Here is a 106163-nt window from a genome sequence, read left to right as displayed (position 1 = left end):
GGCCCCACTTTGTGTTCCTGCACCCCACAAAGCCACTTAAAGCGCCATGTTCTGATGCCGTGTGCCTCTGGAGTGTGGCACACAAGCCTGGACGGGGGTCTGAGCGGTCGCTGCCTTCCTCAGGCTGCGCTTGTGTTTTGGGTCCCCTGGAGCACTCGTGGCTGTGATTCTCACCGCTGTCTGGGCTCCCCTAGACAGTCTCACCCGCAGCCTGAGGGCCACATCGGCAGCCACTGAGGAGCCGGCAGGTCCGGCGTTGGTCTCACTCAGTCCTTCTCGACTTTGGTGACAGAGGAGACAGCAAAGCTTCAGCTGGGAGCCCCAGGCCTTCTCTGCTTGGGGCCTTGGAACTGAGATAGCACAGATCCTGCCATCCACATGCTGGGGGCCCCGCTGTGCCGCTCCCTCCTCTGGTCAGGGGCCGCGCCCTTGGGCTGGGCAGCTCCGGGTCCTCGCACTCAGGGGCTCAGGGTGGGTGTTGGATGCAGAGAGGAGAAGGGCGGCGGTTTGAGCCCAACTGTGTTGGTTTCATCTTCTGCCTTTTGTCCCTAAGTACCTTTGCAAAGTTTTCCAAATGAAAACTCAGAAGGTAATTTTAATGACTGGAATCTGTGAATTCCATGGAAGCCAAGTCTGTCCACCTCTTTCAGCCACCTCACTTCTCCCCATTGGGGCTGATTTTGGCAGCATTCATAGGGGCAGGGACGCAAGGGGTGGTGGCCAGCCCTCAACCCTGCATTCCTCCCCTCCTCCCCTCAGCGCCACAGCATTTCGGTGTCAACCCCTTCCCTGCACGCGTCCTCATGAAAACCAAGTGTGGCTGGAGGGAGACGCCTGCGCCCGCTCCCGTGACCTTCCCGGCCAGCTCGGCTGCAGCGGCCCCTCGGCAGGCATCTGTCTGGTGCTGCCTCCGTATTCCTCCCGTCACCTGACGCTCGTACTCCTGAATCTTCACGCGTGTGCTCCGTGCAGCCACGTCACAGGCTCCCTGGAAATGGAGACAGTGTCTCACGCCGGTCAGAATGCTCTTCTCTGTCCACTGAATAGTCCAACACGAAATCATTCCTCTATTATTATTTATGCTTTGTTATGTAGAACTGGAATGAAGAAAAAGTGAATTTAGACATTACAGCCCTCAGGTTGAAGCTGGGTAATTGCATTAGGGAATTAAATGAGAGCATTTGAGCTTCTTGAGTCCTAATTCTACATCTTCGTATCCCCATTACCCCATACCCAGTGTCTAACACAGCTCTTGGTCTAGGAGTTTCTTGATAAATGCTTATTGAATTGAACTGGACTGAGTTTAACATTCCCACCCAGAGTTAGAAGCCAGTGTCTGAGCAAATTGCATTGAGAACGTGAGTTTGACGTTACTGTGGTAATGGGTATCCTACACATCATAATTCCTAGTCAATATCAGGTATTTAGTCAAATAGACTTAAGTATAGAGAGGCATTGGCCCATCTGGCAAAAGGGCAAGGCACGGTGCTTTAGATCCAGGTCCCCAATATCAACTATGAAAATAAAACGTTGTCAACTCCAATTACAGCCCTGTCCTCAGCTGGTCACTGTTTACACTAACAATTATAAACAGCTTGAACTTGCTGTCCTGAGAGGCAACACACCCTCCATTCTCTCTGCAGTGCAGCTGCCTTGGTGGATGGAACATGCCCCCCCTCCCTCCCTCCCTCCCTCACTCCCTCACTCCCTCCCTCCCTCACTCCCCCCTCCTTTCTCCCTCCCTTCCCTTCCTATCTCCCTCCCTACCCCTCCTCTCTCCCTCCCTACCCCCTCCTCTCTCTCTCCCTCCCCCTCCTCTCTCCCTCCCTCCCCCCTCCTCTCTCCCTCCCTCCCCCCTCCTCTCTCCCTCCCTCCCCCCTCCTTCTTCCTGTCTTCTCTCACCTTTCTCCCTCCACCTTCTCTCCTGGGTGAGGCACAGAAGAGAAGAGACCTCAGGAATCTTCTGCTTCATCCAAGCAGCTTGGGGGCAACATCAACAGCTGCAATTTGGCTGTCCCAGCAGGTGCCTCAGGGCAGCCTTTCTAATGGGAATCCTGGAATCATGTCTTTCCTTAATGTGTCCTAAAGGCTGGAGGACATGAAGTGAAACAATGCTCCATGCTCAGTCCTGTGATTTTGTGTATTTATTGGACTTACTTTGAAATTAAACTAAATGATACCCAAGGTAGAGCATTAAAAAAAGAAAAAACAGGCTACAGTGTTTGAAAAACAAACAAAATCATTTGGTTTGTTGGTTCTTAGACCTTCACAGGCTCCTAGGTCACACGTTTCAGTTTCTCAGTGAGTGACATTCTCTCCGGAAGCTGTGTCAGCCTCTTGTTTAATGATATCAGCCACAGCAGAAAGAAGCACTCCATAGGCCCCCTGCTCAGCACCTTGGCATGAGCTCCTGCCATCTTCTGTTCATGCTCATCACAGCTCTGTGCAGTGGGCGTCCTCCTGATCCATATGGGAGGATGGAGGATGGAGGCAGAAGGGTGAGTGACAGCAGGATCACATGAGGGGTGTCTCCCGAGGTAGGGAGGGGAGCCGGCCCAGGACCTCAGTGCCCATTGCGTCCTTCCTCCTCCTCTTCTGCCTCTCCGTGACTGTTTAATTCAGACTGCAGGGACAGATGTGAGTATGTGCAGAGCGTGTGTGCACCCCTGGGGGTGCGTGCTTATATTGGCAGGAAGGGGTGTGAGCATGTACAGAGCGTGTGTGCACACCTTGGGGATGTGTGCTGGCATTGGCAGGGACAGATGTGTACAGAGCATGTGTGCACACCTCGGGGGTGTGTACTGTTGTCATGGACAGACGTGAGCGTGTACAGAGTGTGTTTGCACCCCCGGGGGTGTGTGCTGGTGTTGGCGGGGACCGATGTGTACAGAGCGTGTGTGCACACCTGGGGGTGTGTACTGGTATTGGCATGGACAGACATGAGCGTGTACAGAGCATGGGTGCACACCTGGGGGTATGTGCTTATGTTGTTTTGTAAGCGGAAAATATGTGGCCCATTGCGTCAGGCGGCGATGCGCCCATGCTGAGTCTGTCAGTAGCCCTTGGGTTGGGGTCTCCATCTCCCCAGATAGCACTGGAGTGTCTTGAGGTTTCAGATTCTTCCTCTCTGGGTACTTGGGCCTCCTCAGGACCAAACATCAGAACCAGCCAACTGCAAACTACAAGAACGTTCAAATACATCTTCAGTAGGAAAAACAAAAGCAACTGGAATAATTTTCCAACATGACCCTGTGGTTAAGCCGTTAGATACTCCAGCCAACAGATTGAGTCACTTTAAAATTCACACCATTTAAAATGGTTGTGAGAGTTGCAGAACTTTACTTCTAAACTTTGAAATAATTGAAGCGTTCTACTCCACTTGCTTACAACCTAGGGTTGGGGATAACTTTCAGTCCAAAGTAGCAACCTTCTAAATCCAGCTTAGATGTGAGGCTCTCACTGACACAGGAAGAGACAGTGGCCCTTGTTTATTCTCCTGTGTTCAGATACTTTGTCATTTCTTTTGTATCCTGATCATCACTTCTGCTTTTCCAATTCAACCTAAAGGGAGTTTAGTTCTGTTTTGGAGAAGCTGTAGTTAGTGGTTTCTTTTCATGGTTTGCTTAATCTCTTCAGTCTGGTGCTTGCATTTACCCAAATGGACTTTTCTTTAGTACAACAGTGCCGTAGCCCAGGGCTTCTCCCTCCATATCTGCTCCCCAGGAGGCCCCCTAGAAATGAGTGCTGGAGATCCAGCCCCTCTCCGTGTGCTGTTTTCTTTGAGTCCAAGGTAGGTTTGGCTCAGAGAAGAAAACGGGCCTCCAGGTTAGGTGCCTCTGATTGCTTGCTTGTGAAATGTTTAATGATAAGTCGCCTTCCAAACTAATTTTACACATTGATAGCTGTAGCTTGAAGTATCACTGCAGTCATAAGAACAAGAACACTCCCATAAAGTAGATAGGCAGAAAAAGCCATAAAAGTTTAATAAAGTGCAAATAAAATGGTGGTGTAAGAATGTACAGTGGGAAATGCTCTCAGTCCAGATAGATCGGCTGTGGCGTCCTCCTGTAAATACATTCAGCCACATGTGGCCCTGATCGCAATCACTACTGTGAATTGTGATCCGGAATGTTCTTGGGGTCTGATGCCTGGGCTGTGCCAGCAGCTGAGTCTGATTGGGCATCACGGCGGCGATGTGCTTAGCGCGGCCAGCTGGGCTGAGGGGTGGACACCCGTGCACTCGCCACGTGCAGGCGTTATTCTGGTGATGGGGTTGCACGCGGAGCGGCTTGTCCACCTGGGCTACTTAAAGTACCGGGAACTCAACCACGGGCGGGTGCGTCCCAACATAGGAGTTGCCTTTTTTTTTTTTTTTTTTTTTTTTTTTTTTTTTTTTTTTTTTTTTTTTAAATCCAGGGCCCTTTGGCTCTGCAGACCCTGGCCGCCGGTTCCTGAGCCCATGGGGAGGCACCGGAGGGCTCTGCTGGGCCATGGAGGTCCCCGAACAGGTGGTCGCTCATTGCTTGTGCAGTGGTCCATGGCCTGTGAGTTTATTCCCGGCGTCTGTGTGGGTGAGGTTAACCAGTTCACAGCTGGGCACGTACCCCTTATACAGGTGACACTAGTTAAAGTGGAATCTATACTAGCTCGCACGGGAGTGCGTGAGATGCTGGGAGGTTGGGGAGGCTTGGCCATAGCACTGGAGCCTGGGTTCCTGACGTTCTGCGTCTTCCTGTTGGGCCATCAGGGCCGTTGTGGGTTCTGAAGACTGGTGGGTGCCATATGGACCAGGGGATGTGTGAAGCCTCTAGAGGCCACAGGAGGGAAGGAGATGTTCGCTTCCCCCAGAGCCAGCCCTGCTGACACCTGGGCGTTAGCTGGTGGGACCTGTTTTGGACTCCAGCTTCCAGAAATGTGAGAAAATAAGTCAGTGTTTAGGGCGCTAAATTTGGGGTGATTTAGTGGAGAAATAGAAAACTAGCCTACAAAGGTGCACGCATTGAAATGTGCTCTGTCCAGGTGTTCAGAGTGGCTTGAGGGGGATGGCATCAGGGTTCTGGGAACTGTGCAGTTTTACTGAAGGAAGGGGGCTTGCCACGCCTTTCCTCATGTAACTGAAGGTATGTATGCCTGCCACACCGCCCAGGAGACGGGGACTAGAATTGACTTTATTTTATTTTTTTATTTTTTTGAGATAGAGTCTCGCTCTGTTGCCCAGGCTGGAGTGCAGTGCCCGGATCTTGGGTTTATACCATTCCCCTGCCTCAGCCTCCCAAGTAGCTGGGACTACAGACGCCCACCACCACGCTTGGCTAATATTTTGTATTTTTTAGTAGAGATGGGGTTTCACCGTGTTAGCCAGGATGGTCTCGATCTCCTGACCTCGTGATCCACCCGTCTTGGCCTCCCAAAGTGCTGGGATTACAGGCTTGAGCCACTGCGCCCGGCTTCTGACTTTATTTCTTATGGGAACCAAGCCACAGTCACAACACGGTGAGGGCTGAAAGGAGCTTCCTACAGCCTGAACTGGGAAAAGAAATCGCAAGTAGTTTGTATTTTTCTACACAGACCTGTCCTTTCAGATTTTGTTAAGTTCTGGAAAAAGGGAGAAGCCAGGCACACCTCGGGGAGGGACAGTGTTTCTGCAGGTGGTGCGGCTTCAGCCTGAACATGGCCGTGTGGCTGGGAGGCTCAGAAACTGCCCTCCAAGGGTACTCATCTGTTCCTTATTGCACTAATACCGCGTTTACAGAAATCCACAGAAATTACAGAGCAGTGCGGGAGGTCTCTGGATGGGTTTGTGTGGGCTGAGGTCACGGGGTGTTGTCCCAAGTGCTTATCCTGATCTGGCAGAGGCTCTGTTCCGAAATAATTATTCCACAGTTTCAGAGCCTGTATCTGAGGGATAATCTTTTAACACTGTTGCATAAAAGCAAACAAAGTATGTTTTTGAGGGTCTAAAAATCCATTTAGTAGTCATAGCTGTAAACTCAAATATGGGGCTTTGGGATGGAGTGAAAACCATCATCACCTGGCGTGGACGCTGCGTGGTAGTTTTAGCGTGGTGGCCTGCTCGTGCCTTGAGCTCCATCTGGAGTGTGAGCAACAGCTGTGCATTTGAGAAATGTGGGCAGGTCAGCTTGCTCCTCCAGGGGCCTACGGGCGTCCGGGTGAGGGGCCTGGGATGAGGCCATGTCAGTGGGAAGGAGCTTGGTTATGTCAGCTGATGTCTGCCTCTACAGGCCCACAAGCCAGCCAGAACCCAGTTTTCCTTTGGTCATCTAATGTCAGAAAAAAAACCTGTTAGAGATTCTCATAATTTATATTAATCATTTGACCATGCATAAAATGTTATAAATGCATGAGGCTTTACAACTTCGCAGATGTGTAACTCACATGTTATGATTGAATCAAACTGTTGAAGATACTTGTTTCACTTGAAGGTGTTTAGCATTTTATGTGCAAACCAAATGCCACTAGCATTTTGAAAGAGTATTTTGGAATTTTAAACAGTGGCACAGTGCTGGGTCTCTGGGATGCTGGTGAGGTGGACATGACCTCAAGCTCTTGGAGCTTGCAAGCAAGCAGGATTCCTAAATTGTCACACCTGCAGTGCTGGAAGTCAAAGTGGGTTTCTGTAAACGAGGTATTAGTGCAATAAGGAACAGATGAGTGCCCTTGGAGGGCAGTTTCTGAGCCTCCCAGACACCTAGGAAGAAGCCGGGGTGGGGGAAGTTACCTACCAGAACCTGGATGGTGGAGCCGGGTTTGCTGGTGGCCCTGCATGGCAGGTCATTACGTGCAATAAGGAACAGGTGACTGCCCTTGAGGGCGGTTTCTTGGCCCCCTTCAGAACCGCAAGTGGAAGACGCCCCAAGGTGGGGGTTCGGTTATCCACAGGAGCCTGGATGGTGGAGCCGGGTTTGCTGGTGGACCTGCGTGACAGGTCATTACGTGCAATAAGGAACAGGTGAGTGCCCTTGAGGGCGGTTTCTCGGCCCCCTTTGGAACCGCAAGTAGAAGACGCCCCAAGGTGAGGGTTCGGTTATCCACAGGAGCCTGGATAGTGGGGCTGGGTTTGCTGGTGGCTGCTGCGCGGCAGGTCACTGTGTGGAGTGATGGGAGGTGAGTGGCGTGGGAATAGAGGACGCACCCTCCACAGCTACTGGTGGGAGTTGGCTCTGGTAGCAGAGGGGGCATAGAGGGATTCCCATCAGGGTCAACGCGGCTGGGGTCCCACGTGTGCTGGACGCCGAGGTGTGGCTATATGTGATCTCAGTCTCCACAGCCGCCCTGGGAAGTGGGTTCAGTTCCTTCCCATCTCACATTTGAGAAATCTCGGGCTCATATCACAGCTGGGTAGGGTGGAACTAATGTCTCAGGCAGGATGTTGGCCCCAGAGCCCAGCTCTTACACCCCCGTGCTATTTTCAGTTCACCAAGCTTGTAGAGAGGTGTAAGGTGGTGGGGGGCAGCTGAGAAACCAACACAATAGAGGGGAGCAGGAGACAGGCAGTGCTTGGGAGGTCTGGGTGTGGGGGGCACCTCTGGGCCTGTGAACCCCATTCTGTGCTCCTGGCTTGCCCAACTTTGACCCTCAGCCACATGCTGCACGCTTTAGGTGAAAGCTCAGTCCCTCGAGTGGTGCAGGCATCTTTTCTCCCTGGTTTTGCCTCTCCTTAAATCACGGAGTCTCTGGGGATGGCGGGGTGGTTGGTGGCCTATGGGATTTGCCCTCCACTTCCCCATCCTTGTCCTGTCTGACCTGTTACCTGGATGTGTCTCTTCAGAGCCTGCAAATCAGTGGAGGCCATGGCAACCTCTCGCTGACCGGCCTCTCAAACTTTTTTATTCATCAGAATCGTATTAAATGCTGATTCCTAGGCACCCCATTAGACTCTATGCCTGCCTGGCATGGGTACTTTGAGGAAGGTAGAGGGTTGCTGGGCTGTTTGAGGAGGGAATTTGCATTTGTAGAATGTCCACTGTGGTCCTTCCAGCACTCGACTTTCCATGCACACGTGGCATTAAACCTGGAGTCCTCTGGGTGCTGTGCTGGTGAGGAAGCCCCAGCTGGATGAGGGGCTGCTGGGGCTCGGACTTGATTCCTGGGCTGGGGGCTGTGGGCTTGTTCTCTTCAGTGGGCCTGCTGATGGGATGCCCTGAGAAGTCCTGTGCACTCGGGAAGGTGCAGAGACAGGCTCAGGAAATACAGACCATGGATTTAAAAATGCCTATTGGAAAATCTTTTAGGAGCAAATTAATTTGCATCTGAAGACAATCATTGCTTGAATAATTGGTTTGTTTACAAAATTGGTCCTATGAACAGATTAAAGTTTTCATTCATGCCTTTTCTATAACGTAAATAGGAGCTATTACCGCAACCTAAATTAGCTTTAAATTTTGTATCAGATTGCAGTCCAGATATAAAATGGAGGAATTTAGTACTTGGAACCCAGAGTGAAGAGAACAGAATGGCTTTGGTTTCTCAAAAGCGTGTGATTTGAGGGAGTGACCTGGGATGAAGAGAAGTGGCTGGAGTCATTACACTCAATGAGGTGATCTGCCCCAGCCTTTCTCCATTGTCTTCTGGATAAAAGGGCGATAAATATGTAAAAATTCAGCATTGAGTTCCTCTCTGCCCTGAGCTTCTCATACGGTCATTATTGTGACGAGGCTGTATCTGTGAAGCCTCCATACAGGTACAAAGGAATTAGGCTAGAGTACGGTGGCCTGCGACCTGTGGCATCTGGGCCGTGTGTCATTTCTTAAAGCCCTTTTGGGTGAAATGACAGTCGCAATGTCTGTTGTTCGGAGAAGTGTAATCTCACGTATGAGATGCAGGTTTTAAACACCAAAACCAGGAAGATTGGTGGGAGTGGCTGTCTTCCAAGTGGTTTTCTTTGCTGCCATGGATGAGGCGTGGATGTGTCATCCGTTGGTGAGGTCCACTGGTGGAGGGGCTAAGCAAACCCGTGTGTGTGTGTGTGTGTGTGAAGCTACATCTCTTCTGGCATCCCAAGTAAATAGACATTTTGTAAAACTTGTGAATTTGTCCCTGAGTGTTGAAGTCTGGTGCAGTGTCTTGAGCCCTCTTCTGCACTGAGGGAGAGTGACTGTAAATGACAGATTCCTCAGTGGTGAAAGTTCAAATTTAGCTTCCCTGAGGAAGCCAGACCTCAGTCACCCATGTCTCCATTGTAAACACTGCAGCCCCTACACGGGTGGCTGCAAGTTTCCAGGCTCTCCTTGGAGAAGCAGCCGTGCGGTGCTTGGTGATCTGATAACATCAGCCACCTTCTGTCTCCTGTCTAATCACGGTACAAATGGTTCTCCTACAAGGAAATGGATCTGGTTTCTTCCCCGATCGTTGGAAGAAGCAGCCCACCTAGGGACTGCACCATCCTCTGCACTTTCACAGCGAAGCCTGTGTCTGTCTCCGAGGCATGTCATGTGTGTCCTGGGAATTGCGGGAATTGCCTCCTTAATTCTTCCTGCTTTTGAGGGCTCAGGCAGCTCTGCCTATTTCACCCGGATGAGCAGCGGGTAGTCTCTGGCTGCTGTGGGACCAGGGCTTGTGTTTCACCCGGGACGAGCAGCGGGTGGTCTCTGGCTGCTGTGGGCCTAGGGCTTGGGTTGCGTCATCACATCCGGTGGCCTGTCCAGGTGGGCATCATTGTCTTTTGCCTGTTGGCTGAGGCAGCTGTGATGCCATGGGGGTCATGCTTGTGTCAGGGCCAATCCATTTCTTCCTGTGCACACCTCTCCTGCTGGAGTGCCTTTCCTTATGATGACGTGTTGAATTAGCGTGGAGAATGCAGAGAGGCTCTGGGCCTCTCTCTCCCATTATTCCCTGGAGCTGTGATGCCTGACAAGGGAGCCCATATCCAGAGGCTCCTTTAAATTTAATTAGAATAAAGATTTGATTACATAGCTAAACACATTTGAAAATAACTTCACAGATTAAATTCCAGATTCAGCCCTTCAGACCCAGTGGCCACGTTTCGGGGCTCAGCAGCTGTAGGTGGCTGTTGTCTTTCTGTGTTGGCTGAGCAGATTGGGACGTTTCCAGTTCAGCAGGCTGTTCTCTTGCATGGCTTTGCCTGTAGTGAGGGCACCTTGGCTGGAGAGCCTTGTGGGAATCCCTTAGGCCTCTGGCTGCAGCTAGGCTGCACGGTTCTGCCCCGGGTCCTCTGCAGGTTCAGATGGATCCCACCACAGAGCCAGCACTGCTAGACTTGTGGTACTCTGTGCAGACAGCAGAGGGGATATCCGGGCCTTGCAGGGACTGGGGTTGATGGGTCTCCTTGGCCAGGCTCCCGTCTCTGAGTCTTCAGGGGAAATGCATCCACCATCCAAACTGCAGGCTTCTCGGTGGATGGTGAATTGAGTCACGCAGAGTGACTAGGCTTGGGCTCCTGACCAGCGTGGAACCTGATGATACCTTTAGGTGGAACCTGACATGCTTCCGTGTGTACATAGCAAAGAGAATGCAGCGTTTTAGAGGTGGAAGGTTCTGGGAGTATTGGCCGTTGGTGATTGTCCTGCCGTGGAGGACTTTGAATGCAGGCCCTGGTTTCCTGGTCCCTTCTGTGGGCATCCCTGAAGACCCCGGGCTGGAAGAAGGCAGGGGAGATGGGAGGGTGACAAGAGGTCAGGTGTTTCCAGCTGTGGGGAGTGATGCCATCAGATGGCTGAGATCAGGAGGGTGGTGGCTGGGGGACCAAAACAGGGGTGCATGGAAATGCCATGTTTCCCGGGGCATGGGGAGGACATCTTGAACTCTATTCCTGGGCAACAGTTCTTCCATTCTCAGGAATCTGTGCCATTGTAATTGACTAGCAAATTCTGTAATTGCTCTAATTACTGTTAAGTCCCCATCCCAATTACCATGAATTAGCAACAGTGATAAGTTTCCCTGGTCAAACCTTGCCAAGAAAAAACAGTGGAACTAGTTTTAGTTGCCTTGAGTTCCCTCCAAATCGGATTCCTAAGCGGAGTGTGTCCCCACAGCTGCTGCAGTTCCTCCTGGGCCTGTCAGGCACATTCTAGACATTCACATCTCTGCTGAGATGCAGGCGTGCACATTATAGAAAATCGCACTGCGCTGTGATCGGCTTGAGCTGACGTTTTCTAGGTGGGATGTAGAGGCGGAGGACCTGTGAGAGACTGTCCGAGCATCCTCATTGACTTGGAGCAGGTGCACATCTGTTATTCAAAAGTTCTAATGCGATGAAATTAGAAATAAGAAATTTTAACATTCACGTGTTATGAACTCTGTTCAATGATTTCCTCTGAAATGAGAGACTATTTACGGATGAGGCAGTCAGCCTGCAGCTCTCCTTAGAACTGTCCTAGACCTCGATGCCATCCTATGGCCTCTTCCTGGGTGTGGGGTGCTCTGCTTGAAGCAAAACCAAAGGAAAGAACATGGTCCTGTGTGCATCACTACTACAGCCAGCTCAACACACACACCCACTGGGGGGGGCCGGATCACTTAGCATTTTAAATGCATTTAACATTAAACCAGCAAGTCAGCCAGTGCTTTCTGTAACCAAGCTGCCTGGCTCATGGAAGCCTGACACTTGACTTTTCGGAAGAGAATACTTCTGTGGAGTATCAATATTTGTCTCATTTCTTGAGACTTTGTTCAAAGTGATGAACGTGTGTAAATTAGGACCTTTTTGTGTAAATTGGGCCACAGAGCTCTCTAGACACAGGGGAGTAAACGGCTGTGAAAGATGCCACCTGATGTGAGCCGTGGCCAGGCACTTTGGAACCTGGGATCCCATCTTCATCCTTTCAAAGGATGTAGAGGGATCCACCTGATGTGAGCCGTGGCCGGGCACTTTGGAACCTGGGATCCCATCTCCAGCCTTTCAAAGGACATAGAGGAGTATAAAATGCAGATGGGAGACTTCATATTTTTGGTATCTCTGTTCTTTTGAAATCAAAGTACAAAGAAAAAGTTTTGCCTTGAGGTCTTACCCCATACTTGTTTTTCTCCTGAGGTTTTGAAATTTTCTTAACTTTTTTCTCCCCTGATCCTTGGGGAACTTCTATCTCCATATCTCAAAAGATATGGTTAAATTCAACACTGAAATTTAAAAACATGTTTCACATTTTTGTTTTAACTGATATATCTGACATTGGTGAAGAAGTAAGTGGGCATATTGGTTTATTTTTATTTTTTTGAGACAGTCTTACTCTGTTGCCCAGGCTGGAATGCAATGGCATGATCTTGGCTCACTGCAGCCTCACCTCCTGGTTCACGCCATTCTCCTGCCTCAGTCTCCTGAGTAGCTGAGATAAGTGCCTGCTACCATGGCTGGTTCATTTTTGTATTAGTAGAGACGGGGTTTCAACATGTTGTCCAGGCTGGTCTTGAACTCCTGACCTCAGGTGATCCACTCACCTTGGCCTCCCAAAGTGCTGGGATTACAGGCATAAGCCACCATACTTGGCCTGGGATATTCTTGACTGTAACTGTAATAGATCCCTTTAACAAAAACAAAACAGAACAACCAAAAAAAGCTGTCTGAAAAGTCCTAAAATTAAAGAGCTCACTTGGATAGGGATTTGGACACCAGTTGAATGGCCCTGCACAAACCATAGTTACATGGGCCACTAGGCCTGTTAGATCCTTAGGGTATTTGAAGTCGTGGGGATATTTGCATTTCTGCCTCTGGATATCATGTTAGTAGGAATTCAGCTAGTGTTTGAGGGCCAGGCTCAGATCTGGGAAAACAAGAGCCCCTGCCCTCATGGCACTTCTCGTGTGTGTGTGTGTGTGTGTGTGTGTGTGTGTGTGTGTGTGTGTGTGTGTGTATAAAAAGCATAAGATTTTTTTTTTTTTTTTTCCAATGAGCTGGGAAGATGGAAAAACAAGCTTAAAATGTTCACTTGTTCAGAAGAAGGGAAGTGCAAGGAATACTCAGCTTTGCTGCTGCTGAAGGAGGCCCCTGGCAGAGGTCATTTCAGAGGTGGGGTCTCTCTCAAAGGTGGTAAAAGGGAAATAGGATGCCCCATCTGGTTTGCCAGAGATGGGGAGTTAGTATCCCCAAAACAGCCTTAGTGTTCTGGCAAAGGCTTCAGAAAACCAGCTAGGGTGTGGGACCTTGTTGGCCACTGGGTAGAAGGAAAACATTGCTGGTCCTGAGAACTGTACTGTTCTTCCACTACAATAAAAGAACTACCTGAGGCTGGGTAATAAGGAAAAAAAGGTTTAATCGGCATACAGTTCTGTGGACTGTACAGGCTTCTACATCTGGGGAAACTTACAATCAGGGTGGAAGGTGAAGAGGAGGCAGGCATGCCTTCACATGGCTGGAAGGGGAAGGTTCCATGCACTTCCAAACAACCAGATCTCAGGAGAACTGTCACGAGGACAGCACTTGGGGGGGATTTTGCTAAACCATTAGAAACCACCGCCATGAGTCAATCACCTCCCACCAGGGCTCACTTCCAACACAGGGTTAGAGTTCAGCATGAGATTTGGGTGGGGACACACAGCCACCATGTCAGGCTTCCCATTCTTCTCCTGCACGTGCTTCGCAAATGGTTCTGTCATTAGTTTTTCTTTTTGTTGATACATAATATATATACATATTTTCGGAATGCATGTGATATTTTGATTCATCCCTATATTGATTAAATCTGGGTACTTGGGATGTCTTTCACTTCAAACATTTTCTTTTCCTTGTGCTGGTAATGTTCAAATTATTCTCTCCTAGCTGTTTTGAAATACACAGTAGATGACCCACTGCCATCCCCCTGCTGATTTGTCAATAGTAGGTCTTGTGCTCCCATTAGGCTGTTAGTGCCCGTTACCAGCCTCTGCCCATCCTGCTTATGAGTGGGCTCTGCTGGGCCCTGTTCACCACCTACTCTTGGCCTCCATGAGATCTCTCAGCTCCTGCTTGAGTGAGAACATGCGCTGTTTCTTTGCTTGGCTCATTTGCTTAACGTAATGTACTCCAGCTCCATCCATGCTGCCGCAGATGACAGGGCTCTCTGCTGTGTGGTGGAGTATTGCTTCTGTGTATGTTCGGGCCACGTTCCGTTCATCCCCTGTTGATGGGGTCTCGGGTGATTCCAGACCTTGGCTGATGTGGATGATGCTGCATTGAAGCTGGGAGCAGTCACTGACTTTTATACTTGGGGGACGTGAGCCACTTCTTTGTTCTCAAGCAGCCTATCCCCAAAGCCCTCCGTGGAATGCTGTATTCCTTTGTGCCCATGGATTCCACTAGGATGAACCACTGGGAAGGGGCTTTGAGTGAACTCTTGGGTTTCTGTCTTCAATTGGTACCTGGCTGCACTAACCAAGCGGGGGTCCCAGTGACCCTGGACACGACCTCACATAAGGTCCAAAGATGTAGTTAGGTTCCTTTTTTAAACTTTAAAAAAAAAAAAACAAACTATAGCTGAACCAGGTCAAAAGTGTTATCAGTTAGTGTTTTTCATATTGGAAAGGTGTATATTTTATTTTCTATGAAGGAAAAAAACCCTGTTAAATACTCTAACTGCAGATTAAATCATGTCAAGGAAAGAGGTACTATTTTGGGGGAAAATTACCCCTTCATGTCAAAGATCAAGGAGATGACTTACATTGTTTAACTGAGTTAATTTTGAAATCTTAAGTGGTTTTGAGAAAATGAGCTGTGGATGCTGCAAGACATGAGACTGAGGCTGATTTAATGTCAGCCCTGACAGAATGTGGCTAATATATATATTTTTTGTCTTTATAGCAGCATGATTTATTTATTTTTTAAATTTATTTATTATTATACTTTAAGTTGTAGGGTACATGTGCATAACGTGCAGGTTTGTTACATATGTATACTTGTGCCATGTTGGTGTGCTGCACCCATCAACTCGTCATTTACATCAGGTATAACTCCCAATGCAATCCCTCCCCCCCTCCCCCATGATAGGCCCCAGTGTGTGATGTTCCCCTTCCCAAGTCCAAGTGATCTCATTGTTCAGTTCCCACCTATGAGTGAGAACATGTGGTGTTTGGTTTTCTGTTCTTGTGATAGTTTGCCAAGAATGATGGTTTCCAGCTGCATCCATGTCCCTACAAAGGACACAAACTCATCCTTTTTTATGGCTGCATAGTATTCCATGGTGTATATGTGCCACATTTTCTTAATCCAATCTGTCACTGATGGACATTTGGGTTGATTCCAAGTCTTTGCTATTGTGAATAGTGCCGCAATAAACATACATGTGCATGTGTCTTTATGGCAGCATAATTTATAATCCTTTGGGTATATACCCAGTAATAGGATGGCTGGGTCATATGGTACATCTAGTTCTAGATCCTTGAGGAATCGCCATACTGTTTTCCATAATGGTTGAACTAGTTTACAATCCCACCAACAGTGTAAAAGTGTTCCTATTTCTCCACATCCTCTCCAGCACCTGTTGTTTCTTGACTTTTTAATGTTTGCCATTCTGACTGGTGTGAGATGGTGTATCATTGTGGTTTTGATTTGCATTTCTCTGATGGCCAGTGATGATGAGCATTTTTTCGTGTGTCTGTTGGCTGTATGAATGTCTTCTTTTGAGAACTGTCTGTTCATATCCTTTGCCCACTTTTTGATGGGGTTGTTTTTTTTCTTGTAAATTTGTTTGAGTTCTTTGTAGGTTCTGGATATTAGCCCCTTGTCAGATGAGTAGATTGCAAAAATTTTCTCCCATTCTGTAGGTTGCCTGTTCACTCTGGTAGTTTCTTTTGCTGTGCAGAAGCTCTTTAGTTTAATGAGATCCCATTTGTCAATTTTGGCTTTTGCTGCTGTTGCTTTTGGTGTTTTAGACATGAAGTCTTTGCCCATGCCTATGTCCTGAATGGTACTACCTAGGTTTTCCTCTAGGACTTTTATGGTATTAGGTCTAACATTTAAGTCTCTAATCCATCTTGAATTAATTTTCGTATAAGGAGTAAGGAAAGGATCCAGTTTCAGCTTTCTACTTATGGCTAGCCAATTTTCCCAGCACCATTTATTAAATAGGGAATCCTTTCCCCATTTCTTGTTTCTCTCAGGTTTGTCAAAGATCAGATGGCTGTAGCTGTGTGGTATTATTTCTGAGGACTCTGTTCCGTTCCATTGGTCTATATATCTGTTTTGGTACCAGTACCGTGCTGTTTTGGTTACTGTAGCCTTGTATAGTTTGAAGTCAGGTAGCGTGATGCCTCTGGCTTTGTTCTTTTGACTTAGGATTGTCTTGGAGATGCGGGCTCTTTTTTGGTTCCATATGAACTTTAAAGCAGTTTTTTCCAATTCTGTGAAGAAACTCATTGGTAGCTTGATGGGGATGGCATTGAATCTATAAATTACCTTGGGCAGTATGGCCATTTTCATGATATTGATTTTTCCTATCCATGAGCATGGTATGTTCTTCCATTTGTTTGTGTCCTCTTTGATTTCACTGAGCAGTGGTTTGTAGTTCTCCTTGAAGAGGTCCTTTACATCCCTTGTAAGTTGGATTCCTAGGTATTTTATTCTCTTTGAAGCAATTGTGAATGGAAGTTCATTCCTGATTTGGCTCTCTGTTTGTCTGTTACTGGTGTATAAGAATGCTTGTGATTTTTGCACATTAATTTTGTATGCTGAGACTTTGCTGAAGTTGCTTATCAGCTTAAGGAGATTTTGGGCTGAGACAATGGGGGTTTCTAAATATACAATCATGTCATCTGCAAATAGGGACAATTTGACTTCTTCTTTTCCTAACTGAATACCCTTGATTTCTTTCTCTTGCCTAATTGCCCTAGCGAGAACTTCCAACACTATGTTGAATAGGAGTGGTGAGAGAGGGCATCCCTGTCTTGTGAGAATGTGGCTAATATTTAAAGCTTGCTCCAGTATTGCTTGATAGATTGTAAGTTAATGTAAAGATCTGTTTGACGCTTTTATTTTACAAAATATTATTGAGAAAAATTTGACAGCCAAGGAACAGTCTTCAACCAATTTCTTCCTAATTTCTATCACCAGAAAAATTTGTCCTGTTAATTCCAGAATTGACTTTTGGAAAGTTCCTGTAAGGAGAGCAGAGGTATTGGTGGTTGAATGGTGACTTGAATTTAGGTGAAGATCGTTAAATACTTCATAGTCATGTTTGTCTTGGTGGTTTTTGCAATTTTATATTAAATTTAGAACTGTGAGTCAAACCAAATGTGTTCTTTTGCTTTTGTGATACTCCTTTGTATGACTATACTGGTAAAGAATGATAAAATGTGTGTAGGGTATTTTTTCTATGTAGATATTAGGATTTTTAGGGGAACAAATTAATCATTCTTCTAATAGACATTGTGCTGTGTGTTGGGTCCTTTGTATATTGAATCACTATGACGACCACTCGAAAGTATGTTTCTATACAAGATCTTTTACATGCTGACTTGTGTTATGCAAAATCCTTCATCCTCTAAGAAGACTAATCAATGGGTTGGAGGAAAGGTTTAATCCCCCATTAGGTCTATTCCAAATGCCCAGAATTGAATGCAAGGACGAATTTTTTTTCAAGTGGGGTGTGTGTGTGGTGGACTCCTTTTTAGGTCATGGGAGGGGGAGGTAAAGCAAAGATCAGATTTGCTGATGAATATTTGTGCATATTCTAGTGGAGAAGTCATATGACTTGACTGCACCTGCATACTGATTTTGGTTTCATTAGTGTCCGTAGCCACAAGCCTCAGCCACCTGTGGGACCCACCATGAGGGGCTGTGGTGAGGGTTACTACAGAGTCATGTGTCTTAGTGAATGGCACAAACGGCCTTGTGGGCCTACTTCGGCTTTGTTTGAACCTGTAGATTGTTAAACTAATTTTAGTTAAACATTTTGAGGATTATAAATCGTGATTCTTGTCTAAGAAGAGGTTTCTGTTGTCTCTGAAGACAGGAGCCACAATACAGATGGTCCCTGGCTCACAATGGTTACATTTGTGATTGTTTTTCAACCTTGTGATGGTGTGAACTAGTCACACTCGGTGCATTGTTCGAATCGAGATGGGCTGCCTCTGGATGAACCCGTTGTAAGTTGAAACTATTATGTCAAATGCACTTTCTATTTAGGATATTTTCAGCTTACGCTGGGTTTATTGGAACAGTTTCATCCCATGGTAACTCAGGGAGCATATGTGCTCGTAAAAGTAGAGGCGATCTCATACATACCACGAGATATAATGTCTCTGATGTTATAGAGATATGATGAAAACAATCAAGTGGGACTTGGAAGCCTTGGAGGGGGGGACTCACATGGGCGGCTCCTGGAATGCAAACGTGAGCACCACTTGCTTCTGGGTGTGTGATGTCTGTGCCTTCTGTTTAGCCCAGTGGGTTATCGGCTGCTCTCCAGGGCAGAGAGGTCCAGCGTTCCTGTGTGTAGGTGTTTGAGCTGTCTTAAGAGGCTAGCTCAATTCTCACTGGTGTCTTCAGGGCTTTAGGCCTTCTGAACCAGCAGGAGGAAGGATGACTTTTGTAGAGCTTTGGAAATCTCAACTTAATTCAGGGCCATCCCCCTTGGCAGGAGAGAGCCCCACTGGAGGTGAGCAGGGTACCGTGCAGGCCTGTGCTGGGCCCAGGCATGTACGGAGGTTATGAGGGCCACAGGATACAGATCGATCTTGGTTCACATCTGGTGGTGATGGCCACGCAGCATTTGACAGGTACATGAGTGTGGGGACTTGGGTTTTGGGGTGTACGTCCTAGTTGCTTAGTTGCTTTTAAGACCCCTATTCAGACCCCAGCCTGAGTCACCGTGACAGGACTCCAGCTTCACACGCCACACGGAAGCCGTGGCGTTGGACACTGATGCCCACCAGATGTCAGGTGTGTGTATCTTCCATGGTCTTGGGATGAGTCGTCTTTTGAGGTTATAGTAAACATTCTTTAAGAGGGGTTTTGGATTTTTTGTTTGCAGGGAGTGTTTGAGCAGTGAGATCCCCTTCCCAACCAATGAGACTTGGCCCCGGGGTGGAGTGGGGCTGCAGCCGGTCTTGCAGGAGCTGGAAGTGGGTGTCAGTGTCTCGCCAGCGGGACTTTTCAAATGGGTCCAGCAGGATGCATCTGTGGAAAGTGTGTCACCTAATGCAGGGCTGCGGCCAACAGGGCCTAAAAGGCTACCGCGGGCTCTGTTTCTGCTCTCTTGAGAGAGTCTCTGCACAGGTTTCCTCGGTTTTTGTCTGTTTGGAGGACGCTCCCCCTTTCTTGGCCTTCCCTAGCCTTCTGAGCTTCCTTCCTGAGTATGATAAAGCCCTGAGAAGGCATTTTTCTCGCATAATTACGTTATCTTGGTGGCTGGATAAATGACCTGCAAATGTGGGTGACTCAGTAGCTCTGAGGGTGTTCAATATCCAAGAGAGGGGAGGGAAGAAAATGTTCAGGCGGGAGTCAGATCATCTGTTCTCTGCTTCACACTGGGGCCCTGGATTGCTGACAGTCTTCACACTCCATCCAAAATGGGGAAAATAAAGTTTCACGTATTTGCTTTCAGCTGAGAGCTAGCTCCATCACAGTCTTGTGTGAAAAACAGTTTGTATGTTTGGTGCGAAGGGCGGGCGTCAGGGGACCTTATTCATGTGATCAGAGGGGAGAAGTAAAAAAGCTTCCCTTGTAATTCCAGGACCGTCTATCCCAGGAATGCCAAGCCCCACTGGCTTTCACCCGACGCTGTCGTAGGTGACGCCGCATGGAAATGAGGACCCGTGTGCCGCATACCTGAGCCAGTACCCGTCTCCCTCCAGGGCCGTGGCCGAGCCCTCCTGATTTCGCTGGGTTGCCAGCCTGGGGATCTGTAAGCCCAGTGACGCCTGCGGTCTCGGCACCCCCTCCCCGTGGGGACAGGAGAGGTGGCTTCCGGGGGCTGGTGATGAATGCCTGAATGAAGCCGACTTGTGACTGCAGTTCTCTCTAAGGGCCTCCCCGGGTGTTAGATGTCAGTAAATGACACGTGTGTGTGTGGATCTCATGTGATGAGAGAAACAGTGGGGGAAACCAAAGCTTGTGGAGTCTGCAGGTGCTGGACTTGGGGATGTGTGCACCTGTGTACTTGGTGAGGGGCGTGAGGTCTGGAATGAGTGTGCACGTGTGTCACGTTTGTGCGTGTGTGGTGAGTGTATTTAGCAGGTGTGTGTGGAGTGAGCGTGTTCATGCGTGTGTCGTGTATGTTGGAGGGTGTGTGGAGTGTGTACACGCATCACATTTGGTGAGTGTATTTGAGGGTGTGTATGGAGTGCATAGAGGCGTTTGCGTGTATAGTATCGGGTGAAGGGGTGGCATGTGTGGAGTAAGCATGCACACGTGTGTGCTGTGTGTGGGGTTTCTACCTGCTCCTCCCCTGAGCCTGCTCCTGGGCCCTGCTGTCCTGGCAGCTTTACAGTTGGGTGTGTCTTTGATTCCGGAAGATTCTGGAACCCGATTCTGAAGCTGTGATCGCAAACTTGCAGCCCTGGGGGACGCTGGCCCGTGGAGCCGGCACGAGGATCTCTGTGCTGGCCTCTCCCTGGGCTGGGCTCCTCTGTCCACAGCAGAGCGTGTCCGATGATTGAGCTGTGCGGGTCTGTGGCTCCCCAGCCTCGAGTCAGCCCTCGGTTCTGGTCCCGCCTCTGTTTTTCTTGCTGAGGGGCTCCGGGAAGTGGTGCCTGGGATGACGTTTTCACCCTGGGGTTGCTTCGCCTGCTGCCCAGGTGCTGGCTGCCTGAGCCCTGCTGCCGTCCTGGGTGGACGGGGCTGGCGCGGGGACATCCCTGAGCACCTGCGGGAAGGCAGGTTTAGGAAGTGCCAGAGGTGAGGGGCTTCCTCCCAGGCTTGATTTTCTGGAAAGTTCTGGGCCTCCTATTTTTCCCTAAGGGAAGTTAGAAACTGAGTTTCTCTTTAGGGGAACGTCTTTGCAGCGTCTGTTGTTAGAATGTTCTCCAGGTGTGGAATACCCGGGGCCGTGTGTGTTTGGGAACCTCCGTGTCCTGAGCGAATTCAGTAGGGGATGGAGAGAGGCCTCCCTCCTGTCAGCTTGGCCTCTGTTTCCAGCTTGTGAGTTGTGAGGGTTGGCGGCTGCTGGCATCCCAGGGAGAGTCAAACACTGGGTGGCGTGGGATGGGAACGTTCGCTCTGACAAGGTCAGTGGGAAAGCGTCTAAGCAAACGTCGCTGTTCTCCGGGCTCCTCGGGGTCGAGCTTGTTTGGTGGTGGTCAGGGAAAGCTACCCTTGTTCCTGTTCCTCACCATCTGAATGGTGTCCAGGGCTTGTTCCGCCGGAGAGGTGATGCGCGTAGAATGGGGGTCAGGTCGCAGGCTCCGAGGTTGTTTGGAATCTGTCAACGGACTTCCTAAACACACAGGTGCTTGGTAAAGAGATGTTCCTGATTGGCTAAAACATCTCAACAGGACGTGATAGCTGGTGGTGGTTTCAAGACTACCACAATTTTCCTGTTCCTTTTTCAATGCCTGTTGGATAGGGGAGGATTGGCATACTTTTCTTTTCCTGTCTGCGTACTTGACACTTTGTTTATTTGTGTGCTTATGTGGGTGTGCAGTTGACAGGATTTCGAAGCGGTCTCAGCCCTGGGGAGGCTTCAGGGCAGCCTCCGTCAGCGCTGAAGGGAGGCAGGGATTTGGGGGCTACCTCCTCCACAGGACGGACACCAAGGGCCAGAGGTCAGCAATCTCAGTGAGGTCACACAGACGGGCACACCCAGCACCCTGGCCCCTGTGCCTCTCCTTCACGTTTGTCTCTGCTCCAAGCTGCTCTCCTGGGTCATCACGGGCGATCTCTAGGCGCGTGCTTGGTTCTTGCAGAAGTGGTGTCTGGCTGTGGTCAGTGTGGGCTCTCAGGACTTCCATGTTTTTGGCTCCCATCAATATTGGGCAGTGTGGTGTATGTTTGTTTTGGAGTGGTAGATCCGGGTGGATTTTGGCTTTGCCAACTCACTTAATACCTGTTTCTCCTGTTTCTGTATCGGGTGTTCTCTGGTTAGAAGGGGGATGACGGTGTGGTGGAACGGCTTCTGGCTGTTGAGCCCCTGCTGAGAGCTGTTTGGCGTGCACAGATCCGTTTCGGCACAATCTCATGAGCAGCCCTGGGCAGTGCAGAAAGCGAGGCCCAGGTGAGGCTGTCGGACACAGGAGGGCCCTGACCTGTGTGCTTTCAGCCTCTGAGCCGCCCCTCTCCTGACTGCTTACCAAGCTGTATCGATACTGAAATCTGAGCATTGAAAAGTCACCAGGGGAATGCCGTTTCCGGGGATCTTACTGTGAACCTTCTGTTAAAGGTTGGATGTCGAATAATGAATTGCCTTTGAATGCAGGTACCAAACGGGCTCCCTGGGATAACTCATATCCATAGAAACGTTTTAAAATAATGTTCCCAACTAGCTATCCTTTACATGCTTTCTACTCAGAGGTGCTCTGCTCTCCTGTGCGCTTTAGTGATATGCCGTGTTTCTTTGCATGCACTTGGGTTTTCAGAAGAAAACCGTGTTTGCAGGTACACTTGGAGCACGACATTCTTCTTCCTATTAGTGTAGATGCTCCATGAGAGGAGATAATGCTCATGCATTTCTGTGTGTTTTGTGGGGAATAAAAGTAGCCGCCGGCTCTAGCAAACCTAGAAGATGCCCAAAAGGTGATACACGTGAAAATATGCGGCCACTGCCATAAACCGCCTTGTATTATGTGTGGCAAAGTGCTGTGTGTGCGCTGTCTATGGAGAAAATGAGTCTTCCCTATTTTCCCAAGAGGTAACACTTGAATAGACTTCAGAAGTTGTCTTATCTGCAAACGGTACCCTCCTTCCATTGTTTTGAGACGTTGTCATAGGAACTCACACATGTCATTGTTTTCTCAGTTAGAACCTCCAGGGTTTGTCATAGTCCCTGTGTGTCATCACAGCGTCTGGTTCCACTTGATTTAAAGCAGGAAGAGGCCAGCCACGTGGCCTCGCTGGTGCTTCCCAAGCACAGGGTCCCATGAGGGCGGGAGCACTTGGTTGGGAGACGTGCTGTTCTTCCTGATAGAAACCCTGTGGTGCCGTTCGCTAGTCTCCTGCGGCGTTTCTTCCACCCTACATGCACCCAGTTTCTGTTGGTTTTTAGTTTATTTATATTTTCCGAGACAGGGTCTTGCTCTGTCACCCAGGCTGGCATGCGGTGGCGTGATCCCTGGCTCAGGCGATCCTCCCCCCTCAGTCACCCGAGCAGCTGGGACCTGGGGCGCGCACCAGCATGCCTGGCTAATTTTTCTTTTCTTTGTTGCAGGGATGGGGGGGTCTTGTTGTGTTGCCCAGGTGTGGCTCTGTTTTCTGGTGAGTGTACAGTGGGTTTTTATGGGGAACCTCTGTATTTGGGTCGGGGGTGTGGCATCCTGGTCAGGAAATGGCCCTCAGGCTTCCTTCCTGCCCAGCCAGGGTCACGAGTAGTGTCTCCACCTGGGCTGGTGTGTGTGTGCTGGCCAGTAGGGCTTAGTCCTGGACTGCAGACTGGCACGTGCTGGTCCATGGTCTGTTAGGGACCGGGGTCATAGCCGGAGGTGAGTGGCGGGCGAAGTGAGCATGACCGCCTGAGCTCTGCCTCCTCTTGGATCAGCGGCAGCATTTAGATTCTCCTAGGCGCTGGGACCTTCTCGTAAGCCGAGTGTTCTCCTAGGCTCTTGGGACCCTCTCTTTAGTCTCGTGTTCTTCTTGCCGCTGGGACCCGTCATAAGCCGGGTGTGTTCTCCTAGTCTCTGGGATCCTCTCATTAGCGGCGTGTTCTCTTAGGCCCTGAGACCCTATTGTAAACTGCCTGTGAGGGATCCTGGAAGTGCTCTTCATGAGAATCCAATGCCTGACCTGAGGTCGAACAGTTTTATTTCAAAACCACCTCTCTGAAAAATTGTCTTCCAGGATATCCATCGTTGATGCCAAATAGCATCTGGGACAGCTGGCGTAATGCATGCTATGATGTCAGTGGATTTTTGGACTCAGGCCTCAGTTGGAGAGGTTTAGATTTTGAAATTTGGGGGATTGAAGGCTTCTAAAGGGCAGGTTTTCATCTCCACTGGGACCAGGGAAGAACTGGGTAGAACTGACCCAGAACCTGACAACTAGTCAGGCTGGCTCACTCCCTGCGTCCTATGTGTGCAGCCTTGCTGTTTATTCAATTGTCTCGTGGTGTGATGGATTTCATTCACAGCCTCATAGTAGTGGAACCCATTACTTCAAGGCTGACCTTATTTAACTTTATCAAAAAGACATTAAAATCATTTAGTATAAATCTTCCAGATACCTCTCTCCTTTCTTTTTCCAGAAGCTTTTAAGTATTGCAACTTAGAAATCTTGAAAAATAACTTTAAAAGAAAACCTCTAAGTACATTTTGTGGCGCTCAGGATGCATGGTTCATCTCTATGTAAAGGCAGAGTGTGAAACGCCGTGGAGGCTGAGAGAAGAGATGTGGTTAGCAAGTATGAGTGAGACGTTTGGGGCTTGTTAGCACCTGGCATGTGTGTAGCAAGCTTCGCTATCTGCACATGTGTGATCCTTAGAACACTGGCATGTAGAGCCGTGAGGCTGTTGAGGGCCCCAGATCCTGGCAGGCTGAGGATTTCCCTGTTACCACCAGGATAACCGTGATTGAAGGCTGTCACTCAATCCCAAGTCCCAGATGGGGCTCCTTTCAGAGAGGAAAACACCCCTAGAGTCCCAGAAGGGGCTTCTTTCAGAGAGGAAAACACCCTAGAGCCTCGGGCAGAATTCAGTGATTTTTATTATAATGTTGCTTAGATTTTGCAAACATGAAACAAAGAACATATTTCAGAATGCTTATGGTTCTTTTGTAACCATGGAAACAAAGTAATTTGCAGTTGATGAACAGTTTGTGGAAGCTGAACTGCCTAAATCATGAGCACGGCGCTCTCCCTACCACCCTGGGCCTTGCTCCGGTTTGCTGGGGAGGCTTTGCAGGGCCTCTTGGCTGGGATACCTCTCCCATGTCCCATGTTGCTACCCCTGGTCACAGCCATACTGCTGGGCACCTGCGCCGTGAGGACACTGAGTGGGCATGGAGCCGCGGGGCAGCAGTTGATCATGAGGTGGCATCCACATGGTCCAAAACAGGTTTCTGTTCATTAAGAAAGATCATTACAATAAAAACAGAGTGGAAAAAAACCCTCTACTGACCTGAGAATGTGTCAGCTGAATTGGATGGGGAGGTGCAGTGAAGAAAGGTGATGGCTGAAAGGAAATGAGGGAGGGGGAGGAAAGGCGAGAAGGGAAGTGAAAGGGGAGATGGAGGGAGGAGGAAGAGAGAGGGCGGTGGGCAGGAGCCTGGGAAATGAGCCCCAGAGCCAGTTCCTGACCCTCGTGGGTGTGTCAAAGCTGATCTTCCAGGAAAGGCGGCCTGGGAGGGCTAACCCTTAGGAAGTGAGGGCCGGGGGGGAGCTGATTTTTTGGCCCTTAGCAGAGCTGTTGCTGACCTGAGATACAGTCGACGGTTATCCCGAAGAGGTCGTCTGCACAGCCACCGTTTGCTGTCAGGTTGGAGAGAGAAGTGCTCCTCCCCATGGGTTCTTTCTATTTTGTGGCTTTTTCCCAGTTTAGCTGAGCAGCCTTTCAATGCAGATGTCAAGGATTACTAACATGTCTCCATTCTACAGAGCAGTCGGCCAGCTTCTGATTCTGTATTTGTTGGGGGACTACTCCTGTCGTGTGGCTGTCATGTTGTTAGGCCAGTGTCAGCCCAGCGTGGAAGCCGCAGCCCAAGGCACTGGGAAGCCTGTGGGGCTCTTGCTGCCAGGGCTCTGATGGGAGTCCGTGCGCTGTGAGAATGATGTCCGTTGAGCAGAGCCTGGCAAGGAGGGGGTGTTGCTGTTGCAGCAGTACATGGAATTTTAATGACGAATGAAACACGTTTTTAATTATGACCAGAGTTCTATGCTCTACATTTCTTCAAATGGAAATGTGTTGAAATGAATTTGCTGTTAATCGGTTGTCTCATGCAACACTGTGTGCTTGAGAGCAAAGTAGGATGTGGACTTATCTACAGAGCTTACCCCTCTCAACAGACTATGATCATTTGGATGGTGCTACACAGGAATACGTGAGAATTCGTGTGAGAAAGGTGATAGGTGCAGACCTGTGTGACCAGCAGGTGTTGGGGGAAGTTTAAGAAAAGCTTTTGGCTGAAGTGGTGTCAGGTGCGGGTGCTGAAGTGTGACGTCTGACTGGCTGGATGGAAGAGTACATGTCTCTGGGGCTGTGGGAAACAGATAAAGGAGGAGGTGGACAGATGTGGGTTGCATCATAGGAATGGCAGCAATTCAGGCAGACCCAGGATCAGGCTCCCATGGGGGAGGAGTAGACTTCAGGAGCCAGGGAGCGTGGGGCGGGGGTCATGCCCAGGCCTCTGCGGGGCTTGCTTCTGTGTCAGAAGGGCCCTGTGCTTGGCCTCTTTAAAACTGTTTCCTGATCCATAAAATGGGCACAACAAAATCTACCTTGTGACACTGAAGCTTAAATAAGATGATCTACATGGTGACTTCCTTCCCTTCCTGACACATCGTAGACTCACAGCTATGGTGCAGTGGCAGGCTGGATGGAATGCTGGAGCTGCTTTGTGCCTGGTGAAGCCACATAGATTTGTGCAGTGCTTGTGACTGCCTCTGAAAACCTTTGGTCATGGCAGTGGCAGCCTCGAGTAGCTCTTGGCATACATCTGTCTGTGGAGTGCAAGGTTGGCTGGAGCTCTGAGGCCATTGATACTATCCAGGGTTGAGCTGATGGGACCCTAAAACATTGGGGAAGGCAGAGAGGAGTTGGCTGCCAGAAGCATTGTAGCTTTCTGGCTTCGAGAACTTGCTGATTTATGGACATAGGAAGATAAACCCAGATGGCTCTAAAATTTTAAGTCCAGAAGAAAGGCGGGAGGTTAAAATTGCTGAGTAGGCCAAGGTTGCCCTGTCCCTTTCTTTCTGGCTATCGTTTCTCCTCATCCCCCTGCCTTTGTGGGCAGGAGGGCCTGAGCTGGCACAGTGGTCTATGTCATCGTGACAATGGCCGGTTATTACCCTGCAGTAAGAAGTCTTTCCACTTTATTTTGCAGCAGTAGTTAAATAAATTTAAGGAGTGATGGTGTAGTGGTATTTATTTCATTTTTGCTTTTTTTTTTTTTTTGAAGTATCATTTTAACTGAATGTTATTCCCAATTTCACTGATCACTTTGAGAGGCCAAAATACGCTTTGGTTTGTTACTTTGTGTTTGACTTTGAGCTAGTTTATTGTCTCACAGGAATGCCAATTATTCTGTTGTCATACATCATTATGTATCTCAAATTGTGTTACTATAATACTTAGCTGAATTACCTCCCTTATTTTGGCTTTTACAAAACTAAAATCTGAAACACAGGATGGTGCATCTCCATTGAGGGTTGTTCACAAGTGTGACTTTTCCTGGCACGCTTGAGCTTCAGTGACATTATTTTATAGAAACACTTTGTAACTGACAACACAGCTTAGAAGCTCCTGTAAAGGGCAGGGTAGGCAACGTGTTATGCTTTGTGGGCCACAGAAGTCTCTGCATATTTTTCTTTTGTTAAAACTTCAAAGTGTAAAAATCACTTCTGGTTCTCTGGCCAAGGCTGGTTCGGGGATCACGGTTTGCAGACCCTTGGCAGCACCTTACCTGAAAACTGTTCTCCCATGCGGTGAGAGGAGCCCACCTCATTGCTACAGCTAGGAAGATGGTGCCCTCATGCTGGAATTTACTTCAAACAAACTTGAAAGCTCTGGCACCGCTGTTCATTTCCGTACTGTTGCAGGCCATCTAAAATATGGAGCGTGCCTTGGTGTTTTGATTTTATTACTCCTCTTGAACGGCTCTGAGATGGCACATCGCGGGTTAGACATTTTCAGAAATGATCAGGCAGAGCCACAACCATCTTGCAGATCAAGTGAAGTTTCTTTCTGAAAGCTTGTTACAGGCTTAAATTTCTGATCCCTTTCCATCCACTGATCTTGTATGATTGGTTTCTTTTTGCTCCCATTTGTGTCTATGAAACTTGTTGAACAGCATCTCCCCACCACAGTAGAACTTTAGCTCTGATTTCATGCATGAGTCGGTATCCTCACTCCTCATTTGCGAGGAAAAAGCGCTGCAGGTGCTGCGTGGCTTCCGTTCCCTCCCTGCGCGGGGATGGATCTGGGAGGTATTTGAGGTGTGTGAACTTGCTACCCCTAGAGCCCCCTTGTTCACTCCCCTGGACCACAGTCCTCCCTCACTGGTTCACTCTCCTGGGCCTCACTCCTCCCTCCTCCCTCCTCCCCTGGACTGCACTCCTCCCTCCTTTTTCATCCCCCGGACCACATTCCTCCCTCCTGGTTCACTCCCTGGACCGCACTGCTCCCTCCTCCCTCCGGTTCACTCCCCTGGACCGCACTCCTCCCTCCTCACCCCTGGTTCACTCCCCTGGGCCCCCACTCCTCCCTCCTGGTTCACCCCCCTGGGCCCCCACTCCTCCCTCTTAGGGGCTCGGTAGTTTCTGCTGTGCTTGTGCCAACACCATAAGGCTGAGTGGCAGCTCCAGGGCTGTGGCAGCTCAAGCAGCTGTGGCGTTAGTGCAGAGAACTGCAGGGATGCAGCTGCCCCCTTACTGTGAAGCTTCGAGTATCGTAGTTGGTGTGGGAAGCTGGGTGGGACGTGGAAGTCACAGGATGAGACAGGAGCCTCCCCTCAGTCTCTGTCAAAACTTCTCAGCCAGGCATGGTGGCTCATGCCTGTAACCCCAGCGCTTTGGGAGGCCGGGGTGGACGGATCACCTGAGGTCAGGAGTTGGGGACCAGTTGGCCAATGTGGTAAGACCCTGTCTCAACTAAAAATTAGCGGGGTGAACTGGTGCCCACCTGTAGTCCCAGCTACTCTGAAGGCTGAGGCAGGAGGAATCCCTTGAACCTGAGAGGTGGAGGTTGCAGTGAGGAGAGATCATACCACTGCATTCCAGCCTGGATGACAGCAAGACTGTCACAGAAAAACAAAACAAAACTTCTCTATATCATGCTCACGGCTTGTAAGCAGAGGAGAGAATGTATGTTTGGCAGAAGTATTCAGATTTAGGAAGTCTTTTCTGATTAAGAGAATCAACAGCTCAGTTAATTATCTGCCGACTTTCAGTCGTGTTGTGGCTGGGAGCAGGAGTGACTGTTAAAACAGGTGCCTGTCTTTGGGAGGCCGAGTAGGGTAGATCACAAGACCCAGGAGTTCGAGACCAGCCTAACCAACATGGTGAAACCCCATCTCTACTAAAAACATAAAAATTAGCTGGGTATGGTGGTGTGCACCTGTAATCCTAGCTATTCAGGAGGCTGAGGCAGGAGAACTGCTTGAATCTGGGAGGTGGAGGTTGCAGTGAGCTCAAATCGTGCCACTGTACTCCAATCTGGGCAACAGAGTGATACGCTGTCTCAAAAAACAGAACAAAACAACCCCCCCCCCCCAAATGGTGCCTGTCCTCCTTCCACGAGAGTTGGGTTTGATTTGGCGGCTCTGAGATGGGGCCCTGGATACATGGAATTCCAGATTCTCAGATGATGCTGATTTGGGCTCTGTGCAACCAAGTGAGTCTTAACATTTAGCTTCTTTCCAATTACAAAGAATTGTTATCCCTTTCTGAATAAGTCAGTGCATCTCAAAAGATTTGAGCCACTGGAACGTCAGTTCTGAGATGGCTTCCTCAGCCATTGATGGTTTATGGAATGGGATTTCTGTTGTCCAAGCCTTGGTTAGGAGGCAGTACGTGCTGTGGATGAAATGTCTCTGGCATCACAGCAGCCACAGACGCTGCTCTGTGTGGTGCCCATGGCCACAGCTGCACCCCACTGGGACCCTCTGAGGTGCTGCCGTTGTCTTTGAAAACACAGCCTCCATGCCAGAGACTCAAGAAATCTCGGCCAGGGGTTGCTATGAAGAAAGCCTGGGCTTCTGTGTGCCAGGGTCTATGGGCCCTCGCCTCAGGAGAGGGCAGGAGAAGGTGCTGACACCTGTCTCCTCAGCACCGGCATGTTTTGCTATCTGAATGTGTAAGCGTCAAAGTCTAAGTGAACTGTCAAACTATCAGTGTGCGGCGTGTCGGTGCTGTTTGTTTGTGACGTGCTACGTGAGCAGAAAGGCAACTGTAATGCTTCAGGGTTTGGTGGAGCCTCTGGTGGGTCAGTGGCACATGCACCAGGTGAGCCAGTAATAGCAACACTGCTTCTGAGGAAGCCTGGCACTGTTACCCTGCGAGGGTCATGTGAAAAAGCGTGTTGGTCAGATTGCTGGCCAGGCTTTTAATAAATAGTAACTATAATTAGTTTAAAAATGGGCTAAAAAAATGTTTCTTCAGACACTCTAAAATGTAAGCTACTACTTTTTTTGGACTGAAGATCTTAGAAAGTCCTAAAATAAGGCATTGGTTTTAGAGGTTTCATTTTTATTCTTTTTTTTATTGGTGGGTTTGGAATCCGCCCCTCTCCATCAGGGTCCGACAGCATCTGAACGCCGGCCTTTGCAGGAGTCCAAGGTGCTGCCTCCAGCAGGAGAGCGGGTGATGCGGATCTGAAACAGCAAATCAAAGCTGGGTGCCCACACGGCCCTGCCTGCTTCCCAGCATGTGAAGTGCTGGTCAGTGGTTTCCTTCCACCCTTGGACTCAGTTATTAGACTGTTACATACCTCTGAGCAGGGCGCCAGCCTGGGAGGGTAACTCCTGCTTTAGTTTCCTTGCTGTGCTTGACTCCGTTTCGTGACCATAAGCACGCATTTTTACGCTTGGGTTTTGGGCAACTGCAGGAGTTTGAAATTTAAGTGCATTTGATGATATGCCTTTTAAAACTTACATTGTAGCATATCCGAAAAGCACGATTTTATATCCTTATTCCTTTAGCACATGTGAATTCCGTGGTTTTAAATTCTAGGTGAAGTTGGATTAGTCTGGAAAATGCCATCTCTTACTATTGGAAAAGCTGATTGCCCCTCATATGCCTTGTTTAAAAAGAGCTAAATGGAAAAGGGATCTTCTGGCCTTACTATAGTTGCCAACAGTTTCACTGCATGTGAATGTGTGGTTTTGAAAGTTTGACTCTGCATTACAGGGGTGTGCGTGTTTGTCTAGGCCTTTTTTTTTTTTTTTTTTTTTTTTTTTAAGAACTCAGATACTGTTTCCTATTTTTAGGAGTCTCATGTGGTTTCCTCAGCTGAATTTAAACTTGTGGAAGGGTTAGGGTTAGAGCTGTATTTCAGTTGCTGTTGGCTCTGATGTGACTTTGTGGTGTCTGAGGTTCTGCCCAGAGCGTGGCGCTCTCTGCTGAGTGTTGCCTGTTGAAGGCCCGTGTGGAAACTTTCCCTGTAAGCTCGTCGACCCCAGCAGTCTTGGTTCAGAAACCTTTGGACTCGCTGAGACTTCACACAGCCTTCTAAATTTTCTTTTCATTTTAGTGTTCCCCATTCATTCAGATGTTTTCCAGAATGTAAGTAAGCTGCTGAATGCAGGGTGGGGGGTGCCCTCCGTTGGCCCTGGGGAGAAGCATCGCTGTTTCTCCGGACGGAGCTTCCCGCCCGCCATGACGTGCTCCAAGATGGAGCGGGTTCTTTGGCAGAAGTAACCATCAAAGGCCCACCTCTCAGCGGCAGGGTGGCTGTGGGTATGCGACCTCACGGCCATGCCGGCCCCTTCCCGTCAATGGCACCAAGGAGAGGAGCAGGGGGAGGCCTGGGATATGTGCTTCCGAGACTGTGTCATCCGTTTGTAACTAGACATGCAGAGATAGTGTTGGAGATAAGCAGGACACAGTGTCTCTCCCTAATGAGCGCAGGCGTGCCCTTGAGAGGGTCAGGTTTCTGTGCGGTTGATCCAGACTCAGCCTGGCTGTGGCAGTGCAGGTGACTGCTGGGCTGTGGCAAGGCTGCACCCATTGTCCATCTGAAATGGCCCCATTCCCAGGCTCGCTGTGCCAGCTGGGTGCCCAGGCCTGACTTCCTGCCAGGACGGAGGCCCCATGTATGTGGGGGACGGGGGGAGGTGGGGGTCCTGCTTTATTGCCGTATCCAATGCCACACAGGGTCAGCACTCAGGAAACGTGTGCTATGTGGGTCAGCGATTGAGTTCAGAAACCTGGAAAATTCAGCAGTGCAGGCTTCGGGCATGACCCGTCCAGCCCTCGGGCTCTTTCTCTGAATTTCTTTCCATGACATCCTCCTCATCCCAAGGACCCCTGTCCCCGCGTGACTATTGGCAACTTCAGAGCTTCCTCTGCCTCCCCTCCCAGGCCCTGGTGTGGCTGGGGCAGCTAGTGGCTGTGCAGACCCCACAACCAGTAGATCGTAGGTGCCAACGGCTTGGGCCTGGGTTACCTGAGCCAAGGACTCCAGTGCACGGCTGGATCAAAAGGCCTTGGGTTGCAGAGAGGGTGGTTGGATATTGAAGGACAATCTGCAAAGGAGAAGGGGAAATGGGTGTGCTGGATGGGCAACTGGAGAAGTCTGTGCAGAGCCTGGGACCCGGTGCAGTTGCAGAGCTGGCATGGGGAACCTGGTGACACGGCCAGCGTGCAAGTGGGCAAAGTCAAAGGCTTCAGACCGACATGGAGGGGCTGGTCTAAAACGATCCTCCTTTTCCTTTAATCCTAGCGACTGCTGGCTTACTGGGTGGGGGAATGAGATCTGTGGTGGCGGCGAGGAGAGACAGGGATTTTAATTAAACCCCTCTTTCTGGGAGAGGGGAGTAGCCGTCTCCGTAGAACGGTGAAGCATTGTCATCTCAGGCAGCTCAGGCTGCTGTAACGAAACACCATTGACTGAGTGGCTTATGAACAACAGGAATTTCTCACAGTTCTAGAGGCTGGAAGGCGGGATCAGGGTGCCACACAGGTGGGTTCTGGTGCGGGCCACTTCCTGGTTCATGCACACCTTCTCTCTGACCCAGACACAGTGGGAGGGTGACGGATTTGCTGGGCTCCTTTCTGAGGCACAAACCCCATTCATGGGGCTCCAGCCTTGGGAACTCATCACCTCCCAAAGACCACCTGACAGCATCGCATTGAGGGTGAGGATTTCAACCTGTGTTTTGGGGGACAGGCAGGCAGTTCCTAACCATCACTCTCTTTGTGTATTTCTGACTCAACATTGAGTCTGCATTCGGCTCTCTGCGAGACAGAGCCTGTAAGCATGTCCACATCGGGGACAAGGGAGCTGCCAGGGGTGCGAGAACGGGGTTTCAATGTCAGTCGGAGCTGCTTTCCTGGCACATGTACTCATAAGCTATCCTGGCAACATTTGCTCTTCACGAAGAGTCGATCAGGCAGTGGGGGCAGCGGGCGTTGTTGCCAGAAGCTTGGAACTGATGGGCAGCAGAGAAGGGGCAGAGGCCACGACCTTGGGGGTTCAGCAGTGCCAGGTGTCTGCCCTGTGTAGGCCTCACACCTGTGACTGTGCAGGGACTGAGCCGACCGGGGCTTGCTGGCCAGTGTGGCTCTCATGCAGATGATTATCGGGGTGTGCTTTCTATATAATGTTCCCTCAACCCCATGCCCACCCCACCAGTTTCTGTGCCTAGCAGAAATCATGCTGCATCTCCTTAATAGGAAGCTCTGAGTTGCCTATCGAGGTGTAGGAATAGCACGATTTGGCTCAAGTCAAAATACTTTGCAGTGAAGATGCATGGAAGAGGATTCTAGGCTTCCATTTGACGTTTTAGACTGCCTGAGTGTTACAGGACTGTCTTGCTTGTTAAAAAGCACCAGATGGGAAAGGGTACTGGTTAATAAAGGAGACTTTTTACATGAGCACAGAGAGGGTGGCTTTTGAGACAAATTCAGTGTAACGTAGGTGTGTTTGTGAGCCGTCAAAGGGACCATCTCTCTGCTGGCGACACATGTTTTCTGGTATTGGTTTTGTTCTGAAAAAGGATGAGTGGCATTCGGTAGAGTCATTCCAAAATTCACCTGGAAGGCGTCCACATGGTGCCTTGTTTTCTCCTGACATTCGGGCACCACGAGGAATTATTCTTGTCTTCAGCACTAGCAGGAGACTTTTCCTGAACATTCCTCTTTGGCATTGTGGGTGTGAAGGGGTCAGAGTGACCCTGTCTTCATGGAGCTTTCAGACACCACGGGGACAGTGTGGCACGAGTGTCAGGCTCGGGTGGGACAGAGGCCTTCCCCAGAAAACAGCTGTGGATTCCAGAACGGCCCTCGACCCCTCCTCCCTCTGTTCCTCCACGTCATATCTGAATTAAGGCTGTTCTATCATAGCGGGGGTGTCATGTTAACTGGAAGTGTGCTTTTCTTCTGGGCAGCAAATAAATTAATGGTATGTTTGCCAAGGACAGCGAGATTTGATTTGATGAATCCAGTGGGGAAAAGGAGAAGGGGCTTGGCTGGGTGGGGACTGGTTTGAGCACACACCATTCTTGGTGCCATCACTTTCTGCAGCTGAACCCTGCGTATGTGTCCCATTAATCTTGCTAGTCCAGTGTTACTGGGTCCTGGGAGTTTCTGTGGGCTGATGGCAACTGTTTACCATTGTGTTTAGAGAGGATAATAGAACTTTGTGTCAAAATCAGATGATAACCATTACCATGTGATTGCTTGGGTTGGCTGGGGCCAGGGATGCTCACAGCCTTTTCTGAGGACTAAGATCTTGTTTGAGACAGTCTCACTTTGTCGCCCAGGCTGCAGTGCAGTGGTGCCATCTTGGCTCACTGCAACCTCCGCTTCCTGGGTTCAAGCAGTTCTCTCTGCCTCAGCCTCCTGAGTAGCTGGGATTATAGGTGTGTGCCACCACGCTTGGTTAATTACAAAAATGTTTAATATAGGCAGGATTTTGCCATATTGGCCAGGCTGGTCTCGAACTCCTTACCTCAAGTGATCGGCCCACCTTGGCCTCCTAAAATTCTGGGATTGCAGGCTTGAGCCACTGCACCCGGCCCGATCCTGACATCTTCTAAAGCTGCCTTCATGAACCAAAAGCCAGTCTATGTTTGAAAATCAGGCTTGAAGAGCCTAGGAGGAGAGGGATATACTTCAGCTAAGGAAGTAACTATGCATATGTTAAAAATATGGGCCAAAACCTACCCCAAATGTTAACTCTTCTGCTTTGTGTTTTGTATCCATTTATGGTTATTCTTTCAGTATTAAGATTTTTAAAGATTCTTTTGATAATTATGGATGAATTACTATTAAAACTGAGCTGCATTTGTAACACTTTAAAGAACTAATTGGATGACATTATTTTTCTCGGACGCATTTTGGATAGTTACATAATTAATGTTTATCTCTTTGCCAGAAATCTTTTTTTTTCCCCAGAACAGAAACCTGAAAAGAAACATTCCTTTGCAGTAAGTGCTAGTTCACTGTGTGACAATCAGTTTTTGAATGTGAGAACACGATCGTGTATTTTTGGGATAATTCTTGCTTAATAGTGATAATGCTAAGTGTTGAAATTATGGAACAATTTGTTTCTTTGAAAATTACTATTCGCCTGCTCACCAGGTGGGAGCTGATGAGAACGTGGATGTAAAAATTAAATTATATTTAGCTTGTATAAAATAAGTTAAAAAAAAAAACTTTTTTGTTTTGTGCTACTACTGAAGTTGCTTAGCTGTGGAAATGAGGTTATTGCAGGCACCTAGAATTGTATCTCCTTCACTTCCATGATGGGAAGAAATTCTCCAACAAGCACAGGAATCTGACTTTCTGATACTGAGACTCCTAGGCATGAAGTCCCATGGAAGGGGTGGTGATTACATGAGTGTTGGCGTTGATGTGGGCGTCCTCCAAGCCGGACGCGGGAGTAGGGATAGGTGAGCGTTGGCGTTGATGTGGGCGTCCTCCAAGCCGGACGCGGGAGTAGGGATAGGTGAGCGTTGGCGTTGATGTGGGCGTCCTCCAAGCCGGACGCGGGAGTAGGGATAGGTGAGCGTTGGCGTTGATGTGGGCGTCCTCCAAGCCAAGAGCAGGGAAGGGCAGAAAGAACAGGCCCCTCAGGAGCCATGAGAAAATAAAGTGTTGGCAGCAGTGGTAAGGGTTGGTGTCAGGGGCCAGGAAGAGGTGGCGAAGGGGGCATGTGCCTCAAGGCAGCCCTGGAACCCACGGTCCCTGCGGTCCCTGCAGTGAGGTCTGGTCTGCAGGGGATGTGAACGGCCACACGGGGAGGCCCACAGACAGCCTGGACTTGGCTGCCTCAGAACTCTGGTGGACGTTGCAAATGGCCCCACAGGGTTGCAGTGCACATTCCTCGGACAGAAAGAAGATGCTTGGAACTGTTCCAGGCACGAAGCCAGTGCCCTGTGAATAGTGGCCGCTGCTGTCGTGACTGAGTGCCATCCAACTGGGGCCATTTGCTCTGCTCAGTTCACTTAATTGGGCCAGGAATGGGGTTGCCCTGCCTTCAACAAGCTTGATGCATTGAACGAGGACTCAGTTGATAATATACTCTGTAAATACGCTCTCTCGGCTAGAGTGAGCAAAGCCCAGGGAGCGGGTGGTTCTTCAGTATTAGACAGGTGTTTGTGGCAGGGCCAGCTGTGCGGCTGCCAGAGCCAATGTGACCAGGAAGCCTCTCCCCCCGGAGGTGGCCAGCATTCCTGTTAAACGTGGCGTAGGCAGAAGGCGGGCGCTGCTGGGGAACTTGCTCATGTTCCTGTTTTCTGATTGGAAATTCAAGGTTTCTGCACATCCTACATCGAAGTTGTACATTGCTAAGACTCTACACATTTCAACACTTGTGTTTTTTTTTCTGCTTTTCGGATCTATACAACCTGGCATTTGGCCGTGGCTTCCAGGACAGGCTGGATGCAGAGTGAAGTCCTCTCTGCACTGTCGATGTTTGCAGATGTCTTTTTGTATAAACTTTTTCTTGAGACTTTCAATTGCCATGCACATAACTCTACCAGTTACAATCGTGAGCTAACAGGGGTTTTTGGTTTTACTTGGATGAATGTTTAACATTTGTATGCTAGATTTGGGGGTGGAGGTCATTTATCTGCTTTTCATTTCCTCCTTGGTTATACTTAGTGACTTTCAGGTAAAGTGTGGAAGGCGTGGTACAGTGTGAATTGCAGGTCGCACTGTGGTGCAGTGGACGAGAGACGCGGGCTGCAGTGGTGTGCACAGTGCATGAGAGAAAAGAGACTTCCATCCTCAAGGGAAACACACAACAATTTAAAAAACTGATGATCTAGCTTACATGAGGTCCAACAAATTCAGTTTGCAAAGTTTAACTTCTAAGTTAATTTAGTAATTTTTCCCCTAAGTCATTAAGTTAGTAGCTTATGTTCAAATATATTTCTTTTGTCTAAAGCAAGTCATAAATTCTAAAATGAATGACTAAAGATGTAATAATTTAGGCATACAGCACCTGAAGAGAAAATTGACAGTATGCTAAAATATTGGATACAGATGCTTAAAAAATATAATGTAGCATTCTTCCAATGCATGTGCTTTTAGCATGTAACTTGGTGAGTGGTTTTGAGCTATGTTTGTAGGAATGTGTATCTTTGAATACTTCAGGGCACCACTGCAGATGTGTGCGTGAGATGTGTAAATACTGAATGTTCTTCTCCCTTCCCTTAAATGAAAAGCATTAGCTCTCTTTTTTGTATTTTTATTTTATTTTTATTTTATTTTTATTTTTGGAAGTAGACTCTTGCTCTTGTTGCCCAGGCTGGCATGCAGTGGTGCAATCTCGGCCCACTGCAACTTCTGCTTCCAGGGTTGAAGTGATTCTCCTGTCTCAGCCTCCTGAGTAGCTAAGATTACAGGCACCCACTACCATGCCCGGCTAATTTTTGTGTTTTTATTAGAGATGGGGTTTTGCCATATTGGCCAGGTTGGTCTCAAACTCCTGACCTCAGCTGTGATCTGCCCACCTCGACCTCCCAAAATGCTGAGATTACAGGCGTGCACCACCGTGCCCAGCCAGTTCCCTTCTGTACTGATTTATACAGTTTTTGCTTTTTTTTGAGAAGTGGTCTCACTCTGTCGCCCAAACTGGAGTGCAGTGACGCAAACCTTGGCTGACTACAGCCTTTACCTCCTGGGCTCAGGTGATCCTCCCATCTCAGCTTCCTGAGTAGCTGGGAATAGACACATGTCACCACGCCCAGCTAATCCTTTTTTTTTTTTTTTTGTAATTTTAGTAGAGACAGGGTTTTGCCATGTTTTCCAGGCTGGTCTCAAACTCCTGGGCTCAAGCGATCTGCCTGCCTCGGCCTCCCAAACTGCTGACATTACAGGCGTGAGCACCACATCTGGCAGTTTTTTTTTTTTTTTGGTCCTTCCAGGATTAGAAGTCGATTTTCAGAAAACCCTTCACACTTGCAAACTTAATTTTCCATAATAATATGCCTCTAGGATAAAAACAAGACAGAAACAAAGAAGTATGTGTGGACTGCAGTTAAAAATTTTCAACACAACATAGCTTACGAGAGGTGACATTTACAAAGAGCAGGAGGGCCCGTTCAGTGCCTTCCAGGCATTGGCAATGGCGGTCTGTGGGCGACCCTAAAGTGTGCAGCGTCCTGAGATGTGATCGTGGTGCTCACGCTTTTACCGAGGGCCTCGCAGGAGTACCGGAGGCGGCTCTTCTGCAGGCGGCCAGCCAGGCGACAGCTGCTGGAGAAGGAACAAACGGTAGAAGACAGACGTACACGATGTTATTGTGGCAGAGAGGTTAAAAGCAGGCTCACTTTGTTCTTCAAGTTTTAAATAACTAATAATGAAGTCCTTAAATATGTATTGCATTTCTGGATTTTACAGCAGTTGTGGGTGTGTCTGTCTCTCTAGCTCCCGTTTGGGTGCTCCCTGTGAAGAGAGCTCAGAGATGCCACCTTTCTTTGTTGAGGTGACAGTGTCTGGAGAGCTGTGAACCCCGCGGTGAGGGGCGGGTGACTGACCTGGGGGGAGGCTGGGTCAGCGTGGGGATCCACCCCCACTCCACCTTCCTGTAGGGAATCCAGTTGTAAGTCTTTATGATATGGGTAAAAGGAACCTGGAAGAGGTGTTATTTTTTAAGAAGTAAGTGCCATGCTCTTTTTTCCTCATTCTTCTCCGTGTTTAAGCAGCATTGAAGGATAAGGCACTACTAGCATGTTTGTTTGGAAATGATCTTGTTGGTTATTTTACATTGAATATGATACTAAGGTTGCCTGGTAACAGAAGTTTCCCTTAACAACATGGAACTCTGTTGAATCTATTGTCCCATTGGCTAAGCCTTCTGAAGTCAGTGCGGTGGCAGCTGAAGAGGCCGCTTCCCCTTGGAGGAAGCCCCTGGATTGGCAAGAGGCAAGGCCCTTGACTGAGGGAGTGAGGCCAGTTTGCAGGGACCCCACATGGCACCTGCGGCTCTCTCCTGCCCCCTGCTGGCTGGCCAAGCAGCCTCGCGACAGTGTGCTCAGTGTGAATGTTCACTGGGCAGGCCAAGGCTTTTGTTCCAGAAACACTGACTTCAGAAACGGCCGGCCGTGTGTGTGGAGCATGGCTTACGTGTGTCTTAAACCTCTTGAACAAAGCAAGTTGATGTTTCAAATGCAAGAAACATCATTTCCTCCCATTGCTTTCTTTCATTTATTTTAGCAGTGTGTTTCTTCTGTGTTAAGAATGAGCCAGATTTCCCCCTCACCCTTTTCTAGCTTGGCTTTATGTCAGTCACACTGGCCAGAACAGGGTAAATTTTTTAGCTTCTCTGCCTTAGGAAGAACCTGTCTTTATTGATTAAAAGTGAGAGGATATATCCAGTCCTTGGGGTCGTGTTTCTATCCCTGCTAGACTAGGGGAGTGGTGAGCACCATTTCTCTGGAGACTGCCTCTCCCGCCTGCGTTGAGTAGCGAGGCCGCAGGGTCAGCTGTGGGAGCCTGCAGGAAGGGGTTTGAGTGCCTGGTACGTACGAGCTCTGGGACAGAGGCGTGCCCACTGGGGGCCACTGCCTGGAACCACAGCCTTCCTGGTGAGACGAGAGGTTCTGAAGAGAGCCGAGATCATGCCCTCCTGGGCAGGCAGTTTCACCAATATGTGCTTTGGAAGGAGTGGATTCTGCCAGTCATGGGCGTGGTGCTGACACCCTCATGGTGGCCCCCTCCGGTCCCTGATAAGCTGACCCAGAGAGGGTCCTCATCTGCAAATGGGACAGTGGCCCCCTTGGCACATGGGGTTACATCAGTGACTTGGCCGCCTGGTGCCTCCTGGAGAGCAGCCGCTGGCCTTTACCTTAGATGTTCACGTCCAAACCAGCTCCAGAGTTTGCATGAAAACTCCCAGCCCTGTTGGAGACTCCTTAGTTCAGCTTGGCACAGAACCTCGGAAAACAGCAGTTCTGTTCCGGGTTCTTCCTTCAGAACTGAGTTCCAGTGCAGGGAAGGGAGCGGAGGGGCCGTGAGGTCAGCTGCAGCCTCCTGTGCCTCCCACTCGAGCTGAGGGCCATCTCTCTCCTGGGCTTCTCCCTGTCGTGTTCCCTGGTGCTCTACTGGCTTTGCAGAGGTTGGCAACGGCTCGTTCCATGGACTTCCTTGGGCCCCGCCCTTGACTCCTGTTCACTGAATGTCGTTAGGGTCCGGCCATCGCTGGCTTTGCTCTCCTTTAGCAGTTTCTAGATGTCCAGGCTTGAAACACTGCAGGCAGGCAGGGCCATGCTTGGGATCAGCCTTCTTCTTGTCAGTACTACTTTGACTAATTGCCTGAGGCACCGCCGGAGGGACTTGCTATTTTTAGAAGCTAATTCAGGTTTAAGACACCATCTAGGTAATGAGAGAGTTCAGGAAAGCTGTATCTGAGCTCCAGTAAAGGCGGACTCTTCCGTCCCAGCTGTCACTGTGTTTACACTCAGAGGAGCACACGATCGGGGGCGTGGCTCAGGTGTCAGCGCTGCGCTGTTCCACGCACCCACAGCAGCAGCCTGGTGGGACTAGAACTCAGACACGCTCGGGCACAAATCAGCCTCTTGGGAGAGCTGCTTACCTGCAGAATTCTTTTGTCATTAAGTGGTTGATGTCATTCTTTGAATGAGTGACAGTAATTCCCCACCTCAGGGTGGGCTGCGGGGGAGATTCAGTTGGAAAAATAACCCATAAGGCTTTGTGGCTCTGGGGGTCCTGATGCCCCACCCACATTTTCCTTCCCATGCCCGGGATTCTCTAAGACAAAGGGCAAGTCTTAAAGCCTTACGACATCCTAAGTCTTAGATCGCAATTAGAGAGAGAACCCAGTACAGGTGGAACAGTGACACCCTCAGAATTCTGCACTGGCCCTTCAAGAAGGCAGTTGTGGGCTCTTTGGACCCTTGACGGGCTTCTGTCCTCTGTCCTTCCTAAGCACAAAGATGGGAATTCTTCCCATTGCCTGTTTCTCTCCCCATCTCGGCTTCTACACAATGCAAAGTGGCCCGCTAACTAGAGCCCGTGTTCACTTTTGAACACATCAACCAATTATTTTGGGAGGAAAAGAATCTGCCAAAGAAACGAAGTATAGGTTGGAATGGTTTAATGAAGCCTGTGTTTATTCAACAAAGTGTGTTTTAAAATTTCATCCGAAGATCTCAAGTGAAAATTTCCCAGTGGGTGTTAAACTTTGGTGCACAGACTCTCATGTGGCCCCCAGTCTCAAGTCCACACCCCCACTTCATGCTTTTACTCTTGGCTGAGTCCCATGGAGGCCGGTTAGGGAATCCTCCAGGATCAGCCCTTGACCAGGATGGCTGGCTGGCTGGAGAATACTGTGCTTATGTCATTCAGAGACAAGCATTTCTTGAGCGCCTGCTGTGGGTGCTTGGCCGGGTCCTGCTGATGGTGCAGTGGTGGAAGTCCAGCCCACAGTTCCTGCCCTCATGGAATTTGTAGCCTAGTGAGGACTGCAAGTCAAATAACCACGAGCTAACTGCAGGGAGAGACTCCAGGGTGATTTCTATGAAGAGAGGACATGGGGTGCCCCGAGAACCCCTGACAGACGAACTTTGCCATTAGAAACCAGGCGGCATTTTCGTGAGAAAATGACATTTCCCTCCTGGTCAGAGCTGAGGAAGGTGCCTGTGTGTGTTCCGTGGCTGCTGTGACCCTGACCACACACCTGGGGCTGGAAAATAATACTCACTGTCACACAGTTCTGGAAGGCAGGAGCCATGGACTGAGGCCAGTGTTTGCTCCAGGAGAGTCCCTCGTGGCCCATTCAGGTGCCCAGAGCTGCGGGCCTTGCCCGCCTTGTTCCCTGGTGCCGCCTCCTCCCATGTAGGTGTGCAGCATCCTGCTCCAGGGCCTCTACACCCCTCATCTGCTGATGCAAGTGGTGGCACTTAGGGCGCACCTGGATAGTCCTCAGGATTCCTTTATCACCGCATGAGGGAACGTTCTCAGGTTCCAGGCATTAGGACCGGGATTCCTTTGGGGGCTGCTCTCCCGCCCACCACTGTACCTGAATGCACACAGCAGCCAGCATATCCAGAGGCCCCAGGAGGACCTGAGGTTGCTGGATCTAGAGCGGGACCTGGTATCAGAAGCAGGCGGGGCCAGGGATTCCCGAGAAAGTCTTGACGTGTACTTGAAGTGAGCCAAAGGGTTTTGAATGACTGGATCAGATTTATGTTTTTTATAGATGGGTCTCCAGTCTGTGTGAACAGATTGGAGGGTGCCGGGATGGGAGCTGAGGCCCAGGCAGAGGTTTTGCAGAGTCCCAGGAGAGGGCGCTGCAGCCCGGACTCGTGTGTGGGTGGGAAGGTGGCCGATGCATTTCTCTGCTGCTTTTCTCCCCACTGAGCTTGGGTCCTCGTGGAGGGCGGATGGCAGACATTTCACTTGGGGACCTGATGCCTATGCATCCGAAAGACTCCCCAGGCACCTGGGTCTAAGAACCACCGTCTGCCTTTGAGTAGAGTTTCTATAAACGTAACATTCACCTGATGAACGGAAGATGGCCACAGATCTAAAATCACAGGGAGCTTTAATGGAAGAAAATAGAAGATCACAGCTGTTCCCATGGACTAAGCTGGTAGGTGAGAGCCCCCTAACTTCTCAGCTCACACCTAACGGTGTCCGTGTCTGGTGAAAGCTGCTTCAGCAGGGACAGAGAGCAGCGTGGAGTGAGCTGGCTTGTGGGGTCGTCTTTTCAGTCTCCTCTTATGGGTCCTGGGAGAAGGGAGCGGCAGATGGCCAGGCCCCCACCACAGGTCATTGAGGTCATCTCCAGGTGGCTGCCACGGTGGGGTGGGGGGGTTGGGGGCATGTTCACACCCACTCCAAGGGCACATCCCGGCTGCTGTACACCCTTCACCTCTGCGATGCTGGGACCGCATGCTCAGGCGCGGTGGGGGCCCTTGCTGCACTTACTCGTCGGGGAGCTCTGGGATGGTGGGTGCACCCTGGCCCTGGGCTGGAGTGACTGATCTCTGTGACCAGACCTGCGACCACATCAAGCAGTCTGCCAGCGGAACCAAGCGGCGCGTGTTCATCAAGTCCATGGGCGGCTACCGTGGCTACCTGGCCAACATGGGGGGCTCACGGCCGGAGCCGATGCCGCATACATTTTCGAAGAGCCCTTCGACAGCAGGGATCTGCAGGTATGTGACGGGGGCTGGCCTAGGGGGACCGTCCCCTTTGGATCCACTCGGTGCTGTGGAGTGAAACATCGTATCTAGGGTGGTTTGCTTTTCGAGGGGGCATGGAGACAGGTACTACAGAACACGCCATGCTTGATGCCCTTCGCATTGCCCAGATGCCTCTCCCATGTGTCAGGTGAAGGCGGACGTGCCTGGTTGAGGACACCTTCTAGTCTCTTGTGTGAAACACGAGCTTGTTTTTTTGATGTAGTCTGTTGTGTAGTTAATGTTTTCTCACTTCTGTCACAAACGATTTGAGCGCCTCCGCTAACAATCACCACCCACGTCTGCAACTGGCTCTGAAGCTTGCTGCAGCTTCTTTTAAATCTTGAGGCCTCTGATGCTGCGTCTGCCTCTAAACTGACACACACACGGCCGTGGTTTTTTGGCATCTGTGGCTCTTTTAGGGAAGAGTGTCACCGAGCCCGGGGTCTGCCCCTGCTTGGATGGCACAGCAGAATCCAGGCCTGGACCCTGCAGTGTTCAGTTACTAAACTCCATGCAGGATGACAGGCCTTGGCAGATAAAATGCAACTTGAACAATTGTCTTTAGTTAGTTATATAAATAAATATATAATGTTATATATTGCTCTGCAACCCAGGTTGGAATGCAGTGGCATGATCCCGGCTCGCTACAACCTCCGATTCCCAGGTTCCAACAATCCTCCTGCCTCAGACTCCCGAGTAGTTGGGATTACAGGCACGTGCCACCATGCCCAGATAATTTTTGTATTTTTAATAGAGATGGGGTTTCACCTTGTTGGTCAGGCTGGTCTCGAACTCCTGACCTCGTGATCTGCCCATCTTGGCCTTCCAAAGTGCTGGGATTACAGGCGTGAGCCACTGTACCCGGCACCATTGTCTTTTAAAAGGTTAGGATGTTACTTGTTTCTGGGCCAAGTAGATCAAGTAAAAAGGGCCTTGGCGTTGTCACTAATTATGTGACATGTGAATCACGAATTTCTTCACTATGTCATATTAAATACTTGTGGAGTCATTCACTTCATCATGATGTTTCTGTCAGCGGTGGGTCCCATAAGATGATATTGGAGCTGCCCCAAACAGGTGCACTGTTATTTATCTTTTATAGAAAGATTATATATATTAAAAAACATATGTTATATACATATATATATATATTTTTAACTGTGCTTTTCTACATCTAGACATGTTTAGATACACAATTGCCTGCAGTATTCAACAGTCTCAGACATTTAGGTTTGTAGTCAGGAACAACAGATATGTGGCAGGCCCTGCCTCCTGGGTTTGTGAGAGTTCACTGTAGGATGTTTGCACAAGGCTCAAGTCACCTAGCAATGCATTTCTCAGAACATATCCCCCTGTTATGTGACTCATGACCGTATTTCAGAAATCTGTCCAAAGATCCTGCCTCACCAGCATTCAACCTGGCAAGAGCTTCAGAAGAGAAATTATGATTTTTTGTTGTTGTTGTTGAGATGGACGCTTGCTCTGTCACCCAGGCTGGAGTGCAGTGGCACAATCTCAGCTCACTGCAACTTCAGCCTCCTGGCTTCAAGTGATTCTCCTGCCTCAGCCTCCCAAGTAGGTGGGACTACAGCACCTGCCACCATGCCCGGCTAATTTTTGTATTTTTAGTAGAGACGGGGTTTCACCATGTTGGCCAGGCTGGTCTCAAACTCTTGACCTCAGGCAATCTACCCGCCTTGGCCTCCTAAAGAGCTGGGATTACAGGCATGAGCGACTGTGCCCAGGCTCCTACTTTGTGAAATTCTGCCACCGTGCCCAGTGACAGATTGATTAGATGTAAAAATCTCCATTTTCTTAGGATGAGTCATTAGAGAATTACCTCCCTCTTGTAATCCTCCCAAGATGATCTGATATAGGATGTTACCCTTTTCTAAGACAATCTGTTCCTTAAGAAATCTGTGTGTCGATGAGAGTTTACAAAATTCTCTGATCAGACACGGTTCATCAGGCCGTCATAGGAGATTCCATTGAAAGGCCACAGGTCGCTCTTTTCCTCTGAGAGCGCCGAGAGAACATCGTCATGAAAATAAGGAGCAATAGAGCCATGAATGAGCACTAGGCCAGTCACGGAATTATCATCTTCAGAGGGACCCTGTTGATTCCGGAAGGCGTTTCTAGTGGCCGCTGTGAGGGCTGCTCACATCAGTGCCCTGTGCTCAGCATTCATTGCTGCAGACGTGCTCTCGCCGCCTGGGGAGGCTCCCCGAGACCCAAGCTGTGAGAGCTTGCAGCCTCCTTGGCCACGCTCACCACCACGTGTGGTTGGCACTTCCTGCCCTGCAGGACCTGGCACACAGTAGGTGCTTAGCAGAAGTTTATTGTCTGATTAACAAAATGCTCTTTTCCAGTCCAATGTGGAGCGCCTGACGCAGAAAATGAAGACTACTATCCAGAGGGGCCTTGTGCTCAGGTGAGTGAGAGACCAGGGCTGATCTTATGGTCACCGTAACACTGCGGTTCTTAGATTCTGCTCTGTGACTTTGGGCTGGATGAGTGGTAATTTCTTTGCCCCTGGAGTGCACTATACGCTGAGCAGTTGCAGAACAGAGTCGTGGTGTGTTGCTCTACAGACTTCCCCGCATTTAGACAACTAAAATTTTTGCTTTATAGTCTTACTCTTTTAGATATCTTAAAATCATTTCTCTAATTAGCACCTGATGTTTATGAAGGAAGAAGGAAATAGTCATCCCTCTTAGCCTCAGGGAATGTGTCCCAAGTCTCCAGTGGGTGCCTGAACCTGGGGATAGTACCCGCCCCCTGTATACATGAGGGGGTGGGTACTGATAACCATCTGATAACCAAGGCGGCTACTGAGTGACTCAGGGACAGGAGGCACAGACAGCATGGAGACTTAGGGCACAGGGATGATTTGCGTTCTGGGTGGGAAAGAGCAACACAGCACGAGATTTCATCACTCCCTGTTAGCTGGGCTTAGGTGAAATCGACATCCTGTGTCAGTTTGTTGTGTCACATTATGTGTCGCGTGTGTTGTCACTATACAACAAAACGATCTGCAGTGTATGCATACACCCAGTTAGCTGGGAGACTTTTTTTTTTTTTTTTGAGACAGAGTCTTGCTCTGTTACCCAGGCTGGAGTGCAGTGGCGCAATCTTGGCTCACTGCAACCTCCACCTCTTCCAGGTTCAAGAGATTGTCCTGCCTCAGCCTTCTGAGTAGATGGGAGTACAGGTGTCCACCACCATGCACAACTAATTTTTGTATTTTCAGTAGAGATGGAGTTTCACTGCGTTGGCCAGGCTGGTCTCAAACTCCTGACCTCAGGTGATTCGCCCACCTCAGCCTCCCAAAGTGGTGGGATTACAGGCGTGATCCCCACCATGCCCAGCCAAATCATCTAAACTTTTAAGTCATGCCAAACATCACCAGCTTTAGGATTCTTTTGTTGGTGAGGTTTGAGTAATGGGGATTTTAAGGGAACTGTCAGCTTTCATGAAAACAGTGACAACCCCACTACTTGGAAATGCTTATTCAAATTAAACACTTCATCGAGTTAAAAACTGGAGCTTCCTAAGATTTAAAATGGATTATCAGACATGTAATACCTAACTCACACACACTCCTTCCTCACAACCTCCTATTCTTTATACTTTTAAACCAGAGCCCGTGAATTTATTCCAGAGAGCTGATGAATCCCCTGAAATGATGATGAAATAGGAGGCGTATGTGTGATTTTGTTAAAGAATCCACAACGTTTATCAGATTCTTAAAGCTGCGACCCATCCCCACCCCAGATGAGTTTATGAAATCCTGATTGAAGATTTTAAAATATTGGAGATTGTTAGTTGACTCATTCCATTTATTAAAATCCTCCTCTTACTGGGCAGGGGGAACACTTGACACTTTTGCTTAACAGGCTGAGTTCAGGCTACAGGAAACAGAGATTGTGTTTTTTTCTGTTCCAGCTATCCGTAAAGACCTAGAAATAAAAACGTGAATTCTGTGAAATAGAAATCGTCATTTCTATTTAACAACAAAGTGTTACTGTATAACTGATATTTCATATGACTCTAACCACCAACAGGGTGGGGCACCCTCTCCATTTGATAGAAACTTTGGAACCAAAATCTCTGCCAGAGCTATGGAGTGGATCACTGCGAAACTCAAGGAGGCCTGGGGCAGAGGTAAGGGGTCCGCGGAGGGAGGCTGTCTGCCTTGGTGAAAATGCTGTCCTATCGGGGAGAAGTAGGGTATACTGGTTCCTTCTTCAGTCCAGTACTGAGCTGCGTGTGATGTTCTAACTCCTGCTGGTCTCTGAGCGTTGCTATTTAACCAACCTTGGATTCCTGGGATAAGGTCAGCTTGGGCGTGGGTAACATGTTCTCTTTTATCACTGCTAGATTCAACCTGAAGTTCTTTTGTGCAGGCTTTTTGCTCTGGAGATCTTGAGCATCAGCCCGCAGTTTCCCTCACAGTTTAAGTGGGGCCTTCTATTTTTTGGATGTATGTTAGGACAACCTCCTTGCAACTCCATCTGTCAGAACTTCCAGTTTTGAGGAAGATTTGGCTGCTGAATGAATTGTTCATGTTTGTAGAACTATGCATGTTTTTCCTTAAATCAGTTTTGTAAGTTACATATTCTAACAAATCTTTAGATAAACTGAAAATTTTTAAAAAACATGACATTTTGTATAATACAATTGTTAATTGTTCCAATGTGGCTGGTCCCCACTCATTCCTGAGTGGCTGTTTGTGCCAGCATCTTTCTTGCCCCCACCCCCCTCAGCTTTCTTCAGTCATACCAGGTGTGTGCTTTTTTAGGGCAAACCATTATCACTGCCAATGTGCAACGTAGAAGAATGACAGTCTACAAAAAACAGTGATGTGAACAGTTTCAATTGGTTTGTCTTTTTGAAGAACTGACTGATTCTTTCTACATCGATTTTCTTTTGCTAATTTAGCTATGGATGTTTCTCACTCCTCTGTGTGTGTATTCGTGGGCATCAATTTCTTAAGGTAATTTCCCTATTCCACTATTTAGTGAAAAATTCTCTCCACTGAGAGGAAAAACAAAAGCTGCTTTCCAGGAAGCCATCAGGGCGATCCCACAAGAGCAGAGCTGCCCAGGCCAGGCGCTGGCCACACTGTGCAGTTGTTCTCAGCTGTTCTCGGCCGTTCTTGGCCATTCTCAGCCTCCCCCAGGCTTCCAGGCCAGGTTCAGGATGGTTGCCAGGAATCTCACTTCTCATCTCGCCCCATGATTCTGCTCTCCCACCTGCCCATGTGACAGGGTGTTGTTAATCTTTTTTAAAATCTTTTATAGGAAAAAAATTTACCACCGATGATTCCGTTTGTGTGCTGGGAATAAGCAAAAGAAACCTTATTTTTCAACCTGTGGCAGAGCTGAAGAAGCAAACGGATTTTGAGTAAGTTGGGGTCTTATTGCCTTAGCAAACCCAGCCAACGTGAGTACAGGACAGGAGAATGGCCATTGCTGTTGCTTTCGGCAACTCATTCAGGGGTTTGAGGAACTAGATTTTCTGAAGCTCAGTTAAAAAATACTAGGTCTTGGCCAGGCATGGCGGCTCACACCTATAATCCCAGCACTTTGGGAGGCCTAGGTGGGTGGATCACAAGGTCAAGAGATCAAGACCAGCCTGGCCCACATGGTGAAACCCCATCTCTACTAAAAATACAAAAATTAGCCAGGTGTGGTGGTGTACACCTGTAGTCCCAGCTACTCAGGAGGCTGAGACAGGAGAAATCGCCTGAACCTGGGAGGCAGAGGTTGCAGTGAGCTGAGACTGCACCTCTGCTCTCCAGCCTGGGGACAGAGCGAGACTCTGTCTCAAAAGAACAACAATAAGAAACCACCACTAGGTCTTTGGGAAGAATTTTTAGAAATATAAAAGCAATGGTTTCATTTGACCCTGAAATTGGCTTTATTATCTAGTTGATTCAGCCGACCCTACAAACCCCGTGTTTCTGGCAAGACGGCTCACTGTGCTGGCCGTGGCATCTCCCAGCCTCACTGCTGTCCCCCCATCCCTCCACAGGCACAGGATTCCCAAAGAACAGTGGTGGCTCAAGCTGCGGCCCCTCATGAAGATCCTGGCCAAGTACATGGACAACTATGATGTGTCGGACTCAGGCCAGCTAGAGCACGTGCAGCCCAGCCCTGGAGCGTCTGACCCAGTCCTGCCTGCATGTACCTGCAACCTGGACTCACCGTGGACCATCTGTTTTTGTAACACTTAAGTTATTTATCAGCACTTTCTGAAAGTATTTATTGACATTAATACCTAACAAGCACCTGTCACCGACCGTGTGCCCCACCAGCTCCAGTGCGTGCTGTCTGGACTGTGTCTCATGCTTTCAGATGTGTGTATTAAACGTTTGCCTACAACTCCAACAGTCCTCCGTTTTAGTTTTTTAAGTAGGAGATTAAAACCTCAATCTATGGGTGGCTACTAATGGTTTTCTCAGCACTTTTGTGGGCAAAGATTATAAAAATATTTTTAGTAGGGATCACTGAACTATGCACAAGTCATAAAAGGAGAACAAAGCCAGTAGTTTACACAGGCCAAGGGGAATGCCATGTTTATTGCCATGTGTCAGTTTCCAACCACAGCAGCAGGCCAGGACCCTGGGCCTTGACCCCAGGCTCCTGCTCTCCTTAGAAAGTAAAAGAGAACACATGAATCTTACCTACTCGGCCTCTTGATTGCAATCCTAGCTGCATGTTAAAACCACCAAGGTGGGGGTTTGAAAAATCTGATAGCCAGTTTCTCGTCCAGTCCAAGCCACGGTCCTTGCTGGGACCTAATTTGGAATTCTCTGATGACTCTTGCCAGAGTAGACATGGGTGCTGGCGTGACGGCCCTGCTGCCCTCGTGGGCCCACCTCCTGTAGGGACAGCGTTTCTGCCTCTTAGCTCTAGGTTGCAGGAGACCACAGCTGTGCCTCAGAAACGGCGGTGGAGAGCTGTGTGGAGGGAGAGGAGACCCCAAAAACAAGCTGTTTGGGAAATCAGAGTCCAACGGCCAAGAAGAGCTGGCGTGGCGGCTCTCCTTTCTGGCTCTGTGAAGACGAAGCGAGCGCTTACTCACCCCAGCCCACCTGCTTCTCAGGACTGCTTCCATCCGGCCGCCCCGTTGAACTTCCGTCTGTTAGGAGGACGCTCCCACAGGGCCTCGGTGTAATCGAGTTTCATGAATCAGCACAGGCAGACACGGGACACCTTTGTGTACCTTTTCATTTTACTTCTGTTTTTTAGTAAAAGCCCTAAATGCTACTTAAGATAATGACTCAAGCAGAGGTTAAATCAGAGTTGCCCTTTATTTTTAGATTCTTAAATATTCTAGAACTAATGAGGTAAAACAAGCCTTTCAGTCAGTAGAAAGTGAAAATTCTACGTGGTGCATCTTTGGCATTTCGTGTATGACTATTTCAATGGACATCTTCCTGGTCGCTCTTAAGATTGACTTGCCAGTCAGTTGGCAACACTTTAAGAATGGCATAATATTCTTGGAAAAGCAGTAGCATTTCTGACTTTTCATATTCAGCTCTAGAGGCCTATTGTCTCAGGGGCTCCTGCACAGTTGGGGGCACCAGGGCCGCTCACCTGATGATCCAGGATGGGTCCTTGGCGATTTTGGGATTCTCGGGTCTGAGTATGGCCAGGCCATGCGTGCTCTTCCCAGTGCCGAGGTACCTGAGAGGAAGGCAGGCGAGGTCAGTGAGGACTGGCTTCTACTTCAGTGCCGTTAAGGTCTCCAATCCCGGACGCTGTCTCCCCCACTCCCCGCTCCCCACTCCCCACTCCCCACTCACCTATCGCTCATGGCCAGGAGCTTCTTGTGGCTGATGGTGAAGAGCTGCTCCCTGTGGGCCTGCTTCATCTCATCCGAGAGGCCGTACAAGAAGTGGTCCATTCCTAGAAGACAAACCACAGGCACAGGGGGGCTGCCACCCAGGAGCTCGCACAGTGGGCTATGCCCTCGTGTCCCAGAGGGGACAGGTGCATCTCACTGTTACTTCACATACGTGTTTCAACCACAGGGTCATGTCTAACAGCCCAGAGATCACACCCTGACCTCTAGCTCCCACGAGCCACGCTGACTCTTACCAAGGCCTGCTTCTGCAGCGTGGATGCATTCAGGACCGCGTGAGGCTGATAATGCTGTGAGCAAAAGTGGCTCTACAGTGTAATGTGGCCAGGCCTGGGCCGTGGTCACGTCATCCTTCCACACGAATGAGCCCAGTCACTGCCGTGGGTTGGCCCCACTGGGCCTCAGGTCAGTAAAACTGAAATGACAGGATGCACTCTTCTCGCCCAGATGTCGGGAAGCGTGTTTCCAAGGCCAATATTTAGGGTGTCAGACGTGGAAATCGTATCACAGGCAAGGACAGAGGCGCCAGAAGCTGGTGCTCCTGCCTGTGCATGAGGGAACTCGGAAAACAGCAATGTCATCTGCGAGGCTGTGGACTGAGATTCTCACTGTTACACTCACAATACCTTTGTATGAAGGAGCGACAGGAGCATCTACGGTTGAGAAGACAAAGTTTGCCTTCGTCAATGTCTTGCTGCGTGAATTTTCCAGATTTTGCCCAGTAAACCTTCCCAAAAGATTGGAGTGTCTCTATTGTTTTTGGGTCCCTAGGAAACCCAGAGAAATAAATAGGCAAGCATTTTACCAAAGGACAAGTTTATGACAAACCTGTGACTTAACAGTTCAACATCTTCTATGGGTTAACAGCTCTATTTTACATCTGATCTAGTCCAAACAGCCCCCTGACAAATTGCTCAATTACTCTCAGTGGAAGTTTAAATCCGATCACATAAGACTTTCAACACGTTCTCCCTCTTAGACAGGGTCTGTCTGCATAAAGTCCTCCCCAGATGATTTAAATCCACCTCTCTGTGACATCAGGAGAGGAAAGATGTGGAGGGTGGGGGCAGGTCAAGATTATGAGGAAATTACAGAAGACTCACATGGAAAAATCAAGCAAACAAAGGTTTTCCTTTAATCTCCCTTAAGGACACACCCAGGGCAGTACAGGAATCAGTCTGAGGGGGCTGATCCAGACTTCCCTTTGTGTAAATGGAAAGAGCCCAGCCCTCCCTCCACCCTGACTCAGAGCTGCAGAGGGGTTGTGAGCTGCTTCCCCATCCTTGTCTAGAAGAGTGGCTTCCAGCACAGCAAATGGGAGAACTCAGCAGGGTGGCAACGGCTACCGACTTCTCTACCTACGTGCCTGCTTACCTACCTACCTACCTACCTACCTACCTAATCTATCTCTGCATCCACGAGCCAGGCTCTCATTCGCCCAGGCTGGCGTGTGGTGGCACAATCTGCTGACTGCAGCTTCAACCTCCCTAGGCTCAAGGGATCCTCCCGCCTTAGCCTCCTGTAGCTAGGACCACAGGCACTTGCCGCCATGCCTGGCCAACTCCTTCTTAAAAAGTGTCAGAATACAGGTTCTCTTGGGCAGCAAAGCCATACACAATCAAGAATTTATTATTTTAGAATAACGGTGTTATGTTTATGAAAGCTAACAGTTGCATCCACATCAGGCACCTCCAAATGAAATGAGCTAAGAATGTTCTCAGGCTATATCGCGCCCCTCACCTGGGGCCTGTGTCCCAGGTCCCCCAGAGCAGGGTTGCAACCTCAGACAGCCACTATGGATACTGTGTTTTTCTCCTATGCCTATGAAAAAGTCTATAGATTAGGTGCAGCAAGATATTAACAAAATACAACAATTATACTGTAATAAAAGTTATGCTAAGTAAAACAAGCGTTCTGTGAACAGAAGCTCTTGGACACCCACAGCGTATCTGATGACCTAGATGGCTACTGAGTGACCAACAGGCAGGTACCGTAGACAGTGTCAGCTTTCATCCCACTGCTTAGAAGAATGGTGTACAATTTAAAACTTTGGAAGTGTTTATATCTGGAATTCTCCATTTAATATTTTCAGACCAAGGGTGACTGGGTAATAAACCGTGGAAGGCAAAACCATGGATGGAGGCACTACCGTGTTTTGCCAAAATATGCTGGCTTAAGCCAGGGTTTACTAAAGACAGAATGCTTCCCGTTTACGCTGCTGGCCCCAATCCTTGCACCAGAAAGGACATTGCTGGGTGTGGCTAAGTGCTCGAGAAGTGAAAAGCAGCACATAGAACAACTTTTGTCTAAAGTTCACTGCAGTAGAAGAAAATGACACTGATAATCATGAGTAGGAGACTAAAACACAGTGTGTGTCCCAATGTGTGAACTAGAGCAAAGCTCACCTGTAAGAGTAAAGGGTGAAAACCCCACTGTGGCTGAGTTTTGCGCCTCCACTGTAAGCGCCACCTTTTTCTCGAATTTCTGTATGTAGGAATTTAGCAGTCATCAAACATGCAAGGATTTTAAGACTGAAATTAATGATTAAAAAATGCAAGTTTAAAACACCATGGCTGATAAAAAAACATAGACAATGAAGTAATTATTGGATTCAGTGAAAATGAAAATAAAATCAAGTTGTACAATAATGCCACATAAATTATGGTCCCATTTTTTTGGTCTTGTTTTTTAAGAGACGGGATCTTGCTCTGTCGCCAGGCTGGAGTGCATAAGGGCAATCACAGCTCACTGCAGCCTTGAACTCCTGTGCTCAAGGGATCCTCCCACCAGTCTCCTGAGTAGCTGGGCCTACAGATGCGTGCCACCACGCCTATTTTTACAATTTCTGTAGAGGCAGGGTCTAGTTCCGTTGCCCAGGCTGGTCTTAAACACCTGGCTTCAAGTGATCCTCCTGCCTTCAAAGTGCTGGGCTTACAGGCATGAGATTTTCTTTTTAATTAACAAAAACTAAAAAGCACAAGGAAGCACAATTTTCAAGCAGTTGTCTTGGATTACATGGTTGAAAGCAGTGGTGGTGGGGAGGGAATCTAACACTTCCAGCACCACACTGCTTAACTTGTTCCAATGCATATGTGGCATTTTTTAAATCTGGTGAAGTAGAAAGATGTTATTTCTATTGTAAAGGCAAATGTGCAAATGAATATTTAAATGTCTCACATTAGGATACCAAAAAAAAAAAGGAAACTGAAGTCAAACTCTTTGAGTTTTATAGGAATCCCTTAAGTAAACACACACTCTCCGATACATCACATTTCCAGGAACGGGGCTGATTTCATCTGCCTTCCACTGCGAATGGTGACATCACATTCTAGATGATTCCAGAACACATCCTCCTCCGACAGAAGGCAGGGCAGACAATGATGGTAGCGTCTGCAGCAAAGACACAGGCTCCTTAAAGGCGCCCGTGGCGAGATCAGCCCCGGGTCACCACTTCCACAGATGGGCCATTTCCCAAAGCAGATGAAGGGAGTCAAATAGGCCAGGTGGGAAATCAAGGAAGGAGTGGGCATGTTCCCAGGGGCTGTGCTGGGAGAAATCATGACCATCTCGTGTGGGCCCTCCAGGAGAAACCCAGTGCCACTCGGGTGGCTGGGGCGTCATCAGTTGGGACCAGCGAGGTTGGAGCCAGACCCTGGGGGACGGAGCCTCTACAAGCACCAGCAGGGATGGCCTTCAATCCATCCATGCATCCTCCTCCTTGAGAAATTTCTATTACTTGTATATTAAAAACACATGCTCACTGTTGAAAGATTATAAAATACAAAAAACAAGGAAAAAAAGATCTAGACTCCCCCTGGCCCAGGGGGAACCTCCACATTTTTAGCGTTTTCTGTCTGCATTTTCCTATTGGATGGTGGAAACAGACCACTCTTCTGCTGGCACAGCAGACAGATCTGTTTATCTCCTACAAATATGGAAATTAATGAACAAAACAGCTGACCACACACCTCTTTTCTACAGAAGAGCTCTTTCTGGGCCCCCACTGCAGCCCCACATTTCCTCCCACCTGGCTACACACCTCCCCATCTGTGGTCCCACTGTGACACACGTACACCCTGGAGGCCCGGCACCTTCTCCTATCAGGATAGACTGCCCAGGCCTAAGCCTGCCTTCCCCTCTCTACCACTCGGGTGGCTGGGGCACCATCAGTTGGGACCAGTGAGGTTGGAGCCAGACCCTGGGGGTCTCCTCCTTGGTTTAGTCCCTCATGGGGGTAGCTGCCTGGGACAAGGATACAGGAAGTGAATTTCCGGGATATAACATTTTTGCACAGATCTGTGTCATCCACACCCAACTGACAGGTCCCCAAAAGTGTATGTCTGTGAGTCTGTCCTCCTGGTCTGGCCAGTTTCCACAGATGGGATGAACACAGCCGAGGGGCAGCCACACTTTGGAAGAAAGGGCTGGAGGGCCAGTTCGTAGGCTGCAAACTCCCTCGCCCCACGCCACTTTGGGAACAGGCCTGACCCTCACTCTCGGCCGTGGCTTCGGCCGCTCAACCCCGGGCCTCCTTCCCTGAGCTTCTGACTTGGTGGGGAGACAGGGGAGGCAAACTCCTCAGAGGGACTGTGAGGCAGCCTCCAGCCCTGCCATCTGCAGGGCTCTGCAGGACCACCTGGTTTCTCCCCACTGCCCTGTCCCTCTGTGGCCCCGGGTCAGGCACCCCCCACCCACCCACCCACAGTCTGGCTCATGAGGTTCTCCTGCAGCCCCCATGGCTGCCTGGGTCACCTCCCACTCTCCCTTGTGGCTTTGTGTCTTGATCTACCTTTGCTGTCGTTCCATGCATCTGTCCTCACGAAGGATTAATCTACCATGTTTATCAGAGGTCTCAACCTAAATTCATTCAATTTCCACCTAGAGATGAGGGGAGTACATGGGGCATTTTGAAAGGAGTTTGTGGTTAGGGCCTTTGTTCATAAAGACTCTGCTGTTTAAAGAGGGCTGCTCGTAGACTCACAAAGCCCCAGGTCCAACACTCAGAGTCAGTGCAGACTCTTCCTGTGCTAAAACATGCCCTGTGAACTCGAACAGGCTTGACAAGCTGCTTCTGTAAGGCTCAGGCCTGAGAGATCCCGACCTCCACCCTCCTACCTGGCAAGATCTGGGTCCGTGTAGGGGACAGTTCGGATGCATTCGCCCACATAATTCACCGGGAAGTGCATCAGGAAGTGAGTCTTCATCTGCCAGGGCTTGAAGGTGGGTTCCTGAGGGATAAGGTGCGGTCAAAGGTGGCTGTCCTATTTTTATTTTGGCCTTTTCTTAGTGTGTGTTTTCTGTAACTACTGCTGTGTAGAACTTCTATATGAGTTTTAGGTTGTGAATCTTGCCCACCCAGAGTTCCCCCACCCCAGAGAGCCTCCACTTCGGCCCCCCTGGGCTGGTCCTGCCTGTGCTCCGCTTGGTGTGAATGTTGAGTGTGATCGGTCCACAGGGCTGCTTGACCCTGCGTCTCCTTCCTTCTTGTTGCTGAGGCCAGTTCTGTTCTCTCTTTCTCCACCTGAACTGCATTTGAAGCCAAGATGAAGGATGAGAAGTGGTTGCTAAGAAGGACCCTCCTGCAGCGAATTCGCTGTGAGGAGGCTGCGCTGGCCCAGCCTGTCATTTCCTTCTCTAAGCTCATTCCAGAGGTCGGCAAGGGGCAGCCTGTCCCTGCCTGCTCTCGTGGCCTGCGAATCAAGAATGGATTTTACATTTCCAAATGATTGAACAAATAAAAAACTAACACTTCTGTGGGGAAAAGAAAGAGAGATCAGCTTGTTACTGTGTCTATATAGAAAGAAGTAGACATAAGAGACTCCATTTTGTTCTGTATTTGAGATGCTGTTAATCTGTGACCCTACCCCCAACTTTGTCCGTGCAAGAGACACGTGCTGCGGTGACTCAAGGTTTAATGGATTTTGGGCTGTGCAGGATGTGTCTTTGTTAAATAAGTGCCTGAAGACAGCTTGCTGGTTAAAAGTCATCACTATTCTCTTAATTTCAACTGCCCAGGGACACGTACATGGCCAAAGTCGCAGAGACCTCTGCCTAGAAAAGCTAGGTATTGTCCAAGGTTTCTCCCCATGTGATAGGCTGAAACAATGCTGCTAAAAGGTTTATGGAGATGTTTGCATATGCATCTCAAGGCACAGCATTTTCCTTTAAACTTATTCATGTCACAGAGATTTTTGTTCATATGTCTTACTGCTGATTTCCTCCCTACAATGATCCTATTGTCCTGCCACTCCCTTATCTTTAAGATGGTAAAGATAATTATCAATAAATACTAAGGGAACTCAGAGACCGGTGCCAGTGTGGGTCCTCTCTAAGCTGAGCGCCAGTCCCCTGGGCCCACTTTTTCTTTCTCTATACTTTGTCTCTGTGTCTCATTTCTTTTCTCAAGTCTCTTGTTCCACCTAACGAGAAACACCCACAGGTGTGGAGGGGCAGGCCACCCCTTCATCTGGTGACCAACGTGGAAGCTTTTCTCTAAGGTGAAGGTACACCAGAGCGTGGTCATTGAGGACAAGTCGATGAGAGACTCCCGAGTACGTCTACAGTCAGCCTTGCGATAAGCTTGTGCACTCGGAAGAACCTAGGGTAACAATGGGGCAAACTGAAAGTAAATATGCCTCTTATCACAGCTTTATTAAAATTCTCTTAAAAAGAGGGGGAGTTAAAGTCTCTACCAAAAATCTAATTATGCTATTTCAAACAATAGAACAGTTTTGTCCATGGTTTCCAGAACAGGGAACTTTAGATCTAAAAGACTGGGAAAAAATTGGCAAAGAATTAAAACAAGCAAGTAGGGAAGGTAAAATCATCCTACTTACAGTATGGAATGATTGAGTCATTATTAAAGTAGCTTTAGAACCATTGCAAACAGAAGAAGATAGCGTTCCAATTTCTGATGTCCCTAAAAGCTGTGCAGTAGATTGTGAAAAAGAGGCAGGGATAGAATCCTGGAAAGGAAAGGAAAGTTCACACTGTAAATGTGTAGCAGAGCTGGTAATGGCTCAGTCAATGCAAAATGTTTATGATAATCAATTACAGGAGGTAGTATATCCTGAAACGTTAAAATTAGAAGAAAAGAGTCCAGAATTAGCAGAGCCATCAGAATCTAAACCACGATGGCCAACTCCTCTTACAGCACCTCAGATGCCTGTAACTTTACAACCTCAAATGCAGGTTAAACAAGTACAAACTCCAAAAGAAGATCAAATAGAAAAAGAGTCTCTGGCATGGCAATGCCAATCCAAATACAGTGTCCACAATATCAGCCGGTAGAAAATAAATCCCAGCCGCCAGTAGTCTATCAATACTGGTTGCCAGCCGAGCTGCAGTATCGGCAGCCCCCAGAAAATCCGTATGGACAACCAGGAACATTTCCACTGCCACAGGGCAGGGTGCCATATCCTCAGCCGCCCACCATGAGACTTAATCCTACAGCACTGCCTAGTACACAGGGTAGTGCAGTACATAAAATTATTGATGAGGCAAGAAAACAAGGAGATATTGAGGCATGGCAATTCCCAGTAATATTAGAAGCAAGACCACCTGGAGAAGGGGTCCAAGAGGGAGAGCCTCCCATAGCTGAAGCCAGATATCAGTCTTTTTCTATAAAAATGCTAAAAGAAATGAAAGAAGGAGTACAACAGTATGGACCCAACTCTCCTTACATGAGAACATTATTTGATTCCATTGCTCATGGACATAGACTCATTCCTTATGATTGGGAGATTCTGGCAAAATCATCACTCTCACCCTTTCAGTTTTTACAATTTAAGACTTGGTGGATTGATGAGGCACAAGTACAGGTCCAAAGAAATAGGACTGCCAATCCTCCAATTAACATAGATGCAGATCAACTATTAGGAATAGGTCAAAATTGGAGCACTGTTGACCAACAAGTAATAATGCCAAATGAGGCCATTGAGCAAATCAGGGCTATCTGCCTTAGGGCCTGGGAGAAAATCCAAGACACAGGAACCACCTGCCCCTCCTTTAATACAATAAGACAAGGCTCTAAAGAGCCCTACCCTGATTTTGTAGCAAGACTTCAAGATGCTACTCAAAAGTCAATTACCAATGAAAATGTCCGTAAGGTCATAGTGGAGTTGATGGCATATGAAAACACCAATCTTGATTGTCAATCAGCCATTAAGCCATTAAAAGGAAGGGTTCCCGCAGGATCAGATGTAATCTCAGAGTACGTTAAAGCCTGCAATGGAATTGGAGGAGCTATGCATAAAGCTATGCTTATGGCTCAAGCAATCACAGGAGTTGCTTTAGGAGGACAAGTTAGAACATTTGGGGAAAAATGTTATAATTGTGGTCAAATTGGTCATCTAAAAAAGAATTGCCTAGTCTCAAGTAAGCAAAATGTAACTACTGAAGCTACTACAACAACAGATAAAGAGCCACCTGGCCTATGTCCAAGATGTAAAAAGGGAAAACATTGGGGTAATCAATGTCGTTCTAAATTTGATAAAAATGGGCAACCAGTGTCAGGAAATGAGAGGAGGGGCCAGCCTCAGGCCCCGCAACAAACTGGGGCATTCCAAATTCAGCCCTTTGTTCCTCAGGGTTTTCAGGAACAACAACCCCCACTGTCACAAGTGTCTCAGGGAATAAGCCAGTTATCACAATACAGCAATTATCCCCCGCCACAAGAGGCAGTGCAGCAGTAGATGTATGCACCATACAAGCAGTCTTTGCTTCCAGGGGAGCCTCCACAAAAAATCCCCACAGGGGTATATGGCCCATTGCCTGAGGGGGCTGTAGGACTAATCTTAGGAAGATCAAGTTTAAATCTAAAGGGAGTTCAAATTCATACTGGTGTGGTTGATTCAGACTATAAAGGCGAAATTCAATTGGTTATTTGTTCCTCAATTCCTTGGAGTGCCAGGCCAGGAGACAAGATTGCTCAATTATTACTCCTACCTTATATTAAAGTTGGAAAGAGTGAGATAAAAAGAACAGGAGGGTTCGGAAGCACTGATCCGGCAGGAAAGGCTGCATATTGGGTAAGTCTGGTCTCTGAGAGCATACCCGTGTGTAAGGCCATTATTCAAGGAAAACAGTTTGAAGGGTTGGTAGACACTGGAGCAGATATCTCTGGCATTGCTTTAAATTAGTGGCCAAAAATTGGCCTAAACAAAAGGCTGTTAGAAGACTTGTCGGCGTAGGCACAGCTTCAGAAGTGTATGAAAGTACATGATTTTACATTGTTTAGGACCAGATAATCAAGAAAGTACTGTTCAGCCAATGATTACTTCAATTCCTATTCATCTATGGGGTCGAGATTTATTACAACAATGGGATGCAGAAATCATTATGCCCGCTCCATTATACAGCTCCACGAGTCAAAAACTCATGATTAAGATGGGATATATACCAGGAAAGGGATTAGGAAAAAATGAAAATGGCATTAAAGTCCCAATTGAGACTGAGAAAAATTAAGAAAGAAAAGGAATAGGGTATCATTTTTAAGGGCGGCCACTGTAGAGCCTCCTGAACCCATTCCATTAACTTGGAAAACAGAAAAACCGGTATGAGTAAATCAGTGGCCGCCAGCTAAGCAAAAACTGGAGGCTTTACATTTATTAGCAAAGGAACAATTAGAAAAGGGACACATTGAGCCTTCATTCTCACCCTGGAATTCTCCTGTATTTGTAATTCAGAAAAAATCAGGCAAATGGCATATGTTAATGGACTTAAGAGCAGTAAATGCTGTAATTAAACCCATGGAGCCTCTTCAACCCGGATTGCCCTCTCCAGCCATGATCCCGAAAGACTGGCCTTTAATTATAATTGATCTTAAGGATTGTTTTTTTACCATTCCTCTGGCAGAGCAAGATTGTGAAAAATTTGCCTTTACTATACCAGCCATAAATAATAAAGGATCAGCCACCAGGTTTCAGTGGAAAGTATTACCTCAGGGATTGCTTAATATTCCAACTATTTGTCAAACTTTTGTAGGTCAAGTCCTTCAACCAGTTAGAGGTAAATTTTCAGATTGTTATATTATTCACTATATTGATGATATTTTATGTGCTGCAGAAACAAGAGACAAATTAATTGACTGTTACACATTTCTGCAAGCAGAGGTTTCCAGTGAAGGACTAACAATAGCTTCTGATAAGATCCAAACCTCTACTCCTTTTCATTATTTAGGGATGCAGAGAGAAAATAGAAAAATGAAGCCACAAAAAATAGAAATAAGAAAAGATACACTAAAAACATTAAATGACTTTCAAAAATTGTTAGGTGATATTAATTGGATTCGGCCAAGCCTAGGCATTCCTACTTATGCCATGTCAAATTTGTTCTCTATCCTAAGAGGAGAGCCAGACTTAAATAGTAAAAGAATATTAACCCCAGAGGCAACAAAAGAAATTAAATTAGTGGAAGAAAAAATTCAGTCAGTGCAAATAAGTAGAATAGATCCCTTAGCCCCACTCAACTTTTAATTTTTGCTAGTACACATTCTCCAACAGGCATCATCATTCAAAATACTGATCTTGTAGAGTGGTCATTCCTTCCTCACAGTACAATTGAGACTTTTACATTGTACTTGGATCAAATAGCTACATTAATTGGTCAGGCAAGATTACAAATAATAAAATTGTGTGGTAATGACCCAGACAAAATAGTTGTTCCTTTAACCAAGGAACAAGTTAGACAAGCCTTTATCAATTCTGGTGCATGGCAGATTGGCCTTGCCAATTTTGTGGGAATCATTGATAATCATTACCCAAAAACAAAAATATTCCAGTTTTTAAAATTGACTACTTGGATTTTACCTAAAATTACCAGACATGAACCTTTAGAAAATGCTCTGACAGTATTTACTGATGGTTCCAGCAATGGAAAAGCAGCTTACACAGGGTCAAAAGAGCGAGTAATCAAAACTCAATATCAATCAGCTCAAAGGGCAGAGTCGGTTGCAGTCATTACAGTGTTACAAGATTTTAATCAACCTGTTAATATTATATCAGATTCTGCATATGTAGTACAGGCTACAAGGGATATTGAGACAGCTCTAATTAAATATAGCATGGATGATCAGTTAAACCAGTTGTTCAATTTGTTATAACAAACTAAGAAAAAGGAATTTCCCATTTTCTATTATTCATATTCGAGCACACACTAATTTACCAGGACCTTTAACTAAAGCAAATGAACAAGCTGACTTACTGGTATCCTCTGCATTCATAAAAGCACAAGAACTTCATGTTTTGACTCATGTAATTTCAGCAGGATTAAAAAACAAATTTGATGTCACATGGAAACAGGCAAAAGATATTGTACAACATTCCACCCAGTATCAAGTACTACACCTGCCCACTCAAGAGGCAGGAGTTAATCCCAGAGGTCTGTGTCCTAATGCATTATGGCAAATGGATGTTACACATATACCTTCATTTGGAAAATTATCATATGTTCATGTAACAGTTGATACTTATTCACATTTCATATGGGCAACCTGCCAGACAGGAGAAAGTACTTCCCATGTTAAAAAATATTTATTATCTTGTTTTGCTGTAATGGGAGTTCCAAAAATAATTAAAACTGACAATGGACCAGGTTATTATATTAAAGCTTTCCAAAAATTCTTAAATCAGTGGAATATTACACATACAACAGGAATTCCTTGTAATTCCCAAGGACAGGCCATAGTTGAAAGACCTAATAGAACACTCAAAACTCAGTTAAACAAAAAGAAGGGGGAGACAGTAAGGAGTGTACCACTCCTCAGATGCAGCTTAATCTAGCACTCTATATTTTAAGTTTTTTAAACATTTGTAGAAATCAGACTACTACTTCCGCAGAACAACATCTTACTGGTAAAAAGAACAATCCACATGAAGGAAAACTGATTTGGTGGAAAGACAACAAAAATAAGACATGGGAAATAGGGAAGGTGATAACTGGGGAAGAGGTTTTGCTTGTGTTTCACCAGGAGAAAATCAGTTTCCTGTTTGGATACCCACTAGACATTTAAAGTTCTACAATGAACCCATCGGAGATGCAGAGAAAAGCACCTCCACGGAGACGGAAACACCCAATCGAGCGCCATTGACTCGCATGATGAACCAAGTGGTGATATCAGAAGAACAGATGAAGTCACCACGCACCAAGAAGGCGGAGCTGCCGACCTGGGCACAGTTAAAGAAGCTGACACCGTTAGCTGGAAAAAGCCTAGCTAGCACAAAGGTGACACAAACCCCAGAAAAAAATGCTGCTTGCAGCTCTAATGATTGTATCAACGGTGGTAAGTCTCCCCATGCCTGCAGGAGCAGCTGCAGCTAATTATACCTACTGGGCCTATGTGCCTTTCCCACCCTTAATTGGGGCAGTCACATGGATGGATAATCCTATTGAAGCATACGTTAATAATAGTGTGTGGGTACCTGGTCCCACAGATGATCGTTGCCCTGCCAAACTGGAGGAAGAAGGAATGATGATAAATATTTCCACTGGGTAACGTTATCCTCCTATTTGCCTAGGGAGAGCACCAGGATGTTTAATGCCTGCTATTCAAAATTGGTTGGTAGAAGTACCTACTGTCAGTCCCACCAGCAGATTACTTATCACATGGTAAGAAGAGAAGATAATCTCACTTTAGACATTTCTAAATTAAAAGAACAAATTTTTGAAGCCTCTCAAAGTCACTTAAATATTGTGCCTGGAGCTGAGGCGTTAGATCAAGTGGCAAAAAATCTTTATGGATTAAACCCAACGACTTGGATTAAGTCTATTGGGAACTCTACTGCAGTAAATTTTGGAATTATGTGTCTCTGTTTAATCGGCTTGTTTTTAGTGTGCCGGACCAGCCGAAGAATCCTGCGTCAAATCGAGACAATGAACAATCCTTCATCGCCATGGCACATTTATATAGAGGAAAAGGGAGAGAGAATGTTGCGGGAAGTCAGGGACCTTGAATGCAGGGAATGGCTGAAGCCACGGCAGAAAAACATAAAATATGATTTCATGGACATTTATTAGTTCTCCCAAGTTAATACTTTTATAATTTCTTATGTCTGTCTTTACTTTAATCTCTTAATTCCATCATCTTCTTTGTAAGCTGAGGAGGATATATGTCACCTCAGAACCCTGTGATGATTGCCTTAACTGCACAAATTGTTTGTGGAGCATGTGTGTTTGAACAATATGAAATCTGGGCATCTTGAAAAAAGAACAGGATAACAGCGATGTTCAGGGAACAAGGGAGATAACCTTGAACTGGCCACCGGTGAGCTGGACGGAACAGAGCCATATTTCTTCTCTTTTCTTATGCAAATAGGAGAAATATCGCTGAATTCTTTTTCTCAGCAAGGAACATCCCTGAGAAAGAGAATGCGCTCTGAGGGTAGGCCTATAAACAACCCCCTTGGAAGCGTTCTGCCTTTTACGGTTGAAGCCGAAGGGATGAAATAAGCCCCGGCCTCCTGTAGCGCTCCCAGGCTTATTAGGATGAAGAAATTCCCACCTAATAAATTTTGGTCAGACAGGTTGTCTGTTCTCAAACCCTGTTTCCTGATAAGATGTTATCAATGACAATGAGTGCCCAAAATTTCATTTTTAATTTTAATTTTAACACCATCCTGTGATCTCATCCTGCCTCCACTTGCTGGGTGTGGCGGCCAGGAGCCCGAACGCGGGGGGTGCCGGCACCCCCGGCGATGGGGCTCCCAGAAGCCAGGAGGGCGGGCCGGGGGTGGCGGCCGGGAGCCAGGGGGGCGGGCCGGGGGTGGCGGCCGGGAGCCCGACCGCGGGGGGTGCCTGCACCCCCGGCAATGGGGCTCCCAGAAGCCAGAGGGGCGGGCCGGGGGTGGCGGCCAACACGGTGAGACCCCTGTCTCTACTAAAAATACAAAAATTAGCTGGGCACGGTAGCAGGCACCTGTAATCCCAGCTACGTGGGAGGCTGAGACACAAGATTCTGTTGAACCCTGGAAGCAGAGGTTACAGTGAGCTGAGATTATGCCACTGCAATCCAGCCTAAGTGACAGAGCAAGACTCTGTCTCAAAAATAAAAATAATAAATAATAACAAAAGAAAAAATACATATGCATTCCTAGTCCCTTGGAGCTGCAGCAACAAAGCTGGTGATATATTTTGGGTGCTTCTAATCAATGTTTTCCATGAGCCACACTGCAAGTCTCAACCTTGCCCCTGCTACAGTAATTATCTATTACAAATTAAAACAAGAGCCATAACTCTGTCTCCTACTAAAATATTCTAATTGAGACATGTTAACAGAATACATTTCTTTGGGTGATAAAGTATCCACCAGGGTGGGGAACAGACGGCCCACCGCTTGTGCTGTGGCCCTAACCACCAAGGACTCATGAATCATCCACAGCAAGGCTGGGGACTCAAAAAGAACACTAAATTGCTCTTTGACATTAATTCTTAAATCTTGAGAAACCAAAGTTCTCTTTGTAACAGACTTGAAAAAGGATGAAGTCAGAAGTAGCTCAGCAGAGATGCACCAACTCTTACCTGAGAGAGACACCCCCTGCTAATCACGTCTGGATTAACGGATGTGCTAAAAGCATCTCTTCCAACAGAGACACAGACTGCAAACAGGAATGCCATGAACACCTTCCCCAGATAACCCAGTCCTGACCCATCCACCCCTCAGGAGGTCCCCAGACAAGTCCAATAAGGAAATGACCCCACAGCAGATTCAGGTGCAGGCAGTGAGGGTAGTGGCGTCAGGGAATTCCGCTGTAAACCTTGGCAGCACGCAGGGAGGTGTACCCAGCTGGACAAGTGAAGTCAAAAGTGCAGGATGATCTGGCCATTCCAAATATGCAGGGCATTCCAATTTTGTTAAAAAGAAACCCAGCCTTTGAAAAGGCCCGGACTTCCCACAATGTGTGGTATTTATAGTGTGGAGGGCACTGTAGAGAAGTTATCAGAGGGTTCATGACGGCAAGATCCACGGAGGCTCTGCCATGTGCCAGGCATGAGACAAAAATTTACACAAAACACCTCATTTCACCCTACACAGAGTCCACAGACTGCTCCACAGTCTCCCAGGTAAGAGTTAGTGCATCTCTGCTGAGCTACTTCTGACTTCATCCTTTCTCAACTGCTTCATGTGTCACCCTACACAGAGTCCACAGACTGCTCTACATTTCACCCTACAGAGTCCACAGACTTCTCCACATTTCACCCTACAGAGTCCACAGACCTCTCCACATTTCACCCTACAGAGTCCACAGACTGCTTCACATTTCACCCTACACAGAGTCCACAGACTGCCCCACATTTCACCCTACACAGAGTACAGAGACTGCTTCACAGAATACTACCAAAGGGGACCATCAAATGATCCCCAAGAAGTAATGAGCGCCTTAAAAGTAAGAAAGCCAACCTCCTCCCCCTCTCTTAACTCCCTCTCCTCATTTCCGCAGAACCAAAGAAATATGAAGGGCCAGTGACGCCCCACTGAAGAACGCTCTCATGGTGGTTACACTCTGTACATAGGGAGCACAACACTGCTCCGTGCTGCATGAGGCTACTATTCTATACTACACTAGTACGATCTGTTTGTTCTATTCTATACTATTCCATTCTCTATGATAGAATACTACAGCTTCATTCCATACGATAAAATACTGTACTATCTGTTCTATTCTATTCTATTTTCTTCTATACAGAAAGGAGTTAGCCAGCTTGCTTTAGGCAGACAGTAAGGGAAGGGTCCCAGAGAGCCTCCAGCCCATGTTTTGTGCAGATAGGGGGACTTGCACGGGGGGGCTCGCCTAAACATGCTCACAGCAGACTAAAGGTCCCCATGCACACGAGGGAATGGGGTGGAACCACCAGATATTTGCCCCTTAGACAGCGAGCCCAGCCCCATCAGCTTCTACATAAAAGCCCTTGTAGTCAACTGGGAAGGGAGCGACCAGCAACCTGCTCTCAGGACCCCTCTTTTCGCTGAGAGCTTAACTTTTAGCTTAACAAGTTCCACTGCACTCACTCTTCGATGTCCCCGTGCCTGTTTCTTCCTGGTCATGAGACAAGAACCTGGACCCAGCTGAGCTAAAGAGCAAAACTCCTGCATCAGTGCTACAGAACACTATCCTCTCTGTTCTGTGCCATGCGACTCTACTATTCCACACCACACTACGTAATATTAATACTATGCTGTGTGTTCTAATCTAGATTGTATTATGCTATGCAATACTACGTCATTAGTTCAACTGTATACTCTACAATACTATCCTACTTGTTCTATTCTAGACCATGTAATACTATTTGTCCTATTGTATACTACACTACATAATGTTACACTGTTTCTTCTATTCTATGCTACCCTATATAACATTATGCTATTTGTTCTATTCTGCACTACTCTATATAATTCTATTCTGTTTGTTCCATTCTATACAATACCTTGCATCATTTTACCATGTTCCACGATACAAGAGTAGAGTCAGTTATACTTTCATAATCTCTTTTCCAAGCTCTTACCCAGTAAGAAATGTGATGTTTTACTATGCCTCACATAAATGCACATTTCATGATAATCAATGCCATTTCCTATGGTTGTAGAATTCTGTCTCTATGATTCTACTGATACGGCTTCTTTGGGCTTTTCTTTAAGTCCCTTGCAGTGTCTGGTTTCCTAGTGAAAAGATGACTAAGGTCCCGATAAGATCCTACAAAACCAGCATTCACACAGGCTCACCTGTGTGCACACTGCTGGACTCCGTGTTGAAGGAGTGACAGGAAGACAGATGGCTGTCGGTGGATGGAAGGCAACAAGCACAGAGTAGATTCCAGAACTGAGACGTGTACCAAGGCTCTGGCACAGCTGAGGGTCGATCCCAATTCTAGCCTCTCACAGAAAGGCAGAGGAGACTTAGCACAAAGAGCACAGAACTTTGCTTTAATAAAGCAAATGCTTACCATCCACTGTGAGGAGCTCAAGGAGAAATGGCAGTAGGCTCTACTAATGATACTGCTTTAAAAAATGGAAGGGAGAGGGTACATTTTCACATGGGCCATGTGGAAAGTTGGATGGACCTGCCGCTGGACCTGCCCCTGGACCTGCCGCTGGACCTGCCGCTGGACCTGTTCCTGGACCTGATGCTGGACCTACCGCTGGACCTGATGCTGGACCTGACGCTGGACCTGCCCCTGGACCTGCCACTCGGTCTGCTACTGGACTGCTAACAAATGCTGCAGATTTTTATGGAGAGAAAAGTACAATGCGTCTGAGAGCAGCTGTCCCAGCTCTGGATGAAGCCGGCAGAAAAAGGAAGCAGCAGAGACGCTGGTATCATTCAGTGGGCAGAGTCAATGACCCTCCTCTAAGTCCAGCAAATCTCAACCTGCATGTCTGCAACTAGAAATACCAATCACAAGCCAGACCTCCTGGCAAATACCATTGACCCACTGTAATTCTCTGTGGTGTATTATGTCCCATGTACAGGAAATCATTCACAAAGCCTTTAACCAGGAAGTACTAACATGACTTTTAATGCAATATAACAGCTTTGCACCCATTTAACATATATTTAACCCCAGTGGTATATTTAAATATATATTTTATAGAACATCAGGCATGTTTACCTAATGGCTCGAACTTTCACAATGTCTCTCTCCCTGAGAGGACAGCGGAGGATCCCATGCACTGTCTCCAGGAACATGCCCCTCCCAGAGAGGATTCACAAATCAAATGTGCACGTGCATGCATGCACAGACACATATCACACACACACATACACATGGACAAGCACACCTACATGCAATGCATACATTCACACATGCACACACATTCACATAATCACGTAATACCACCAAACACATGCATACACATACAACACTCAAACACACACGCACATACAACACTCAAACACACATGCACAAGCATACACACAACACTCAAACACACATGCATATACATACACATTCTGACACACATACATATGTAAATGCGTAGACATAACATGCACAAATATACATGTATAACTATATACACACGAGCATCCATGCATGTCTACTTGCACATATGTGCAGTCGTGCCTAAACATGTAACAGATGCACACACATACATGCAACACAAATACACATGCACACATATACACATGCATGCACATGTACATTACACACAAAGGCACACATACATGCACAACACATATACATGCAATACACACTTTCATACACATAAATGCAAACACACATACATATATACATCCCTCAAAGACCCCATTATTCAATTCTAAACAAAGTAGTTTATCCCCCAAATGTACCTTCTCGTAATTAATAAGCTCTACTGCACATTTCTTGTTTCAAATAATGAGGTCTCACACACAGCACACACACATTTATACTCCAATACGTGTGAACATATAAATAGAAATAGGCACACGGGCACGAAGACCCTCTTCTGTAAAGGTATTCTCAAACTTGAACTGAACGAATTCTGCTAATTATAGTCAGAGTCAGCAAAGATATATATTTGACCTCGGAATGAATATACTCGTTCTTTTCGTTACCCCTGGCAACAGCAAGAATGTAAAACAGAGTTGTGCGATACCATGTCACTTATTCAATCCCACTTCCTGGGATCTGACCCACTTGGAATAGCGTTTCTGTCTGAGTGATTTCCTTCTGACTAAAATCACGAGACAATTCCTTCTCTTCCTGCTTTCTCTTTCCCAGGCCTTTTCACTGCCCTTTCATCATCTCGGAAACTAAATCATACTTGTCAAAATGGAATGCAAAGAAACAGCCTTAGGAGAGAATCCCACAATGGAATGGACCCCAGAGAGGAAAAAATATTCTTTTTGAAAATGTACAAAAGGAAAAGTCAAGAGGTCTGGGTTCCCTCTCATGACAGAAACAGACGTTAGCATAGCAGGTCGCTCAGCACAGTTCAGCTCTGTGTATGAAACAGAGATTCTAGTCCTTGTCCCTGTTTCAAGCTCTGTGTTTGAAACAGATTCTAGCCCTTGTCCCTGTTTCATGATGTTGCAGTGAAGGTAACAAAACAGACAAAGGGCACAGGCTGCAGAAAAGGATTTTAAAAGGATGACTTTTAAAATGTGAGCCTGCTTTTCAAGGGCACAATGAGGACATTTTCAAGTATATTAAAGCTGATATATAAGAGATGGGTATAAAGACTCTACAAGGTCATTAGACTTTAGACTTACAAAGAAAACAAATCACATTCTCCTAGCATCACCAGTCAGGTGTTCCACAAATACTAAGAATAGCCACTGCAATGGGGTCCACTATGAGGAGTCAAAACACAACCCATGAAGCATGGCCGAGAGCTCCTATAACCTGATTTCTAGGAATCTAATTTTAAACATCCTCACAGCTAGCACATCACAAAAATGCAGAGCTCCAAATGCTGTAACACAAGTGCTAACAACACCTACCCAAAAATATACGAGGCATTTCAGGCAAAAATCCCAGAATCAGAAGAACACAAGTTTTATAATTTCTTCAAGAGCTGGTGCTGGTTGAGGCTCTTCTGCAGACTTCAACAAAAGACACGCTAGAATTAGCCATTGACGGTAACCCTGAGTCAACACGCACAGTGTTCAGAAAAGCACAAGGCCTGCTCCGACTTGAGACCCCTGGGAACTTTCTCTGGACCACACCGAGTGGACGACTTTGAGAACTCAAAATAACCAACAACCAGTCCATGAACAGAAAAAGAAGACTGCAGCCTCCCTGGGGACCTGGCTCCATGCCTGCCCCCTTTCTTCCGGATACCTTTGCCCTTCCTGGCTCCCTCATCCACCTGGAGATGCTCTGGGTTCAGGCCCCTCTCCAGTTGTGTCTCGGTCCACAGCTGGCTACCTGTGTGAAGCACCAGGCCTTGAAAGGCCATCTCCACCTGCTTCCTGCACTTCCCACCCACTTCCACCATGACGCCCAGGCTCTGGCTGCTCTCAGGGATCAGGGCCGCCAGGCTCCCCTCACAGGCTCCAACTGGAGTCCTGCCCCCTGGTTTTCAGCAACACTTGGGACTCTCCTGGAAACTCTCGGCTCTGGGCTTTCGTGAACTGCACCATCCAGCTCTTCTCTGGACTCTAAGCAGGGCCTTTTCTGGGTCTTCCAACCCTTCCTCCATTTCCAAATGTGGGCTTTCCTTTGGCCTCCTCTCTCCAGACGTGCATGCCTCACACTCTGGCTACTTGACCTGCACTTCTACCTAAGAGGCTCCCAAATGCTCCCTGCTCCAGATTTTCCCCAAGCCTCCTCCTGTATTTCCAAACTTGCAGCTTGCAGTGGTGTCTCTAAGTATCTCTGAGTCAGGTCCACAGTTGCTTCTCCTGATTTCCGGCAAAGCGCAACGGCGACCTCGAGGTGCAGACTCGCAGCTTCATCCGCCTTCCTGTACTCCCTCTTCCCCTCCTGACCCAGGCACCGAATTGCTCAGCTCACTGGCTGCCTTCTCTCCTCCTCCGGCCACGGCGAGTGCCCTGCATGAGCCTGCCCTGTCACCCCCCGGCTCCACGGCATGCTGCACATCAGAGACACGATTCTCTCCGAAATCCACAGTGGTTCCCTAGTATCCCACAGGTAAGGACTTCCACATTCTGGCCCCAATCAAACTTTCTGGCCTCAGATATGCACATGCATATTTTATCTATGCAAAGAGAGTACAGGCCTCACACCTGCTATCATTCCTGGGCTCCTAGCTCCTCTTAAAGGTGCTGTATGAGGTACCTATGCACTTTCCAAACACTAACTGAATATGCGCTTGGAGAACACTTACTTGATAATTTTGTGGCCTTGTCGGATAACGTGGACAAAGTGAGAACTATGCAGGTGTGTGGATGCTGCCTTGCCCAGACCTCACTTACCCAGACACTCCCAGATGCTCAAGGTGACCAGCCCTATTGGCGCACAGGCAGGCACAGGCTGCACCCCTACAGCTGGGCCCCGCGAGCTGAACTATAATTACGAAGCAGCTGTTTGCTCCTAAATCTGTTTATGCTGGTGCATTTGTTACACATTACTGAAACCAATAAAGTATGACTCCAAAGAGAGAATAATTGTATGAAAACTAAGTTGGATGCCTTTCAAAGACTTAATATAGGGGATTTTTTTTTCATTTTAATCTTTTAAAAACTGCTATCAAATTAGGTATGGGCAAAAAATATATGCAATGTTTGAGGAAATAATTTTTAATGGTTTCATATCTAACATACCTTGCTTCTCTTGTGTTGCCTATTCTCTTCTAGAAGAACAAAAACTGTGGCAGGCCTGCGATGGCTGTGGTTGAGGAAAGGGGCCACAGCCACAGCCAGCAGAACCATGCTCAGCAGCAGCCTAGCCCCGTGTGGAAGAGGCGTGAACACTCTCGGGAGAGGTGGATGTGCACTAACGGTTCCCAGCTCTGACCTCTTTGATTAACTGAATGCGGTGATTGGTTTTATCTGAACGTCAGACAAAAGGGTTTCTACGTCCAGGAAAGACTCTAAACACTCTGGACGCTGCTGGGGCAGATGGTGACCGTGACCCAGTGATACCACTCTCCAGTGGGCAGCCAACCCAGTCTCCTAATCGTAAAGGACATTCATAGCAACACTACGAAAAAGAAACACTACTGTTCTGACCCAGAAAAGTGAAATTTAAAACATAAAATACACAGGTTCTAACTAAGAGGCAGACAGACCGGGCACGGTGGCTCACTCCTGTAATCCCAACCCCTTGGAAGGCCAAGGCGGGTGGATCACTTGAGGTCACGAGTTTGAGACCAGCCTGGTCAACATGGTGAAACCCCATCTCTACTAAAAATGCAAAAATTACCCGGATGTGGTGGCGGGCACCTGTAATCCCAGCTACTTAGGAGGCTGAAGCAGGAGAATTGCTTGAACCTGGGAGGTGGAGGTTGCAGTGAGCCGAGATCACGCCACCGCACTCTAGCCTGGGCAACTCCTTCTCAAAAAAAATAAAATAAAATAAAATAAAATAAAATAAAATAAAATAAAATAAAATAAAAGGCAGACAAACAAAGGAGATTTCCTCTGATCTTAAAAACAGAAGTATTTAGGCCGGGCACGGTGGCTCAAGCCTGTAATCCCAGCACTTTGGGAGGCCGAGACGGGCGGATCACGAGGTCAGGAGATCGAGACCATCCTGGCTAACACGGTGAAACCCCGTCTCTACTAAAAAGTACAAAAAACTAGCCGGGCGAGGTGGCGGGCGCCTGTAGTCCCAGCTACTCCGGAGGCTGAGGCAGGAGAATGGCGTAAACCCGGGAGGAGGAGCTTGCGGTGAGCAGAGATCCGGCCACTGCACTCCAGCCTGGGTGACAGAGCCAGACTCCGTCTCAAAAAAAAAAAAAAAAAAAAAAAACAGAAGTATTTGTTTCACAGTGTGGATAATTGAAGATCTGCATAGAAATCACCTAGGGTCCCGCCCTCCCTCACAACAGACTGGGATAGAGGGAAGGAGGGCAGGAGGTGAGCCCCTTGTCCACGAGAGCCTCCTCCCACCCTATCCCCTTCCTCAGGAGGGCGGCCTGCCCAGTGCAGGCTCCCTTCTCCCCAGGTAAGACCCTGGCGTCTCTACAGGAACACCCACCTCCCTTCCCTGCAATCCACTCCAGCTGCTCACGGCCAGTCAAGGGGGGCGCTCTTCAGAGAGGAGCAAACGGTTTCGAGGACAGCCTGAACTCCAACGTCCCAGGTGTGGCCTGCCAGGAAGCACAGAGGAAGGATGCAGGTCCCGAGAAGGAGGAGGCGCAGGAGGACGATGAGAGAGAAGAGAGAGAGACAAGAGAGGCAAACTGCCCAGCGGGGGGTTGAGCACAGGACCTGGCTGAGGCCTCCTGGGGAGGGGCAGAGGCAAACAGCCTGCTGCTTCTAGGCTGCTCGGGAAGATACAAGCTCGAAGGGGCTGCAAGGCAGGACTCACTGAGGAGCAGTCATGTGGATGCCCCGCCTCTCACATGGCACACACTGACAACATGCAACTCACATGCAACACAACACAACACGCATGTATAATGCGGTTATACAACACTGACAACACACACTGCACACAAACACACACAACCTATACAACACATACCCAATATCTGCGACTCACAACACAATATGCATTTATAACACACTCATACGACACATAACCAATACATGCAACTCACAACACAACATGTGCGTACAACACACTCATACACACATACAGCACACGTAACCTACATACAACACAACACACACGTACAATGCACTCATACAGCACACACAACACACAACTCACATACAACATGCACATGCAACACACTCATATGCAGGGGCCCTTGAAAACAGTATGCTAAGAATAGATAGGGCTCAAGGACAGTATCTCCAATTGAACTTTTAATGAACTCCCGTAGGCGCCAAGAAGGTGGACAAATAAGGAAGAGCATAGAGACAAGGAACTAAGCAGAAGGTTACATCTGGGTAAAGAAAGTTTGTTTTGCATTGTGTTCTTTCTGCTGACGTGGGGTTTATGGAGTATAAATAAAGTGAGGCGGAGGCTCTGAGCGTGGAAGCCATGTATTCTTGTCCTGTGTTGTCTTGTGTGTACATTCTTTTGTTTAGGAAACACGTGGACTCCAACACTCATACAACACACAACACTCATACAACACACAACACACATAACTCACAACACAACATGCACACACAACACTCATACAACATACATACAATACACGCAACTCACAACATACACATACAACACACTCAAACAGCTCATGTACAACACATGCAACTCACGTTCAACACAACATGCACGTACAACACACACAACACACGCAACTCAACACAACATTCACGTACAACACATTCATACAACACAACACTCATACAACGTACACACAATACATGCAACTCACAACACAACATATACATACAATACACTCATACAACACATGCAACTCACGCACAACACAGCATGCACGTACAACACACTCATACAACATATAACACATACAACATACACACAACACACGCAACTCAACACAAATACATGTACAATTCACTCACAACACACAACACTCATGCAACACACAACACATGCAACCCATAAACACATGTACAACACACTCATACAACACACAACACTCATACATCACACACAATACATGCAACTCATATACGACATACACATACACACATACAACACACAACACTCATACAACGTACAAAGCATGCAACTCACAAATACATGCACAACACACTCATACAACACACAACACTCAAACATACAATAAGTGCAACTCAACACAATATGCACATACAACACATACAACCCATGCAACTCACATACAACACAACACACTCATACAACACCTTCATACAACACACACTATACATATTCTAAGTATGAAATAGAAAACAGCACACACACAGTTTCTAAATTTGATGAAAACTTTTTTCAAGAAAGTCGTCTAACATCCAAACTGGTACCATGTCCTCATTTTCAGTTGCTGTTCAGATTCAAGCATTTTTATCATCTACTCTATGAATTACAATAATACAGCATAAACCCATTTTTCATTTTACACCCAATTTGGTGTGGGGTGCTCCAAAACAGGGGCCAGGAGCCTCAGAGTCGTCCCTCGGAACAAAACACAACCGACACTCAGAGGCCAGAAAGGGAACTCGGGGGGTGACATACACTCTCTCATCTGCAGAGCTCTGCTTCAAATACTTTACATGTAACCAGGGCTGGAACGGGTTGGTGAGGGTACAGACATGGCAAACTGAGAAGAAACTGGCAGGTGGAGAAAGATCAGTCAAAATCCAAGGAAAAATGCTGAACATTTTCCACAAATAGTTCACACAACAGATGATACTCAGGCTACTGAAAGTTTATTGAGAGAGGTCTTGCTCCAAAGAAAAAGTTCTCTCCCAAAGTTATCAAAGATTCAGAGCAGGCACCTGCACCCAACACACCATCTTCCGAGGGCCTATGAGTCAAAAAGAAGGTAAGACAGTAGTAAGGGTACAGGGGGAGGAGAGCGGGAGGGGACCGAGAACTCGGAACCAAGAGATGGGCGGACACTGAATGCCTGACTCCAAGGTTATCACCTCAGAAAACAAGTCTGTTTAAGTCCGTAGTAACAGTGTTAGTACTTTCACTGAACCTGCACTCAACACTAGAGAACCTCCCTGTGTTATGAAGACGATCTGAAAAATAACATTAATTCACAATGTAGAGTGATGATTCAGCCACAGAAAATAAAATTGATATAATTCACTACAAGTCACACTATGTCTTTCTTTAAGACTGGTTTATGATGCAGAAAAGAGGCAGTTTGAGATCTAAAATACTTAAACTGGCAAACACCTTGTTTCCCTGAATTCTCACAACCGTGGCACCAGCTAGAGTAAGACAGAGTGGTTTTCAGAGCTTCCAGAACAGCAGAACAGATCAATCATAAATATGCAAAAGTGATCTGAAGACAGAATTAATTAATATTCCACGTTTTGGCTTAAACTAGTCATGTGATTTCCAATAAGTGGGAAACATTCACACCAATTTTTATAAGAAAGTTCAATGTGGGCCGGGCGCGGTGGCTCAAGCCTGTAATCCCAGCACTTTGGGAGGCGGAGACGGGTGGATCACGAGGTCAGGAGATCGAGACCATCCTGGCTAACACGGTGAAACCCCGTCTCTACTAAATATTACAAAAAAAAAAAACTAGCCGGGCGAGGTGGCGGGTGCCTGTAGTCCCAGCTACTCGGGAGGCTGAGGCAGGAGAATGGCGTGAACCCGGGAGGCGGAGCTTGCAGTGAGCCAAGATGTGGCCACTGCACTCCAGCCTGGGCGACAGAGCAAGACTCCGTCTCAAAAAAAAAAAAAAAAAAAAAAAAAAAAGAAAGTTCAATGTGAACACATAGTACAGAACATTGCCTTTGTTTTGCAATTTATTTATTTAATATGACAATTTCATTTGTATTTAGTTATTCTTGATGTTGAATGCTCATCTTTATTAATGATGAGCTACCCATTTTCTGACTGAGGAAACAGAAAGTTGTCACTGCCTAACAGCAATACTCAAAACAGCCTGTATGAAAGGGGAAGGTATATCTGTGCGCACACAGATGCATACACATGCATACACGTACCTATACATGTACACACACGTTTACATATGTGCATACACATACACACATACACGTGTATGCACGTGCACACGTGCATGCACATGTACACGTGTGTGCATGAGCGCACATGCATGCACACATACGCACATACATGCATACATACGCATATGCACAGACACGTACACTCATATACACATGTACACATGCACACACATACATGCATATGCACGTGCACATGGACACGTGGACACGCACATACACACGCATACACACATGCACACACCTGCATGCGTACATGCATACGTAAGTATCATCTCAGGTACATGGATTCAAAATTCTGATGCAAACAAGAATAATTACAAAACAGGGTAGGGTGTCAACAAGTGAGAATTGAGATGAAAGTTCTGATATGTTCCAGAGACAATACGGGAGGTCGTCACATCACATAAATATCTTACCCATTTTAAACGTGACAATTCCTGCCAACATCGGCCTGGATTAAGATGATTTCATTGACATAAGGAACAGAAAATATAATATTTATTCTAATGAGATTCTGTAATCATTACATTATTTTCACAATTATAAGTAATCACTAAATAACTTCCTCCCAAGGGTCTAAAAATAAAAATAATATAACAAAAGAAAGTCACAGTCCTGACAGCTTTATCATGCAAATCACAACTGTGAAAATCAAGCATGTTTTTGAGACTATGCCCTCCTCAAATATCCTTCATGGAATTTTGTACTAGTAATGGCTGGTAATTAATTGTTATACCAGCTGGAAAGTATATCATTTGGGGTATGTGAAGTAAACATGTAAAGAGAAATGACCACACACACCTGAAACCAGACCTCATTTCACAACCGTTTCCTACTTTCGATTTGCTTAGTTTACTTCATGAGGTACCTCGAGGAGAGAAAGCAGAGCTGGGATCTGCCCCGAGGCTGCTTCGGGAAGAGCTGGGTGGGCACCAAGACCCTCAGACCGAGGGCTGAGCTGCGTGGCTATGACCCCATCACTGCAGCTCCCCAAGCGTGTGTCCCTGTGTGTCACGCAAAACCCTGCCACACAGGTGACACACGCCACATGCCTGACACAGGCTCAGCACACAGGGAGCGATCAGTAAGTGGTGACTAGAGAGAAGCGACGGCCTTCAGCGTGGATGGAGAAAACAGGCCACAGACTCACAGAGGAAACGCCACAGATCCACAGACGGAGAAAACACCACAGACGCACGGACGGAGGAAACACCACAGACGCACGGAGGGAAGAAAAGCCACAGACACACGGAGGGAGGAAAAGTGCCACAGACGCAGGGACGAAAGAAATGCCACTGACGCACGGACAGAAGAAACATCACAGACGCATGGACAGAGGAAACGTGCCACAGAGGCACACACGGAGAAAACAGGCCACAGATGCATGGACGGAGGAAACAGGGCAGAGACGCCCACACACCAGTGTGGAACGTCGGACAGGAACGTCCCGGCCATGCACTGTCCACTCCCCCTAGAGACTTCCCACCCCCAGAGCACTCAGGATGGCTGTGGAGCTCCTGCCATGCACCCCAGAGGCGAAGCTGGGGAGCAAGAGATGAGCAGGTTCACGTCCATCAAATGCAGCTGCAATCCCTGTAATAACTGGAGGTCACTATTAAACAGAAGGGCACTTCACTTGGAATAAAAGCACTCTGCATAAAAGAACTAAAGATTGGCTGGAGACAGCTTAGAAACCGTCACCATTATTCTTGTTAGTGACAGCGAAGCTTCAAGAGTGGTCATTTTTCCTGTAGAAATCCCACAGAGGTGATTCCTGGAACTCATTTAGAATATTTCTTTCCCAGAAACCACACAACCAAGAACTTAATGTGCCGTCTCTTGACCAGAAAGATTCAGATTTCTGATGGAACTAAATCCTGTCCAGCCTCCTGATTCTAGAAGATGCTATACAGAAAAGCTAACTCAAAGGGGTCTCATTTCTTTTGTCGTCCATGACACATATAAAAAAAATTTTAAATATACAAAAAATGTAGGAATTGTACAGTGAATACCCATGTGTCTACCCCCTGGATCACAGATTAGATTTAAATGTAAAGTTCTAAAGTTCCCAGCTAAGGAAATGTGCAGTGTAAGCCTCTACCTGGTTAGAACCAAGGGGAATGGAATGAGCTTTCCCCAGCCTTGCTGCTCAGCTGGGAGGGGCTGCCACAGCTCAGCCACCCCACCCCAGAGCACCCAGGATGGCTGTGGAGTTCCTGCCACCCACCCCAGGTATGAGGCTGGATCCCCAATCACGGTGTTAAGAATGAGCCAGCCTTTAGAGGCCATGTGGTCTATACTTGAATAGAAAATGTTCCAGGAAACTAAAGATTCCAATGTGTGTGCTGAATTCCTAACCATTTGAAACCCAGGCTCCTCATCTATACATGAAAAACAATGCTCTCTCCTGGGAAAGCATTTCAGAAGGACGAAAAAGGATCCACATGAGAGCAGCTGAAAACTACAAGGCATCATGCAATTATAAGCCTTTTTCTATATCTTTGTTTCAAGGAATGTCAGCATTCTAAATATTGCAGTTCATCCCACATCACCTTTCAGGAGCAAATCATAACGATCAAAACTATCAGCAGAATCACTACCAGCTCATTCGCCACGTGCTTCTTCTTCCTGCACGACAATTTCTACAGAACGATGGGACCATCCAAGAATGGCTCCCTGCCATCATGTGCCCATTCTCCTTCCCCAGGGAGCTATTCCTGTACTCATGGGGCATGGGAAACCTGTATAACGCCACCAGAAAGTCCTTGTTTGACTTACACACTTCCCAGAAGGGCTGATTTTATCCAGAATCCTAACAGTGTCAAACACTAAACCCAAGAAATCATCAAGAAACCAAGGAAATGTAAGGCCATGTCCTGCCCCGGGTGCATGGTTACTAGGGGAGAAATAGAAAATGAGACATGAAAGGAAACTTTTAAGATATTCAGACCATCACTGGATGATTCCAGGAACCCATTACAGATCATTGCTCTTCCTAATAACAGGAAAGAAATTCTAAAATCCCAACAGGCATGGTGAGTCCCTCACTTGCATGAAGTCAAAATAATAATCCATCACTCTCTTCAAAAGGACAACAGAAAAACTCTACTTCCTCTTCATATTAATTTGTGTACAAGCACCTTAAGTGAGAAAATCTTAATGTCTGGACTGTGATATCAATAGCAAAATAATCCCAAGATTCCCAATTAAAAGATACAGACGGGTTGAATGAATTTAAAAGAAGAAAAACCGACTATATGCTGCCTACAAAAAACTCAGTTCAGCCGCAAAGACACACATAGACTAAACGTGAAGGGATGGAAAAACACATTCCACATTAATGGAAATTAAAAGTGAGCAAGAGTAGCCATATTTATTTCAGATCAATCACAATTTAAGTCAAAAACTGTAAAAAGGAGACAAAAAGGTAATTATATAATAAAGAGATCAAAATAGCAAAAGGATATAACAATTACGAGTATATGTGCACCCAACAACAAAGCACTCAGATATATAAAGCAAATATTAGTAGATCTAAATAGAGAGAGAGGTCGGGCGTGGTGCCTCACGCCTATAATCCCAGCATTTTGGGAGGGATGTGGGGGCAGGTGGATCACCTGAGGTCAGGAGTTTAAGACCAGCCTGGCCAACATGGTGAAACCCTGTCTCTACTAATACAAAAAATTAGCCCAGCATGGTGGCATATGCTGTAATCCCAGCTACTTGGGAGGCTGAGGCAGGAGAATCACTTGAACTCAGGAGGTGGAGTTTGCAATGAGTTGAGATTGCACCTCTGCACTCCAGCCTAGGCAACAACAGCAAAACTCTGTCTCAAATAAATTTATATATACATATATATATATACATACACACATATATATATGTGTGTGTGTATATATGTATATAGAGAGAGAGACAGAGAGAGACAGGGAGATACCAACACAACAATAGTAGGAGCTTCAAAATCCCACTGTCAGCACTGGAGGTCATCTAGACAAAAAATAACAACAAAACATCAAATTTAAAGTCCAGTGTAGACCAAAGGAACCTAACAGACATTTACAGAACATTTCATCCAACAGATACAAAATGCACATTCTTCTCCTCAGCACATGAAACATTCTCTAGAATCCACCACATGCTAGGCTACAAAAGAATTCTCAATACATTTTTTCTAAAATTGAAATAACATCTAGGATATTCTCAGACTCTAACAGAATAAAGCTATAAATCAACAACAAGGAACAGACACTTCTCAAAAGAAGACATTTATGCAAAGAGACATGAAAAAATGCTCATAATATAGAAGGAGACCACCACTTCTCCTGCTGTCTTTCCCAGCTTTTCCCCATCTCCCTTTTTCCCTAGTTTATAAGACAGGAGAAGGGGGAGAAAACAAAAAGTTGGAAGGAAACAGAAGTAAGATAAATAGCTAGATGACCTTGGCACCACCACCTGGCCCTGGTGGTTAAAATAATAATAATAATATTAACCCCTGACCAAAACTACTAGTGTTATCTGTAAATTCCAGACATTGTTTGAGAAAGCACTGTAAAACGTTTTGTTCTGTTAGCTGATGCATGTAGCCTTCCATCATGTTTTGTCTGCGGCTAGTCCTGCTACAATAATCACTCGCCATCAGAGAAATGCAAATCAAAACCACAATGAGATACCATCTCACACCAGTTAGAATGGCGATCATTAAAAAGTCAGGAAACAACAAGTGCTGGAGAGGATGTGGAGAAATAGGAACACTTTTACACTATTGGTGGGACTGTAAACTAGTTCAACCATTGTGGAAGACAGTGTGGTCATTCCTCAAGGATCTAGTACTAGAAATACCATTTGACTCAGCCATCCCAATACTGGGGATATACCCAAAAGATTATAAATCATGCTGCTATAAAGACACATGCACACGTATGTTTATTGCGGCACTATTCACAACAGCAAAGACTTGGAACTAACCCAAATGTCCATCAATGACAGACTGGATTAAGAAAATGTGGCACATATACACCATGGTATACTATGCAGCCATAAAAAAGGATGAGTTCACGTCCTTTGTAGGGACATGGATGCAGCTGGAAACCATCATTCTCAGCAAACTATCGCAAGGACAGAAAACTAAACACCGCAAGTTCTCACTCATAGGTGGGAAATGAACAGTGAGATCACTTGGACACAGGAAAGGAAACATCACACACCGGGGCCTGTTGTGGGGAGGGAGGAGGCGCGAGGAGGGAGGGATAGCATTAGGAGATACACCTAACGTAAATGATGAGTTAATGGGTGCAGCATACCAACTTGGCACGTGAATACATATGTAATAAACCTGCACATTGTGCACATGTACCCTAGAACACAAAGTTTAATTTAAAAAAAAAATCAACAACAAGGAGAACTTTCAAAACTGTATAAATACATAGAAATTAAACAATATACCCTTGAATAGCCAATGGGTCAATGAAGAAATGAAGAAGGAAATTTAAAAATTTCTTGAAATAAATGAAAACAGAAACACAACATATCAAAGTTTATGGTATACAGCGAAAGCAGTATTAAGAGGAAAGTTTATAACAATGAACTCCTACATTTAAAAAACAGATTTAAAATAAACAACCTAACAAGGAACTGCAATGAGCTAGAAGAGCAAGAACAAATCAAATCCAAAAGTGGTAGAAGAAATAACAAAGATCAAAGAGGAACTAAATAAACTTGAAACTAACAAATATAAAAATGAAGAAAAAAATGTTGGTTTTTTGAAAAGATAAATAAAATAGACAAACCATTAGCTACACTAAGCAAACAAAAAGAAATCCCAAAGAAATAAAATTAGAAACAGAAAAGGAGAATGATAGTTGATACCGCAGAAATACAAGGGATCATTACAGACTATTTTGAACAACTGTATGTCAACAGATTGGAAAATCTAGAAGAAATGGATAAATTCCCGGACACGTACAACCTACCAAGATGGAACCAAGAAGAAACGGAAATCCTGAAGAGACCAATAATGAGTAACATGTATGACTAAGTAATAATAAAAAGTCTCCCAACAAAGAAAACCCCAGAACTAGGTGACTTCACAGCTGAATTCTACACATTTTTATTTCAATTCTTCTCAAACTATTCCAAAAGTAATGAAGAGGAAGGAATTCTGCTAAGTTCATTCTTCAAGACCAGCATTACCCTGATACCAAAATAAGACAAGGACACAATAAAAAGAGAAAACTATAGGTCAATATCCCTGATGAACACAGATGCAAAAATCCTCAACAAAATACTAACAAACTGAATCCAACAGCAAATCAAAAAGATTATACACCATGATCAAGTGGGATTTATCCCAGGATGCAAGGATTGCTCAACAAACACAAATCAATAATCATGCTACATCACATCAACAGAATTAAGGACAAAAACCATAATATCATTTCGATAGATACAGAAAAAGCATTTGATAGAATTCAACGCTGCTTCCTGATAGAAAGTCTCAACAAACGAGGCACTGAAGGAAACATACCTCAACACAATAAAGGCCATATGTGACAAACCCACAGCTAACATAATGGGGAATGGGGAAACACTAAGAGCTTTTTCTCTGAGATCTGTAAAAGACAAGGACGCCCACTTGTGCCACTCCTATTCAACACAGCACTGAATGTCCTAGTCAAGAGCAGTCAGGCAAGAGAAAGAAATCAAGGGCACCCAAAGTGGAAAGGAGGCACTCTAATTGTCTGTTTTCAGACAATGTGCTCTTATATATTTAAAAAAAAAAAGACTCCAGCAAAAATCTCTTTGAACTGATAAACAAATTCAGTAAAGTTACAGAATACAAAATCAACATATAAAAATCAGTAGCATTTCTATAGACCAACAACGAGCCAGTGAAAAAAGAAATCAAGAAAGCAATCCCATTTAACTACAAAAATATAAAATAAAAATAAAAATACCTCAGAAGAAATCTAATCAAGAAGGTTAAAGATCTCTATGAGGAAAACGATATTCTACCCTCTGAAGGTAGAACAGTGGCTTCTAGAGACAGGAAAGGGCGACGGGAAGGCAGAAAGGGAGAGGTTGGCTAATGAATACAAAATTACATCTAGATAGTAAAAATAAGGGTTAGTGTGCTATAGCCTTGTAGGGTGACTATAGTTTACAATTTATTGTATATTTTCAAGCAGCTAGAAGAGAGGATTTTAAAATATTCCCAGCATTAAGAAATTACAAATGTTTGAGATGATGGACATGCTAATTACCCTGAGTTGCTAATTACACACGAAAAATATGTATTGAAATATCACACTGTATCCCACGGATATGTACTACAATGTGTCCATTAAAAATAATAATTGTTAAAAACCCAAGGGTCATTTCTCATTTGTCCTATGTCAGTGTTGTGGCCCATTGATGGAGACCTAGCCATTTGCAAGTAAGACTATAGTCACTTGAGCTGAAAGCAAATGAATCGTCACAAAAATTACCACTGGCACCAAGTCTTCTTTCCAGAATTTCCTGCCCACAGCACTGTCAGAGTCACTGTGGGCAGGAAAGACACACTAGCACTCAAGTTTCAACCCCAGTACAGTTGATGCTTTTATTTCTCTGGTTTGGAATAGGTGTGTGTTCATAATTTACGTTTACTCCAACTGTCCCCTTGCTTAAATAGCTTCTTAAGGATAACTTCCTCTTACTAAATTCCAACAGCTTCTGAGCATCCATTATATTCTCCAAAGTAAATAAAAAGAGAAAATGTGTTGAAAGCCTGATAACGTTCACTTAAGAATCCAGCATGATGTACAGCTTGAAATGGCTACTCCACCTTGTTCCTTTACATGACTTTTAAAGTAGCCCCAGTTATTATACATAATTGAAGTCATAATTTCTGCAATACCATTAGGTCCACGAACGGTGGGGCCAGGGGACTTCAAAGTCTGTCTCCGATTTTTTTTTTTTTTTAAAAAGGAAAGCTCATGAGAGTAGGTAATGAAAATAAATATTCACACAACTCGGAACAGGGGATGGTGAAACATAAAGCTCCAGCCTGGCACAGGTGTCCAGCCAGTGAGGGTGGGGACACAGACTCATACGGTCCCCACAATCCCTCAGAAGTGCCACAGACAGGTGGGTGGCCTGAGACAGAGCCAGGCTCCGAATTCCGGGAGCTGTCTGGCTCATGTGCACCCCATGTGGTCCACAGTGCATGAGGATACCCAACATCACCAGTCCCGGTGCAGAACACAAGAATGCCCCATGGCATGAGCCCCCGCTGCACAGCATAGCCCGAAGGTGCCAGCTCAGACTCCTACACACGCTGGTCACCAAGGCACTGCCCTCCAGGAAGGAGGACCCCAGAGGTCGTGGCAGGGTGAGGTTTTGCTCTTCATCATCCCCGAGCAGAGGGGAAAGTCCAAGCAGACATTTGGGGAGCCTCTACACGTGGTTCTGGGACTCTGAGTGGAGGTTCAAAGATGTCCCCAGGTACGCCAGACTCAAACCTAAAAGAGACCCATTCTTCCAGATATGCCCAGACTGGAACCTATATAGGCCATCCTTCCTAGCTTTTCTCTGGAAAAGCAGGCTTAAAATAGTATCGACTAAAAGGGGCCACCAGGAAGACAGAAGTCTTTAAAAAAAGAATTTTTTTTTTTTTTTTAAAAAGAGGCACTGAGGCTCTGACCCATCTGAGCACAGAGTACATGCTCGGCAGCATCTGTCAGAGCAGAGCAAGTACACATATGCTCTCCATGACCTGTGCTCCCAGCACCCATGCTCCCCACACCCATGCGTCACACGCCCGTGCTCCCCACACCTGTGCACCGGGCATCCGTGCTCCCCACACCCGTTCTCCCCGCACCCGTCCTCTCCATGCCCATGCTCCCTACACCTATCTGTGCTCCCCATGCCTATGCTCCCTGCATCCGTGCTTCACGCACTGTGCTCCCTGCACCCATGTCTGCTCCTCGAGCTCTCTTCCACTGATTTCCTCTGTACATCCCTCTTGATAGTCACTGTCACCTCGAATCACCTGGCTAAATGGAGGTAAAGAAAAAGTCTAGAGTAGCACATTGGAGGACAGAGTGGAAGTGGCTATTTACCAACAGGGCTATGAGATGAGCGCATCTGATCCCCATTAATCCTGACGGTCAGTTGATTAGCCCTGTTCAACAGCTGGGGACACTGAGGTGTGGAAGGGCGGGCTTGCTTACCCCAGATGATGCTGACAGTGTGGGCCCAGCCCAGTCCCACAGCCACCAGGAGGAGGCTCCTCACTGGGCAGGTGCGGAGGTGCAGCCCAGAGAACGCTTGGGACCCTGGCACAGACTCCTCAGGAAGGAAACAGAGAAAGGCCCACAGAGACTCAAGCAGCACAGAAGAAGGTCACCCACAAGTTAAAAATAGATGTTTGTGCTTTACCGTCCCAGAGTGCTAAAAATCCAACCCACTCACACGCACAGCCTGACGTGAGCCTGGCCTCCTGCAGCACTGGGCTAAGCGAGAGACGTACCTGCCCCTCTCCCGACAATAGCAGACTCGGCAGCTATTCTTCAATGTACTTGACACCCTTCCGTGAGGATTAAGCAACACTCTGTCGACACTGGCTAAGTTTAATCCCGACACAGCCAACCATCTAGATCTGCAGTGAAAAAACAACTTACTTTGGATGATTCTGCCACTGAAAAAGACCCTGAATCTCCCAGCAAAGTTTAGTGACACGACTTACCTTTCTGTTTTCACTTCAGGTACACTGGCCCACATGATCTAATTTACCTGCTGATAATGCCTTGGAAAGACCACCAGGGGGCCCCACACCATTTTCAGCTTTAGAGGATGTGAATTTCCCTTTGATGAGAAAAGTGATGGGGAAAGAAAACAAGGATCCAAAACAGATGCCTGTGTGTTTCCTGGGAGTGATAAAGTCAGGAACTGCCTCTCTGTGTCAGGCGAGGGAGTAACAGAGACAATGGCACCAACTCCTGAGACAGAGGACCTGATGCATGGTGCAGCCACCGCCTGTGGCCAAGGAAATTCCAGGGAATGTAGACCCCAGTTGCATGGTACAGCCACCATGTGCGACCACAGAAATTCCAGGAATGTAGACCCTCAGTCACATGGTACAGCCACTATCTGCAGCCACAGAAATTCCAGAGAACGCAGACCCTCAGACACATGGTACAGCCACTATCTATGGCCATGGAAATTCCAAGGAATGCAGACCCTCAGTCACATGGTACAGCCACCATATATGGCCACGGAAATTCCGAGGAATGCATACCCCAGTCGCATGGTGCAGCCACAGCCTGCAGCCACAGAAATTCTGGAGAACGCAGACCCCAGTCGCATGGTACAGCCACCACCTATGGCCATGGAAATTCCAGGGAACAGAGACCCTCATTCCCATGGTACAGCCACCACCTATGGCCACGGAAATTCAGGGGAACGCAGACCCTCAGTCACATGGTACAGCTACCACCTGTGATCACAGAAATCCTGGGGAACACAGACTCCAGTCGCATGGCGCAGCTACCATCTGTGGTCACAGAAATCCTGGGGAACACAGACTCCAGTCGCATGGTGCAGCCACCACCGGCAGTCACGGAAATTCCAGGGAATGCAGACCCCAGTCACATGGTACAGCCACCGTCTATGGCCACGGAAATTCCAGGGAACATAAGACACCAGTCGCATGGTGTGGCCACCACCTGTGGCCATGAAATTCTGGGGAATGCAGGCCCCAGTCTCTAAAGTATGAACTTCACTGCAGTGAATGTGGAAGAGTTTCTCTCTGGGCAGAGCTCAGTATCCAGAAGGGAAGTCGGCCCTAGGAATGCCTTCCTCCTCTTCAGAGCTCAGGGCCTAGGGCTGACACCCTTGGGAGGGGTCCTTGTTCAGCAATTGTGCCTGTGGAGGGTCCCCCAACACTCACCGTGCACCTCCTAGGAGCGGAGGCTACAACAGGGAGCCAGAGACCAAGCTCTGCTCAGACAACAGTGAGCTGATGGCCTTCCACTCTAAGTTCAACAGGGACCCAGGGACCAAGCTCTGCTCAGACAACAGTGAGTTGATGGCCTTCCACTCAAAGTTCAACAGGGACCCAGGGACCAAGCTCTGCTCAGACAACAGTGAGCAGATGGCCTTCCACTCTAAGTTCAACAGGGACCCAGGGACAAAGTTCTGCTGAGACAACAGTGAACTGATGGCCTTCCACTCTAAGTTCCAGCTGCATGGAATGTGTATTCCATGAATGCCTGTTAAATGAATGATTCATATAAGGTCATCTGTGCTGACCTTTGCTGGTCTGCTGACTGTAAGCTTCAGAGCATAGGCCTCATTCCTGGAGCAGCCAGCTCTTCCCAGAGCGACGGCCGCTGGAGGGCAAAGCCCAGAGCTTCTGTCCTGCAGCAACGCACTCAGGACCCTGCGCTGGGCACGCTGGGGGCCTCTCCAGCAGAAGATCCCCAGCCCTGACCTTGCAATACCAGTGAACCCCAGGGGAGTCCCAAGTGCTCAAAATCAAGTAAATGTCCATTGTGATTTAACATATCAATTTTAGAAGAAAGGGCATATTGCCACCTTCCTCCTCAAACTAGGGACTATAAATCGATCCATCACCCTAACTGAGACTCTGCCTTAAATTCTGCTAAAACTACCATCCAAACACTGAAATTTACATTAGCGTTAAGGGAAAAAAAAAAATTAAACCAAACACCTGTAAGAAACAGTCAAGTGACCTGTGATACATCAACCCAAAGATTAAACATGAAAATAATGAAGTAGCAAGATATTAAAAGAATATAAACTCTATGTACATCATGGCCCAAGGTTCTAAAATTACACAGAGACAAAGACTGGAATGGAAGGGGGATATGTTTACAGATACATTTTTTAATTTTTAATTTTTAATATTACTTCTCTAATGTATGATTTGACTAACCAGATAATTCAGCAAAAAATAAAAAAATCAATTATGCCTATAGATAAATATGTAAAGAATCCTTCTCTTTGATGCCAATGGAATTAGTTTGGGTCTGACCCACAGTCTTCAATCTTTTAATTAAGACACAAAAACCATCTTTCAAGCTGTTAGAAAAAAAAAAAAGAAAAAGATTGAAAACCAGGAGCCCAGAAGAAAAGGACTCGCTATGTATCACAGCGTCTCTCCACGCCTCTCCACCCTGGACAGTGCTCCCTCTTTCTCCATTTTCATACCTACTGCACAAAACACTTAGCAAAGAACTATCTCAATTCATGAGTCACACAGCACAAAGGGCCAGTGTCGCTGCCAAACATACCCTGCAGCCCCAAAACGAAGAGGCAACTGGTTCCTTCCTTCCTCAGTGAAGGAAGAATGAGAGGCTGCTGGTTGTAATTTTAAATCTCACACCTCAATGTCTTAGCACTTTCCTGCTTTGTTGGTTTCCAGGGCTTATTAAAATTAACCACCCCCCACCCCCCGCGGATACTGAAGAAAGAAAGCAGGACGGTTGTGCAGGCTTCCAAGAGGCAGAGCCTTCCTTCCATGGCCACCTCTGTCTGTCTACCCACAGCAGCAGGGTTTACCAATTAGTCTCCCTTAAAGAGCAGTTTATGCTCATCGCGAACAAATGGATACAATTGCTTCTTTTGAGATGCAGCAAGTTTTGGGCCCTCAGCAAAAAAAAAAAAAAAAAAAAGAAAGAAAGAAAGAAAGAGAAAAAACAGGGCAGTGGCACAACAGTCATAACCTCTGCGTGGCACACACACAGAAGGAAAATTAAAGCCCTGGAGGCGGAGGCGTTCAGAAAGGGAAGGTGGAAGCAGGAAGGACGCCCACGGGATAGAGTGGTCAGATACAGACCACCTCACCAAAGGGCGCCTTAGATGTTCCAGAGGACAAAATGCCCCTCTTTCCAGGGTAAACACCCATTTGCCAAACTCAGCCAGTGACGGCAAGCAGGAGTTTGCTTTTTTTTTAAGGCGTCTGAGAAATGATGAGAAGAGCAAGAAAAGAGCTTAATAATGGGACTGACAGGGCCCTGGGCTGGTGACTCAGCTGATGTGCACAGCATCAAAACCCAGTTCAGGACAGCACTACAACTCACCCCAGCAATCACTGCTTTAAAAATCAGTTATAAAAAAAGACGACCCATTTGAAAGCAGCCAAAGGAGGAAGACAGAGAGTGTCTCACAGAATCCAACCGCTTGTAGCCTCGGAACCATAACAGGAATATGAAACTAGCGGTAAATTCAATGTACAGCATTTATTCGCCAAGAAAAGAACATTCAAATCAAACTACTGTCATAACTCTGAGGGGCTCTTAACACTCCAGTCCACACGTTCAAAAGCCCACAAATATCAGTGCTGCCACTGTGCAGGTAACAATGTTTTGGATGCATCATGCATGTAACCAGTAACGATGTTTTCATGTTTTCCGTAGCCATCTCATTCAGGATACTAAAATGATCTGTGACGACTTGATACTTAGTTATCTGTGATTTTCAGATAGATTTAACAAGGCTACCTGGCCAAGAAGGCCTCACCCTCCTGAACCCGGGCACCGGTGCCCTTACGTGCACCCGGGGCCTGGGGAGCGAGTCTCCACCACCTCCCGCTCTTCAATGTTAAATGTCCTCCTGGCGCGCCCGCGTGGTGGGCCCAGGCTCGGCCCCCACTGGAGAGCCCTTTCCACATTACAGGACAGGGGAAGCCCAGAGCCCGCGCTGCGGCGCCGCTGACGTCCCAGAGTCCCCGCTTCCTGGTCCTTCCCGTCCGCGGAGGCTGGCGGGGAGGGCCTGGGACCCATTTTAGTTTTCGGTTTTGTCACGAACCGGAAGGCGACAGCACATGCGAGCGCAGGAAACCCTTTTTTAAAATCTTCCAGCGGAAACGCGAGGGGCTGCCGGACCGCCTCGGAGACGCTAGGCGGGAACCCAGAGCACCCCGGCCATTTCCTGCTTTGCAGCAGCCGGGACCCTGCCCACGCCGCGCGGGGCCCGAGGCGACAGGAGGCCCGCGGGCATCCGGCCGTTTCTTCCTCGACATGCTGGGGGGTGGCGTGGGGCGGAGTTGGGGGGCGGGGGCAACTTAAGAAGTGATCGCGCTGTACCCAGGATTCGGAGGGGAAGCCCGGCCCCATCCTATAGCTCAGAGGCAGAACGACCCCGGAAGGTGCTCCAGGCGACCCCCTCTACCAGGCTCAATTTAAAACATAAACCGGAGAGGGTGGAAAGCTCACTATTTTCCGGATGGAGGTTCCTACCGCCATGTCCCTTCCTCCTCCGCCCCACCCGGCAAGGACCCCGGGGTTGCCTTGCCGGCTCCCGCCGCCCCGCAGGTACCCCTGCCGCTCCCGGGCACGGGCTTCTCCCCAGTTCTTCCCATCGCTTCGCCGCTGTTCTCCCCAGTTCTTCCCATCGCTTCCCCACCTTTCCCCGGGTCCTCCCATCGCTTCCCCCTCTTCTGCCCCGTTCCCCCATCCCCTTCGCCCTGTTCTCCCCTTCTCCCTCTTCTCTCCTTCTCCGTCCGTCCCTCCCTCGCCGCCCGGAGCGGGGCGCGCACCTTGAGCATGTCCCCCGCTGGTCAGCACGCCGATGGCCTTGCCGGACCCGGAGAGGTGCTCCAGGAACTTCCGCAAGGAGCCCTTGGGGGCCCGGGAGTCGTCCGCGTCCAAGGCGAGGAGGCCGAGGGCAGTAGCTAGTCCGGTTGCGCAGCAGGAAATGGAGACGCTGCGGGCGCGCGCCCGACTCGGAAACGCTGCCCCGCCCGCGCCCCCGCCCGGCCCTAGCGCCAAAGGGCCTTGACGGGCGGGGCCCAAGCGCACAGGAGGGGCTGCGGGGGTGGGGGGGCGGCTAGGGGCAGGGGCAGGGAAAGGGGCAGAGAAAGGGGCAGGGGCTGGCCGGGGGCGGGTGTGGGCAGGAGGACCTACGCGGGGGTCGTCGTAGGTGGCTGCCGCGCCAGCGGTGGGTGAAGTCGCGGAGGCGGGGGTAGCACCACAAGTGGGCGGGGGTCCCTGCGGGTGGGGCCGCGTTGCTGGTGCGCTAGCCTCGCGGGTGGGTTGGAAGACTCTGGTTGGGGCCTTTAGAGATGCCCGGAGCGCCACAGGTGGGGGCAGGGGCAGCGACCGGGGGAGGGGAGACCGCAGGGGGGCGGGGTCACATCGTTCGCTGGGCGGGCCAAGGCAGGGCGGAATAGAACGCCGGGAGCATCTCCGGGTGGGGGGGCAAGGGAGACCGTGAGTGGGCGCGAACGCAGGGGCCGGTGGAAACCCCGCACTTGCGGGGAGCGCCGATGGCGGGGCGGGGTGGAATTGGGGCGCGGAGACCCCACCTGGACGCGGAGGCTCGCGGTAGGCCCGGTAGATCCGGCTGTTGTCAGCACCGAGCCCGGCCGTGCGCACAGCTTCTTGCTGGCGGCAGGATTCCTCCTGGGGCTGCGCTAGGAGCCTCTGCGCGAGGCTTCCTCGATCCCCGCCCCCAAGTTTTCTCTGCAGCCTGAGGTCGGGAAGGACGCCCGGAGAGTGGATCCTCCAGGTGGTGGGAAAAGCTGAGCGCGGCGAGCTTAGCTATGACGAAGCTGCGATTTCCCGGGTCCACGGGGTCTGTGGCGCTCCTGGGCCCCCAGCCCGTCCCGTGGGGAGAAGAATCCTTGGGGTGGGGGAGAGTGTCGGGGCGCTACCCTCAGAGACGCCTGGGCGCGCGAAAGTCAGAGTGGGACAGGAGGAGGCGCAACGGGACTGACCTGGCGCGGAGGCGGGACGACCCTTCCTCCCTACGTACACTGTGCTGACCTCGGCTGACTTCACTGACCAACTCCACGTGCTGAAATACGCACATCCAAAGCACTGTGCCAGTTGCCCATCCACAGCTTAACAGCCTGGTGCCAGTTACCTGCGATGGGAGAGGGAGCAGCCCCCACAAAAGCACGGGTTTATGGGATCCCGGTTCCTTCAGTGCTCACCCCACGAAGAAGGGCTCCCAAACGGCCCCACTCGAGGGCTTTCCGGAGGATGGTCCTGCGCAGTGGGTGTTTGTTGAACAGATAGGAAACAACAAAAGAGACTAAGAAGAGGTTTGTTCTATGAACCCGGGAAAGTGAAGCAATCGCAAAGGAGAGTCTCACCAAAGGGCAATCCTGGGGAAAAGATGGAGAGGCATGGATTTTTCTTGGATGTGTGCCTCATCCTGGGCCTCATCCCGCTGAGCATCAAATATTCATTGCAAAAGAGGAAAAAAAAAATATGCTGCGGATAGTGCTGGATAGTCTAATTGCTCCCTTGGCCAGAATTAACGGCGAAATTCCTAACCCCTTGTGGTCCTCTGAATCACCTGTCCTATGCACACCCCCATTAAACCACTGAAGTCCAGTTTCTGGGAACTCAGCCAGGAAATGTGTATTTTTAAACAAACCACCTTGGTTGTCCTGATGAATGCAAAGTCAGAGAGCGCTGCTCTCATGCAGTGAACCTGAGCATTATTCTATTAAATAAAAGGGAGAGGAGAATCCTGGCTGTTTTAAGGTGGCAGTTGAGTGGCCTTTGCCTTCTGGTGGGCAGAAGAGCAGACTGAGGCTCTAAGCACCTGTACCCACAGCTGGGCTCAGGATCTGTGCTGGAGAATAGAAGGGCTAATATAATTATTCATGCCTTTTTAGAACATGTTACATGTGGAGAAGGTGGGCCACACTGAATTTTATTTTAGCCAAATACCCGTTATCTCCTTATGCAATTGATATTTTTATATTGAACATTAGGGGATTGGTCATTTGTCATCAAATTGTCTGTAATACAGAAAATGATAGATATAACCTAACAGTTCAAATATGATGAGTTAAATAAATGATGGTAAAAATATGCACTGCAATAATATTTAGTTGCTGTTACCACTACAAAGATATGTGTCTACTGACATGGAAATATGTTCAGGACATACAAATAAGTGAAAAGGCAGGCCTAGACACAGTGCGAGCCTGTGCATGCGTGCGTGTGTGTGTGTGTGTGTGTGTGTGAGTCTGCATACATATGTAAATGTTTCTGAGCATTTTATTTCCTTTCTTTTGCTTAGTATAGGCAATGCCATTTTTCTCTGCGATGAACAGGTATTGTTTAGGGAATAGAAATAGTTAATGAAAAACAATAAAATTTAGAGTGTCAAGACCCCCAAGGTTACGGATTATGTTCAAAAGTCTGTCTGTGTATAAGGGCTGGGACTGGGGTCATGGTGGTCACTGACGGTCCTCACACATCTGTTCTTATGAGTTTGGCCCATTGCTCAGTCAGTCAGGGAATTAACATATATTAATATATACCTGTAGCAAAGATGGAAAAGAATAGCTATGGCTTTTTTTTTTTGAAAGTCATGTATGTCAATGTTGCTACAACTAGAGGTTTTTTTGTTTTTGTTTTTTTTAACTTTGGCCTTAGCAATGAATCTTCTAATTCAAGAGGAAGATATTACATGCCGTGCTGACCATACAGCTTCCACCCAGTAGGACCTGAGGTGTGTGTATGTTCTTTATTGTCCCTTGACAGATTACTCCAAAGGCCCACACCAGCACACACTTATACCCCAGGAATGATTACTCCTTGGGCCAGGAGTTCAGGCAGGCTTCACTGGGCCCTCTGCCCCAGGGGCTCTCCAGGGCTGCAGCAGCTGTCTGCCTAGGGCTGCTGTGTCTTCTGAAGGCTCAGGCTCATCAGGGGAGGAGCTGCTTCCATGCTCACTTCTGTGTTGCTGGCAGGATTCTGTTGCTTGCAGGCTGTTGGACTGAAGGCCCCAGTCTCTCTGTGGCATCAGCTTCAGGTTGCCCTCTGCCCTGGGTGCGTGACTGGCTTTGCCAGAACTAGCACCTACCAAGAGCCAGGGGGAGAGTTCCAGTGGACAGAACCTCAGCTCCTCCCAATCCAATCTCAGGAGAGACCGCCATCTCTTTTGCCTGGTTCTATTCATCAGAAGTGAGCCACTGAGTCCAGCCCTCTTCTAGGGTCTGGCTGTGAACATTAGGGGCAGCGGACAAGGGGAGCCACTTGGGAGGGGAGGTGCTGCCTGGGACCTGCCTAGGACAAGGTGAAGGAGAACATGCATAGGGACAGCTGCCCTTCCCACTTCCCCTCAGTGTTGAGCGCAGGAGTTGCCGATGTGCCCTAAAGGAGTTCTGGCATCCCAGGAGGGAAGCAGCTCCCAGCCATGAGGACACCATGACCCAGTGCCCCAGCATGTGGAGCTGCACATTCCAGGGCTACCTGAGCTGCAGCCTCTTCCCCTTCTCTGCTGTCTCAGCCTGTGCATGGAGTGGGCATCTCAAATCTGCAGGGGCCAAACTGAGCTCAGGCCTCTGCACCCCCCACACAACCCCCCACCGCTCAGTCTTCCTCACCTCAGCTCCTGGTGACTCCATCCTCCCACGGGCTCAGGCTGAAGCCTTGCAGTGCTCCTCCACCCTGGCATCTAAGTCCCTCAGGAAAGTCCCTATTGGCTCTTCATTGCATCTGGAGCCACTGGGGCCAGGCCACCACCTTTGACCTGGACCGGAACAGGCTCCCTCCTCATCCCCTGCTCTGCCCCAACCTCCACCCCACCTCCATGTCTCGGGTGTCCTCAGCTTCAAAGTCAGGGTGCACCTATCAGGATGTAATTCAGGCATCTTCTCTGCTGACTCGGTGTCACAGACACCACACAAGCCACACTGGCCTGTCCTCTGGTCCCTTCAGATCCTGGTGCTGCCCAGAGGCCCATGCAGGCACCCAACAACCTCAGACCCATTCTGCTTTTTCCTCAAACCAGGCCCTCCTCTCCCTACCGACTCTGCCCACTTTCCACAGGTCTGTCCTGCAAGGTCTCCTGCATGGTGAGGCCTCCCCAGATCACCCTCTTAGAAATTTTGGGCTCCATGCACACTCCTGTTCTCTCCCTGCTGCTCTTAAAACATCCTTGTCAGTGTCACACATGGGGCGTTTCACCTATCTGCTGGGCTTCTCGAAAGGTCCCCTGGCTGAACCCTGAATGCCGTGGATTCAGAGATCTTTGACTATTCCCTGCTGCAGTCCCAGGGCAACAGCAGAGCCCAGGACAGAGTGAACCTGTCATGGGTGCTGCTGAATGAATGAATGAAAGAGGGAGTGAGTGAGTGAGTGAAGGAGTAAATGAGTGAGTAAATGAGTGAATGGGTGAGTGAGTCAGTCAGTCAGTGAATGAGTGAGTGAGTGGATGAGGGAAGGAGAAATGAGTGAGTGAGTGGGTAAATGACTGAATGAGTGACCGTGAGTGAGTGAATGAATTGCCAAGGGAGTCAATGAGTGAATGAGTGAGTGAGTGAATGGGTGAGTGAATAAGTGAGTAAGTGAATGAATGAGTGTCTTAGTGAATGAGTGAGTGAATAAGCAAGTGAATAAGTGAGTGAATGAGTGAGTGACCGAGGGAATAAATGAGTGATGAGTGAGTGAGTGAATGAATGAGTGAGTGAGTGAATGAATGAGTGACTTAGTGAATGGGTGAGTGGGTGAATGAGTGAGTGAACAGATGAGTGGGTGAGTGAGTGAATGGGTGAGGGAAAGAGTGAGTGAATGAGTCAGTGAGCGAACAAGTGAATGAGGAAGTGAAGAAGTGAGTGAGTGAATGAACGAGTGAGTGAGTGAATGAGTCAATAAATGAGTGAGTGTGTGAGTAAAGGATGAGTGAATGAATGAGTGAAGAGGTGAATGAGTAAGTGAATGAGTGAATGATTTGAGTGAGTGAATGATTGAGTGAATGAATGAGGAAATGAGTGAGTGAGTGAATAAGTGCGTGAATGAGTGAGTGAATGAGTGAATGGATGAGTGAGTGAAAGGGTGAGTTAGTGAATGACTGAGTGAGTGAATGAGGGAATGAATGAGTGAGTGAATGGGTGAGTGAATGAGTGAGTGAATGGGTCAGTGAATGAGTGAGTGCATGAGTAAATGAATGAGCAAGTGAGTAAAAGGGTGAGTGAATGAGTGAGTGAGCGAGTGAAGGAGTGAATGAGTGAATGAGTGAGTGAGTGAATGAGTTAATGAGTGAATGAATGAGTGAGTGAATGAGTGAGTGGGTCGCTCAGAGGAGATGAGGACAGGAGTTGCCCTCTGACTGCTACAGTAGACAGGAGCTGAAGGAGTCTGAAGGGTGGGATGTGCTCACTCGGTACATACACCCTGCTCCACACATCCCCAGAGAAACCTAGTCTCACCAGAGTGGTCGCTTGAGAATTATTAGTAACAACCTTTTTCCCAATATTTCATATATGCAAGATGATTTCTTACTTTCCTTGAAAATGCCAATCGTTTTTTGGACTTGGAATTCTCCACTGCTGGTCCACGCCACTGTATTCTCCCATAGGGACATCCCTCGAGTTGGAGAAAGAGTCATTCCCAGGAATGGATAAAAGCCAGAAGGGCATCATCAGGTGGGGCACCTTCTCCTAACATCCTCCTCTTCCTGTCTGGGTTACCCTGAGTGACTTGGTTTGGAGGTCTACAAAATGTGGACATATCAAATTTAGATAAAAGCCTAAGCAGTTTAAGAGGTTGCAGTGCTAGCAGGAAGGTCTTTGGCTCCTGGCACCCTCCTCCCCTCCAGTCTCTGCTGGACCCAGGACTCTGACTCCACCTTCGGCCTTGGGGGTTTCCTCCCTTCCTTCCCAGCCACTGAGCTGCCTTGGGCTAATCTGCAACCGCAGAGGCGCAGCACTCCTCCTTTCCTCCTGCCTCTTCCTCTCTTCTCACTTTCCTTCTTCTTCTTTCAGGACTTTGGAAAGTCCAAGAATAAGCAAAACTGTAGACCAGAAAACGCTGCCTTGAGCCCATTCCCCTCCCAGCAGCTTCCCTTCAGACTCCTTGATCTTTAAAACTTATTTTGCTTCGTATCTAGATGCTAAACTTTATATAGAAAACAGGTGGAGTTGGTTTCTTGGCCGGGTACAGTGACTCACACCTATAACCCCAGCACTTTAGAGGACAAGGCGGAACGATTGCTTGAGGTCACATGTTTGAGACTAGCCTGGGCAACACAGGGAGACCTCGTCTCTACAAAAATTCAAAAAAAAAAATTGCCTGGAGCGATGGCACATCTGTAGTCCCAGGTACTTGGGAGGTCGAGGCAGGAGGATCACTTGAACTCAGGAGTTTGAAATAACAGTGAGCTATGATTATATCACTGCACTCCAGCTTGAGTAAGAGAGTGAGACACTCTCTCCTAAAAAAATAAAAATAAAAAGTGCTGGAGTCCATATCCAAGCCCACAGCCAATTGCGACATGTAGATCTTTTATTTTTATAATCCGCCTCTCTTGTCTAAGTGCCAAATGACACTTTCATTGTGTGCAACTACTTCCACTTTTGACTGGCTTCTCTTTCCTTATGTATTAAGAATCAGGTTGCATAGAGTTCTGAGAAAATAAAATAATAAATCAGCTGCGTGCCATGGCTCATGTCTATAATCTCAGCACTTTACGAGGCTGACACAAGGATTGCTTGAGACCAGGAGTTTGAGACCAGCTTTGGCCACATAACCAGATCCTGTCTCTACAAAAAATAAAAATAAAACGTTAGCAGGACATGGTGGCACACCTGTAGTCCCAGCTACTCAGGTGGTGGAGGCCTGAGGATTGGCTCGAGCCTAGGAGGTTGAGACTGCAGTGAGCCGTGATCATACCACTACACTTTGGCCTGAGTGACACAGTGCGACTCTATTTCTAAATAAATAAATAGTATAATATAATATAATATAATATAATATAATATAATATAATATAGTTTAAAAACAAATGGAAGCTTCCCAAGACTTTGATACAGAAACAGGTTGCCCTGAACCAATTAAAATTAATGTCCAAAAACTGGAAAGAAATGAAAGAAAGAAGTTGGATTATTTCTGTAAAGTATGAGGCCACTACAAGTTTTACTTTCTCTAGGACATTTTCTCAGTGGTGTCAACTGAAGTCCATTTCACAGAATGACTTCATCTCCTGAGCACATTGGAGAATGATGATTAAAGAGACTTCCTGGCACTCCTGATATTTTTAGTGTCACATGGAAGCAGCAAGAGTCATATGTGTGAAATAGGTGGTATTAAAGCGGAAGACATTTGTTTGTTCTTTCATGAACATCATCGGAACATTTCTCTAACGACTAGCGTTATGTCAGAAAATGGGGAGAGAGAGATGGTTGTTTATTGGCAAATAAGTGACATAAATTTCCCAGTTAGAAAAACAATCATGATTTTAGCCTTGTCAGATGAAGTCAGATATGCCCTATGCTTCAGTTATGGAATGCTACCTCTGAATATTGATTGACAAGTATCTTCCACAGACCTGTGACCTGTTGCTGTGTATAAGCTTGAATTCATAACTACCAGTCCTTGAAGCTCCCTTGCTGCCTGCGCTGAACTGAAGTGGCTCCCGACTGAGGCATTCAAGGGAAAACCCACTGAAATATTTGAAACCACCGTCATGAACAAGAATGCTCTTCCTGTATGCTAGGATGTACACCCAGAGCGTTATCTCGTTAGTTGTACATGCCAGCATCCCACAGGATCTTTTACCTTTTTTGGGTGTCAACTTCGAGATTCTGATGTAAGCTGCAGACCTCTTCCTCTTCCAGGTGGGCTGGAGGAGAAGGCTGGGCTGGAGGGGAAGGCTGGGCTGGAGGAAAAGAGTGGGCAGGAGGGAAGGGTGGGCTGGAGGGGAAGGGTGGGCTGGAGGAAAATGGTGGGCAGGAGGGGAGAGAGGGAACCTGTGGTCTTCCTCAGGTTGCAAGAGAAAGAGAGCAGATGGGGAAGGATCAGTTACGTCTTCATCTCACATGCAGTAAATCAGTCCTCTACATAAGCCTTTATATAAGATAAGGTGAACGTAGACCAGCTTCCTGTGGAGATGTAGCTATCTGTAGCTATCTGCTTAGGAACAAAAGGAAAGGCAGTTTCTTGCATGATTCAGCTTCCAACTTAATGATATTTTTCCGTTTTGGCTGTGAGTTGGGGTCCCGAGGCTTTGTTTTTCCCTGTACACTATATTGTATGTGAAAATTGTTGTTTGGGACCTAAAGTTGTTTACTTACTCCACCTGTATCCGTTAGCTCAATTTCCATTTGGAGTGGCTTCTGGAAGGCTGGAATTGAAATCCACCAGGGCCCATTTCAAGGTGTTCCCAACATTGCCTGGGAAAAAGGAGCCCGGATACGCTTCCCTGTGGATGCAGGTCAGTCATCATAATGCACAGAAACAGCACTGACCTCAGCCTGGACCATCATCCTGAAAGGGGATTCTTCTCAGCTCGGGCCCAAGACTGATCCCCGAGAAGTGGCCGCTCTATCCCTGAACCCTTCCTGCTTATGTCTCCTTACTTCCTAGTGATCACGGCATTCTGGCTCAGAATGCCGCAGGCCTATCCCACTGGAAGCTGCCGAGGTGCCTCCTGTCACTCAGGACGCCCGGCACAGCAGCAGGATCAAGGGACCAGCAGGGAAGAGGCTGCAGTGATTTGGGGCAACAGCCCGAAAGTCACCTGGAGCCTGGTGGGAGGTGATCCCACCTCCTCCCCAATATTAGGTCCCAGAGAAAATGACAATATGAGCAGCTCATGTCATCATTATTAGCAGAGTCTTTTTATTCTTTCCTTAATTTTTTGCCATTAAATGGAGCTCTATAGGCCCATTTTCCTTTTTCTTTTTTTTTTTTTAGACAGAGTCTTGTTCTGTTACCCAGGCTGGAGTGCAGTGAAGTGATATCGGCTCACTACAAGCTCTGCCTACCGGGTTCACGCCATTCTCCTGCCTCAGCCTCCCAAGTAGCTGGGACTCCCAGCCGCCACCCCCGGCCCGCCCCCCTGGCTTCTGGGAGCCTTGTGGACTCACAGCCTCTTTCTGATATTGTGAGTAATATCATCTCCCCATCTGAAAATTTTCAACTCCTTCTCAGACGATTGTACACCCCCAGTGTGCACACCCTCAGAGGGAGTAACCCCCTCTGTATTAGGAGTCATATCAGCCTCTTCTCCCTGAATATTCAGAACAGTATCTCACAGGTGTTTCTACTTCCAGTGACACTGATTGTCATTTCCTCCTCTCCCAAGCAGAAGACCGAAACACTATCACGGGGGGGGGGGGTGTACACCATCTCTGATATAGAAATTGACATCATTCTCTCCCCGGTGGATATCAGGAACAAGTATATTAATCATTAATATTAATAAATATATTAATAATAATTATTATTATTGATACTAATGATCACAATAAAGAGAGTAAAAATTAATACTGGCTTAAAATGGTAACGATTTGTAATAATTATTATTAGTAATATAACTATTAATAATAATATTATGATATTAGCAATTAATGTGAGTTAAATCAATATCCAGTGACGCTGGGAATCAAATAATAATTAGTATTAGGAACTAATAATATTATTGCATGACATTAATATTAATAATTAATTGAAAACATGCATAATCATGTGTTTAAAATCATTATCCATCATTAATAATGGTATCCTATGAATTTTTAGTATCATTGATAATTATTAAAATCGATCATTGATGATTAATAATCATATTATTATTCCTAATACCACAGGAAGTGTAAACCTACTTGTGATGCTGTTCTTCATATCCAGGGACGGAAAGCAGGATTTTAGTTTTAATATCGCACTAGGTGTACACTCACCACGTGACACTGATCCTAATATAAAGGAGGGTAGAGTATCACATGACTCCAAATATAACAACTAATGGATAGCTACCCGGTAATATTACTGGTAATATTCCTGGAAGACGCCTATGCCATGAGTCCGAATAAGGCACTGAGGGTACAGCTCTTCTGAGATATTGTTCCTAGTATAAGGAGGGGGAGAGGATGACAATAATTCGCAGGCTGTGTGCTCCCGCCCAGTGATATTGTAACTACTATCCTGGGAGGGAGAAGATGATACTGCACTCTGTACAGCAGGAGGCGTACACCCAGTCTGGGATATTGTTTCTAATATCCACGGAGGGGACAGGGTGATATTACTCGCAATGTGGCACAGGGTGGACATTCATTCAGTTATTAATCTCAGTATCACACATACTGTACAATCCCATGTGATACTCTTCCAAATATCCCCGCGATCGGGCTGCCAGCTGCCACCCCCGGCCCGCCCCTTGGACTCTGGGAGCCCCATCGCCGGGGGTGCAGGCACCCCCCGCGATCGGGCTCCCAGCCGCCACCCCCGGCCCCGCCCCCCTGGCTTCTGGGAGCCACCCCCGGCCCGCCCCCCTGGCTTCTGGGAGCCCCATCGCCGGGGGTGCAGGCACCCCCCGCGATGGGGCTCCCAGCCGCCACCCCCCGGCCCGCCCCCCCTGGCTTCTGGGAGCCCCATCGCCGGGGGTGCAGGCACCCCCCGCGATCGGGCTCCCAGCCGCCACCCCCCGGCCCGCCCCCCTGGCTTCTGGGAGCCCCATCGCCGGGGGTGCAGGCACCCCCCGCGATCGGGCTCCCAGCCGCCACCCCCCGGCCCGCCCCCCTGGCTTCTGGGAGCCCCATCGCCGGGGGTGCAGGCACCCCCCGCGATCGGGCTCCCAGCCGCCACCCCCCGGCCCGCCCCCCTGGCTTCTGGGAGCCCCATCGCCGGGGGTGCAGGCACCCCCCGCGATCGGGCTCCCAGCCGCCACCCCCGGCCCGCCCCCCTGGCTTCTGGGAGCCCCACCGCCGGGGGTGCAGGCACCCCCCGCGATCGGGCTCCCAGCCGCCCACCCCCGGCCCGCCCCCCTGGCTTCTGGGAGCCCCATCGCCGGGGGTGCAGGCACCCCCCGCGATCGGGCTCCCAGCCGCCACCCCCCGGCCCGCCCCCCTGGCTTCTGGGAGCCCCATCGCGGGGGGTGCAGGCACCCCCCCGCGATCGGGCTCCCAGCCGCCACCCCCCGGCCCGCCCCCCTGGCTTCTGGGAGCCCCATCGCCGGGGGTGCAGGCACCCCCCGCGATCGGGCTCCCAGCCGCCACCCCCGGCCCTCCCCCCTGGCTTCTGGGAGCCCCATCGCCGGGGGTGCAGGCACCCCCCCGCGATCGGGCTCCCAGCCGCCACCCCCGGCCCGCCCCGCTGGCTTCTCGGAGCCCCATCGCCGGGGGTGCAGGCACCCCCCCGCGATCGGGCTCCCAGCCGCCACCCCCGGCCCGCCCCCCTGGCTTCTGGGAGCCCCATCGCCGGGGGTGCAGGCACCCCCCGCGATCGGGCTCCCAGCCGCCACCCCCCGGCCCGCCCCCCCTGGCTTCTGGGAGCCCCATCGCCGGGGGTGCAGGCACCCCCCGCGATCGGGCTCCCAGCCGCCACCCCCGGCCCGCCCCCCTGGCTTCTGGGAGCCCCATCGCCGGGGGTGCAGGCACCCCCCGCGATCGGGCTCCCAGCCGCCACCCCCGGCCCGCCCCCCTGGCTTCTGGGACCCTTGTGGACTCACAGCCTCTTTCTGATATTTTGAGTAATATCATCTCCCCATCTGAAAATTTTCAACTCTTCTCAGACAATTGAACACCCCCAGTGTGCACACCCTCAGAGGGAGTAACCCCCTCTGTATTAGTAGTCATATCAGCCTCTTCCTCCCTGAATATTCAGAACAGTATCTCACAGGTGTTGCTACTTCCGGTGATACTGATTGTCATTTCCTCCTCTCCCAAGCAGAAGTTCGAAACACTATCACGGGGGGTGTACACCATCTGTGATATAGAAATTAACATCGTCCTCTCCCCGGTGGATATCAGGAAGAAGTCTATTAATCATTCATATTAATAATTATATTAATAATTATTATTATTATTGATACTAATGATCACAATAAAGAGAGTAAAAATTAATACTGGCTTAAAATGGTATCGATTTGTAATAATAATTATTAGTAATATCACTATTAATAATAATATTATGATATTAGCTATTAATGTGACTTAAATCAATACCCAGAGACGCTGGGAATCAAATAATAGTTAGTATTAGGAACTAATAATATTATTGCATGACATTAATATTAATAATTAATTGAAAACATGCGTAATCATGTGTTTAAAATCATTATCCATCATCAATAATGGTATCCTATGAATTTTTAGTATCATTGATAATTATTAAAATCGATCATTGATGATTAATAATCATATTATTATTCCTAATACCACAGGAAGTGTAAACCTACTTGTGATGCTGTTCTTCATATCCAGGGACGGAAAGCAGGACTTTAGTTTTAATATCGCAGTAGGTGTACACTCACCGCGTGACACTGATCCTAATATAAAGGAGGGTAGAGTATCACATGACTCCAAACATAACAATGAATGGATAGCTACCCGGTAATATTACTCGTAATATTCCCGGAAGACACCTATGCTATTAGTCCGAATATGGCACTGAGGGTACAGCTCTTCTGAGATATTGTTCCTAGCATACGGAGGGGGAGAGGATGATAATAATTCGCAGGCTGCGTGCTCCCGCCCAGTGATATTGTAATTACTATCCTGGGAGGGAGAGGATGATACTGCACTCTGTACAGCAGAAGGCGTACACCCAGTCTGGGATATTGTTTCTAATATTCACGGAGGGGACAGGCTGATATTACTCGCAATGTGGCACAGGGTGGAAGTTCACCCAGTTATTAATCTCAGTATCACACACACTGTACAACGCCATGTGATACTCTTCCAACTGTCCCCCGCGACGGGGCCCCGAGCCGCCACCCCCCGGCCCGGCCCCCCCGGCTTCTAGGAGCCCCATCGCCGGGGGTGCAGGCACGTCCCCCGATCGGGCTCCCAGGTGCCACCCCCGGCCCGCCCCCCCCGGCTTCTGGGAGCCCCATCGCCGGGGGTGCAGGCACGCCCCCCGATCGGGCTCCCAGCCGCCACCCCCGGCCCGCCCCCCCGGCTTCTGGGAGCCCCATCGCCGGGGGTGCAGGCACGCCCCCCGATCGGGCTCCCAGCCGCCACCCCCCGGCCCGCCCCCCCCGGCTTCTGGGAGCCCCATCGCCGGGGGTGCAGGCACCCCCCGCGATCGGGCTCCCAGCCGCCACCCCCCGGCCCGCCCCCCCGGCTTCTGGGAGCCCCATCGCCGGGGGTGCAGGCACCCCCCCGCGATCGGGCTCCCAGCCGCCACCCCCGGCCCGCCCCCCTGGCTTCTGGGAGCCCCATCGCCGGGGGTGCAGGCACCCCCCGCGATCGGGCTCCCAGCCGCCACCCCCCGGCCCGCCCCCCTGGCTTCTGGGAGCCCCATCGCCGGGGGTGCAGGCACCCCCCCGCGATCGGGCTCCCAGCCGCCACCCCCCGGCCCGCCCCCCTGGCTTCTGGGAGCCCCATCGCCGGGGGTGCAGGCACCCCCCGCGATCGGGCTCCCAGCCGCCACCCCCCGGCCCGCCCCCCTGGCTTCTGGGACCCTTGTGGACTCACAGCCTCTTTCTGATATTTTGAGTAATATCATCTCCCCATCTGAAAATTTTCAACTCTTCTCAGACAATTGTACACCCCCAGTGTGCACACCCTCAGAGGGAGTAACCCCCTCTGTATTAGTAGTCATATCAGCCTCTTCCTCCCTGAATATTCAGAACAGTATCTCACAGGTGTTGCTACTTCCGGTGATACTGATTGTCATTTCCTCCTCTCCCAAG

The 106163-nt window shown here is 48.0% G+C and overlaps 1 protein-coding gene and 1 pseudogene across 1 annotated transcript; one reads left to right on the top strand and one right to left on the bottom strand.

Moving 5' to 3' along the window:
• Positions 1-38371: 38371 nt before the first annotated feature.
• LOC140711216 (uncharacterized) lies at positions 38372-105280 on the bottom strand. Its single transcript, XM_073014125.1, has 7 exons — positions 105204-105280; positions 92107-93038; positions 51371-51473; positions 51162-51251; positions 50647-50729; positions 50246-50443; positions 38372-38605 (listed from the first exon to the last, which is right to left on the bottom strand). Exons 1-7 carry the CDS (start codon positions 105278-105280, stop codon positions 38532-38534), a joined length of 1557 nt encoding a protein of 518 aa, XP_072870226.1. The 3' UTR covers positions 38372-38531.
• Positions 38612-49844, top strand: LOC140711210 (ATP-dependent 6-phosphofructokinase, platelet type-like; annotated as a pseudogene).
• Positions 105281-106163: the final 883 nt, after the last annotated feature.

This window comes from Chlorocebus sabaeus, unplaced genomic scaffold, assembly GCF_047675955.1.
Source record: "Chlorocebus sabaeus isolate Y175 unplaced genomic scaffold, mChlSab1.0.hap1 unalloc_scaffold_298, whole genome shotgun sequence".
NCBI lineage: Eukaryota > Metazoa > Chordata > Mammalia > Primates > Cercopithecidae > Chlorocebus > Chlorocebus sabaeus.
This window is presented reverse-complemented; position numbering and strand designations above follow the sequence as displayed.

What these genes read in the sequence shown, in the direction of transcription:
- LOC140711216 (XM_073014125.1), bottom strand. Translation starts at nt 105,280, where the DNA reads ATGGGGCTCCTAGAAGCCGGGGGGGCCGGGCCGGGGGGTGGCGGCTCG. An exon ending in CTCCTGGCCATGAGCGATAG is followed by an intron (nt 51,252 to 51,370) that starts GTGAGTGGGGAG and finishes CCTTCCTCTCAG; the next exon opens with GTACCTCGGCACTGGGAAGA. An exon ending in GACCCATCCTGGATCATCAG is followed by an intron (nt 50,730 to 51,161) that starts GTGAGCGGCCCT and finishes GATTACACCGAG; the next exon opens with GCCCTGTGGGAGCGTCCTCC.